The sequence below is a fragment of the Struthio camelus genome, chromosome 10, assembly GCF_040807025.1.
Source record: "Struthio camelus isolate bStrCam1 chromosome 10, bStrCam1.hap1, whole genome shotgun sequence".
In the NCBI taxonomy this organism is placed as follows: domain Eukaryota; kingdom Metazoa; phylum Chordata; class Aves; order Struthioniformes; family Struthionidae; genus Struthio; species Struthio camelus.
This window is the reverse complement of record NC_090951.1, coordinates 23,593,748-23,719,490: the sequence shown is the minus strand read 5'-3', so window position 1 is coordinate 23,719,490 and position 125,743 is coordinate 23,593,748. Positions and strand designations below refer to the sequence as shown.

The following is a 125,743-nucleotide window of genomic DNA, read 5'->3' as shown; positions in this document are numbered from 1 at the left end:
GCACCTGTTTTGTTCAGGCCAAGAACAGGCCTGGTGGGCTCAGGTTCAGGCCCCGCCTGAGATTAGGGCTAGGCTTGGGGTTAGGAGAGAGAGAAAACATCGAGCCCCCTGTGGAGTGGGGCTGCTAGGGGCATGCCAGAGGGCTAGGGCTAGGGAGGAACAAAGAAAGAATGAAAGGGAGAAAGAGGGAGAGAGGGAGGCAAGAGAAAGAGCTAGAGAGAGAGGGAAAGAGAGAAGGAGATAAGAGAGAAGAGAGAAAGAAGAGAGAGGAAGAGAGAGACAGGAAGACTCCAGGCAAATTCCAAGCTGCCATCTAATCGCTACCTGCACGGCTGCCTCTCTGGAATAATTTCAGGGAGGAAAAACCTCTGCAGCTCAGCAGCCGAGGAACCTGTTTCCTTTCCAAAGAGTCACTGCTAGAGATCTGCTCCACGAAAGAGCCATTCATTTCCCATCATCAGGAGTCCCATTACCAGCTGCCTTTTTCACCTCGGAGGAATGGGAGCGGAAGCTGAGGGCCCACTGCCATCTGTAGGGCAGGGGAGTTTCCACAGGCTCACGAGAGTAGCTCTTGCTGAAATCTTGACTAAGCTAACTGGCAAGTATGAGCTATTCAGAGAGGGGAAAAGAGCGGCGGGGGTGGGGGGGGAGGGAGGGAGGAAGGAAGGAGCGCTGGGAGGGGGGGGGAAAGGTTTAGGCTGCAAGGGCAGCAATATGCAGCTGAGAAGTTACCAGCTACTATCCCGACTGTCGTCTTCTCAAATCCCTAACTGAGGGGTAACCGTGCAGACTCTCAAAGGAGTTTTTCTAAGAATATTTTCTAATAGAAGATATGAAAAAAGAAATGAATCCATCTATGAGCAGTATGCATCTGGCCAAAAAGCCAAGGGCTTCCGTGTTGTAGAGCACAGGGGAGAATCCTAGAATATCAGAGGAGTAAGATCAAGCTTCAGTGTCAGGTGAATAGGATCAGTGCTACACTGAGTCCTGCTTATTAGTAACTGAGGTGAGAGCTAACCAGAGCCTTGTGGTTTGCCGAGGGAAATGCAGTCAGCTAGGGTATGTGCTCCAACCATAAAATTAAAGCATTCAGGCATATACACAGAACTAGAGGGACGTCATGAAGTATTTTCCTTGCAGCACGCAACTTGTGAGTTAATTTATTGGGGTGGGGGAGAAGATTTGCAGACGGCTAATAACATCCTGTACTGTTTTGAAATTGGCAGGAGAACACTTTCCAGCTTTCCTTTTCCACTCCTGCAAAGCGCTGTGTCCCACTTCTCAAAGGACTCCAAAGAAGATGAGAGGAGAGAGGAAAAACACCCTCGCACTTCCAGTTCTCCCTGTGTAATCCCTATCCAAGTGCCCAACCTGTTGGCAGAGGCAGTTTCGACATCTCTGCGGTCTCAGTTGTAGAACATGAAGAAAGGCCCTGTAAGAAAGCCTTAATCAAAGCGAAGATTTAAAGTGGAAATATGTAACGTTCCCATCTTACCTATGGAGAAGTTCCACCCCATTGGCTGGGTGTGCACCTCTGTCTTGGCTGAAACAGAACATGGGCTCTCTGGATGAACGTTTCCACAGATGATTTCTTTAGAGCAGTTTTCAGTTATTGCTCAGGACTTTCTCTTTTAACATCTAGAAAAACAAATAAAGCTATTACTGTTGCAGCCAATTATAGACTAACCTCATTCACTTTCCTAGTCTGGGTAGGCCCATGTAAACGTTCAAAGTAATTTGCAGCTAGTTCACTTTGCATCTCAACCTCATTTCAAGAAAAGCAGCCAGCAATGCTTACAAAGGAAACCGTCACTGATTCAATCACAGAGAAAGAGTAGCTGGTTTATGACATTCTGGCAAGGCAAAGCAAAGCAAAACAAAATCCATTAGTGCAAATTATTTCCACTCACTTCGGATTTCTGCATAGCCTCTTGCCATCAGCTGATGGTATACATCAGACTGCTGGTATATCCACCTATATTGATTGAAAGGGCCACACCCGTGTTTCTCAGTGAACTTAATGCAGTAATACGTAATTGAAGCATCTACATTTTAGGTTGAAAAACATTTTTTTTTCTCCTCGTTTTCATATAATACAGGAAGATTTTTTTTTAAATCATGGGGGCCAGGTGCTCTCATACTGAGCCTCGTGTCAATTCAAGGGCTTACGCGGCCGTGGGAAACGCTTGGGTCATCTTTTAAATCTAACAAAAAATTGTGGCATAAACGGGCAGTGAAACTGCTTCGTGACCAGACTAGAAGATACACCATCAATGTATCAAGGCACCGTCACCGAGCATTTCAATTGCCTGCTGGAGAGAAGGCTCTTCTCTGTGCTCCTGTAAATCCTTCTACCATTAACAGGAGAAAAAAAAAAAAAAATATATATATATATATATAATCACTGGGAGAAGAGCTGGCAAGAATTCCTGCTCCTAAATCACTGCATGGGCAACGGGTCACGTTTCATCCACTGATGGGCTCACAGGATTTCCCCCTCCTCCCCCCGCATCTCACATTCTAGTCCCGGTCCTCACCAATGCTGTTGTCGGCTGAGGGAAAGGTTCTCCAAGCAAGTGTAAGACATTCAAACATACTTTATATATATTCTACTTCCATGAAACAAATGAGAGGGTGTGAAAGGAAACGGCGATCAAGTGGAACAGCAGTTCTTGAAGTGGTTTTCTGTGGGGCACCCCTCTTGAAACTGCTGTGCACATCTGTCTGCTGACAATTTGATAAGAGCATGAAAATAAAGCAGCCAGAGAAAGTCAGAGATGAACAGAAAAGAACACAGCAAAAGCTGCCTCAAGGTACAACCTGATGAACTTGGAGCATTTCCATGTCATGAAGTAGCTTTTCCCATAAAAAGCAGATCAGACAATATTGTACAGAGACGGTTGGGGCTGCATTGCTCTGAATCAAGAGCTTCTCCTTCGAGCTGCTCTTCAGTTCAGCTACCAGAGACCGCAGAAACACCATTCGGAGTTCTTTTCCTTTGTCAAGGAGATGGTCCACAAAAGCCTCGTTGAGTTTCCTTCCAACTCAGTAGGTACTTTTCCACTCCCGTTGACAGGAAACTAGTCAAGCCCTACCCATCACACGCCCGGACTGAGCACAGAGGAGGAACAACCCCCCCTCCCCTCCAAACACTAGGGTTTATTCTCACTTCCACACAGTTCCCTTCATACCACCCCACCCCCAATGGGGCTGAACCCTAGGGTTCCCCCTAGGGTTCACGCTTGGCAAGGGAGCATCCCATCTCCACAGTGGTGCAAAGGGAGCTGAATGCAATTGAGAATCAGACTCTTGAGATTCCGTCTTCATTTGCTTACGTAGCTCCCTTGGTAAATTGTGTCCACGGCCAGAGCGCGCCCATTGTTTTTCCTCAAATACCACTTCTTCTTCTCCCCCCTCCCCCCACCATCCTTCTTTTGGCAAGATAAGAGATGGTGGTTTCAAGGGCCGCTAGGCAGTTGCACCTCAACATTCAAGTGCAAAAACACTACAGGGTCACATCCTGATGTGAGTGAGGCACCTCAGCAAGGAACCCTTAACACCAGCTCACTAGAAAGGACAAACAGAAGTTGAAATGTTTTAATCCTGAAAAGGCCTCGCTGCCCTGGCTTTGCTTCTCCCTGTAAAACCTATAGCATTTTAAAAGCACTGAAACAGTGATCCGACACCCTGAGAGGTGAATTACTGTGTCTAAGCCCTCACAGAGGAGCTGAAGACCTTCAAAAGCCAGGTGGAAAGTAGAAAAGAAGAATGGGTTAACATTGCCTCCCTTTGCTTGAAGAGGCTGTAGTTAAAGCCAGGCCCCTTTGTGCCAGGCGCTGTAACACCTTGGGAGAGAGAAGTCCTGCGCCAGAGAGCGCCTCACCTCCGTGGCCATGGCGCAGAGCAAGGACCCGGGCAGCTGGGCAAGAGCAGCTGCCGCAGACCGCCCAGGCAGCAGCAGCAGCAGCAGCGATGAGACAGGCCTCCAAATGTCTTCCTCGACTCCACAACCTGCTCCCAGCGTTGTGCTCTGCAGGGACAGGCTCAGCCCATCCCCTGCAGAGCTACAGAGCAAACACAGACAGTCTAGTTCTTCCTCTCTTCTTTAAAGCAAAGGCCTGTTTCACTCCCTCACGAATTCAAGCGAGCAATATTAGACTGCAACTGTCCCATCTAGGACTCAGAAAAAGATCTCCTCTAAGACCGTCCCATCTTTTTCCACTGTCCTTCCTACTGCTGAAAGGTCCCCCACAAAGGCTTTGCCCCCCCCCGAGTCCCCAAGGTCAGATAGTGCCTGTCATGCAGCATTGCTTTTCCTGCTGCTTCCCAGGCTTTGCATGCAGTTCCCAGTCACCAGACAGCCGTAGGAATGAGTGCTTGCAAAGCCCAAATGAAAGGAAAGGGGTTTCTTAAAGGAGCATCTTCCCTTTCTGCTATTGAACAAGCTTGGGAAGAGCTCAGACTTACTGCCTCATGCGGTTTACGTCAGGCCTCTTGGACTCAGGTGGTGTGAACCAGCAAGCAGTTAGTTTTGTTGTTGATTTTTTGTTTGTTTGTTTTTCTTTAAGGGAAGACCAGTCTCTCACAAATGCTTGCTCCATCTGCCTGGGTTGGCACCCCCCCAGGGCAGAGAGCTTTGCAAAAGGGCAGCTGGGGGCAGTCATTGCCCTCTGTGCCCAGCGTGCCCTCCAGAAAGGCCCCTTTGAGCAATGGGGCAGTTGCTCTGCTGTTGCCAGATGACCCTCTGCAGCCTGGGGGTGTCTTGGGGCGAGCAGGGAGGATCTTCAGTCTTCTGGTAGCTCCCAGCATAGGGCTAAGGATGGGGGAGGCATGGGGGAGTGGGACTGGACACAGCCCGGAGGCATTTTGAGTGGGGGATGTGGGCAGCAACACTAAGCCCGTGCTTCCAATATTATTTTGGTCAGGTACTGTGGGATTTCTCCTCGGGGACTGGGTCGCTCCAATGACATCAGCTCTCTGCCTGGCTTTCAGAAAGGCTTTGTTATTGTTGCAGAAATTGAGGCAAAGCAGAATTAGCAAACCTACCTCCAATCAATACAGCCAAAGGTAATCACTCCCCACACCGTGCTCTCTGTGCACAAGCCTTCCTGGGTAAACTGTGACGACACACTGCTTGGGATAATGCACTTTGGTTGGAAAACAGTTATGTTAGCAGCTGCACCAGCAGGGTTGGCACCAAAATATCCTTCTGGGGTTGTTTTTCTTGTTTGTTCGTTTTTTTGTGCTTACAAGCTTTTGCCTCCTGAAGTCAGTCACGGGGCACAAAAAGCCTTCGAGCAGGAGCAGCTCTGAGCCTCTGTCCCGGGGGCTTTGCAGGCCATGTGGGCAGCAGGTCTGTCCCTGGGCTGTCCAAGCTGTTTGGGGTCAGCTGCCCTGCAGGGAACAGCGTGCCCTGGGGAGTGTGAGCCTGTCCCAAGGTGCCGCATTTCAGCTGTGCTTCCCCGCTGCCCAGAGAGAGCCCGGAGAGCAGTGCTCCCCATGTATTGACGGCTGGGTGGCCGGTCCACACAGAGGGAGCAGGCAGCCCCGCAGCTTTGTCCTTAAACAAATAGAGCTGTGCTGTAATCGCCATGGAGGAGTGGTGGACAGCGACATGCTGGGCATGATGGGCCTGGTCTGCCAGCGTGCTACCCTGCACAAAGCTTTCTTCCTCAATCCCAGTTCAGCACTGTCCTGTGGTCAGCTGGACACTGTGGAGTCTGGCCTCCCTCCTTGCACCTTGGCCAGCCTGGCTGTCAAGGCAACAGGAGTGTTGCGAGGCAACAGTTCCTTGCCCGCTCCTGAGGGTCCTGAGGTCCCTTCTCACACTCCTTTTATGAGCCTTTTAGCGCTCGCAGGCATTTCTCTAGAACTGGAGACAGGAAGTTACCCTTTCATTTGAGAAACCATTTACTCTTAATACATTGCTTTGGCATTAGTAGAAAACACAAAGTTTGTTTTCCTCTCAGTTCAGGGAGTAAAAGAAAGGGCCTTTCTCTCTTGCCTGTCCCTCTAAAGGAAGGAAATGAGGTGCAGAGGAGCTGTGTCAGGTGACAGGGTGAGGCAGGAAGGGAGGCTGTTAGGGAGGAAATAGAGAGGTGGAGATGAGTTTTACTTTTCAAATGAAGTGTCAGTCCAAGGCCCCGTCATCTCCCCTCACTGTGCTGAGGAGACCTGTGGGACGGAGCTGTCACCCAGCATCCAGCTGGGTGAGCTGTGGGTAGAGCGGAGCAAGTCCCTGCGGGCAGTGCCAGAGGGCCTGATGCTCCAGAGTTGGTTTTTGGGAGCTCGGGGAGCATCAGCAGGGGCTGCTGTCAGGGCTGCTGCGGGTCCCAAGGGCACGCGGAGCTGGAGGTGCCTCTGCGTGAGCTGGGAAGGTCTGTGCAGAGCTACAGGTGCCACGAAGGCAGGCGCTGCTGTTTCGTGGCCTCCGTAGGCCAGCTGCTCTCCCTGCAGCGCCTTTTGGAAAGAGTAGCTGTCGGAATGCCAAAAAGCCACGCTTTTAATAAAACCTGTGGAAACCCAGAGGTGTCCCAGTGACAGCTGGGAAGTGTCTCAAGCTGCTTCATACCCAGTTGGAGGGGTTGGAGGTGCACAGAGGCAGTGCTGCTGTCTGGCAGGTGGCTTTCTATAGGAGTGCTTTTCTTCGGGCCTCGTTACGGACATAAATATCCAGCTCTCTTGTCGTGTGAGGTGCCCGCCGAGTGGCAGCCCATGCAGGACAGGGGTACTGAGGCCCCGCAGTGCAGCCGAGGCTCCCACCACCAGTCAGGGTGGCCGGGGATGCCTCCAGCTGCCCAAGGCCCCGAGCAATTCTCTGTTAGGCCACGTGGCTTCCCAAACCAAAGCTCCCCTCTGCTTAGCCTGGGTCTGGCGCTCGAGGCACAGCCTTCTCCCCAGGTTTCTGCTTGAAGGATTTAGTCCAGCTGCCCAGAAGCTTAACGCTACAATATTGTTTCATCCGCTTCCTGGGAGAAGGGGTATGACAGCAGGTCTGCTGCCATTTCTGTCTGTGGTGCTCAGGACGATGAAAGCATCTTAATTTTTGCCATGTTCAGAAGGACTTAACGCACTGCCTGGTGTCTCCAGCCAGGATCCTGACCAAGCGCCAGTCAGTCTTTCTCCTTGTCCTGAGATCCGTCCCTAGCATACTTTCCCTGCCCTCTTTTTTGTTTGCTCTTCGTGTTTAGGGCTTTCGTCTGCAGCAGTGTTTGCTGAGGGGATGATGTGGGAGCTGGCAGTTGCCGGGTGGCTGCTGGTGGTTTGCCTGAAGCTCTTTAGAAGAGTGGCGCAATTCAGAAGAGGTGCTCTTTTGGGATGGGCACTTAGGAGGTTATCTTAGGAGATAACCTAAAGTGGCCGATGCGTTTGGAGACGGTCACTGCTCAGAACCACCGGAGGCCGACGAGTGACTGCGAGCGCTGGCGCCTGGGGGATATGCCCACATTTGGGGCGAGGCGGGGGGGGGTCCCTGGTGCGGCCGTGCCTGCCCTCCCCCCCCGCAGCCCCGCGTTGCCAGCAGCCCTCTGTGAGGTGTCGGGGCCCCCCACGGGTCACAGTGGCCCCTCACTGGTCACAGTGGCCAGGTCCCCTCTCCCTCCCAGGGCCCACGCTGGCCCAGTGGCTCGTAGCTCCCGCGGGAGGAGGTGCTGGCGGAGCAGTGCATCCGTCCAGGGAGTCCTGCCGCGATGGGGGTGCTGCGAGTGCTCCGAGGTGGGGGCTGGTGCCGCACTCGGCACCCAGCCTGCCGGCCCGCTCGATGGGGGTGACGGGGACCAGCTGGTGCCCACATTGCTGGCTCGGGGAGAGTCGGGGTCATGCGCTTGGGGCCAGCTCCAAGCTGCCCCCGGGCTGCTCTTCTCCAGATTACACAGAGCCGGCTCTGCCAGCCTCTCCTGTTACCCCGTACTCCAGCTGGGGAGACGTTTGCCCCAATTCAGGGCCCGCCCCTGCGGCTGCTGAAGCAACGCAAACCCTCCGCTTCTTTCCTTCCAGGTTTCTTCACTTGTGTAGGTCCCCAGTCCGGACCTGCGCGGGGTGAGGACGGCGGCAGGGCGGCTGGCTCTGGCCCTGCGGCCGTTGCTACCTTTGCCGCCGTCGTGACCTCTCTGTTGGACCGGCTGCAAGGCGTCGAGGTGAGGTGGGGGCATCCCATGGGGCTGCGTGGGGCTTCGAGGGCTCCCCGTAGCGCCCAGCTTCCCCAGGTGCTGTGAGCTGATCTCGCTCAATGGCGCCTCTGTCCTCCTGCCGTGCCTCCTCCCAAAAACCGGATGCTGCTGGTGGCGCTGAGCGGACACTACCGCGCACCCTGCTTTCCTGCAGGAGGTGGCAGCGTCCCCGGGGTTAGGGTTAGGGTTTGGGTTGGGAAATCCCAGCGTGGGATTTCTCGCCCACTCCCGACGGCTGTGCTGAGCGGTGGCGGCGGCTCGTCCCTGGCGTCAGCATGGCGGAGCTGATGTGAGGGCGACACGTCCCATTGCTGCCGTGTGCGGTGTGTCCCCAGGATGGCAGAGCGGAGATTTACCGCGAGCTGGAGAGCGTCTTGTGGCACGACGAGAGCCATTTGCAGAACTCTGTCGTGGACAGAGTGATAGCGGTGGCATTCGAGGACCTGCAAGCTGCCCAGGTGAGCTTGTCCTCTCTGAGGGTAACCCCGGACCCCTGCGCTTGGCACGTCTGTCCTACAGGAGAGGCTTCGGGGACGGGTCCTGGCAGGGGGTTGGGGCAGTGACCCGGGAGCTGTGCAGAGAGGTGGCTGCAGGGCTGTTTGTGAGCGAGGGACAGTTGGAGTCGAGTTACCGGTTCTCTGTCCTGCCTCGAGGCCAAGCTGTGGGGGACGGCCAGTCACGCTGCTGTCACGCGCAAACTGCTGTCTTTCAGGGTGTGACAGCCGCTGTGAGGACGGACGCTAGTGGTGTCCTGGTGGCACTGGCCCGCTCCCACTTGCACGACGTGATGTCGGTGCTGCAGGGCCACCTGAAGGCTCTGGAGGGGATGTCGGAGGAGTTCGTCCTCATCACCCTGCGCAACCTCGCTGCCCGCTACGGTACAGTGCCCGGCCTGCTACTCCGCGTTACAGTGGGTGACAGGCAGGAGAAGGGATTCGTCACCCTGGCCAAAACAGTCTGGGCTGCGCTGGGCTGGAGGGAACCTGCTGGAGACCAAATGTGCCGGGCTCTGCCCCACGCTGTCCTCCCCATGCCCCAGGGCTTCCCCGCACCCCTCGGGGAAGGCAGCTGGTGGTACATGGGTGCCCTGGCAGGAACCCTCCCCATGCCAGGGCCTCCCCCAGGGCTTCGGCAGCTCTCCCGTCCCCCTGCCCTCTGGCATGGCCCCACAGCCCTGGTCTGGCAGCGTTGCCGGGGGACAGAGCCCACGGGCCGTGGCAGCTCCGGCTGACGGCAGCCGCCCTCCGCCCCACCGCCCCTGCCCTTTCTGCAGCCCTGCAGTGCGTGCCCTTCGTGGAAACGACGCTGTCAGCCCTGCACGGTGTGCTGAGCGAGGTGGGGAGCAGCCGGCTGCTGCGCACTGTCTGCGGCGGTGAGTGTCGGCGCTGCGGCCAGGGCCCGCGGGGAGCGGAAGGGGCCAGGGTGGCCCTGGGCGCCTCGCTGGGGTCTCGGGGCAGGCAGGGCAGGGCTGAGCCGCAGTGAGCTCCAGCCTCAGCAGCCCCCAACTGCCCTGAACGAGCAGGAGCAGCGGGTGCTGCCGGGGTGCCTGTGGGCAGGCCGGGCCGGCGCTCGGTGCGGCTGCCCCAAGGAGCTTGTGGGCTTTAAGGGAGAGCACAGGAAAGAATTGCCAAAGCCTCCAAGCTTGTGCTGAGGGGCCAATGTTTGGGAAGAAAGAGGCAGGGGCTGCAGCGGGCAGTGGTGGAGGGCAGCAAGGCTGTGTGGAGGAAAAGGTGTGCTGGGGCGGAAGAGGGGAGAAACAAGGCAGCATTTCAACCCAGGTGTCTCAGACCCTCATGCAACGTGTGCCTGAAGGCAGACCTGAGGCCTGGCGAGCCTGGCGTCGGCTTAAATCAGGCTCGGGGGCCTGGTTGAAACGAGGTCTCCTGCTGGTCAGAGACTTTGCCACGATCCTGTTTCCCTTCTCATGCTGCAGTTGTGGAGCAGTGGTGCCGAGGGATAAACACGTACTTCCGCGAGTGGGAGAAATGTGCCTTCCCTCGCCTGGGGGCGGCCCAACTCTGCGCCCCTGTTTACCCACTCTTCCGCTACGTGGGCAGAAACTGGCGGCGCTGTGAGGAGGAAGAGGTGAGCGTTGCTGCTTCTGCAGCCGTGGGCAGCAGCAGGGACGTCTGCAGGGGCCGGTGGGGCTCTGCAAGGAGTCAAAGGGAGCAGGCTGGCTGCGAAAGGGCCCCGAGCCGGGAGCCTGCGGGCAGCATGCCGGGGCCAGCAGTGCCAGCTGGCAGGCAGGACGGCAGCTCTCCTTCGCGGCTCTGTGCCAGAAAGCAACAGTGCCCGGCCTGCTACTCCGCGTAGGAATCCCAGGGCCTTTTTGACAGGGCAGGCTGAGGGTGTGCCGGGAGGAAATGCTCTCTGTGCTGGTGAGCGAGCCCTTCTGGCCAGGGAGAAGGGACAGTCCCCTGCGCGGGAAGGGCAGGCTGGTGTCTGGGGGAGGCGAGTGCTGGAGAGACCCTCAGCCCTCACCGCCGCATGTCGCCAACCCTCGGCAGGTCAAGCAGGCCGTCCTCAGGGCGATGGGTGCCATGATGGGTGTCCTCCTGCACGCGGAGCAGCACCGCGAGCGCGCCTGGGAGCAGCTCCTCTGGCTGCTGCACCAGTATCGAGAAGTGCGGGAGCCCTTTGGGGTGACCACGGTGAGGTGTTGCGCAGGGCACGGCGCAGCCGGGCGCTGTGCGGGTGCCGCAAGGTGTTGGGGAGCTGCGGGGTGCCGGGAGGAGCTGGGACCCCTTTGGGCAGGAATGGGGAACAAAGGCCAGAGGCTTCCTGGGCTCTTGCTGGAAGAAATCAGCAAGGCAGGAGGGCCAGGAGGGAGCGGTGAGTCGCTGGAGCGAGCAGCTCAGGACGGGAGGCTGCGCCACTTCCCGGGCTGGGGGGGGGTGCACAAGGAGCTCTGCCCTCGCACCCAGGGCTGCATCCTGCCCCTGGGACAGGGAGAGGTTGGGGGCGGGGAAACGTGCCAGGAAAGGCTGTCCCAGCAGGGCTGTGCAGAGGAGACCTCCTGGTCTCCTGCTGCTCTGTGGGAAGGACGAACCAGAAGCCCCATGCGGGGCTGGGCTTTCCCTGGACGTGGGTTCAGGCCATGGCCTCTCCCAGCGATGCCGGTTTCTCCCTTTCCGGGCGGCTGGCGGTGAGAGCCCCCCTCGCCCTCTCATGCTCCCTTGCAGAGTCTCAGCTATTTCCTGGGGGCTGTGGCGGACGTTCAGACCCTCGTGCCCCGGGCCAAGCTTCTGGCCATCAACGCTGCTGTGCACCAGCAGGTAAGGCCTGGTGCCACGTTGCTGGCCTGAGGCTCCTGGGCAGCCTCAGCTGCAAAGCTCTGCGTGCGCCCGGAGCTCTGGGCTTTGGTGGTGGGGCCGCGCCCAGAGCTGCCCGTGAGACGAGGGCTGACAGCACAGTTTCTTTCCTGTCCCTCTGCACACCGATCTGGCTTTCTCTGAAACACACCTTGTTCTCACAGCTCTGTGACGAGATCGAGCCACCCAGCCCAGAGCACAGAGCAGAGCTGTGCCGCTGCGCCGTGCTGCAGGGTGAGGAGAGGAGAGGCAGCGCCGTGCCGCCGTGTGCTGGCAGCTGTGTCGCAAACCTACCCGGGTGCGAAGATGCTGGTCACTAATGCTGAGCGTGATTTCCTCCTCGCAGCCCAAATTTGCCCCGCGGAGACAATCGTGTTCCTGTACTGCAAGCTGAGGAGCGGGAGCAAGGCTGATCGCGTGGCAGCCGTGGAAGTGCTGCAAGCTCTGGTCCGCTCTGATGGTCAGTGTGCCAGGAGAGAGAAATGGAGTCCCCCCGGGATGCTGCTGCTTCCTCTGCCATCGCAGTCTGGCCCTGCTTTTCTGTCCCACTTGTGTACAAAAAGCCAGGGAGCTGTGAGGAATCCCTCCGGAAATGGGGGCTCGGCCTCAGCGCACACCTCTCCTTGTCCCTTGCAGCTGCCGAGATGAGGGAGAAGCTGCCCCTGTTTGTGAAGCTTGTGCAGTCTGTGCGTGGCGACCCCGCGGCCCAGGTGAGCTGTTTTGGGCAGGGATGGTGCCACGGTGCTGCCGCGGGGGCAGAGCCACCCTTTCCCTGGCGCAGAGCCTGGCGGGGCTGTAGCAGCAGGCAAAGGCAGGGCACAGGGCTAAAGCCCAGTGGCGACAGTGGAGTGTGGGCTGCTGCTGCACCCTTGTCGTCTTGGCCCAGCCAGAAGGGCTGCAGCGCTGCGAAGGCAGCCTGCCCTGGGGCTGTGGGCCGGGGTCATAACAGCAGCCTCCCTGGCAGGTGAGGAAGGCAGTTCTGCATTTCATCGGGGAGCTGCTGTGCTCCAGTGCCCCGGGCTGCTCGGCGTGGGACGTGGTGGGGCACATCTTCAGCGAGTTCAGCCGGGCCTCGGGCAGACTGGTAAGGGCAGAGCAAGGCGCCAGGGCTGCGTCCCATGCTCCGACTGTGCTGTGCTGCCACGGGCGTCCCTGGCAGCAGAGAGCTGGGTGCAGCAGGGCCGCCACACCGGTGCCACGGTGGGAGGGGGCTCTGCATCGCTGTGCACCATAGGGTCTGGGAAGGGGCAGTGACGGGTGTTTCCCACCTCTGTCTCGCAGGCCATGGGAAGCCTTTGTGCGGTGGAAGCCCGGGAAGAAAGGGCTGTTCAGCGGCTGTGCGGGCATGTCCTGGGCACGCTGGACATGTCTGCCAGAGGGGTGGCCAAAGTGAGTTGTCCTCCGCCTGCCGCTGCTTCTTGCCTGGGGACGCTCTTCCTCACCCTCCCTGTGGCCTGAACCTCTCCCCGACACACCGCGGAGTGTGTGCGGCTCACGGAAACGCACCAGTCCTTTCCATGTGCAAGCTCTGTGAGCAGTGGGGTTGGGGGTGTCCGAGGCTTTCCTCTGTGCACTGGGACCCCTGTCTTAGCCACTAAAGCAGCGGAGAAGAGCTGGGGTTTAGCTTTGTGGGGCCGGACTTGCTTGTTCAGCACATGCTGCGGCTGACTCGAGCCCACTGGGCATGTGTCCTGGCCACATCCCGTACATGAGATGTAGGGGCTGGTGGGGCCATAGGAATCCTGTGTCCCCTTGGAGTGCAGAGGTGACCTGCCCCCTGGGGGTGAGCTGTGCCAGCAGCTCTCATCAACCAGGCAGCCAAAGGGAGGGGGAAAGGAGTGTGAAGCACGGTGGGCAAGAGGGAGAGAAGGTGGAGGAGAAAGGCAGGGCGAGACCGAAACCTCTGAGTTAGGGGAGGCCCGAGGCTGAAGGGCTGGGCCGGTGCCAGAGAAGTGGCAATGATGGGGGAACAGGGATGGAGAGGTGGAAATGCCGGCGTGCTGAACGGCCTGGTTCTTGCCTGCAGCTCCTGTGGCCGAGGCTGCTGCGGTACGTGGTGCCAGCCCAGTACACTGGCATGCTGGTCCCACTCTGCCGCTGTCTGCGTGCCCTGGCTGAGAGACAGGAGAGCGCAGGGCGCGAGGAAGAGGAGGCGGCACCCGAGGCTCTAGAATCTGAGGAGCTAGGTGGGGAGCAGAAAGTCCTGGCATGCTGCGCCAGGCTGGGTGTGAGCGGGGCAGCGCATATCCCTGTTGTCCCTTGGCGGCCCCACGCAGGAGGCCCGGGGCAGTGCAGGGCAGAGCAGTGCCCTTCGCTGGGTGCGAGGGCTCTGCCCCGCGTGCCCCTTCCCTGGCGGAGCCGCCTGGCACTGCTGCAGCCAGCTCTCGCCGGGGGCCTGGGGGCTTGTTCCTGCCATGCCGGGGCTGCCTTCAGCGGTGGCTGTTCAGCCACGGGAGCCCGGCAGAGCTGGTGTGGAGGCGGCGCAGCCGGGTCCCCTTTAGCCACATGCGGGGATGTGGGATGCGGCACGAGGAGGGCCGGAGGGGCTGGGTGTCTCACGCAGCCTTTCCTTCTGCCCGCAGCCCCTCTGCCGGCTCCCCAGGCCCTGCTGGCTCGCCTGCTGGTGAGTAGTGGGGCCCCAGGGAAAGAGCTTTTGAGGCCCGGGCAAGAGGAGAGGCGGGGAGAGATGGTGCCGAGGCCAGTGCCAGGCACCCCGGGAGGAGGCAGGAGCTGTCGGAGGCAGCCTGAGCCTCCCCTGCCCCTCAGGGGCTCCTGCTCCTCCTGGAGGACGGCAGCACCTGGGTCAGCTGCCTGCTGCCAGCTGGGGCAGTGCCAACCTCCCTGCCTGCCTGCCTGCCTGCCTGCCTATGGGGGCAGCTGCAGCTCTTGGGGCAGGCGTGAGCCCGTCTCCCTGCTGCCCTGGCCTAGGTGGTGGCGGCGGTGTCTCCGCACGCGGGCGGTGGCCGTGGAGCAGCGGCCCTGCAGCTGCTGCAGGCGCTCCCCAGCACGATCCATGGAGCCGTGGGAGCAAAGTGGGCCGCAGAGATCCCCCTGCTGCTGCAGCACCTGGCAGGTAAGGTGCGGGCAGGCGGGAGAGGCTGGGGGGGCGGAGGGGCAGGAAAATGCCTTCAGCTCCCCAGCCTGGTGGAGGGGAACGGTCCTGGGTTTGCTGGCTCTTGTCAGCCCACTGGCCTGAGGCTGTGGGGCTTTGGACGGCAAAGACCACCCCTGGGCTCTGCTGTGGAGCCCGCTGGAATAACGGCGAGGGCTTTTGCTTCCTCTGGCTTTGCAGGAACAACCGCAAGCTCCCTGCATGTGGCCGAGTGGGAGAGCCTTCTGCTTAAGGTATGGCATGCGTGTGGGGTCCCCAGCTGGATGGGGCAAGCAGGGGACAGGAAAAATGGTGGGAGGACGGAGCAGGGCAGGCACTTCCCGAGCAGCCTGCACTTGCCCCGGCCGTGGGTGCTGCGTGCTCAGAGGATGTGCACAAGACCCTGGTAAGGGGCAGGTGAGCATTTGCTTCATCGTCCTCTTCACCCTAGTTCCTGAGAACTTCGCTGGAGGTCGTTGGGAGTGAGGCCTGGACGGTGGGCCTGAGCCGGGAGCTGAGCCAGCAGCTGGGCAGCTCTCCCCGCCTGTCCTGGGAGAAGGTTTGTTCCCTGTGCGGTGCCGCTGCCGCTGCTCACGCGTCCGAGGGCTGCGCCAGAGAGCCCTCGGGTCGCTGGGCATGGGTGCCAGCATGGTGGGGTTGGCCGTGGCCTGGCCCTCTCCCGCCAGGTTGGGCTGTCCCCACAGCCAGGGCTCGGCCTCTTCTCTTGCAGCGCTTCCTGTACAAGGCTCTCGGCACGGCCCTGGCAGCTTGTGGGTGTCTCAGGCACGTGCAAGAGCAGACACTGAGATATCTCCAAGAAGCCAACTACCTGGAGCTGTGGCAGGCACAGGTGAGCTTTCCTCGTGTCGCCCTGCTTTGCCGAGTGTCCTCGGCGTGTCCCCAGGGCAGAGGGGCTCTGCGTGGCCTGCTCCAGCCTTTGCTGGTTTTCTCTTCACTGCTGTTTGCCGTGGGAAAGGTCCTGCCTGGCCAGTGGAGCTGGTGGGAGCAACTCCCTGTTTCTGCTGCGTTGCAGGGAATGATTTCAGTTGTGTCCCGCTGTGCCGAGAGCCACTTCCAGCTGGCCTTGTCCTCGGTGAAGGCGTTCATGGGCACTTTGAAACACCAGAAGGTAAAGAGCCCAGGGTGTTGTTGTTAGAGCTGCTAGAGGTGCGCAGGGAGCCGAGCTGCCGGTCGTGTGCAGAGCAGCTCCTGCCTCGGGAGCGTGCGGAGTCCCGGGCACAGTGGGGCCGTGGGCTGATGTCTCGGTGCTTCTCCGACAAACCCCCAGCAGAGCAACACGGTGAGGACCCGCGCTACTCGCGCTGCGCTCATGGTGGTGTACGGCAGGATGGCGCTGCGTGCCCCCAGGGAGCAGCTGCTGGCCCATATCGAGAGAGACATCGTGGGGAACGTCCTGCAGCTCTACCGAGAGGGCCGCCAGGTGGGTGCTCGGGGCGCAGGGCATAGCCGGCCGGGTGCTGCCAGCTCCGGCCTCTCCTCACCCTTCCCATGCGCACCTCTCCCATCGTAGCCGCGCCAGCGCTGCTTGCCCTGCTCCTCTGGGCCGGGATCTGTGGGTCTTTCTGGCCAGCAGCTGGGGCAGCTGCTTGCCTCCCCGTGAGAGGCTCCTTCCCAGGAGGGGCGAGGAGAGTCCCTTCCTAGGCCGCGGGTGCCGAGCTGGGGTCTGCTGGGCTCCCAGAGGGCACAGTCTCCTCCCCGCACTGTGCTTGGAGGCAGGTTCCTCAGCCCTTCAAGGAGCTCAAAGTGTGTTTTCCTCCCCTGCAATCAGGATGCCCAGCTGAGGCTCTCCCTGGTGCAGAGTGTCACCGAGATCAGCCTCGCCATCGGGGCTGTGGGCGCCTGCCCCAGGTTTGAGCTCTGCCGCAAGCGGGAGCTGCTGCAGACCCTGCTGGTGAGTGCCCAGAGCCGAGGCCGTCACGCAGGGGTGGCTGTGGGCTCTGCCGTGGGGCAGGTTTGCCCAGAGGAGCAATGGTCTCCCGGGGCGGTGCACGAGCTCCCAAGCTCCCCGAGCCTCGTTCCCAGGGGGCAGGGTGCTTGGGTGCTGGCACTTGGAACCGTGGCAGGGGAGCGTGGGACATTTGGGTGCTGGGGAGCTGCTGCCTCGTCCTGCGGGACCCTTGAGGGAGCCATGGGGGTTGAGGGGCCAGTGCCTGCAGGGTCCTGCAGAAGAACGCGTGGCCGGGGTGGGCGGGCAGGCTCTCCCTCACCCCTGCCCGCTGCCCACTTTGCGCGTGTCTCTCTGTGACTTGCAGGAGGTGATTCAGGAGGAGCCGCAGGAGTCGCCGGTGCACCCCCGGGCCATCGTGGCCATCGAGCAGTTGAGGTAGGGTCTGTCCCCGGGACTGTGGGAGTGGCTGCGTGCCCCAGCCCAGACAGCCGGTGTGGCTGGAGCTGAGGGTGTTGGATTTGGGGCTGTCGATGGGGACAAAGCCAGTGGTGGTGTGACTCACTCTGGAGAGTGCTAGTAAGCCCCCTCTCTGTCGTCCCTCCCTTTTTCTCCTGGCAGCAAGCTGAAGCCCCATCTGAGGAGGGAGGAAAAGCACAACCTCCTGGCTCAGTGCTGCCAGGGCGTCGTGCGCCTTCGTCGCCCGGAGCAGATGGCAAAGGAAGGGGAGACGGGGGCAGCTGCTCCACACACATCGGTACCTGCCGGCGCTTCTTGGCCACCCCTGGGCGGGGGCCCAGCTGCGGGCGCCCCGCACTCTGGCAGCCGCTGGCTGTGCTGGCGAGTGCATGGGGTGCCCGAACTCAGTCCCCCTTTCTGGTGCCAGGGTGTGCACGCGCTGTCTCTGCGAGTGCTGGGGCAGCTCGTGGCAGCCCTTCTCCGAGCGGAGCCGGCCCCTGTCTGCTTTAAGGACCTGGTGCAGGTGAGTGTCCCTGGGGCGGGGGCGGGGAAAGCGTCGCTGCTGTCAGAGCGGGACAGAGGCGTGGGGATCCTGCTGCAGGGCTGGTGTGAGGAGGGGAGCTTCCCTGCAACTAGGGGTAACACCCTGCTGTGGCGGACAGGGAAATGGTCCTAGGTTCAGGCCCCCTTGCCCTAATTTGGCACCCAAGCTTTTTCCCATCGGCAGCAGCCTGCTTGCAGGCAGCTCGCAGTGTCCTGCCGAGCCCCCTGGATGAGCCAGAGCTTCTCCCCAGCCGCAGCCGTGTGCGAGGGGTGCTGCACAGGTCAATGCTGCCCGCAGCGAGAGCCCAGAGCAGGGAGGTCCCCACGGGGAAGGGCTCCTCGCCTGGGGCTGGGGTGCCCAGAGAGACCGGGGCTGTGCAAGCAGCAAGGCCGAGGAAGGAGGGGGCTGGCGAAGGGCTTCGGGTGGAAAGACGCCCGTGGTGAGACAGGTGTGCCCGTGCCCAGGTCCTGCGGCGCTGGCTCACCTCGGCCCACGCATGCGAGCGGGAGAGGGCCCTGCAGGTCTGCGTCCAGCTGCTGGGCACTTATGAAGAGCGACGCGAGCACAGGGTGAGCAGGGACCATGCGCGTAGGGAGAGCTGCCCCAGCAGGCGCCGGGTTGTGGGTCTCCTGGGGCTGCAGGACGGCTCCTCGTTTGCCCCCTGCCCAGCCACAGCTCGGGGGCAGCGTGGCCGGGAGAGGGCGAGTGGCCGCGGGGGCTGCCAGTGACCTCTTTGCCTGCCTCTTGCTCCTGCAGCGAGGCCATGCGTGCGAGCAGTTCGGCTCCCTGGCAGGACTGCTGGGGCCTCTGACATGCGACGCGTCAGCCGTGTCCCGCCAGCGGGCAGCGACCTGCCTCGGCCGCCTGCTCCAAATAGGAGGTGAGGAGAGTGGGCAAGACTTCACGTCCCCAGCACGTGGGGTCGGAGTTTCGCTCCCCCTGAATGTGACTCCCCTTTCTCCTGGCTCCAGCCAAGACCACGGATGAGGCGGCCTGGAGCAACGAGATCAGGCGCCTGTGTCAGAGGCTCAACGCCGTCACCTCTGAGTCTCTGCTCACGACCTCCACCAACATCGCGAAGGTAACTGGCCCCCAAAAAGCAGGGAGGGGGCCACGGTATATGTGTGTGTGTGTGCGAGTTTGCATGCGAGTACTCCTGTCAGGACATGAGTTTTGCATCTGAGCAACCCATGACGTGGTCTCTTCTGTTCCTGATTTCTCCCCAGCTTGTTTGCAAATCCTGCCCCGCAGCCCAGGCCACAGACTTCACGAGCGCCATCGTGGAGAGCTTGCTGTGCGCCAGGCCCATGGGTGTGTGGGCCGCTGGGCGGTGGATGCTCACCTTTCTGGGGGAGCGCGGGGAGCAAATCTTCCAGGAGGAGGTGAGAGAGGGGTGTTTTTTCTATTCGCCTTTAGCTGCTCTCTGTTGTTGACCATTGGCCCCGAAGAAGGACGGGGAAAGGACGCACCAAGCCATTCTTTCTCGCCTTCCTGCTTTCAGGTGCCCCAAATGGTGACCATCCTTTCCAGCTGCCTGCGCAGCACCCGGCAGAGCACGCCCAGGGGGTTCGCGCTGCGGGCAATGTTCCTCCTGGCCCGCTCTCACCAACAGCCGGTGCTCGACAGCCTCCTCCAGAAGCGCCTGCCCATGGACAGGTCTGTGCCCTCGGCCTTCCCTCTGCAGTCAGAGCCAGCCCCAGGGCGCACCTGCCTGCGGGGTCCCGCGAGGGAGCAGGTGGTTCTTCCCCGGGGAAAGGCTGAGCGCTGCAGCATCGTGGGCTCGTGTCTCTGTCCCGAGCTGGGCATGGCCAGCCCCGTTGCAGACAAGGAGAGCCTTTGGCCTCTCGTGAGGCTGTTGCAGGTGCCCGAGGCTAGCTAGGGGCTCATGGGCGAGCGTCTGTTCTCTTGCAGTGACATGGTGGAGCTGTGGAGGAGCCTGGGAAGAAGCACCCTGGGATGCCACATCCTGGTGTGCTTAACCAAAAAATTAAGGGCAGCTGGAAAGAGCAGCCACCAGAGGGACTGCTGCACTCAAGAGCTGGGCAGCAGCCAGGCTGCCCTGGAGCCTCGCACGGTACGGTCAGCGGCAGAGGCATTTATGCCACTTCACGCCTGCTTTCCAACTCGTGCTTCAGCGTGAGGGAGTTTCGTGCCCTTTGCGGGCACCCGTGGAGCCTGGCGGGGTGCTGTGCCAGGGGGGTGGAAGTGTAAGTGGTGTGGGGAGTCGGGACAGTTTGCTGCTGCCGGGCCACAAGGCTGTCGCTGCAGTGAGAATTGGAGACAGTAAAAGCCCCCCCAGGGTGGCAGGGAGACGTGGACAGTGGGAAAAGCCCTTGTTTTACCAGGTGGTTCTTGGTTGACTTTCTCTGTAGATCACCCGCGCCCTCTCCGAGGTGCTGGTGGTCCTGCGGAGCAAGACGCTGGTCCAGCACCTGCTTCCCTCCCTGCTTCCCAGCCTCCTGGGGCAGGTCAGCGAGACGCTGGGGGAGGAGATGGCACTGTCCCTGGGGGAGCTGGGCAGCAACGACACACCGGGCAGGTGAGGAGCGGCTGGGGCAGGGGCAGGGGTTGGCCTCTTTGTGTGGTTCATGGCCTTGCAGGCACACCCAACTGTCCCACTGGTGCAGGGCTGCCTGTAAACTCTGTGTCGCCAGCTGGGGCCATCGTGAGGCTCCCCACAGTGCCATGCTCTGCCCACGCTCCTGCTGTGCAACGGCAGGAGCAAATCGGTGCTGTGTGCCACCTACAAGGCACTCTCCCCAAAGTGCTGCTGAGCAGAGCACTTGGGGAGTGCCTTGGGCGCCTGGCGTGGAGTCAGCCCAGGGACTCTGGGCTTTCTCCTGCTGTCTGTGGGTTTGGGGCAGGACAAAGGGCAAAAATGCCAGCTTTCAGTTAGCTTGAGACTTGAAGACCTTGGAGCGTCATTTCAGGGGTACTTTGCCTGTCCCTCGGTGGAGTTTAGGATGAGCGGAGGAACAGCTCCCCAAGTGGCTGAGCTGCTTTAGCTCTGCCAAAGAGAAATCTGCCCCCAAACTTCTGCCCCTGGAGCTTTCTTTGGGTTTTTTTTTTTTTTCCCCCACAGTCTTTTTGTGGAGGCGTTAGAGCTGGTGCTGGCGAGGTGCCTGGAGGAGCGCTGGCTGCGGCTGCTCCGGGAGCAGGGAGTGTGGGCATCCCTGGCAGACCCCCAGGCTCACACCGCCGGCGTGTGTCTCCTGGCGAGGTGAGAGCCCCCACAATGTGTCCTGCCTTGTCGCGGGGGCTATGCCCAGGGAAAGGGCTGCTGGGACCTTCCTTCATGCCCGGGAGCTCTGCTGAGGTGCAGAGCAGCATCTGCATTGGAGTCGGTGAATTTGGGAGTTGTGGCCCGTGGCCGTCCTGTGTGACTGTGTGTCACGAGCCTGCTCGTGCTTTGTGCGCAGCGTGCTGATCCGCGCAGAGCTTGTCCCGCAGCGCCTGGTGCAGAGCCTCTTCCCGTGGCTGGGTTCACCCTCGGCAAACCTGCGGCTCACGGCCACGGCTTTCTTTGCTGAGGTGAGGCAGCAGGAGGGCAGGGAGGGCTCGGAGGGGTCCTGTCTTGCCTGGCGTGAATGGCGTCCCGATGCTAGCAGCCCCGTGGCTTTATTGCAGCTGGTGAAGGACCATCTGGTGGAGAAGACGAAGCTCCTGAAGCCCCTGCTGAAGGCCCTACTAGAAAGATCACGTGACCCCATCAACACCGTGCGGCAAATGGCCATGAGAGGCGTGGGCAACGTGGCCAGCGGAGCGCCCACAAAGGTGAGATGGCCTTTCCTGTGCTCTGAACACAGCCCAAACTCAAGAGGTGCCAGTGGAGAGGTGCGCGGGGCTTGCAGAGCCTGGAGTGTCGAGCAGAGGTGGACGCGGGGCCGTGCTAAGGCCACGCTCCTTGCTCTGATGTCAGCAGGGTGGCAAAGGGAAAGTGGGTGCAAAGCGGGGCTCCTCAGGCAGGGGGTTGCTCTGGGCTTGCTCGAGCAAGCGCAGCCCTTGGCACTGTGATGAAGAGCCCCAGTGAGGGGCAGGACTAGCAAGCAGCTCGTGCACCCATCACTCTGCAGCTGCGGGGGCACAGGGCGGCCGTGGTGGAGGTGCTGTGCAGGGGCCTGGAGGATGTGGCCGGTGCGGAGGTGGCTGCCGAGAGCCTGCTGGCGCTGGTGAAGGTGCTGGGGCAGCTGAAGGCGAGTGCCGTGGGCTCTGCCCTGGCAGACATCGCCAGGTCCACCCGGGCGTTCCTGGGGGCGGTAAGTGAAGCCACTCGTTCTCATGTTGGGCAGGCAAGAGCCGTCCTGGGGCTGCCATCCCCCTGTGGGCAGTGCCGCGCTAGTGCCAAGGGGTTTGTAGGCGGCACCCTTGTTAGCACCTGCCACATAGGCTTTTTTGTTCGCAGGAGGAAGAGGTGCTGCGTCGCTTGGCCTTCACCCTCTATGGGACTCTGGCCTCGTCTGCCTCAGGGAGGAGGTCCAGTTTCAGCAGAGAGGTGGAGGAAGTGTTTCCCAGCCTTGTGCTGCACCTGCGGGACCCAGCCCCAGCTGTCTCCGATGTAAGCAGCTTTCTGCTATCTGCAGATCTGCAGAAAGCCCTGTGGTGCCAGCAGAGCTGTGGTGCTGCTGTTGCTGGTGTCTCTGCAGGCCCTCGCTGACAGCGCGGCAGCGAGGTTTCTCCCTCCCTTGGTGCTGCGGGCAGGCGCTCAGCGTCCCTGTGACGGGCCAATGCTCTTTTCCAGGCGTGCAAGGGTGCTCTCCACCTGTGCGCCCCGTTTCTGGGGTCAAAGAGGGTGCGGAGGCGCATTGCCACGAGCGCTGGGCTGAGCGCGGCCGAGCTGCAGGACGAGATCTGCAGTCACCTGGTGAGCGAGCTCTGCACTGGGGCCTGCGTCCCTGCAGGCGGGCGGGTGGCTGCCCTGTGGCTCCTGTGCCGGCTGCAGGGCACCCGGGAGCGGGTGGCGCTTGGAGCCAGAGATGAGCTCCCACGTGCCTGCTCTGCCCTAGGCCCAAGACTGCCCCGCGCTGCTGGAGAGGCTCTTCAGCACAGCCCGGAGCTGCTGCATGGGGAGCTGCCAGGCGTCGCAGGTGACAGCCGTCACCGTCCTGGGTGAGAGGCAGTGCAGGGCTGTCGCGCTGCTCCCGGTCACGTCCCTCGGGTCGGGGCCGGGGTTGGGCTTCAGGGCTGGAGCTGGGTTTGGGACTGGGGCCATGCCCTGATGGCTGCACTTCCCCATGTGCCAGGCATCATCCTGGACACAGCGCCAGCTGAGTGGCTCCAGCGATGGGACCTGGCGTTCTTGTGGGGAGGTAGGTGACAGAGACCGAGCTCCCACCCCACGTCCTGGGGAGGTGTCCAGAGGCCCCGCGAGCACCAGGCCAGGGTGGCTGGTGCCGAAAGTGGGGGGGGCGGGGGGGGGTGTGGAATGGGGAGAGAGGACTTGCACAGCCCCCAGGCTCCTGACCAGGACAGCTGCCCCCAGCTGAGCACTGTGGAGCTCCGGAGGCCATGGGGGGCCATGGGGAAACAGCAGCCGAGCACCCACGGTGCCTCCCTCTGGTGTCATTGCAGCTCAGCAGAGGCAGTGGCACGCCAAGGCCCCCCCGTGCGTGGCTGGCGGCAGCAGCGGTGCCCCGTGCCGGGGGCCCCAGTAGCCCGAGGCTGGAGGACAATAAAGCTCCATCCGCATGAGGAAGGCGCCAGCTTGTTTCCAGGCTCTGTGGGGGTCTTGCGCCGGCCCCGGCCCTGCTGCCCCCAGGATGTGGCCCCAGTGCCCCCGGCCCAGCCTGGGGCCCTGCCTGGGGCCATGGGAAGCAGAGAGATGGGGTGAGGGAGGGCACTGCAGACACTGGAGAGGCCACTGGGGACAGTGGGGTAAGGGGGGGCCTGAGGCTGAGAGGGGCCCCGGGGCGAGCGGAGGGCCCAAGGGGCGAGTGGGGGCTGCAGGGATTGAGGGGCACTGGGAGCCCCTGGGGGTGAGTGGGGCTGCAGAGGGGAAGGGGGCAGGGCCGCTCTCCCAGGGCTGGGAGTGGGGCCAGGCCAGGGAATAAAGGCTGAAGGGCCCAAGCCCAACGCCCCCAGGCTGCCCCACACCCGGGGCCGGGCCCTCCCAGCAGGGACGCCCCGGCCCTGGCCCTAAGCACAGCCCAGAGCCACCCAGGGCCATCCCAGGTGGAGGCTGCTGCCCCAAGCCCTGCACTTGCAGCCCGACGGCAGGGGCTTTGGGGGCCAGGTGCCAGGGCAGGCAGGAAGTGGTGAGGTTTGGGGGCCACCACCAGAGACTTGGGGAGGCATTGTGGAGCTCAGCAGCAGGGGCTGAGCTGGCTGTGTTTCTGGCTGAGAACGGAGAGCAAGTTCCCCACTTCTGAGCCCTAAAGGGGGCCTAAATCCTGGGTTCCTGGGGCCACAAACCCAGGCTAGTTAGGCCACTTTGAGGCCCAGAAAGGGAGCCTTAGTTGGCTGCCTTTGTGTCTGAAGACAGGCCAAGTCCTGCATTTTGGGGGCCAGAAACAGAGGCTTTTAAGTTTGCTGTGCTTGTGGTTGCAGACAGCGACTAAGGCCTCTGTTTTGGGGGCCTGGAATGGAGGCGTAGTTGGCCCTTTCGCATCCTCCAAGCAGAGTCCAAGGTTTTCCAGCTCCAGAAACAGAGACCAAGTCCTGTGTTTTTGGGACTCTGAGAACAGAGGCAAGGGTGCCTGTTGTGGGGACTAAAAGCAGAGGCCGAGTGCTGTGTTTTTAGGGCCACCAAGGGAAGCTTGGTGTTCAAGCTTCCCTGTTTTCAAGCACAAGAACAGGTGAAGGAGTCCTGCCTTTTGGGCTCCAAAAGAGAGGCTAAGTCCTGCCTTTTGGGGTCCGCAAACAGAGGCTGAGGTGGCTGATTCTGTGGCTGGAAACTGGGGCTAAGTCCTGCCTTGTGGGGACTTGGAAACAGAGGCAAGCTCCGGCATTTCCAGCCCCAAAGCAGAGGCTGAGGGGGCCCTTTTTGAGGTGGGGGACAGGGTGCATGGACCCTCCTCGAGGTGGGGTGGGGGTCCATCTGCAAGCACCCAGAGGGCAAGGAGACCAGCATGCACCAGGACAAACCTCCCATTGAGATGCTTTCATGCCAGAAACTGTTCTTTTGGGGGAGACGGGGGGGGGGGGGGTCACACCCTTGTCCAAGTCCAGCATTTATTCAACATTTCTCCAGTACTTTCAGCACTACTTAAGCAATTAGCTTCTAGGTACTGAAGCACTATTGACCAGGGAGTCAATATCAAGCCACCATTCCTAAGCTAATTGCTCAGTTAGTTCAATTAGTCAGCAGTGAGTCAACAGTTGCACAACACCTGGAAAGCTTATGGTGCTGTTGGATGAAGAAGCATGCCTGAGCCAAGCAAAAGGCCTCTTCAACAACTTCATTAACCACTCACAACTAACAGGTTCCTGGGGGCTGATGGGAGCTTTACTGAGTGCATAGGTCTACAGAGATTCTCCAAATAAGCAAGAAGGAGTGACAACACTAACAACTTATTCACAAATAACTCATTTAGATACCACATATCTAGGGCTTACATTGTTCTATTAGCTAGCTCAAAAGTAAGATCCCCATACCCCCAAAAAGGAAGACAGACAGAGCAAGAGAGTGCACAGTAAAGAGTAGGATGGTCTATCGGGTCACACCTGCACAACATGCCACCTGATAGGCAAGGGGTGAGCTGAACCTCACTAAGGCCCTACTGGTCTCAGGTTGTTATGAGAATGGAGCTTCAAACCCACACCCTCAAGAAGTGGTACACCCACACTTATGTGCCTGCCCCCCAGAGAGGGGTCTCCTGGGTGTCAGATTCAATGGTGGTCCCAGCCAGCAGCCTGACTTGAGGGGGAAGAGGCAGAGCAAGGCCCTGTTAGGGGACAGTGGTCAGCTACCACCATTCAGGCCCTCTTGTGGTCATCAATGATTCCCCTGCTCCTGATGTCTTCAGCTGGAGCCCGGCCTTTAAAAAGGCTGCCAAGCTCCTTCAAGCCTTCAGAAAGGCCACTGGGGCTCCTCCACCCCAAACCTCCCCCACTCTCCAGCTGCTCACCTCAAGGTCCCCCTCACCCCACCCCCCCCCCCCCACTCTCTTTCTATAGGCTGATGCAAATTAGGGCATGTGGCCTTTAGCCAATCAGGAAGGTATGTTCTAACCCTTTATGTGCATATTCCAGCCCCTTCACTATGATTGACAGATGGGAGGTGGTTACCACAGAATCTCCCTGTCCATTCACACCTCACAGGTTCACCAGGTGGTTTGACCAGGGATATGCTGAGTCCCTCAGAGGTCACTCTTGTAGTCAGGGAGGGGAGGGGGGCAGACTGCTGCAGGTTATTAACCAATTAGCTGCTAGCTCATGAATTCAGGCCCAAACAGCACAACATAGCCCAGTGTTTCTGAGACAGATTACCAGACTGTGGCCTGCCCTGCCAAGGCCTGTGTGCTCATGATTCACATCCCTTGCAAGAACCTTACAACCTCACGTGCCTTGTCACACACTGCACAAGTAAGGAGAGCCACTACCACCAAAGCTCAGGCCTCCTTTGCACACGAGGCTGAGTGTCTTGCACCCTTGGGTGCTCACCCTTCCCAGCAACAACGGGGGCCTCGGTGTGCGTTAGGGGGACCAAGAACGAAAAACCAAGAGATACAACCACTGAAGAGGACGTGTTTTTAGGTAAGTGCTAAGGCATCTTCCCAATTTATTGCCATCCTCCAGCTTTCCTCTTCCTTCCCCTGCTTGCCTGAAGATGACACACGTGCACACAGCAGGCATACCACTGGCAACAGCCCTGCAGCTGCTGCCCTGTTACCGTCCCCAGGACACAACGCTGCCAAGAGCAACCCAGCCCAGCGTGGAGGGGCTGGATAGTGTTCCTGCCACGAGGCTGGTGGCAAACGGACCCACGCATCTGCTGTCCCCCAAGCAAGCAGCTTCGGAGATGGTTCTCTTTGGCCCCTAGCTGCTTTGGCCTGCTCCTCTGGGTTCCTACACAGCATCCCTCCTCACACTGAGGCTCTCCAGCACACACCATCATGTATCCGAGAGCAACAACTTCCTGGCCTGGACAGGAATCCAAGATCTCCAGGAGAAACATACCATCCTCCACCAAACACCTTCGGGTCAGTCACACCCACAAAACCCCATTTCTTTTTAGGCACTGGCATTAAAAAACCCCGCTATACCTGCCTCTAATAAGGGCTCATTTGACACACAAGCAACTCGCAGAGCACGCGTACATCGTATCTTGTCCTTAACAGGCGAAAGAACAAGCTGAAGAACTGCCTATCCAGGGCTCCCTCCTGCCCCCCACGAACAACAGAGCCTTCAGCTTGCACAGGAGCAGAGTGCCTAAACCTTGCACGAGGAGCATGCCACAGAAGTGGGATTAACCCTAGGTACCTCACTGAGTTTGAACAGCACTGAACAGCCACCTCTGGCCGTTCACTTGCCACAGAATAAAAGAAAAAAAATTTTTTTTTTTGAAAAGCAATTTTAGTGGCACTGGTGATAACGGGGATGCTTTTGGACTGCAGCGCCAGGGACTGTGGCTGCGATGGACACGAGTGCTTGCGGAGTGGCCTGAAGAAGGCAGAGACAAAGGGGAGGCCCCTCTGGGTGAGCATGTGCCTCTGGAGTACCTCACCAGATTGCTGAGGGAGTGTGCCAGCATTCATTGCAAGAAGCTGCCCCAGCTCTCTTGCACCCAGAAGTCAAGGACACAGGCAGCAGTGGGGAGCAGCAGCAGAAGACACTAGCCCCACAAGGACCAGCCAGACTGCACCACTGCCAATAACTGCACACCTTCTGAGCAGGCCCAGTCCTGTAACCCACCATCAGCTGGCACCCTCTTCAAGCTGCCTCTCAGGTGGGTGAACAATTCAGGCATTTGGTGGCACCTGTGCCAAGGACACAGAGCCTCCCCCTCCACTGCCACAAAGGCTGCCTGAGGACACGACGGAAGTTCTCCCCAGACATGTTTACGAGGCAGCTCACCACTGAATTTCCTCTTGACTCCTGGGCTGAGCTCCCTCTGAAGGGGACAGAAACCTCAGCTGCTCAAGGGCAAAATAAGACCCTTAGGAAGGCAAGGTCACTGAGCATTTCAACTGCCTGCTGGTGAGTAGGCTCTTCTCTCTGCACCTGTAAATCCTTCTCCATTAACAGGAGAAAAAAAAAACCACAAGCTCTGTGAGAAGAGCTGGTATGAAGACCTGCTCCTAAATCACTGCATGGGCAATGGGTCACGTTTCACCCACCAGGTACCTGTTACAGCAGGTGCCCGCAGTGCGTGGCAGCCATTAAAGCGAGGTGGCTGAGGCACGTGGCGGCTGTTGAGGGTTGGTGTGGGGCGGTTGCAGGGCGCGTGGTGACTGTGGAGCGTTTTGGCACAGGGAGGGGAGGGCAAGTCCTGGCCCTGTGGAGGGCCCGGGCTCTCGGCCCCTCAGGGGAGGGCAGGTGCCAGGTGGTGGCCAAGCACAGAAGCGATACCAGCAGCAGATGGCCACCACTCAGCAGTGCCTGGGGAGCAAGGAAGAGGTGGTGGTGCCCAAGGTGGCGCTGGGGAAATGAAGGCGCTGGAGGTGAGTGGGGCTGTGTGGTGGGCAGCAGCAGGCGTGGCCACCTGGCTGCCTGTGCCATGCACTTGGGGGAGCCTGTTGAGGGGAGAGCGGAGAGGTTGCCCTGAGCACACTTGGCTTTTGAAGCAGCTTTGGGCCGAGTCAGTGTCATATTGGGAGTGCTTTCCTTAACCTCGTAGCTCTTGGTGCAGCTGAGAGGCTTTTCTGCTGCAGCATGATGCCTGCAGGCTGTTGCCCCCCAGGGCCGCTAATGTGGGAGCACCCGTGTTTGTGTTTGCAGGCTGCCAGCAGCAGTTCCTAGCACAGTGTCCCCAGGGCAGGCAAGGAGGCTGCTGCAGCCCAGCCTGGGGGTTTCCTGGCGAAGGAAAGCAGCTGTGTCCCGCTTCAGCCTTGCTCGGGACACCTCTGGCGTGCCCATTTGGACTCCTAGCGGTGTGCTTAAGTGTCTTCTTGAAGGCCACTAGCTTCTGAAAGGAGACTCTTCAGCTTGGGTGGGTGATATGAATTTGCCTTGCACTAAGCCTGGGACTCTTTCCAAGCCTGGTGGGCACAGGTCTGTTCTGCCTGTGCAGAGCAGGAGGCTTGGTAAGCTTGGGTGGAAGTTTCTTCCTGAGGTTGCCTCCTGAGTCCCTGAAGGAGTGGTGCTTGCCCAGTGAAGGTATAGGCTAGGTGCAGCTTTCAGGTGTTGGGTGAGCTGTGAAAGCCTTTTTGGCAGGAGAGCCCAGTCAGTTCTGACTACTTGTCACCAGCTTAAGAAGCCTAAATGAGAGAGGGGAAAACCAAAAGGAAGCCAAGGAGGCTTGCTCAGGGGCTCTTTGTGTTTCCCTGAGCAGCTGTGCCCTGGTGGAGTGGGTTCTTTTGGCCTTGGAGCTGCATGCCTGCAGAGCTGTTTTTTTTTTTTTTTAAATGGAAACTGTTTGACCCTCGGTAAGCGTGGAGCAGAGTCTCACGCAGTTATAGCAGCAAAGTGTATTTCCAAGGCCCTCCGCAACCCCTTCAGAAGATAGAGATGGCATTTCTCTGTCTTTGGTTACCTAATTACCAGTAATGCTGGCCAGGGAAGGCAGAGCCTGGGTAGCTCCAGCGCAGCATGTCAGAGCTGTGTTTCTCCAGAGTGTGCAGCCTCCTGCCCCTGGAGGCCCTGCCCCATGTTTAGCCCTCCCTTTTAGGGGGCCCCAGCTCAGCCTCCTGTGGAGCTGAAAGCTTTCCCAGAGACCCCAGGCCCTAAGGTATGATGAGGGAACAAGCAAGCAAATTCAAGGGCTGCCTTGAGAGCACTGAGCTAACAAAATCTGTGCTCCCTGCTGGGCCTTTCTGATATTGGTCATCTGTTGGAAAACCTTCATTTGTCAGGCCTGCCTCAAGGGAGAAGTCTGGGTCTCTGGTTCTGCTGCCAGCCAGGTCTGTGCTGCAGGGTGCCTGGGGCAACTCAGAGAATGGGAGGCCATTTCCCCTAGGCGTCCCTGTGCTCTGTGGGCTTTGTGCCTCTTCCTCGGTCGTGCTCTGAAATGCTCTGCTTCCCTCCCCGAGTTGTGGTGCTGCCTTTGGGCAGCCTCCAGTGCTCTTTCCCTGCCCAGCTGCAGGCTACTAACTAAAACCGCTTGTTGTCCTGGGGTTTGTGGTGTTCAAGTTGTCTGCTGTAAACCAGTGTTACAAACATGCAACAGGCTGGAGGGGAGTGGTTTTGGGCTCAGCGGAGGGAGGAGTTGCAGGGTGAGGAGAGAGGGGTTTTGGAGTTGGTGGTGGGGGTGACTTTGAGCTGGGCTGCGGTAGCCTGGGTCCAGGCCCGGTGGGCCGGTTTCAGGCATGGCAGGGCAGCTTCCAGGCCGTGCCAGAGCAGTTTCAGGCCGCAGCAGGCTGGTTTGGGGCTTGTAAAAACGTTTTACCAAAAGCAGTGCTTGAGCTCTCCTGAAAAAGCCAGGGTAACAAAGCCCCTTGTAGAAAGACCGCTTATCAGCATTTTCCTGTGGAAACATTTCTAAAGAGCTTTCTGTTGGTCCAAAGACATCAGCAGCGCTGTTTTCTCTGCCGTCGCTTAAACGTCACTGTTGTTCACAACTGCAGGCCTCCTTTGACATGGGGAATGTGCTGGTGGGGCCAAGTGAATTGCTGTTTAGCTGTTGAGTTGCTCCCGCTAGTTCGGCTAGTACAAGAGTCTCCAGGAGTAGATGTTTTCCCAAGCGGGAGAGGAGAGCGCTCATACGAGTAACGGGATAAAAATCTGTGCGTAAGCGAGAAGTGTGCTGGCCTGCTCAAGGGATTTAGGCGGCTAGGTCCCAAGTTGTCAGTACCTTGTCCATGAGACTATGGTGGAACCTGAAGGGCAGTTGGAGGCTACTGTCTGTTTTAACTGTCACAAGTGAGGCAGGTGTTAAGAACAGGAGTCAGGAAGCCACTTAGATGAAAGGCTTTTCCTGATTAGCATCTGCTGTTAAATTTTAGTAGAATAACCTTTGTGTCATTGTTACTGTGCCCTTTTTTTGTTTGTTTGTTTGTTTTGTTTTTTTGTTTTTTTTTTTAGTAAGGAGTGCGACATGCCCGATGACCGATCTAAAGAGTTTGTAGAGATATTTAAGGCTGAGCAGTAGTACCTATAGTACCTAGAGACAGGGAAGCTTTTGTACTCCATGATTGTACGGAAGTGAGTTACTTGTATGAACTGTTCTTATTAAAATATTGCAATCTTAAGAGGGACCCTGAAGTGACTTGATTATTGTACATGGGTCTTTCAAGTTACATTACCTAGAATGGAGCCTGTGGGAGAGAAGTGCCCAGTCAGAAAAGGAAAGAAATGTGGAGCCTACCAGGAGGGTTGCTTTTTGGTGAGCAAGTGGTGAATAAAGTACCACTCTGGTAGTACTAAAACACTTAAGGAGAGTCAGTCAAACTGGGTTGAACTCCCAGGAAGTAGTTCGATTAGAAACAAATGGAAGACGAGCGTGAAAGCCAGCGTACCAGCTGCTGGGGGTATGAGCAGACCCACAGGACGTGGTGTTCCCTTCCTCCAAGAGAAACAACGGGCAAAGTGCAAGCGGGCTGGCGATGCCTGCGGTGCAGTTACTGCCTGGGGGCTGCTCTGATTAGGATGATAGGAAGGAGCAGAAAAATACTCCTGCATGTCCCCGCAGGAGTGCAGCCACGTGACTGCACAGGAGCCACCCTCTGGGGCGGGGGGTCTGGGCCCCTCTGTCCAGCCCGGCATCTCCCATATGAGGAAAGGCTGAGAGAGCTGGGACTTCAGCCTGGAGAAGGGAAGACAGAGGGGGCATCTTAGCAAGGTGTTGAAATATCTGAAGGGAGGCTGTAAAGAGGCTGGGGCCAGGCTTGTCAGTTTGCCCAGTGACAGGATGAGGGGCAACGGGCACAAACTGAAACACAGGAAGCTCCATCTGAAGAGGAGGAACAACTGAACAGGCGACTGCTGTTCCTCCCTGCCAGAAATCCCCCTCCCCAGGGCGCAGGGCACTTGGTCCCCCAGAGATCCCTGGCCCCAGCCCTCACCAGCACAGGGAGCTCGCGTGCCGCAGGAGCCGCTCTGCAGGGAGACCGAGGGAGAAAGGAGGAGACAAAGTAGGGGAGAGAGGGAAAAGAAGAAAGAGAGAGAGAGGAGAGAGAGAAAGCGGGCAGCAAAGAAAGAGAAAGGGAAAGTGGGAAAAGAGGGAGAGAAAGAGGGAGGGAGAAATGGAGAAACAGAGAAAGAATGAGAAAGAAGAGAGAACAAGAGACGGGGGAAAAAGAAAGCAGGAGAGAAAGTGGGGGGAAAAGGAAAAGGCAGAGGGAAAAAGGGAGGAAGGGAGGAAAAGGGGGAGAGAAAGAAGAAGAAATGGGAAGAAGGGGGTGAGAGAGAGACAGAGAGGGAAAGAGAGCAAGAGGGAGACTAAGAGAAAGGCAGAAAGGGAGAGAAAGAGTTGAAGGAATGAAAGGGAGAAGGAGAGAGAGGCCAAAGGAGGGCAAGGCAGAAGGGGAAAGAAGGATGGCCAGCTAGGAGAGGAAGAAGAGAGACCAGGGAAAGAGAGAAAGTGAGGTAGAGAAAGACAGAGGGAGAGAGAGAAAGTGAGAGAACAAGAGTGAAGGAGAGAGGAAAAAAGAAGAAAGAAAGTGGGAGAGGAGAGGGAGAGAGCGAGAGAAGAAGAGCAATGCGGAAGGAGAGGAAGAGAAAGAGCAAGAGAAGACAGCGAGGGAGAAGGAGGCAAAAAGAGGGAGGGAGAGAAGAACAGAGAAGGAGAGGAGAGAACAAGAGAGAAAGTGAGAGGGAGGTAGAGGGAGAAAGAGGGTGGCAGAGAAAGAAAGAGAGGAAGAGTGAAGAAGAGAAGGAGAAAGAAAGAGGGACAGGGAAAGAGGGAAAGAGATGGGGAGAGAAGGCAAGAGAGAGCAAAGGAGGGGGAGAGAGGGAGAAGGAGCAAGAAAAAAAGGGAGAGGAAGAAGAGGGAGAGCGAGAGAAATAAGGAGAGAGGGGGAGTAGGAAAGAGCAAGAGAGATGCTGAGAAACAGAGGGAAACGGAAAGAGAATGAGGAGGGAGAGAGAAGAGAAGGAGGGAGAAAAGGGGAGGGAAAGGAATAAGGAATGAAAGGGAGAAAAGAGGAAAAAGTGAGGAAGAAGTGAGTGAGAATTATAGAGAAAGAGATGGGGCAGAGAAAAGGAGAGAGAACAAGAGAGAAGAGAAAGAAAAAAGAAAAGGGAGAGAGAAGGAACAAGAAAGAAGGAGAAAGGAAAAGAGTGAGGGCAGACTAGAGAGAACAAGAGGGGAAGAACATGGGAGAGAGAAACAGGAGAGAGAGGGACAGAGGGAAAGAAAAAAATGGAATGAGAAAGGGAGATGGAGAAAGGGAAAAGGGAGAAAGAGTGACAGAGAAAGAAAAAGAAAGAAGGAGAAGTAGAAGAAGAAAGAGAAGAAGAAATCTAGAAGAAATATTGAGGAATAAATACACAAGAAGAAAAGGGAAAGGGGGAAAAGAGAAGAAAAGGGAAAGACTGACCTCGGGGGTCAGCTCCCCAAGGCTGACTTTGGAGAAACCAAAGCAGCTGCAGGAGCTCGTGGGCGAGCAGCAGCAGCCCAGGAAGGGGCAGCAGGCAGGGCCGTGGCCACAGGACCCTCTGTCAGGCTGCAGGGGCAGCCCAGCACATGGGCAGCATGGCCCGCATTTTCCTTGGGGGTCTCCAGACCAGCGGCACCTCTGCAGCAGGGAAGAGGAGTCCAGGTGAGGGCTAGGCCTCGGGTTAGGGGGGAGAGAGAGTGTGGAGCCCCACATGGAGAGGGGCTGCAAAGGGCCTGCCAAAGGCAATGCAGGGCTGCACCAGCCTTGCTCCCAGCACACCTGGTTTTGTTCAGGCCAGAAAAGGGCCTGGTGGGCTCAGGTTCAGGCCCCACCTGAGATTAGGGCCAGGCTTAGGTAGAGAAAGACAGAGGGAGGAAGGGGGAGAGAAGGGATGGGAGAAGGAGAGAGGGAGGGCAAGCAAGAAAGCGAGAGAAAGAGTGAGAGTCTGGGGAGTCCTGCCGCGATGGGGGTGCTGCGAGCGCTGCGAGGTGGGGGCCGGCACCACGCTGGGCGCCCCGCTGGCCCGTTGTTGGGGGGGGGGGACGGGGAGCTGCTGGCGCCCGCGCGGCCGGCTCGGGGAGAGCCGGGGTCACGCGCTTGGGGCCAGCCCCAAGCTGCCCCCGGGCTGCTCTTCTCCAGGCGGCGCCGAGCCGGCCCCACCAGCCCCTCCAGTCGCCCCGCCCTCCAGCTGGGCAGACGTTTGCCCTGACTCGGGGCCATCCCCGCCGCTGCCAAAGCGGTGCAAGCCCTCCGCTGCTCTCCTTGCAGGTTTCTTGCCTCGTGTAGGTCGCTGGTCGGGACCTGCGCGGGGCGAGGACGGCGGCAGGGCGGCTGGCTCTGTCCCTGGGGCCACGGCTACCTTTGCCGCCGTTGTGACTTCTCTCTTGGACCGGCTGCAAGGCGCTGAGGTGAGGCGGAGGGGGGCGTCCCGCGGGGCTGCAAGGGCTCCCTGCAGCGCCCGGCTTCCCCGGGTGCCGTGGGCTGGTGTCACCCCACGGCGCCTCTGCCCTCCTGCCGCACCTCGTCCCGAACCGCTGATGCCGCTGGTGATGCTGAGCGGACGGCGCTGGGCCGCCGCGAGGACGGCCGTGAGCCGCGTCCTGGTGGCGCTGGCCCGTTCCCGCTTGCCTGCCGTGGTGTCGGCGCTGCAGGGCCACGCGAGGGCCCTGGAGGAGCCGGCGGCGGAGCTTGTCCTCGTCACCCTGCGCGACCTGGCTGCCCGCTGCGGTACGGCCCCCGGCCGGCTGCTCCGGGTGACGGTGGGGGAGAGGCGGGAGAAGGGGCTCCTCGCCCTGCCCCAAACGCTCGGGGCCGGGCTGGAGGGGGGCACGCGCCGGAGACCAAAGGCGCCGCCCTGCCCTCTCTGCAGCCCTGCAGTGCGCACCCTTGGCGGCCACGACGCTGCCGGCCCTGGGTGGCGCGCTGAGTGAGGCGGGCGGCTGCTGCGCGCTGGCTGCGGCGGTGAGTGTCGGTGCCGGGGCCCTGCGGGGGCGCTGCGGGGCGACCGCTCGGGGAGGAAGGGGCCGGGGCCGCCGCGGGCGGCGAGGCCGGGCAGAGGCAGCGGTGCGTGGGGGCGGGAGAGGGCAGGAAGAAGGCCATGTTGCGGCCGCGGCGTCGCCGGCCGTGGCGCGACGCCTCCCCGGAGCCAGCTCTCCTCCCGAGCCGAGGCCTGGCCGGCCTGGCGCGGGGGCCTCCCGCCGGCCTGGGGCCTGGCGCGAGGCAGGTCTCCGGCCGCTCAGAGGCTTTGCTGCCATCCCGTCTCCCTCCGGGTGCTGCAGCTGTGGAGCAGTGGTGCTGGGGCGTCAGCGCGTACTTGGGCCAGCGGGAGAAATGTGCCTTCCCTCGCCTGGGGGCCGCCCAGCTCTGCGCCCCCATCTCCCCGCTCCTGCGCTGGGCGAGCCGAAAGTGGCGGGGCTGCGAGGAGGAAGAGGTGAGCGCCGCTGCTCTCACCACCGCGGGGCCACGGGCCGGGGCCAGCGGGGCGGCGCTGGGCGAGGAGTCGAAGGGAGCAGGCGGGCCGCGAAAGCGCCCCGAGCCCCCGCGCGGCAAGGGCAGGCGGGCACCCGGGGCAGGCCAGCGCTGGAGAGACCCTCAGCCCGCGGCGCGGCGCCGTCCCTCGGCAGGTCAAGCAGGCCGTCCTTGGAGTGACGGCTGCCATGATGGGCGTCCTGCTGCACGCCGAGGAGCACTGCCAGCGCGCCTGGGAGCAGCTCCTCTGGCTGCTGCACCAGTATCGAGAAGTGCGGCAGCCCTTGGCGGTGACCACGGTGAGGGGTGACGTGGGGTGCGGCGTGGCCGGGGGCCGTGGGGGTGCGGGCAGGCGTCGGGGAGCTGCGGGGTGCCCGGAGGAGCCGCGGCCCCTTTGGGCACGAGCGCGAGAGCCAGGGCCTGAGGCTTCCTGGGCTCTTGCTGCAAGAAACCAGCAAGGGGGGAGAGCCAGAAGCCCCGTGCGAGCTGGGCTTTCCCTGGACGTGGGCTCAGGCCGCGGCATCTCGCCGCGATGCCGGTTCCTCCCTTTCCGGGCAGCTGGTGGTGAGAGCCCCCCTCTCCCTCTTGCGCTGCCTTGCAGAGTCTCAGCTACTTCCTAGAGGCCGTGGTGGGCGCTCGGACCCTCGTGCCCCGGGCCTAGCTTCTGGCCATCAACGCTGCTGTGCACCAGCAGGTAAGGCCTGACGCCGCGTCGCTGGCCTGCGGCTCCCGGGCAGCCTCAGCTGCTGCAAAGCTCTGCGTGCGCCCGGGGCTCTGGGCTTTGGCCGTGGGTCCGCGCCCGGAGCTGCCCGTGAGACGAGAGCTGACAGCGCGGCTCCTTTCCATCCCTCTGCGCCGATCCGGCTTTCTCTGAACGGCACCTTGTTCCCGCAGCTCTGTGATGAGATCGAGCCGCCCAGCCCAGAGCACAAAGCAGAGCTGTGCCGCTGCACTGTGCTGCAGGGTAAGGGCAGGAGAGGCCGCGCCGTGCTGCCGTGTGCTGGCAGCTCTCTTGCAAACCTGCCCGTGTGGGAAGAGGCTGGTCGCTAATGGCGAGCGTGATTTCTTCCCCGCAGCCCAAATTTGCCCAGAGGAGACGATCGTGTTCCTGTACTGCAAGCTGAGGAGCAGGAGCAAGGCTGATCGCGTGGCAGCTGTGGAAGTGCTGCAGGCTCTGGTCCGCTCTGCAGGTCAGTGGCCCAGGCCAGAGAAATGCAGTTCCCCCGGGGTGCTGCTGCTTCCTCTGATGTCGCAGTCTGGCCCTGCTTTGCACGAGAAGCTGGGCAGCTGTGAGGAATCCCTCCGGAAATGGGGGCTCGGCCTCAGCGCACACCTCTCCTTGTCCCTTGCAGCCACCGAGACGAGGGAGAAGCTGCCCCTGTTTGCAAAGTTGGTGCAGTCTGTGTGCGGGGACCCCACGGTCCAGGTGAGCTGGTTTGGGCAGGGAGGGTGCTGCTGCAGGGGCAGAGCCACCCTTTCCCTGGGGCAGAGCCTGGCGGGGCTGTAGCAGCAGGCAAAGGCAGGGTCCGGGGTGAGAGCCTGGTGGCGATGGTGGAGCGTGGGCTGCTGCTGCACCCTCGTCGTCTCGGCCCGGCCAGAAGGGCTGCAGCGCTGCAAAGGCAGCTCCCCTGGGGCTTTGGGCCGGGGTGGTAACTGGAGCCTCGGTGGCAGGTGCAGATGGCAGTTCTGCATTTCATCGGGGAGCTGCTGCGCTCCAGTGCCCCGGGCTGCTCAGCGTGGGACGTGGTGGCGCACATCTTCAGCGAGTTCAGCCGGGCCTCGGGCAGACTGGTAAGGGCAGAGCGCGACGCCCAGGCTGCTTTCCGCGTCCCGGCTGTGCCGCGCTGCCGTGGGTGTCGCTGGCAGCGGGGAGCCGGGCGCAGCAGATCCTCCGCAGCACTGGCGTGGCCTTGCATTCACCGGGCACCGCGGGGCCTGGGAAGGGGCAGTGACGGGTGTTTCCCACCTCTGTCTCGCAGGCGTCGGGGAAGCCTCTGTGCAGTGGAAGCCCGGGAAGAAAGGGCTGTTCAGCGACTGTGCGGGCACGTGCTGGGCACGCTGGACGTCTCTGCCGGAGGGGTGGCCAAAGTGAGTTGTCCTCCGCCTGCCGCTGCTTCTTGCCTGGGGATGCTTTTGCTCGCCTTCCCCGTGGCCCGAACCTCTCCCCTGCCACGCTGCGGAGCGCGCATGACTCACGCCAACGCGCCCGTCCTTTCCGTGCGTGCGCTGCATGAGTGGTGGGGTTGGGCGTGCCCGAGGCTTCCCTGTGTGCGCTGGGACCCCCCATCTTAGCCATTAAAGCAGCAGCGAAGAGCTGGGGTTTCGCTCTGGGGCCAGACTTGCTCGTTCAGCACGTGCTGCGGCTGACGCAAGCCCCGCTGGGCACGCGTCTTGGCTGCGTCCCATACATGAGATGTAGGGGCTGGTGGGGCCATAGGGATCCTGTGCGCCTTTGCCGTGGGGGGTGACCTGCCCCTGGGGGAGCTGTGCCGGCAGCTCTCCCCAACCGGGCAGCCAAAGGGAAGGCGAAAGGGGTGTGAAGCAGGGTGGGCGAGAGGGAGAGAAGGTGGAGGAGGAAGCCAGGGCGAGAGCGGAGCTCCTGAGCTAGGAAAGACCCGAGGCCGAGGGGCTGGGCCGGTGCCGGAGGAGCAGCCATGCCAGGGGAAGTGGGAGGGAGCGGCAGAAATGCCGGCATGCCCAACGGCCTGCTTCTTGCCTGCAGCTCCTGTGGCCGAGGCTGCTGCGGCATGTGGTGCCAGCCCAGCACGCTGGCATGCTGGTCCCGCTCTGCCGCTGCCTGTGTGCCCTGGCCGAGAGACAGGAGAGCGCAGAGCGTGAGGAAGAGGAGGTGGCGTCCGAGGCCCTGGAGCCTGTGGAGCAAGGTAGGGAGCAGAAAGTCCTGGTGCGCTGTGCCAGGCTGGGTGGTATTAGGGCGGTGCGTGTCCCTGGCACCCCCTGCGTGGGCTCAGCCTGCTCTCACTGGGGGTCCAGGGGCTGGTTCCTGCCATGCCGGAGCTGCCTTTGTCGGCAGCCGTTCAGCCACGGGAGCCCAGCAGGGCCGGTGTGGAGGTGGCGCGGCCGGTGGTCCCCTGCAGCCCCGCGTGGGGGTGTGGGACGTGGGACATGGCGTGGGCAAGGTCCGGCAGGGCTGGGCGTCTCACACAGCCTTTCTTTCTGCCCGCAGCCCCTCTGCCGGCTCCCCAGGCCCTGCTGGCTCGCCTGCTGGTGAGTAGCTGGTCCCCGGGGAAAGAGCTTTTGTGGCCGGGCTGAGGGGAGAGGCCAGGAGAGATGGTGCCAAGGCCAGTGCCGGCACCCCGGGAGGAGGCAGGAGCTGTCGGAGGGTGCCTGAGCCTCCCCTGCCTGTTGGGGGCTCCTGCTTCTCCTGGGGGACAGCAGTGCCCAGGCGAAGACATCGGCTGCCTGCTGCCAGCTGCGGCTCTTGGGGCAGGCGTGAGCCCGTCTCTCTCCTGCCCTGGCCTAGGTGGTGGCGGCGGTGTCTCCGCACGCGAGCGGTGGCCGTGGAGCGGCGGCCCCGCAGCTGCTGCAGGCGCTCCCCAGCACGATCCATGGAGCCGTGGGAGCAAAGTGGGCCGCAGAGATCCCCCTGCTGCTGCAGCACCTGGCAGGTAAAGTGTTGGCAGGCGGGAGAGGCTGGGGGGGCGGAGGGGCAGGAAAATGCCTTCAGCTCCCCAGCCTGGTGGAGGGGAACGGTCCCGGGTTTGCCAGCACTTGTCAGCCCGCTGGCCTGAGGCTGTGGGGCTTTGGACGGCAAAGACCACCCCTGGGCTCTGCTGTGGAGCCCGCTGGAATAACGGCGAGGGCTTTTGCTTCCTCTGGCTTTGCAGGAACAACCGCAAGCTCCCTGCACGTGGCCGAGTGGGAGAGCCTTCTGCTTAAGGTACAGTGTCCCTGTGGGGCCCCAGCTGGATGGGGCAAATGAGGGGACAGGAAAAGTGGGTGGGAGGAACCTGGGGGCTCCCTGTTTGGGCACTGAATGGCACGGGCGCTTCCCGAGCAGCCTGCGCCTGCCCCAGCCATGGGTGCTGCGCGCTCAGAGGAGCCGCTCTCGGCGCGTTGGGCATAGCTGAGCACAAATGCAGCCAGAGACCGGGGCAGAGGCCTCCGGAGCAGCCCTGCACCGTGGCACCACCTGCTTCTGGCATGTGCCGAGCCCAGGGGGCTCGAGTGGCACTTTTGGGGAAGAGCGAGAGGCAGGTTGCAGGAGGGGTGGTTGGGGGAGGGGGGAGGGGAGACAGATTGCCATGAGGGGGAGCTCCGCCCCGACAGTCTCCAGGGCCATTTGGATGTGCAAAGGCCTCGGCAAAGGGCAGGGGAGCGTTTGCTTCATCTCCTGCTTCGCCCTAGTTCCTGCAACCATCGCTGGAGCTCATTGAGAATGAGGCCTGGACTGTGGGCCTGAGCCAGGAGCTGAGCCGGCAGCTGAGCAGCTCTCCCCGCCTGTCCTGGGAGAAGGTTTGTTCCCTGTGCGGCGTCGCTGCTGCTCGCTCGTGCGCCCGAGGACTGCGACAGCAGAGCCCTGGGAGGCTCAGCCTGGGGTGAGGGCTGGCAGTGGCGCTCTGCCCTGCGGGCTGGTTTTCCTGCTGCCCACTCTCTTTCCCAAAAAGGCACTTCCCCCCCGTGCTGAGCTGGTGGCGGGGCCACCAGTGGCCAGCTGGTGGCCAGTTCGCTGGCTGCTGTTGGGGCTGGTACTGCAGGCGTCTTGGCAGGTCCCAGCACGGGAGGGTGTGCCGTGGCCTGGCCCTCTCCTGCCAGGTCAGGCTGTCCGCACAGCCAGGGCTCGGCCTCTTCTCTTGCAGTGCTTCCTGTACAAGGCTCTTGGCACAGCCCTGGCAGCTTGTGGGTGCCTCAGCCACGTGCAAGAGCAGACACAGAAATATCTAAAAGAAGCCAACTACCTGGAGCTGTGGGAGGCACAGGTGAGGTTTCCTTGTGTCGCCCTGCCTTCCCGCGTGTCCTCGGCTTGTCCCCAGGGCAGAGGGGCTCCGTGTGGCCTGCTCCAGCCCTTGCTGGTTTTCTGCTCACTGCTGTTTCCCGTGGGAAAGGTCCTGGTGGAGCTGGCCAGGGCTCAGCGTTGGGGCTGGAGCGACTCCCTGTTTCTGCTGCATTGCAGGGAATGATTTCAGTTGTGTCCCGCTGTGCCGAGAGCCACTTCCAGCTGGCCTTGTCCTCGGTGAAGGCGTTCATGGGCACTTTGAAACACCAGAAGGTAAAGGGCCTGGGGGCTCATTGCGGGGAGCTGCTGGAGGTGCATGGGGAGACGAACCGCCGGTCGGATGCGGGGCAACTCCCACCTTGGGAGTGCGTGGAGTCCCGGGCACAGCTGGGGCCGTGGGCTGATGACTCGGTGCTTCTCTGGCGAACCTCCAGCAGAGCAACTTGGTGAGGACCCGCGCTGCTCGTGCTGCGCTCATGGTGGTCTACAGCAGGATGGCACTGCGCGCCCCCAGGGAGCAGCTGCTGGCCCATGTCAGGAGAGACATCGTAGGGAACGTCCTGTGGCTCTACCAAGAGGGCTGCCAGGTGGGTGCTCGGGGCGCAGGGCAAAGCCACCCAGGTGACACCAGCTCCGGCCTTGCCTCGCCCTTCCTGTGCGCGCCTCTCCCGTCGCAGCTGTGCCGGCGCTGCTCGCCCTGCTCCCCTGGGCCAGGGTCCGCAGGGGTCTTTCTGTCCGGCAGCCAGGGCAGCTGATTCCCTCCCCGTGGGAGGCTCTTTCCCAGGAGGGGAGAGGAGGTTTCCCTCCTGGGGTGCAGGTGCCAAGCTGGGGTCCGCTAGGCTCCCGGAGGGTGCGGTCTCCCAGCGATGTGCTTGGAGGCAGATTCTCCCCAGCCCCGCTGCTTTCTGCCCTCGGCCCTTTGCAGAGCTCAAAGCATGTTTTCCTCCCCTGGGATCAAGGACGCACAGCTGAAGCTCTCCCTGGTGCAGAGCGTCACTGAGATCAGCCTCGCCATCGGGGCTGTGGGCGCCTGCCCCAGGTTTGAGCTCTGCCGCAAGCGGGAGCTGCTGCAGACCCTGCTGGTGAGTGCCCGGAGCCAGGGCCGTCGCGCAGAGGAGCTGTGGGCTCTGCCGTGGGGTGGGTTTGCCCAGAGGCGGGATGGTCTCCTGGGGCAGCGCGTGAGCTCCCGAGCTCCCTGAGCCCCATCCCCGGGTGGCGGGGCACTTGGGTGCTGGCGCATGAGGCCATGGCAGGGGGGATGGTGCGGTGTGTCTGGGTGCTGGTGAGCTGCCGTCTCGTCCTGCGGGACCTTTGTGGGAGCTGCAGAGGTGGTGGGGCTGGTGTCTGCAGGGTCTGGCAGAAGAGCCTGTGGCTGGGGCAGGTGGGAGGGCTCTCCTGTGCCCCTGCCCACTGCCCACTTTGCGCATGTCTCCTCTGTAACTTGCGGGAGGTGATTCAGGAGGAGCCGCAGGAGTCGCCGGTGTGCCCCCGGGCCATCGTGGCCATCGAGCAGTTGAGGTAGGGTCTGTCCCCGGGGCTGTGGGAGTCGCTGCGTGTCCCAGCCCAACTGGTTGGGCTGGGCTGGGGCTGTGGGCATTGGATTTGGGGCTGTCAATCAGGACAAAGCCAGTTGTCCTTTGACTCGCTCTGGAGAGTGCTAGTAAGCCTGCTCTCTGTCTCCTCTCCCTTTTTTCTCCTGACAGCAAGGTGAAGCCCCATCTGAGGAGGGAGGAAAACTGCAGCCTCCTGGCTCAGTGCTTCCAGGGCGTCATTTGCCTTCATCACCCGGAGCAGATGGATGAGGAAGGGGAGACAGCGGCAGCTGCTCCGTGCGCACCGGTACCCGCTGGCCCTTCTCGGCCGCCCCTCGGTGGGGGTGCAGCTCCAGGCTCCCCGCATTCTGGCAGCCACTGGCTGTGTTGGTGTCTGTGTGGGGTGCCCAGCCTCAGTCCCCCTTTCTGGTGTCAGGGTGTGCATGCGCCGTCCCTGCGAGCACTGGGCCAACTCATGGCAACCCTTCTCCAGGCAGAGCCAGCCCCTGTCTGCTTCAAGGACATGGTGCAGGTGAGTATCCCCGGGGTGGCGGGGAAAGTGTTGCCACTGCCAGAGTGGAGCAGAGCTGTGGGGATCCTTGCCCGTGGGGCTGGTCCGAGGAGGAGAGCTTCCCTGTGACTAGGTGCAATGCCCCCCTTTGGCGAATAGGCAAATGGTCCTAGGTTCAGGCCCCCTTGGCCTAATTTGGCATCCAAGCTTTTCCCAACGGCAGCAGCTTGCTTGCAGGCAGCTCAAAGTGTCCTGCAGAGCCTCCTAGGTGAGCCAGAATTTCTCCCCAGGAGCAGCTGTGAGCAAAGGGTGCTACACAAGTCAATGGTGCCCACAGCGAGAGCCTGGAGCGGGTAAGGCCCCGCGGGGAAGGGCTCCTCGCCTGGGGCCGGGGCCCCCGGAGAGATTGGGGCTGTGGAGGCGGCAAGGCTGGGAAGGGAGGGGCTAGAGGGGGGCCCTGGCGGGAAAGACGCCTGTGGTGAGACGGGTCCACCCGTGCCCAGGTCCTGCGGCGCTGGCTCACCTCGGCCCACGCATGCGAGCGGGAGAGGGCCCTGCAGGTCTGCGTCCAGCTGCTGGGTGCTTATGAAGAGCGATGCGAGCACAGGGTGAGCAGGGACCCCACGTGCAGGGAGCTCTGCCCGGGCAGGTGCCGGGTTGTGGGTCTCCCGGGGCTGCAGGGCAGCCCCTCATTTGCCCCCCTCCCGGCCACAGCTCAGGGGCAGCATGGCCGGGAGAGGGCGAGCAGCTGTGGGGGCTGCCGGTGACCTTTTTGCCTGCCTCTTGCTCCTGCAGCGAGGCCATGCGTGCGAGCAGTTCGGCTCCCTGGTGGGACTGCTGGGGCCTTTGACGTGCGATGCGTCAGCCACGTCCCGCTGGTGGGCAGCGACCTGCCTCGGCCGCCTGCTCCAAATAGGAGGTGAGGAGAGCAGGCAGGGCCGTCCCCTGCTGCTGTCTGAGGGCAGGACATCGTGTCCCCAGCGCCAGGGACCGTCCTCCTCTGCAGCCGGCCACTCGCCTGGCTAGCAAACCTGCTGCGCCGCGTTCGGGGGGGGCCCTGCCTTCGCCGTGGCCTTTGCCACGCTCCCAGGTCCTCCTTTATCCGCATGCGGGGCCGGAGGTTCGCTCCCCATGAATGTGACTCTCCTTTCTCCCAGCTCCAGCCAAGACCACAGACGTGGCGCCCTGGCCCAACGAGATCAGGTGCCTGCGTGAGAGGCTCAACACCATCAGCTCGGAGTCTCTGCTCGTGACCTCCGCCAACACTGCGAAGGTAACTGGCCCCCGAAAAGTGGGGAGGGGGCCATGGTGTGTGTGTGTGTGCATGTGCATGTACATGAGAGCGCTGCTGTCAGGACGCGAATTTTGCATCCGAGCAACCTGTGACGTGGTCTCCTCTGTTTCTGATTTCTCCCCAGCTTGTTTGCAAATATTTCCCCCCAGCCCAGGCCACAGACTTCACGAGTACCATTTTGGAGAGCTTGCTGTGTGGCAGGCCTGTGTGTGCGTGGGCCGCTGGGCAGTGGATGCTCACCTTTCTGGGGGAGTGCAGAGAGCAAATCTCCCAGAGAGCGGCGTTTTTTTCCATTTGCCTGTGGCTGCTCTCTGTTGCTGGCTGTTGGCCCTGAAGAAGGATGGGGAAAGGCCACACCGAGCCATTCTTTCTTGCCTTCCTGCTTTCAGGTGCCCAAAATCGTGACCATCCTTTCCCCCTGCCTGTGGAGCACGCGGCAGAGCACGCCCAGGGGGTTCGCGCTGCGGGCAATGTTCCTCCTGGCCCGCTCTCACCAACAGCCGGTGCTCGACAGCCTCCTCCAGAAGCGCCTGCCCACAGACAGGTCTGTACCCTCGCCCTTCCCTCTGCAGTCAGAGCCAGCCCCAGGGCGTGCCTGCCTGGGGGGTCCTGGGAGGGAGCAGGTGGTTCTTCCCCGGGGAAAGGCTGAGCGCTGCAGCATCGTGGGCTCGTGTCTCTGTCCCGAGCTGGGCATGGCCAGCCCCGTTGCAGACAAGGAGAGCCTTTGGCCTCTCGTGAGGCTGTTGCAGGTGCCCGAGGCTAGCTAGGGGCTCATGGGCGAGCGTCTGTTCCCTTGCAGTGACACGGTGGAGCTGTGGAGGAGCCTGGGGAGAAGTGCCCTGGGATGCCACATCTTGGTGCACTTAACTGAAAAATTAAGGGCAGCTGGAAAGAGCAGCCATGGGAGCAACTGCTGCACTCAGGAGCTGGGCAGCAGCCAGGCTGCCCTGGAGCCTCACACGGTATGGTCAGCAGCAGTTGCATTTGTGCTGCTTCGCGTCTGCTTTCCAACTCGTGCTTCAGCGCAAGGGAGTTTCATGCCCTTTGCGAGCACCCATGGAGCCTGGCGGGGTGCTGGGGCAGTGGCAGCAATAGCAGTGTGGGGAGCCAGGACAGTTTGCTGCTGCCGGGCCGCAAGGCTGTCGCCGCAGTGACAATTGGAGACAAAAAGCCTCCCAGGCCAGCGGGGGGACGTGGAGGGTGGGAAAAGCCCTTGTTTTTTACCAGGTGGTTCTTGGTTGACTTTCTCTGTAGATCACCTGCAGCCTCTTCGAGGTGGTGTCAGTCCTACGGAACGAGACGCTGGTCCAGCGCCTGCTTCCCTCCCTGCTTCCCAGCCTCCTGGGGCAGGTCAGCGAGACGCTGGGGGAAGAAATGACACTGTCTCTTGGGGAGCTGGGGAGCGACGACACGCCGGGCAGGTGAGGAGCAGCAGGGGCAGGGGTTGGCCTGTGCCCCAGGTCTCTGCTCATGTGGTTTGTGGCCTGCAGGCGCACCCGACTGTCCCAGTGGCCCTGGGCTGCCTCCGCGGGGAGGCAGGACCGGTCGTTGCAGGGCAGTGCACCTGGGCATTTCGCCGCACATGGCGTGGGCATGGGCCGTTCCTGCCCATAAACTCTGTGTTGCCAACTGGGGGGGGCCGTCGCGGGGTTCCCCATAGCACCATGCTCTGCCCACGCTCCTGCTGTGCAACGGCAGGAGCAAATCGGTGCTGTGTGCCACCTACAAGGCACTCTCCCCAAAGTGCTGCTTAGCAGAGCACTTGGGGAGTGCCTTGGGCACCTGGCGTGGAGTCAGCCCAGGGACCCTGGGTTTTCTCCTGCCGTCTGTGGGTTAGGGGCAGGACAAAGGGCAAAAATGCCAGTTTTTAAGTTAGCTTGAGACTTGAAGACTGCGAAGAGTCATTTCAGGAGTACTTTGCCTGTCCCTCGGTGGAGTTTAGGATGAGCGAACGAACAGCTCCCCAAGTGGCTGAGCTGCTTTAGCTCTGCCAAAGAGAAATCTGCCCCCAAACTTCTGTGCCTGGAGATTTCTTTGGGGTTTTTTTCCAGCAGGCTTTTTGTGGAGGCGTTAGAGCTGGTGCTGGCGAGGTGCCTGGAGGAGCGCTGGCTGCGACTGCTCCGGGAGCAGGGAGTGTGGGTGTCCCTGGCAGACTCCCAGGCTCACACCGCCGGCGTGTGTCTCCTGGCGAGGTGAGAGCCCCCACAATGTGTCCTGCCTTGTCGTGGGGGCTATGCCCAGGGAAAGGGCTGCTGGGACCTTCCTTCATGCCCGGGAGCTCTGCTGAGGTGCAGAGCAGCATCTGCATCGGAGCAGGTAAATTTGGGAGTCGCGGCCCGTGGCCGTCCTGTGGGACTGTGTGTCACGAGCCTGCTCGTGCTTTGTGCGCAGTGTGCTGCTCCGCGCGGAGCTCGTCCCGCAGCGCCTGGTGCAGAGCCTCTTCCCGTGGCTGGGTTCACCCTCAGCAAACCTGCGGCTCACGGCCACGGCTTTCTTTGCTGAGGTGAGGCAGCAGGCTGGGCGGGGCGGGCTCAGAGCGGTTCCTGCGTCTTGCCCAGCGTGAATCGCGTCCTGATGCTAGTGGACCCGTGGCTTTATTGCAGCTGGTGAAGGACCATCTGGTGGAGAAGACGAAGCTCCTGAAGCCCCTGCTGAAGGCCCTACTAGAAAGATCACGTGACCCCATCAACACCGTGCGGCAAATGGCCATGAGAGGCGTGGGCAACATGGCCAGTGGAGCACCCACAAAGGTGAGACGGCCTTTTCTGCGCTCTGAGCACAGTCCGAACTCAAGAGGTGCCAGTGGAGAGGTGTGCGGGGCTTGCGGAGCCTGGAGAGACGAGCAGAGGCAGACGTGGGGCTGTACTAAGGCCGCGCTCCTCGCTCTGATGTCAGCAGGGTAGCAAAGGGGAAAGTGGATGCAAAGCGGGGCTCCTCAGGCAGGGGGTTGCTCTGGGCTTGCTCGAGCAAGTGCAGCCCTTGGCGCCATGGTGAAGGGCAGCGGTGGGAGGCAGGGATAGTGAGCAGCTTGTGCACCTGTCGCTCTGCAGCTGCGGAGGCACAGGGCGGCCGTGATGGAGGTGCTGTGCAGGGGCCTGGAGGACGCGGCCAGCACGGAGGTGGCTGCCGAGTGCCTGCTGGCACTGACGAAGGTACTGGGGCGGCTGAAGACGAGGGCCATGGGCTCGGCCTTGGAAGACATCTCCAGGTCCACCCGGGCGTTCCTGGGGGCGGTAAGTGAAGCCGCTCGTTCTCCTGTTGGGCAGGCGAGAGCCGTCCTGGGGCCTCCGCCCCCCACAGGCAGCGCCCCACTGGTGCAGAGCAGTTTGTACGCGGTGCCCGCGTTAGCGGCCTGCCAGATGGGTTTTACTGGTCACAGGAGGAAGAGGTCCTGCGCTTCTCAGCCTTTGCCCTCTACGGCACCCTGGCCTCGTCTGCCTTGGGGAGGAGGTCCTTTTTCAGCAGAGAAGTGGAGGAGGCATTTCCCAGCCTCGTGCTGCACCTCCGGGGCCCAGCCCCAGCCGTCTCCAGTGTAAGAGCTCCCGGGGCTCCTTGTGGAGCTGCAGAAAGCCCTGCGGCGCTGGCAGAGCTGCGGTGCCACTACCACCCGTGCAGGGCTGCCAGCATCTCCACAGGCCCTCACTGTCACCGTGGCAGCAAAGTTTCTCCATCGGCGCCCTGGGCAGGTGTGCAGCATCCTTGTGATGACAGGGCCCGATGCTCTTTTTCAGGCGTGCAAGGTCGCTCTGCACCAGTGTGCCCCGTTTCTGGGGTCAAAGAGGGTGCAGCAACGCATCGCTGCAGGTGCCGGGCTGAGCGTGGCTGAGCTGCAGGACAAGGTCTGCGGTCACCTGGTGAGCGAGCGCTGCAACGCGGCCCGCGGCCCTGTGGGCGGCCATACCCTGGCTCCTGCACCGCAGGGCCACCTAGGTGCCTGGCCACAGGTTGGCGGAGGGGCATTTGCAGCCGGAGACGAGTACCTGTGTCCTTGCTTTGCCCTAGGCCCAAGACTGCCCCGCGCTGCTGGAGACGCTCTGCAGCACAGCCCGGAGCTGCTGCATGGGGAGCTACCAGGCACCGCAGGCGGAAGCCATCACCGTCCTGGGTGAGAGACAGCGCCGGGCTCTCATGCTGCTCCTGGCTGTGTCCCCCGGGTCAGGGTTGGGCCTCGGGGCTGAGGTTGGTTTTGGGGCCAGGGCTGTGCGCTGATGGCTGCGTTTTCTCATGTGCCAGGCATCCTCCTGGACATGGCGCCAGCTGAGCGGCTCCAGCGGTGGGACCTGGCGTTCTTGTGGGGAGGTAGGGTGACGGTGACTGAGCTCCTGCCCTGTGGGCTGGGGAGCTGTCCAGAGGCCCCGCGGGTGCCAGGCCGAGGACGCTGGCACCGAAAGCCAGGGGGCACGGGGAGAGGGGACTTGTGTGGTCCCCAGGCTCCTGGCCGGGAAAGCTGCCCCCAGTCCGGCGCCACAGAGCACCGAGGGCCGCAGGGGAAACGGTGGCCGAGCACCCACGGTGCCTCCCTGCGGTGTTGTTGCAGCTCAGCGGAGGTGAGCTGAGGCCCATGTGCGCAGCTGGCGGCAGTTGCAGTGGATGCTCGTGACACAGGTGGTGGTGGGGGCGGGGCCGGGGGTGGGATGGGCGCCAGGGCGCATGCATGGGCTGCCACAGGCGTGCAGAGAGTGCAGTTTGGTCCTTCGTGGCCGCTGTCCGCCCCCTCTCTCCCTCCCTGCCTCGCTCGGCGCCCCCATGGCGGCCCAGGCGCTGGGGGAGAAAAAGAGAGGGACAGAGGAAGGGGAAGGGAAAGGAGAGAGGGAGAGAGAGAAAAAGAAGAAAAAGAACGAGAGAGAGAGAGAGGAGAGAGAAAGAGAAAGAACAGAGAAGAAGAGAGAGGAGAAAAGTGAAGAAAGGAAAGAATGAAAGGGAGAAAAGAGAGGCCAGAGAAAGAGCTAGAGAGAGAGGGAAAGACAGAAGGAGAGAGAGAGAGAAAAGAGAGGAAGAAGAGAGAGAGAGAGGAACAGAGAGACCCAGAGCAAAGGAACCATGGAGAGTATTGCCAAGCAGCCTATTGCTTCTTGCAGCCTTTGCCAACCTGGTGAAATCGCTGTGATGCGAAGCAGCTCCCCGAGTCTCACCTTGGAGAAACAAAAGCAGCCGCAGGACCTTGCGGGTGAGCGGCAGCTGCCCTGCCCAGGAAGGGGCAGCAGATGGGGGCCGTGGCCACAGGACTGTCTATCCGGCTGCAGCGGCAGCCCAGCGCGTGGTGAGCATCACCTGCATTTTCCTTGGGGGGACTCCAGACGAGCGGCACCTCTGCTCGGGGACCTCTGCAGCGGGGGAAAGGAGTCCAGGTTAGGGCTAGGCTTAGGGTCAGGGGAGAGAGAAAGCGTCGAGCCCCGCGTGGAGTGGGGCTGCTAGGGGCATGCCAAAGGAAATGCCCAGCTGCACCAACACTGCTCCCAGCGCACCTGTTTTGTTCAGGCCAAGAACAGGCCTGGTGGGCTCAGGTTCAGGCCCCGCCTGAGATTAGGGCTAGGCTTGGGGTTAGGAGAGAGAGAAAACATCGAGCCCCCTGTGGAGTGGGGCTGCTAGGGGCATGCCAGAGGGCTAGGGCTAGGGAGGAACAAAGAAAGAATGAAAGGGAGAAAGAGGGAGAGAGGGAGGCAAGAGAAAGAGCTAGAGAGAGAGGGAAAGAGAGAAGGAGATAAGAGAGAAGAGAGAAAGAAGAGAGAGGAAGAGAGAGACAGGAAGACTCCAGGCAAATTCCAAGCTGCCATCTAATCGCTACCTGCACGGCTGCCTCTCTGGAATAATTTCAGGGAGGAAAAACCTCTGCAGCTCAGCAGCCGAGGAACCTGTTTCCTTTCCAAAGAGTCACTGCTAGAGATCTGCTCCACGAAAGAGCCATTCATTTCCCATCATCAGGAGTCCCATTACCAGCTGCCTTTTTCACCTCGGAGGAATGGGAGCGGAAGCTGAGGGCCCACTGCCATCTGTAGGGCAGGGGAGTTTCCACAGGCTCACGAGAGTAGCTCTTGCTGAAATCTTGACTAAGCTAACTGGCAAGTATGAGCTATTCAGAGAGGGGAAAAGAGCGGCGGGGGTGGGGGGGGAGGGAGGGAGGAAGGAAGGAGCGCTGGGAGGGGGGGGGAAAGGTTTAGGCTGCAAGGGCAGCAATATGCAGCTGAGAAGTTACCAGCTACTATCCCGACTGTCGTCTTCTCAAATCCCTAACTGAGGGGTAACCGTGCAGACTCTCAAAGGAGTTTTTCTAAGAATATTTTCTAATAGAAGATATGAAAAAAGAAATGAATCCATCTATGAGCAGTATGCATCTGGCCAAAAAGCCAAGGGCTTCCGTGTTGTAGAGCACAGGGGAGAATCCTAGAATATCAGAGGAGTAAGATCAAGCTTCAGTGTCAGGTGAATAGGATCAGTGCTACACTGAGTCCTGCTTATTAGTAACTGAGGTGAGAGCTAACCAGAGCCTTGTGGTTTGCCGAGGGAAATGCAGTCAGCTAGGGTATGTGCTCCAACCATAAAATTAAAGCATTCAGGCATATACACAGAACTAGAGGGACGTCATGAAGTATTTTCCTTGCAGCACGCAACTTGTGAGTTAATTTATTGGGGTGGGGGAGAAGATTTGCAGACGGCTAATAACATCCTGTACTGTTTTGAAATTGGCAGGAGAACACTTTCCAGCTTTCCTTTTCCACTCCTGCAAAGCGCTGTGTCCCACTTCTCAAAGGACTCCAAAGAAGATGAGAGGAGAGAGGAAAAACACCCTCGCACTTCCAGTTCTCCCTGTGTAATCCCTATCCAAGTGCCCAACCTGTTGGCAGAGGCAGTTTCGACATCTCTGCGGTCTCAGTTGTAGAACATGAAGAAAGGCCCTGTAAGAAAGCCTTAATCAAAGCGAAGATTTAAAGTGGAAATATGTAACGTTCCCATCTTACCTATGGAGAAGTTCCACCCCATTGGCTGGGTGTGCACCTCTGTCTTGGCTGAAACAGAACATGGGCTCTCTGGATGAACGTTTCCACAGATGATTTCTTTAGAGCAGTTTTCAGTTATTGCTCAGGACTTTCTCTTTTAACATCTAGAAAAACAAATAAAGCTATTACTGTTGCAGCCAATTATAGACTAACCTCATTCACTTTCCTAGTCTGGGTAGGCCCATGTAAACGTTCAAAGTAATTTGCAGCTAGTTCACTTTGCATCTCAACCTCATTTCAAGAAAAGCAGCCAGCAATGCTTACAAAGGAAACCGTCACTGATTCAATCACAGAGAAAGAGTAGCTGGTTTATGACATTCTGGCAAGGCAAAGCAAAGCAAAACAAAATCCATTAGTGCAAATTATTTCCACTCACTTCGGATTTCTGCATAGCCTCTTGCCATCAGCTGATGGTATACATCAGACTGCTGGTATATCCACCTATATTGATTGAAAGGGCCACACCCGTGTTTCTCAGTGAACTTAATGCAGTAATACGTAATTGAAGCATCTACATTTTAGGTTGAAAAACATTTTTTTTTCTCCTCGTTTTCATATAATACAGGAAGATTTTTTTTTTAAATCATGGGGGCCAGGTGCTCTCATACTGAGCCTCGTGTCAATTCAAGGGCTTACGCGGCCGTGGGAAACGCTTGGGTCATCTTTTAAATCTAACAAAAAATTGTGGCATAAACGGGCAGTGAAACTGCTTCGTGACCAGACTAGAAGATACACCATCAATGTATCAAGGCACCGTCACCGAGCATTTCAATTGCCTGCTGGAGAGAAGGCTCTTCTCTGTGCTCCTGTAAATCCTTCTACCATTAACAGGAGAAAAAAAAAAATATATATATATATATATATATAATCACTGGGAGAAGAGCTGGCAAGAATTCCTGCTCCTAAATCACTGCATGGGCAACGGGTCACGTTTCATCCACTGATGGGCTCACAGGATTTCCCCCTCCTCCCCCCGCATCTCACATTCTAGTCCCGGTCCTCACCAATGCTGTTGTCGGCTGAGGGAAAGGTTCTCCAAGCAAGTGTAAGACATTCAAACATACTTTATATATATTCTACTTCCATGAAACAAATGAGAGGGTGTGAAAGGAAACGGCGATCAAGTGGAACAGCAGTTCTTGAAGTGGTTTTCTGTGGGGCACCCCTCTTGAAACTGCTGTGCACATCTGTCTGCTGACAATTTGATAAGAGCATGAAAATAAAGCAGCCAGAGAAAGTCAGAGATGAACAGAAAAGAACACAGCAAAAGCTGCCTCAAGGTACAACCTGATGAACTTGGAGCATTTCCATGTCATGAAGTAGCTTTTCCCATAAAAAGCAGATCAGACAATATTGTACAGAGACGGTTGGGGCTGCATTGCTCTGAATCAAGAGCTTCTCCTTCGAGCTGCTCTTCAGTTCAGCTACCAGAGACCGCAGAAACACCATTCGGAGTTCTTTTCCTTTGTCAAGGAGATGGTCCACAAAAGCCTCGTTGAGTTTCCTTCCAACTCAGTAGGTACTTTTCCACTCCCGTTGACAGGAAACTAGTCAAGCCCTACCCATCACACGCCCGGACTGAGCACAGAGGAGGAACAACCCCCCCTCCCCTCCAAACACTAGGGTTTATTCTCACTTCCACACAGTTCCCTTCATACCACCCCACCCCCAATGGGGCTGAACCCTAGGGTTCCCCCTAGGGTTCACGCTTGGCAAGGGAGCATCCCATCTCCACAGTGGTGCAAAGGGAGCTGAATGCAATTGAGAATCAGACTCTTGAGATTCCGTCTTCATTTGCTTACGTAGCTCTCTTGGTAAATTGTGTCCACGGCCAGAGCGCGCCCATTGTTTTTCCTCAAATACCACTTCTTCTTCTCCCCCCTCCCCCCACCATCCTTCTTTTGGCAAGATAAGAGATGGTGGTTTCAAGGGCCGCTAGGCAGTTGCACCTCAACATTCAAGTGCAAAAACACTACAGGGTCACATCCTGATGTGAGTGAGGCACCTCAGCAAGGAACCCTTAACACCAGCTCACTAGAAAGGACAAACAGAAGTTGAAATGTTTTAATCCTGAAAAGGCCTCGCTGCCCTGGCTTTGCTTCTCCCTGTAAAACCTATAGCATTTTAAAAGCACTGAAACAGTGATCCGACACCCTGAGAGGTGAATTACTGTGTCTAAGCCCTCACAGAGGAGCTGAAGACCTTCAAAAGCCAGGTGGAAAGTAGAAAAGAAGAATGGGTTAACATTGCCTCCCTTTGCTTGAAGAGGCTGTAGTTAAAGCCAGGCCCCTTTGTGCCAGGCGCTGTAACACCTTGGGAGAGAGAAGTCCTGCGCCAGAGAGCGCCTCACCTCCGTGGCCATGGCGCAGAGCAAGGACCCGGGCAGCTGGGCAAGAGCAGCTGCCGCAGACCGCCCAGGCAGCAGCAGCAGCAGCAGCAGCAGCGATGAGACAGGCCTCCAAATGTCTTCCTCGACTCCACAACCTGCTCCCAGCGTTGTGCTCTGCAGGGACAGGCTCAGCCCATCCCCTGCAGAGCTACAGAGCAAACACAGACAGTCTAGTTCTTCCTCTCTTCTTTAAAGCAAAGCTGTTTCACTCCCTCACGAATTCAAGCGAGCAATATTAGACTGCAACTGTCCCATCTAGGACTCAGAAAAAGATCTCCTCTAAGACCGTCCCATCTTTTTCCACTGTCCTTCCTACTGCTGAAAGGTCCCCCACAAAGGCTTTGCCCCCCCCCGAGTCCCCAAGGTCAGATAGTGCCTGTCATGCAGCATTGCTTTTCCTGCTGCTTCCCAGGCTTTGCATGCAGTTCCCAGTCACCAGACAGCCGTAGGAATGAGTGCTTGCAAAGCCCAAATGAAAGGAAAGGGGTTTCTTAAAGGAGCATCTTCCCTTTCTGCTATTGAACAAGCTTGGGAAGAGCTCAGACTTACTGCCTCATGCGGTTTACGTCAGGCCTCTTGGACTCAGGTGGTGTGAACCAGCAAGCAGTTAGTTTTGTTGTTGATTTTTTGTTTGTTTGTTTTTCTTTAAGGGAAGACCAGTCTCTCACAAATGCTTGCTCCATCTGCCTGGGTTGGCACCCCCCCAGGGCAGAGAGCTTTGCAAAAGGGCAGCTGGGGGCAGTCATTGCCCTCTGTGCCCAGCGTGCCCTCCAGAAAGGCCCCTTTGAGCAATGGGGCAGTTGCTCTGCTGTTGCCAGATGACCCTCTGCAGCCTGGGGGTGTCTTGGGGCGAGCAGGGAGGATCTTCAGTCTTCTGGTAGCTCCCAGCATAGGGCTAAGGATGGGGGAGGCATGGGGGAGTGGGACTGGACACAGCCCGGAGGCATTTTGAGTGGGGGATGTGGGCAGCAACACTAAGCCCGTGCTTCCAATATTATTTTGGTCAGGTACTGTGGGATTTCTCCTCGGGGACTGGGTCGCTCCAATGACATCAGCTCTCTGCCTGGCTTTCAGAAAGGCTTTGTTATTGTTGCAGAAATTGAGGCAAAGCAGAATTAGCAAACCTACCTCCAATCAATACAGCCAAAGGTAATCACTCCCCACACCGTGCTCTCTGTGCACAAGCCTTCCTGGGTAAACTGTGACGACACACTGCTTGGGATAATGCACTTTGGTTGGAAAACAGTTATGTTAGCAGCTGCACCAGCAGGGTTGGCACCAAAATATCCTTCTGGGGTTGTTTTTCTTGTTTGTTCGTTTTTTTGTGCTTACAAGCTTTTGCCTCCTGAAGTCAGTCACGGGGCACAAAAAGCCTTCGAGCAGGAGCAGCTCTGAGCCTCTGTCCCGGGGGCTTTGCAGGCCATGTGGGCAGCAGGTCTGTCCCTGGGCTGTCCAAGCTGTTTGGGGTCAGCTGCCCTGCAGGGAACAGCGTGCCCTGGGGAGTGTGAGCCTGTCCCAAGGTGCCGCATTTCAGCTGTGCTTCCCCGCTGCCCAGAGAGAGCCCGGAGAGCAGTGCTCCCCATGTATTGACGGCTGGGTGGCCGGTCCACACAGAGGGAGCAGGCAGCCCCGCAGCTTTGTCCTTAAACAAATAGAGCTGTGCTGTAATCGCCATGGAGGAGTGGTGGACAGCGACATGCTGGGCATGATGGGCCTGGTCTGCCAGCGTGCTACCCTGCACAAAGCTTTCTTCCTCAATCCCAGTTCAGCACTGTCCTGTGGTCAGCTGGACACTGTGGAGTCTGGCCTCCCTCCTTGCACCTTGGCCAGCCTGGCTGTCAAGGCAACAGGAGTGTTGCGAGGCAACAGTTCCTTGCCCGCTCCTGAGGGTCCTGAGGTCCCTTCTCACACTCCTTTTATGAGCCTTTTAGCGCTCGCAGGCATTTCTCTAGAACTGGAGACAGGAAGTTACCCTTTCATTTGAGAAACCATTTACTCTTAATACATTGCTTTGGCATTAGTAGAAAACACAAAGTTTGTTTTCCTCTCAGTTCAGGGAGTAAAAGAAAGGGCCTTTCTCTCTTGCCTGTCCCTCTAAAGGAAGGAAATGAGGTGCAGAGGAGCTGTGTCAGGTGACAGGGTGAGGCAGGAAGGGAGGCTGTTAGGGAGGAAATAGAGAGGTGGAGATGAGTTTTACTTTTCAAATGAAGTGTCAGTCCAAGGCCCCGTCATCTCCCCTCACTGTGCTGAGGAGACCTGTGGGACGGAGCTGTCACCCAGCATCCAGCTGGGTGAGCTGTGGGTAGAGCGGAGCAAGTCCCTGCGGGCAGTGCCAGAGGGCCTGATGCTCCAGAGTTGGTTTTTGGGAGCTCGGGGAGCATCAGCAGGGGCTGCTGTCAGGGCTGCTGCGGGTCCCAAGGGCACGCGGAGCTGGAGGTGCCTCTGCGTGAGCTGGGAAGGTCTGTGCAGAGCTACAGGTGCCACGAAGGCAGGCGCTGCTGTTTCGTGGCCTCCGTAGGCCAGCTGCTCTCCCTGCAGCGCCTTTTGGAAAGAGTAGCTGTCGGAATGCCAAAAAGCCACGCTTTTAATAAAACCTGTGGAAACCCAGAGGTGTCCCAGTGACAGCTGGGAAGTGTCTCAAGCTGCTTCATACCCAGTTGGAGGGGTTGGAGGTGCACAGAGGCAGTGCTGCTGTCTGGCAGGTGGCTTTCTATAGGAGTGCTTTTCTTCGGGCCTCGTTACGGACATAAATATCCAGCTCTCTTGTCGTGTGAGGTGCCCGCCGAGTGGCAGCCCATGCAGGACAGGGGTACTGAGGCCCCGCAGTGCAGCCGAGGCTCCCACCACCAGTCAGGGTGGCCGGGGATGCCTCCAGCTGCCCAAGGCCCCGAGCAATTCTCTGTTAGGCCACGTGGCTTCCCAAACCAAAGCTCCCCTCTGCTTAGCCTGGGTCTGGCGCTCGAGGCACAGCCTTCTCCCCAGGTTTCTGCTTGAAGGATTTAGTCCAGCTGCCCAGAAGCTTAACGCTACAATATTGTTTCATCCGCTTCCTGGGAGAAGGGGTATGACAGCAGGTCTGCTGCCATTTCTGTCTGTGGTGCTCAGGACGATGAAAGCATCTTAATTTTTGCCATGTTCAGAAGGACTTAACGCACTGCCTGGTGTCTCCAGCCAGGATCCTGACCAAGCGCCAGTCAGTCTTTCTCCTTGTCCTGAGATCCGTCCCTAGCATACTTTCCCTGCCCTCTTTTTTGTTTGCTCTTCGTGTTTAGGGCTTTCGTCTGCAGCAGTGTTTGCTGAGGGGATGATGTGGGAGCTGGCAGTTGCCGGGTGGCTGCTGGTGGTTTGCCTGAAGCTCTTTAGAAGAGTGGCGCAATTCAGAAGAGGTGCTCTTTTGGGATGGGCACTTAGGAGGTTATCTTAGGAGATAACCTAAAGTGGCCGATGCGTTTGGAGACGGTCACTGCTCAGAACCACCGGAGGCCGACGAGTGACTGCGAGCGCTGGCGCCTGGGGGATATGCCCACATTTGGGGCGAGGCGGGGGGGGGTCCCTGGTGCGGCCGTGCCTGCCCTCCCCCCCCGCAGCCCCGCGTTGCCAGCAGCCCTCTGTGAGGTGTCGGGGCCCCCCACGGGTCACAGTGGCCCCTCACTGGTCACAGTGGCCAGGTCCCCTCTCCCTCCCAGGGCCCACGCTGGCCCAGTGGCTCGTAGCTCCCGCGGGAGGAGGTGCTGGCGGAGCAGTGCATCCGTCCAGGGAGTCCTGCCGCGATGGGGGTGCTGCGAGTGCTCCGAGGTGGGGGCTGGTGCCGCACTCGGCACCCAGCCTGCCGGCCCGCTCGATGGGGGTGACGGGGACCAGCTGGTGCCCACATTGCTGGCTCGGGGAGAGTCGGGGTCATGCGCTTGGGGCCAGCTCCAAGCTGCCCCCGGGCTGCTCTTCTCCAGATTACACAGAGCCGGCTCTGCCAGCCTCTCCTGTTACCCCGTACTCCAGCTGGGGAGACGTTTGCCCCAATTCAGGGCCCGCCCCTGCGGCTGCTGAAGCAACGCAAACCCTCCGCTTCTTTCCTTCCAGGTTTCTTCACTTGTGTAGGTCCCCAGTCCGGACCTGCGCGGGGTGAGGACGGCGGCAGGGCGGCTGGCTCTGGCCCTGCGGCCGTTGCTACCTTTGCCGCCGTCGTGACCTCTCTGTTGGACCGGCTGCAAGGCGTCGAGGTGAGGTGGGGGCATCCCATGGGGCTGCGTGGGGCTTCGAGGGCTCCCCGTAGCGCCCAGCTTCCCCAGGTGCTGTGAGCTGATCTCGCTCAATGGCGCCTCTGTCCTCCTGCCGTGCCTCCTCCCAAAAACCGGATGCTGCTGGTGGCGCTGAGCGGACACTACCGCGCACCCTGCTTTCCTGCAGGAGGTGGCAGCGTCCCCGGGGTTAGGGTTAGGGTTTGGGTTGGGAAATCCCAGCGTGGGATTTCTCGCCCACTCCCGACGGCTGTGCTGAGCGGTGGCGGCGGCTCGTCCCTGGCGTCAGCATGGCGGAGCTGATGTGAGGGCGACACGTCCCATTGCTGCCGTGTGCGGTGTGTCCCCAGGATGGCAGAGCGGAGATTTACCGCGAGCTGGAGAGCGTCTTGTGGCACGACGAGAGCCATTTGCAGAACTCTGTCGTGGACAGAGTGATAGCGGTGGCATTCGAGGACCTGCAAGCTGCCCAGGTGAGCTTGTCCTCTCTGAGGGTAACCCCGGACCCCTGCGCTTGGCACGTCTGTCCTACAGGAGAGGCTTCGGGGACGGGTCCTGGCAGGGGGTTGGGGCAGTGACCCGGGAGCTGTGCAGAGAGGTGGCTGCAGGGCTGTTTGTGAGCGAGGGACAGTTGGAGTCGAGTTACCGGTTCTCTGTCCTGCCTCGAGGCCAAGCTGTGGGGGACGGCCAGTCACGCTGCTGTCACGCGCAAACTGCTGTCTTTCAGGGTGTGACAGCCGCTGTGAGGACGGACGCTAGTGGTGTCCTGGTGGCACTGGCCCGCTCCCACTTGCACGACGTGATGTCGGTGCTGCAGGGCCACCTGAAGGCTCTGGAGGGGATGTCGGAGGAGTTCGTCCTCATCACCCTGCGCAACCTCGCTGCCCGCTACGGTACAGTGCCCGGCCTGCTACTCCGCGTTACAGTGGGTGACAGGCAGGAGAAGGGATTCGTCACCCTGGCCAAAACAGTCTGGGCTGCGCTGGGCTGGAGGGAACCTGCTGGAGACCAAATGTGCCGGGCTCTGCCCCACGCTGTCCTCCCCATGCCCCAGGGCTTCCCCGCACCCCTCGGGGAAGGCAGCTGGTGGTACATGGGTGCCCTGGCAGGAACCCTCCCCATGCCAGGGCCTCCCCCAGGGCTTCGGCAGCTCTCCCGTCCCCCTGCCCTCTGGCATGGCCCCACAGCCCTGGTCTGGCAGCGTTGCCGGGGGACAGAGCCCACGGGCCGTGGCAGCTCCGGCTGACGGCAGCCGCCCTCCGCCCCACCGCCCCTGCCCTTTCTGCAGCCCTGCAGTGCGTGCCCTTCGTGGAAACGACGCTGTCAGCCCTGCACGGTGTGCTGAGCGAGGTGGGGAGCAGCCGGCTGCTGCGCACTGTCTGCGGCGGTGAGTGTCGGCGCTGCGGCCAGGGCCCGCGGGGAGCGGAAGGGGCCAGGGTGGCCCTGGGCGCCTCGCTGGGGTCTCGGGGCAGGCAGGGCAGGGCTGAGCCGCAGTGAGCTCCAGCCTCAGCAGCCCCCAACTGCCCTGAACGAGCAGGAGCAGCGGGTGCTGCCGGGGTGCCTGTGGGCAGGCCGGGCCGGCGCTCGGTGCGGCTGCCCCAAGGAGCTTGTGGGCTTTAAGGGAGAGCACAGGAAAGAATTGCCAAAGCCTCCAAGCTTGTGCTGAGGGGCCAATGTTTGGGAAGAAAGAGGCAGGGGCTGCAGCGGGCAGTGGTGGAGGGCAGCAAGGCTGTGTGGAGGAAAAGGTGTGCTGGGGCGGAAGAGGGGAGAAACAAGGCAGCATTTCAACCCAGGTGTCTCAGACCCTCATGCAACGTGTGCCTGAAGGCAGACCTGAGGCCTGGCGAGCCTGGCGTCGGCTTAAATCAGGCTCGGGGGCCTGGTTGAAACGAGGTCTCCTGCTGGTCAGAGACTTTGCCACGATCCTGTTTCCCTTCTCATGCTGCAGTTGTGGAGCAGTGGTGCCGAGGGATAAACACGTACTTCCGCGAGTGGGAGAAATGTGCCTTCCCTCGCCTGGGGGCGGCCCAACTCTGCGCCCCTGTTTACCCACTCTTCCGCTACGTGGGCAGAAACTGGCGGCGCTGTGAGGAGGAAGAGGTGAGCGTTGCTGCTTCTGCAGCCGTGGGCAGCAGCAGGGACGTCTGCAGGGGCCGGTGGGGCTCTGCAAGGAGTCAAAGGGAGCAGGCTGGCTGCGAAAGGGCCCCGAGCCGGGAGCCTGCGGGCAGCATGCCGGGGCCAGCAGTGCCAGCTGGCAGGCAGGACGGCAGCTCTCCTTCGCGGCTCTGTGCCAGAAAGCAACAGTGCCCGGCCTGCTACTCCGCGTAGGAATCCCAGGGCCTTTTTGACAGGGCAGGCTGAGGGTGTGCCGGGAGGAAATGCTCTCTGTGCTGGTGAGCGAGCCCTTCTGGCCAGGGAGAAGGGACAGTCCCCTGCGCGGGAAGGGCAGGCTGGTGTCTGGGGGAGGCGAGTGCTGGAGAGACCCTCAGCCCTCACCGCCGCATGTCGCCAACCCTCGGCAGGTCAAGCAGGCCGTCCTCAGGGCGATGGGTGCCATGATGGGTGTCCTCCTGCACGCGGAGCAGCACCGCGAGCGCGCCTGGGAGCAGCTCCTCTGGCTGCTGCACCAGTATCGAGAAGTGCGGGAGCCCTTTGGGGTGACCACGGTGAGGTGTTGCGCAGGGCACGGCGCAGCCGGGCGCTGTGCGGGTGCCGCAAGGTGTTGGGGAGCTGCGGGGTGCCGGGAGGAGCTGGGACCCCTTTGGGCAGGAATGGGGAACAAAGGCCAGAGGCTTCCTGGGCTCTTGCTGGAAGAAATCAGCAAGGCAGGAGGGCCAGGAGGGAGCGGTGAGTCGCTGGAGCGAGCAGCTCAGGACGGGAGGCTGCGCCACTTCCCGGGCTGGGGGGGGGTGCACAAGGAGCTCTGCCCTCGCACCCAGGGCTGCATCCTGCCCCTGGGACAGGGAGAGGTTGGGGGCGGGGAAACGTGCCAGGAAAGGCTGTCCCAGCAGGGCTGTGCAGAGGAGACCTCCTGGTCTCCTGCTGCTCTGTGGGAAGGACGAACCAGAAGCCCCATGCGGGGCTGGGCTTTCCCTGGACGTGGGTTCAGGCCATGGCCTCTCCCAGCGATGCCGGTTTCTCCCTTTCCGGGCGGCTGGCGGTGAGAGCCCCCCTCGCCCTCTCATGCTCCCTTGCAGAGTCTCAGCTATTTCCTGGGGGCTGTGGCGGACGTTCAGACCCTCGTGCCCCGGGCCAAGCTTCTGGCCATCAACGCTGCTGTGCACCAGCAGGTAAGGCCTGGTGCCACGTTGCTGGCCTGAGGCTCCTGGGCAGCCTCAGCTGCAAAGCTCTGCGTGCGCCCGGAGCTCTGGGCTTTGGTGGTGGGGCCGCGCCCAGAGCTGCCCGTGAGACGAGGGCTGACAGCACAGTTTCTTTCCTGTCCCTCTGCACACCGATCTGGCTTTCTCTGAAACACACCTTGTTCTCACAGCTCTGTGACGAGATCGAGCCACCCAGCCCAGAGCACAGAGCAGAGCTGTGCCGCTGCGCCGTGCTGCAGGGTGAGGAGAGGAGAGGCAGCGCCGTGCCGCCGTGTGCTGGCAGCTGTGTCGCAAACCTACCCGGGTGCGAAGATGCTGGTCACTAATGCTGAGCGTGATTTCCTCCTCGCAGCCCAAATTTGCCCCGCGGAGACAATCGTGTTCCTGTACTGCAAGCTGAGGAGCGGGAGCAAGGCTGATCGCGTGGCAGCCGTGGAAGTGCTGCAAGCTCTGGTCCGCTCTGATGGTCAGTGTGCCAGGAGAGAGAAATGGAGTCCCCCCGGGATGCTGCTGCTTCCTCTGCCATCGCAGTCTGGCCCTGCTTTTCTGTCCCACTTGTGTACAAAAAGCCAGGGAGCTGTGAGGAATCCCTCCGGAAATGGGGGCTCGGCCTCAGCGCACACCTCTCCTTGTCCCTTGCAGCTGCCGAGATGAGGGAGAAGCTGCCCCTGTTTGTGAAGCTTGTGCAGTCTGTGCGTGGCGACCCCGCGGCCCAGGTGAGCTGTTTTGGGCAGGGATGGTGCCACGGTGCTGCCGCGGGGGCAGAGCCACCCTTTCCCTGGCGCAGAGCCTGGCGGGGCTGTAGCAGCAGGCAAAGGCAGGGCACAGGGCTAAAGCCCAGTGGCGACAGTGGAGTGTGGGCTGCTGCTGCACCCTTGTCGTCTTGGCCCAGCCAGAAGGGCTGCAGCGCTGCGAAGGCAGCCTGCCCTGGGGCTGTGGGCCGGGGTCATAACAGCAGCCTCCCTGGCAGGTGAGGAAGGCAGTTCTGCATTTCATCGGGGAGCTGCTGCGCTCCAGTGCCCCGGGCTGCTCGGCGTGGGACGTGGTGGGGCACATCTTCAGCGAGTTCAGCCGGGCCTCGGGCAGACTGGTAAGGGCAGAGCAAGGCGCCAGGGCTGCGTCCCATGCTCCGACTGTGCTGTGCTGCCACGGGCGTCCCTGGCAGCAGAGAGCTGGGTGCAGCAGGGCCGCCACACCGGTGCCACGGTGGGAGGGGGCTCTGCATCGCTGTGCACCATAGGGTCTGGGAAGGGGCAGTGACGGGTGTTTCCCACCTCTGTCTCGCAGGCCATGGGAAGCCTTTGTGCGGTGGAAGCCCGGGAAGAAAGGGCTGTTCAGCGGCTGTGCGGGCATGTCCTGGGCACGCTGGACATGTCTGCCAGAGGGGTGGCCAAAGTGAGTTGTCCTCCGCCTGCCGCTGCTTCTTGCCTGGGGACGCTCTTCCTCACCCTCCCTGTGGCCTGAACCTCTCCCCGACACACCGCGGAGTGTGTGCGGCTCACGGAAACGCACCAGTCCTTTCCATGTGCAAGCTCTGTGAGCAGTGGGGTTGGGGGTGTCCGAGGCTTTCCTCTGTGCACTGGGACCCCTGTCTTAGCCACTAAAGCAGCGGAGAAGAGCTGGGGTTTAGCTTTGTGGGGCCGGACTTGCTTGTTCAGCGCATGCTGCGGCTGACTCGAGCCCACTGGGCATGTGTCTTGGCCACATCCCGTACATGAGATGTAGGGGCTGGTGGGGCCATAGGAATCCTGTGTCCCCTTGGAGTGCAGAGGTGACCTGCCCCCTGGGGGTGAGCTGTGCCAGCAGCTCTCATCAACCAGGCAGCCAAAGGGAGGGGGAAAGGAGTGTGAAGCACGGTGGGCAAGAGGGAGAGAAGGTGGAGGAGAAAGGCAGGGCGAGACCGAAACCTCTGAGTTAGGGGAGGCCCGAGGCTGAAGGGCTGGGCCGGTGCCAGAGAAGTGGCAATGATGGGGGAACAGGGATGGAGAGGTGGAAATGCCGGCGTGCTGAACGGCCTGGTTCTTGCCTGCAGCTCCTGTGGCCGAGGCTGCTGCGGTACGTGGTGCCAGCCCAGTACACTGGCATGCTGGTCCCACTCTGCCGCTGTCTGCGTGCCCTGGCTGAGAGACAGGAGAGCGCAGGGCGCGAGGAAGAGGAGGCGGCACCCGAGGCTCTAGAATCTGAGGAGCTAGGTGGGGAGCAGAAAGTCCTGGCATGCTGCGCCAGGCTGGGTGTGAGCGGGGCAGCGCATATCCCTGTTGTCCCTTGGCGGCCCCACGCAGGAGGCCCGGGGCAGTGCAGGGCAGAGCAGTGCCCTTCGCTGGGTGCGAGGGCTCTGCCCCGCGTGCCCCTTCCCTGGCGGAGCCGCCTGGCACTGCTGCAGCCAGCTCTCGCCGGGGGCCTGGGGGCTTGTTCCTGCCATGCCGGGGCTGCCTTCAGCGGTGGCTGTTCAGCCACGGGAGCCCAGCAGAGCTGGTGTGGAGGCGGCGCAGCCGGGTCCCCTTTAGCCACATGCGGGGATGTGGGATGCGGCACGAGGAGGGCCGGAGGGGCTGGGTGTCTCACGCAGCCTTTCCTTCTGCCCGCAGCCCCTCTGCCGGCTCCCCAGGCCCTGCTGGCTCGCCTGCTGGTGAGTAGTGGGGCCCCAGGGAAAGAGCTTTTGAGGCCCGGGCAAGAGGAGAGGCGGGGAGAGATGGTGCCGAGGCCAGTGCCAGGCACCCCGGGAGGAGGCAGGAGCTGTCGGAGGCAGCCTGAGCCTCCCCTGCCCCTCAGGGGCTCCTGCTCCTCCTGGAGGACGGCAGCACCTGGGTCAGCTGCCTGCTGCCAGCTGGGGCAGTGCCAACCTCCCTGCCTGCCTGCCTGCCTGCCTATGGGGGCAGCTGCAGCTCTTGGGGCAGGCGTGAGCCCGTCTCCCTGCTGCCCTGGCCTAGGTGGTGGCGGCGGTGTCTCCGCACGCGGGCGGTGGCCGTGGAGCAGCGGCCCTGCAGCTGCTGCAGGCGCTCCCCAGCACGATCCATGGAGCCGTGGGAGCAAAGTGGGCCGCAGAGATCCCCCTGCTGCTGCAGCACCTGGCAGGTAAGGTGCGGGCAGGCGGGAGAGGCTGGGCCGGCGGAGGGGCAGGAAAATGCCTTCAGCTCCCCAGCCTGGTGGAGGGGAACGGTCCTGGGTTTGCTGGCTCTTGTCAGCCCACTGGCCTGAGGCTGTGGGGCTTTGGACGGCAAAGACCACCCCTGGGCTCTGCTGTGGAGCCCGCTGGAATAACGGCGAGGGCTTTTGCTTCCTCTGGCTTTGCAGGAACAACCGCAAGCTCCCTGCATGTGGCCGAGTGGGAGAGCCTTCTGCTTAAGGTATGGCATGCGTGTGGGGTCCCCAGCTGGATGGGGCAAGCAGGGGACAGGAAAAATGGTGGGAGGACGGAGCAGGGCAGGCACTTCCCGAGCAGCCTGCACTTGCCCCGGCCGTGGGTGCTGCGTGCTCAGAGGATGTGCACAAGACCCTGGTAAGGGGCAGGTGAGCATTTGCTTCATCGTCCTCTTCACCCTAGTTCCTGAGAACTTCGCTGGAGGTCGTTGGGAGTGAGGCCTGGACGGTGGGCCTGAGCCGGGAGCTGAGCCAGCAGCTGGGCAGCTCTCCCCGCCTGTCCTGGGAGAAGGTTTGTTCCCTGTGCGGTGCCGCTGCCGCTGCTCACGCGTCCGAGGGCTGCGCCGGAGAGCCCTCGGGTCGCTGGGCATGGGTGCCAGCATGGTGGGGTTGGCCGTGGCCTGGCCCTCTCCCGCCAGGTTGGGCTGTCCCCACAGCCAGGGCTCGGCCTCTTCTCTTGCAGCGCTTCCTGTACAAGGCTCTCGGCACGGCCCTGGCAGCTTGTGGGTGTCTCAGGCACGTGCAAGAGCAGACACTGAGATATCTCCAAGAAGCCAACTACCTGGAGCTGTGGCAGGCACAGGTGAGCTTTCCTCGTGTCGCCCTGCTTTGCCGAGTGTCCTCGGCGTGTCCCCAGGGCAGAGGGGCTCTGCGTGGCCTGCTCCAGCCTTTGCTGGTTTTCCCTTCACTGCTGTTTGCCGTGGGAAAGGTCCTGCCTGGCCAGTGGAGCTGGTGGGAGCAACTCCCTGTTTCTGCTGCGTTGCAGGGAATGATTTCAGTTGTGTCCCGCTGTGCCGAGAGCCACTTCCAGCTGGCCTTGTCCTCGGTGAAGGCGTTCATGGGCACTTTGAAACACCAGAAGGTAAAGAGCCCAGGGTGTTGTTGTTAGAGCTGCTAGAGGTGCGCAGGGAGCCGAGCTGCCGGTCGTGTGCAGAGCAGCTCCTGCCTCGGGAGCGTGCGGAGTCCCGGGCACAGTGGGGCCGTGGGCTGATGTCTCGGTGCTTCTCCGACAAACCCCCAGCAGAGCAACACGGTGAGGACCCGCGCTACTCGCGCTGCGCTCATGGTGGTGTACGGCAGGATGGCGCTGCGTGCCCCCAGGGAGCAGCTGCTGGCCCATATCGAGAGAGACATCGTGGGGAACGTCCTGCAGCTCTACCGAGAGGGCCGCCAGGTGGGTGCTCGGGGCGCAGGGCATAGCCGGCCGGGTGCTGCCAGCTCCGGCCTCTCCTCACCCTTCCCATGCGCACCTCTCCCATCGTAGCCGCGCCAGCGCTGCTTGCCCTGCTCCTCTGGGCCGGGATCTGTGGGTCTTTCTGGCCAGCAGCTGGGGCAGCTGCTTGCCTCCCCGTGAGAGGCTCCTTCCCAGGAGGGGCGAGGAGAGTCCCTTCCTAGGCCGCGGGTGCCGAGCTGGGGTCTGCTGGGCTCCCAGAGGGCACAGTCTCCTCCCCGCACTGTGCTTGGAGGCAGGTTCCTCAGCCCTTCAAGGAGCTCAAAGTGTGTTTTCCTCCCCTGCAATCAGGATGCCCAGCTGAGGCTCTCCCTGGTGCAGAGTGTCACCGAGATCAGCCTCGCCATCGGGGCTGTGGGCGCCTGCCCCAGGTTTGAGCTCTGCCGCAAGCGGGAGCTGCTGCAGACCCTGCTGGTGAGTGCCCAGAGCCGAGGCCGTCACGCAGGGGTGGCTGTGGGCTCTGCCGTGGGGCAGGTTTGCCCAGAGGAGCAATGGTCTCCCGGGGCGGTGCACGAGCTCCCAAGCTCCCCGAGCCTCGTTCCCAGGGGGCAGGGTGCTTGGGTGCTGGCACTTGGAACCGTGGCAGGGGAGCGTGGGACATTTGGGTGCTGGGGAGCTGCTGCCTCGTCCTGCGGGACCCTTGAGGGAGCCATGGGGGTTGAGGGGCCAGTGCCTGCAGGGTCCTGCAGAAGAACGCGTGGCCGGGGTGGGCGGGCAGGCTCTCCCTCACCCCTGCCCGCTGCCCACTTTGCGCGTGTCTCTCTGTGACTTGCAGGAGGTGATTCAGGAGGAGCCGCAGGAGTCGCCGGTGCACCCCCGGGCCATCGTGGCCATCGAGCAGTTGAGGTAGGGTCTGTCCCCGGGACTGTGGGAGTGGCTGCGTGCCCCAGCCCAGACAGCCGGTGTGGCTGGAGCTGAGGGTGTTGGATTTGGGGCTGTCGATGGGGACAAAGCCAGTGGTGGTGTGACTCACTCTGGAGAGTGCTAGTAAGCCCCCTCTCTGTCGTCCCTCCCTTTTTCTCCTGGCAGCAAGCTGAAGCCCCATCTGAGGAGGGAGGAAAAGCACAACCTCCTGGCTCAGTGCTGCCAGGGCGTCGTGCGCCTTCGTCGCCCGGAGCAGATGGCAAAGGAAGGGGAGACGGGGGCAGCTGCTCCACACACATCGGTACCTGCCGGCGCTTCTTGGCCACCCCTGGGCGGGGGCCCAGCTGCGGGCGCCCCGCACTCTGGCAGCCGCTGGCTGTGCTGGCGAGTGCATGGGGTGCCCGAACTCAGTCCCCCTTTCTGGTGCCAGGGTGTGCACGCGCTGTCTCTGCGAGTGCTGGGGCAGCTCGTGGCAGCCCTTCTCCGAGCGGAGCCGGCCCCTGTCTGCTTTAAGGACCTGGTGCAGGTGAGTGTCCCTGGGGCGGGGGCGGGGAAAGCGTCGCTGCTGTCAGAGCGGGACAGAGGCGTGGGGATCCTGCTGCAGGGCTGGTGTGAGGAGGGGAGCTTCCCTGCAACTAGGGGTAACACCCTGCTGTGGCGGACAGGGAAATGGTCCTAGGTTCAGGCCCCCTTGCCCTAATTTGGCACCCAAGCTTTTTCCCATCGGCAGCAGCCTGCTTGCAGGCAGCTCGCAGTGTCCTGCCGAGCCCCCTGGATGAGCCAGAGCTTCTCCCCAGCCGCAGCCGTGTGCGAGGGGTGCTGCACAGGTCAATGCTGCCCGCAGCGAGAGCCCAGAGCAGGGAGGTCCCCACGGGGAAGGGCTCCTCGCCTGGGGCTGGGGTGCCCAGAGAGACCGGGGCTGTGCAAGCAGCAAGGCCGAGGAAGGAGGGGGCTGGCGAAGGGCTTCGGGTGGAAAGACGCCCGTGGTGAGACAGGTGTGCCCGTGCCCAGGTCCTGCGGCGCTGGCTCACCTCGGCCCACGCATGCGAGCGGGAGAGGGCCCTGCAGGTCTGCGTCCAGCTGCTGGGCACTTATGAAGAGCAACGCGAGCACAGGGTGAGCAGGGACCATGCGCGTAGGGAGAGCTGCCCCAGCAGGCGCCGGGTTGTGGGTCTCCTGGGGCTGCAGGACGGCTCCTCGTTTGCCCCCTGCCCAGCCACAGCTCGGGGGCAGCGTGGCCGGGAGAGGGCGAGTGGCCGCGGGGGCTGCCAGTGACCTCTTTGCCTGCCTCTTGCTCCTGCAGCGAGGCCATGCGTGCGAGCAGTTCGGCTCCCTGGCAGGACTGCTGGGGCCTCTGACATGCGACGTGTCAGCCGTGTCCCGCCAGCGGGCAGCGACCTGCCTCGGCCGCCTGCTCCAAATAGGAGGTGAGGAGAGTGGGCAAGACTTCACGTCCCCAGCACGTGGGGTCGGAGTTTCGCTCCCCCTGAATGTGACTCCCCTTTCTCCTGGCTCCAGCCAAGACCACGGATGAGGCGGCCTGGAGCAACGAGATCAGGCGCCTGTGTCAGAGGCTCAACGCCGTCACCTCTGAGTCTCTGCTCACGACCTCCACCAACATCGCGAAGGTAACTGGCCCCCAAAAAGCAGGGAGGGGGCCACGGTATATGTGTGTGTGTGTGCGAGTTTGCATGCGAGTACTCCTGTCAGGACATGAGTTTTGCATCTGAGCAACCCATGACGTGGTCTCTTCTGTTCCTGATTTCTCCCCAGCTTGTTTGCAAATCCTGCCCCGCAGCCCAGGCCACAGACTTCACGAGCGCCATCGTGGAGAGCTTGCTGTGCGCCAGGCCCATGGGTGTGTGGGCCGCTGGGCGGTGGATGCTCACCTTTCTGGGGGAGCGCGGGGAGCAAATCTTCCAGGAGGAGGTGAGAGGGGGGTGTTTTTTCTATTCGCCTTTAGCTGCTCTCTGTTGTTGACCATTGGCCCCGAAGAAGGACGGGGAAAGGACGCACCGAGCCATTCTTTCTCGCCTTCCTGCTTTCAGGTGCCCCAAATGGTGACCATCCTTTCCAGCTGCCTGCGCAGCACCCGGCAGAGCACGCCCAGGGGGTTCGCGCTGCGGGCAATGTTCCTCCTGGCCCGCTCTCACCAACAGCCGGTGCTCGACAGCCTCCTCCAGAAGCGCCTGCCCATGGACAGGTCTGTGCCCTCGGCCTTCCCTCTGCAGTCAGAGCCAGCCCCAGGGCGCACCTGCCTGCGGGGTCCCGCGAGGGAGCAGGTGGTTCTTCCCCGGGGAAAGGCTGAGCGCTGCAGCATCGTGGGCTCGTGTCTCTGTCCCGAGCTGGGCATGGCCAGCCCCGTTGCAGACAAGGAGAGCCTTTGGCCTCTCGTGAGGCTGTTGCAGGTGCCCGAGGCTAGCTAGGGGCTCATGGGCGAGCGTCTGTTCTCTTGCAGTGACATGGTGGAGCTGTGGAGGAGCCTGGGAAGAAGCACCCTGGGATGCCACATCCTGGTGTGCTTAACCAAAAAATTAAGGGCAGCTGGAAAGAGCAGCCACCAGAGGGACTGCTGCACTCAAGAGCTGGGCAGCAGCCAGGCTGCCCTGGAGCCTCGCACGGTACGGTCAGCGGCAGAGGCATTTATGCCACTTCACGCCTGCTTTCCAACTCGTGCTTCAGCGTGAGGGAGTTTCGTGCCCTTTGCGGGCACCCGTGGAGCCTGGCGGGGTGCTGTGCCAGGGGGGTGGAAGTGTAAGTGGTGTGGGGAGTCGGGACAGTTTGCTGCTGCCGGGCCACAAGGCTGTCGCTGCAGTGAGAATTGGAGACAGTAAAAGCCCCCCCAGGGTGGCAGGGAGACGTGGACAGTGGGAAAAGCCCTTGTTTTACCAGGTGGTTCTTGGTTGACTTTCTCTGTAGATCACCCGCGCCCTCTCCGAGGTGCTGGTGGTCCTGCGGAGCAAGACGCTGGTCCAGCACCTGCTTCCCTCCCTGCTTCCCAGCCTCCTGGGGCAGGTCAGCGAGACGCTGGGGGAGGAGATGGCACTGTCCCTGGGGGAGCTGGGCAGCAACGACACACCGGGCAGGTGAGGAGCGGCTGGGGCAGGGGCAGGGGTTGGCCTCTTTGTGTGGTTCATGGCCTTGCAGGCACACCCAACTGTCCCACTGGTGCAGGGCTGCCTGTAAACTCTGTGTCGCCAGCTGGGGCCATCGTGAGGCTCCCCACAGTGCCATGCTCTGCCCACGCTCCTGCTGTGCAACGGCAGGAGCAAATCGGTGCTGTGTGCCACCTACAAGGCACTCTCCCCAAAGTGCTGCTGAGCAGAGCACTTGGGGAGTGCCTTGGGCGCCTGGCGTGGAGTCAGCCCAGGGACTCTGGGCTTTCTCCTGCTGTCTGTGGGTTTGGGGCAGGACAAAGGGCAAAAATGCCAGTTTTCAGTTAGCTTGAGACTTGAAGACCTTGGAGCGTCATTTCAGGGGTACTTTGCCTGTCCCTTGGTGGAGTTTAGGATGAGCGGAGGAACAGCTCCCCAAGTGGCTGAGCTGCTTTAGCTCTGCCAAAGAGAAATCTGCCCCCAAACTTCTGCCCCTGGAGCTTTCTTTGGGGTTTTTTTTTTTCCCCCACAGTCTTTTTGTGGAGACCTTAGAGCTGGTGCTGGCGAGGTGCCTGGAGGAGCGCTGGCTGCGGCTGCTCCGGGAGCAGGGAGTGTGGGCATCCCTGGCAGACCCCCAGGCTCACACCGCCGGCGTGTGTCTCCTGGCGAGGTGAGAGCCCCCACAATGTGTCCTGCCTTGTCGCGGGGGCTATGCCCAGGGAAAGGGCTGCTGGGACCTTCCTTCATGCCCGGGAGCTCTGCTGAGGTGCAGAGCAGCATCTGCATTGGAGTCGGTGAATTTGGGAGTTGTGGCCCGTGGCCGTCCTGTGTGACTGTGTGTCACGAGCCTGCTCGTGCTTTGTGCGCAGCGTGCTGATCCGCGCGGAGCTTGTCCCGCAGCGCCTGGTGCAGAGCCTCTTCCCGTGGCTGGGTTCACCCTCGGCAAACCTGCGGCTCACGGCCACGGCTTTCTTTGCTGAGGTGAGGCAGCAGGAGGGCAGGGAGGGCTCGGAGGGGTCCTGTCTTGCCTGGCGTGAATGGCGTCCCGATGCTAGCAGCCCCGTGGCTTTATTGCAGCTGGTGAAGGACCATCTGGTGGAGAAGACGAAGCTCCTGAAGCCCCTGCTGAAGGCCCTACTAGAAAGATCACGTGACCCCATCAACACCGTGCGGCAAATGGCCATGAGAGGCGTGGGCAACATGGCCAGTGGAGCACCCACAAAGGTGAGACGGCCTTTTCTGCGCTCTGAGCACAGTCCGAACTCAAGAGGTGCCAGTGGAGAGGTGTGCGGGGCTTGCGGAGCCTGGAGAGACGAGCAGAGGCAGACGTGGGGCTGTACTAAGGCCGCGCTCCTCGCTCTGATGTCAGCAGGGTAGCAAAGGGGAAAGTGGATGCAAAGCGGGGCTCCTCAGGCAGGGGGTTGCTCTGGGCTTGCTCGAGCAAGTGCAGCCCTTGGCGCCATGGTGAAGGGCAGCGGTGGGAGGCAGGGATAGTGAGCAGCTTGTGCACCTGTCGCTCTGCAGCTGCGGAGGCACAGGGCGGCCGTGGTGGAGGTGCTGTGCAGGGGCCTGGAGGATGTGGCCGGTGCGGAGGTGGCTGCCGAGAGCCTGCTGGCGCTGGTGAAGGTGCTGGGGCAGCTGAAGGCGAGTGCCGTGGGCTCTGCCCTGGCAGACATCGCCAGGTCCACCCGGGCGTTCCTGGGGGCGGTAAGTGAAGCCACTCGTTCTCATGTTGGGCAGGCAAGAGCCGTCCTGGGGCTGCCATCCCCCTGTGGGCAGTGCCGCGCTAGTGCCAAGGGGTTTGTAGGCGGCACCCTTGTTAGCACCTGCCACATAGGCTTTTTTGTTCGCAGGAGGAAGAGGTGCTGCGTCGCTTGGCCTTCACCCTCTATGGGACTCTGGCCTCGTCTGCCTCAGGGAGGAGGTCCAGTTTCAGCAGAGAGGTGGAGGAAGTGTTTCCCAGCCTTGTGCTGCACCTGCGGGACCCAGCCCCAGCTGTCTCCGATGTAAGCAGCTTTCTGCTATCTGCAGATCTGCAGAAAGCCCTGTGGTGCCAGCAGAGCTGTGGTGCTGCTGTTGCTGGTGTCTCTGCAGGCCCTCGCTGACAGCGCGGCAGCGAGGTTTCTCCCTCCCTTGGTGCTGCGGGCAGGCGCTCAGCGTCCCTGTGACGGGCCAATGCTCTTTTCCAGGCGTGCAAGGGTGCTCTCCACCTGTGCGCCCCGTTTCTGGGGTCAAAGAGGGTGCGGAGGCGCATTGCCACGAGCGCTGGGCTGAGCGCGGCCGAGCTGCAGGACGAGATCTGCAGTCACCTGGTGAGCGAGCTCTGCACTGGGGCCTGTGTCCCTGCAGGCGGGCGGGTGGCTGCCCTGTGGCTCCTGTGCCGGCTGCAGGGCACCCGGGAGCGGGTGGCGCTTGGAGCCAGAGATGAGCTCCCACGTGCCTGCTCTGCCCTAGGCCCAAGACTGCCCCGCGCTGCTGGAGAGGCTCTTCAGCACAGCCCGGAGCTGCTGCATGGGGAGCTGCCAGGCGTCGCAGGTGACAGCCGTCACCGTCCTGGGTGAGAGGCAGTGCAGGGCTGTCGCGCTGCTCCCGGTCACGTCCCTCGGGTCGGGGCCGGGGTTGGGCTTCAGGGCTGGAGCTGGGTTTGGGACTGGGGCCATGCCCTGATGGCTGCACTTCCCCATGTGCCAGGCATCATCCTGGACACAGCGCCAGCTGAGTGGCTCCAGCGATGGGACCTGGCGTTCTTGTGGGGAGGTAGGTGACAGAGACCGAGCTCCCACCCCACGTCCTGGGGAGGTGTCCAGAGGCCCCGCGAGCACCAGGCCAGGGTGGCTGGTGCCGAAAGTGGGGGGGGCGGGGGGGGGTGTGGAATGGGGAGAGAGGACTTGCACAGCCCCCAGGCTCCTGACCAGGACAGCTGCCCCCAGCTGAGCACTGTGGAGCTCCGGAGGCCATGGGGGGCCATGGGGAAACAGCAGCCGAGCACCCACGGTGCCTCCCTCTGGTGTCATTGCAGCTCAGCAGAGGCAGTGGCACGCCAAGGCCCCCCCGTGCGTGGCTGGCGGCAGCAGCGGTGCCCCGTGCCGGGGGCCCCAGTAGCCCGAGGCTGGAGGACAATAAAGCTCCATCCGCATGAGGAAGGCGCCAGCTTGTTTCCAGGCTCTGTGGGGGTCTTGCGCCGGCCCCGGCCCTGCTGCCCCCAGGATGTGGCCCCAGTGCCCCCGGCCCAGCCTGGGGCCCTGCCTGGGGCCATGGGAAGCAGAGAGATGGGGTGAGGGAGGGCACTGCAGACACTGGAGAGGCCACTGGGGACAGTGGGGTAAGGGGGGGCCTGAGGCTGAGAGGGGCCCCGGGGCGAGCGGAGGGCCCAAGGGGCGAGTGGGGGCTGCAGGGATTGAGGGGCACTGGGAGCCCCTGGGGGTGAGTGGGGCTGCAGAGGGGAAGGGGGCAGGGCCGCTCTCCCAGGGCTGGGAGTGGGGCCAGGCCAGGGAATAAAGGCTGAAGGGCCCAAGCCCAACGCCCCCAGGCTGCCCCACACCCGGGGCCGGGCCCTCCCAGCAGGGACGCCCCGGCCCTGGCCCTAAGCACAGCCCAGAGCCACCCAGGGCCATCCCAGGTGGAGGCTGCTGCCCCAAGCCCTGCACTTGCAGCCCGACGGCAGGGGCTTTGGGGGCCAGGTGCCAGGGCAGGCAGGAAGTGGTGAGGTTTGGGGGCCACCACCAGAGACTTGGGGAGGCATTGTGGAGCTCAGCAGCAGGGGCTGAGCTGGCTGTGTTTCTGGCTGAGAACGGAGAGCAAGTTCCCCACTTCTGAGCCCTAAAGGGGGCCTAAATCCTGGGTTCCTGGGGCCACAAACCCAGGCTAGTTAGGCCACTTTGAGGCCCAGAAAGGGAGCCTTAGTTGGCTGCCTTTGTGTCTGAAGACAGGCCAAGTCCTGCATTTTGGGGGCCAGAAACAGAGGCTTTTAAGTTTGCTGTGCTTGTGGTTGCAGACAGCGACTAAGGCCTCTGTTTTGGGGGCCTGGAATGGAGGCGTAGTTGGCCCTTTCGCATCCTCCAAGCAGAGTCCAAGGTTTTCCAGCTCCAGAAACAGAGACCAAGTCCTGTGTTTTTGGGACTCTGAGAACAGAGGCAAGGGTGCCTGTTGTGGGGACTAAAAGCAGAGGCCGAGTGCTGTGTTTTTAGGGCCACCAAGGGAAGCTTGGTGTTCAAGCTTCCCTGTTTTCAAGCACAAGAACAGGTGAAGGAGTCCTGCCTTTTGGGCTCCAAAAGAGAGGCTAAGTCCTGCCTTTTGGGGTCCGCAAACAGAGGCTGAGGTGGCTGATTCTGTGGCTGGAAACTGGGGCTAAGTCCTGCCTTGTGGGGACTTGGAAACAGAGGCAAGCTCCGGCATTTCCAGCCCCAAAGCAGAGGCTGAGGGGGCCCTTTTTGAGGTGGGGGACAGGGTGCATGGACCCTCCTCGAGGTGGGGTGGGGGTCCATCTGCAAGCACCCAGAGGGCAAGGAGACCAGCATGCACCAGGACAAACCTCCCATTGAGATGCTTTCATGCCAGAAACTGTTCTTTTGGGGGAGACGGGGGGGGGGGGGTCACACCCTTGTCCAAGTCCAGCATTTATTCAACATTTCTCCAGTACTTTCAGCACTACTTAAGCAATTAGCTTCTAGGTACTGAAGCACTATTGACCAGGGAGTCAATATCAAGCCACCATTCCTAAGCTAATTGCTCAGTTAGTTCAATTAGTCAGCAGTGAGTCAACAGTTGCACAACACCTGGAAAGCTTATGGTGCTGTTGGATGAAGAAGCATGCCTGAGCCAAGCAAAAGGCCTCTTCAACAACTTCATTAACCACTCACAACTAACAGGTTCCTGGGGGCTGATGGGAGCTTTACTGAGTGCATAGGTCTACAGAGATTCTCCAAATAAGCAAGAAGGAGTGACAACACTAACAACTTATTCACAAATAACTCATTTAGATACCACATATCTAGGGCTTACATTGTTCTATTAGCTAGCTCAAAAGTAAGATCCCCATACCCCCAAAAAGGAAGACAGACAGAGCAAGAGAGTGCACAGTAAAGAGTAGGATGGTCTATCGGGTCACACCTGCACAACATGCCACCTGATAGGCAAGGGGTGAGCTGAACCTCACTAAGGCCCTACTGGTCTCAGGTTGTTATGAGAATGGAGCTTCAAACCCACACCCTCAAGAAGTGGTACACCCACACTTATGTGCCTGCCCCCCAGAGAGGGGTCTCCTGGGTGTCAGATTCAATGGTGGTCCCAGCCAGCAGCCTGACTTGAGGGGGAAGAGGCAGAGCAAGGCCCTGTTAGGGGACAGTGGTCAGCTACCACCATTCAGGCCCTCTTGTGGTCATCAATGATTCCCCTGCTCCTGATGTCTTCAGCTGGAGCCCGGCCTTTAAAAAGGCTGCCAAGCTCCTTCAAGCCTTCAGAAAGGCCACTGGGGCTCCTCCACCCCAAACCTCCCCCACTCTCCAGCTGCTCACCTCAAGGTCCCCCTCACCCCCCCCCCCCCCCCACTCTCTTTCTATAGGCTGATGCAAATTAGGGCATGTGGCCTTTAGCCAATCAGGAAGGTATGTTCTAACCCTTTATGTGCATATTCCAGCCCCTTCACTATGATTGACAGATGGGAGGTGGTTACCACAGAATCTCCCTGTCCATTCACACCTCACAGGTTCACCAGGTGGTTTGACCAGGGATATGCTGAGTCCCTCAGAGGTCACTCTTGTAGTCAGGGAGGGGAGGGGGGCAGACTGCTGCAGGTTATTAACCAATTAGCTGCTAGCTCATGAATTCAGGCCCAAACAGCACAACATAGCCCAGTGTTTCTGAGACAGATTACCAGACTGTGGCCTGCCCTGCCAAGGCCTGTGTGCTCATGATTCACATCCCTTGCAAGAACCTTACAACCTCACGTGCCTTGTCACACACTGCACAAGTAAGGAGAGCCACTACCACCAAAGCTCAGGCCTCCTTTGCACACGAGGCTGAGTGTCTTGCACCCTTGGGTGCTCACCCTTCCCAGCAACAACGGGGGCCTCGGTGTGCGTTAGGGGGACCAAGAACGAAAAACCAAGAGATACAACCACTGAAGAGGACGTGTTTTTAGGTAAGTGCTAAGGCATCTTCCCAATTTATTGCCATCCTCCAGCTTTCCTCTTCCTTCCCCTGCTTGCCTGAAGATGACACACGTGCACACAGCAGGCATACCACTGGCAACAGCCCTGCAGCTGCTGCCCTGTTACCGTCCCCAGGACACAACGCTGCCAAGAGCAACCCAGCCCAGCGTGGAGGGGCTGGATAGTGTTCCTGCCACGAGGCTGGTGGCAAACGGACCCACGCATCTGCTGTCCCCCAAGCAAGCAGCTTCGGAGATGGTTCTCTTTGGCCCCTAGCTGCTTTGGCCTGCTCCTCTGGGTTCCTACACAGCATCCCTCCTCACACTGAGGCTCTCCAGCACACACCATCATGTATCCGAGAGCAACAACTTCCTGGCCTGGACAGGAATCCAAGATCTCCAGGAGAAACATACCATCCTCCACCAAACACCTTCGGGTCAGTCACACCCACAAAACCCCATTTCTTTTTAGGCACTGGCATTAAAAAACCCCGCTATACCTGCCTCTAATAAGGGCTCATTTGACACACAAGCAACTCGCAGAGCACGCGTACATCGTATCTTGTCCTTAACAGGCGAAAGAACAAGCTGAAGAACTGCCTATCCAGGGCTCCCTCCTGCCCCCCACGAACAACAGAGCCTTCAGCTTGCACAGGAGCAGAGTGCCTAAACCTTGCACGAGGAGCATGCCACAGAAGTGGGATTAACCCTAGGTACCTCACTGAGTTTGAACAGCACTGAACAGCCACCTCTGGCCGTTCACTTGCCACAGAATAAAAGAAAAAAATTTTTTTTTTTTGAAAAGCAATTTTAGTGGCACTGGTGATAACGGGGATGCTTTTGGACTGCAGCGCCAGGGACTGTGGCTGCGATGGACACGAGTGCTTGCGGAGTGGCCTGAAGAAGGCAGAGACAAAGGGGAGGCCCCTCTGGGTGAGCATGTGCCTCTGGAGTACCTCACCAGATTGCTGAGGGAGTGTGCCAGCATTCATTGCAAGAAGCTGCCCCAGCTCTCTTGCACCCAGAAGTCAAGGACACAGGCAGCAGTGGGGAGCAGCAGCAGAAGACACTAGCCCCACAAGGACCAGCCAGACTGCACCACTGCCAATAACTGCACACCTTCTGAGCAGGCCCAGTCCTGTAACCCACCATCAGCTGGCACCCTCTTCAAGCTGCCTCTCAGGTGGGTGAACAATTCAGGCATTTGGTGGCACCTGTGCCAAGGACACAGAGCCTCCCCCTCCACTGCCACAAAGGCTGCCTGAGGACACGACGGAAGTTCTCCCCAGACATGTTTACGAGGCAGCTCACCACTGAATTTCCTCTTGACTCCTGGGCTGAGCTCCCTCTGAAGGGGACAGAAACCTCAGCTGCTCAAGGGCAAAATAAGACCCTTAGGAAGGCAAGGTCACTGAGCATTTCAACTGCCTGCTGGTGAGTAGGCTCTTCTCTCTGCACCTGTAAATCCTTCTCCATTAACAGGAGAAAAAAAAAACCACAAGCTCTGTGAGAAGAGCTGGTATGAAGACCTGCTCCTAAATCACTGCATGGGCAATGGGTCACGTTTCACCCACCAGGTACCTGTTACAGCAGGTGCCCGCAGTGCGTGGCAGCCATTAAAGCGAGGTGGCTGAGGCACGTGGCGGCTGTTGAGGGTTGGTGTGGGGCGGTTGCAGGGCGCGTGGTGACTGTGGAGCGTTTTGGCACAGGGAGGGGAGGGCAAGTCCTGGCCCTGTGGAGGGCCCGGGCTCTCGGCCCCTCAGGGGAGGGCAGGTGCCAGGTGGTGGCCAAGCACAGAAGCGATACCAGCAGCAGATGGCCACCACTCAGCAGTGCCTGGGGAGCAAGGAAGAGGTGGTGGTGCCCAAGGTGGCGCTGGGGAAATGAAGGCGCTGGAGGTGAGTGGGGCTGTGTGGTGGGCAGCAGCAGGCGTGGCCACCTGGCTGCCTGTGCCATGCACTTGGGGGAGCCTGTTGAGGGGAGAGCGGAGAGGTTGCCCTGAGCACACTTGGCTTTTGAAGCAGCTTTGGGCCGAGTCAGTGTCATATTGGGAGTGCTTTCCTTAACCTCGTAGCTCTTGGTGCAGCTGAGAGGCTTTTCTGCTGCAGCATGATGCCTGCAGGCTGTTGCCCCCCAGGGCCGCTAATGTGGGAGCACCCGTGTTTGTGTTTGCAGGCTGCCAGCAGCAGTTCCTAGCACAGTGTCCCCAGGGCAGGCAAGGAGGCTGCTGCAGCCCAGCCTGGGGGTTTCCTGGCGAAGGAAAGCAGCTGTGTCCCGCTTCAGCCTTGCTCGGGACACCTCTGGCGTGCCCATTTGGACTCCTAGCGGTGTGCTTAAGTGTCTTCTTGAAGGCCACTAGCTTCTGAAAGGAGACTCTTCAGCTTGGGTGGGTGATATGAATTTGCCTTGCACTAAGCCTGGGACTCTTTCCAAGCCTGGTGGGCACAGGTCTGTTCTGCCTGTGCAGAGCAGGAGGCTTGGTAAGCTTGGGTGGAAGTTTCTTCCTGAGGTTGCCTCCTGAGTCCCTGAAGGAGTGGTGCTTGCCCAGTGAAGGTATAGGCTAGGTGCAGCTTTCAGGTGTTGGGTGAGCTGTGAAAGCCTTTTTGGCAGGAGAGCCCAGTCAGTTCTGACTACTTGTCACCAGCTTAAGAAGCCTAAATGAGAGAGGGGAAAACCAAAAGGAAGCCAAGGAGGCTTGCTCAGGGGCTCTTTGTGTTTCCCTGAGCAGCTGTGCCCTGGTGGAGTGGGTTCTTTTGGCCTTGGAGCTGCATGCCTGCAGAGCTGTTTTTTTTTTTTTTTAAATGGAAACTGTTTGACCCTCGGTAAGCGTGGAGCAGAGTCTCACGCAGTTATAGCAGCAAAGTGTATTTCCAAGGCCCTCCGCAACCCCTTCAGAAGATAGAGATGGCATTTCTCTGTCTTTGGTTACCTAATTACCAGTAATGCTGGCCAGGGAAGGCAGAGCCTGGGTAGCTCCAGCGCAGCATGTCAGAGCTGTGTTTCTCCAGAGTGTGCAGCCTCCTGCCCCTGGAGGCCCTGCCCCATGTTTAGCCCTCCCTTTTAGGGGGCCCCAGCTCAGCCTCCTGTGGAGCTGAAAGCTTTCCCAGAGACCCCAGGCCCTAAGGTATGATGAGGGAACAAGCAAGCAAATTCAAGGGCTGCCTTGAGAGCACTGAGCTAACAAAATCTGTGCTCCCTGCTGGGCCTTTCTGATATTGGTCATCTGTTGGAAAACCTTCATTTGTCAGGCCTGCCTCAAGGGAGAAGTCTGGGTCTCTGGTTCTGCTGCCAGCCAGGTCTGTGCTGCAGGGTGCCTGGGGCAACTCAGAGAATGGGAGGCCATTTCCCCTAGGCGTCCCTGTGCTCTGTGGGCTTTGTGCCTCTTCCTCGGTCGTGCTCTGAAATGCTCTGCTTCCCTCCCCGAGTTGTGGTGCTGCCTTTGGGCAGCCTCCAGTGCTCTTTCCCTGCCCAGCTGCAGGCTACTAACTAAAACCGCTTGTTGTCCTGGGGTTTGTGGTGTTCAAGTTGTCTGCTGTAAACCAGTGTTACAAACATGCAACAGGCTGGAGGGGAGTGGTTTTGGGCTCAGCGGAGGGAGGAGTTGCAGGGTGAGGAGAGAGGGGTTTTGGAGTTGGTGGTGGGGGTGACTTTGAGCTGGGCTGCGGTAGCCTGGGTCCAGGCCCGGTGGGCCGGTTTCAGGCATGGCAGGGCAGCTTCCAGGCCGTGCCAGAGCAGTTTCAGGCCGCAGCAGGCTGGTTTGGGGCTTGTAAAAACGTTTTACCAAAAGCAGTGCTTGAGCTCTCCTGAAAAAGCCAGGGTAACAAAGCCCCTTGTAGAAAGACCGCTTATCAGCATTTTCCTGTGGAAACATTTCTAAAGAGCTTTCTGTTGGTCCAAAGACATCAGCAGCGCTGTTTTCTCTGCCGTCGCTTAAACGTCACTGTTGTTCACAACTGCAGGCCTCCTTTGACATGGGGAATGTGCTGGTGGGGCCAAGTGAATTGCTGTTTAGCTGTTGAGTTGCTCCCGCTAGTTCGGCTAGTACAAGAGTCTCCAGGAGTAGATGTTTTCCCAAGCGGGAGAGGAGAGCGCTCATACGAGTAACGGGATAAAAATCTGTGCGTAAGCGAGAAGTGTGCTGGCCTGCTCAAGGGATTTAGGCGGCTAGGTCCCAAGTTGTCAGTACCTTGTCCATGAGACTATGGTGGAACCTGAAGGGCAGTTGGAGGCTACTGTCTGTTTTAACTGTCACAAGTGAGGCAGGTGTTAAGAACAGGAGTCAGGAAGCCACTTAGATGAAAGGCTTTTCCTGATTAGCATCTGCTGTTAAATTTTAGTAGAATAACCTTTGTGTCATTGTTACTGTGCCCTTTTTTTGTTTGTTTGTTTGTTTTGTTTTTTTGTTTTTTTTTTTTAGTAAGGAGTGCGACATGCCCGATGACCGATCTAAAGAGTTTGTAGAGATATTTAAGGCTGAGCAGTAGTACCTATAGTACCTAGAGACAGGGAAGCTTTTGTACTCCATGATTGTACGGAAGTGAGTTACTTGTATGAACTGTTCTTATTAAAATATTGCAATCTTAAGAGGGACCCTGAAGTGACTTGATTATTGTACATGGGTCTTTCAAGTTACATTACCTAGAATGGAGCCTGTGGGAGAGAAGTGCCCAGTCAGAAAAGGAAAGAAATGTGGAGCCTACCAGGAGGGTTGCTTTTTGGTGAGCAAGTGGTGAATAAAGTACCACTCTGGTAGTACTAAAACACTTAAGGAGAGTCAGTCAAACTGGGTTGAACTCCCAGGAAGTAGTTCGATTAGAAACAAATGGAAGACGAGCGTGAAAGCCAGCGTACCAGCTGCTGGGGGTATGAGCAGACCCACAGGATGTGGTGTTCCCTTCCTCCAAGAGAAACAACGGGCAAAGTGCAAGCGGGCTGGCGATGCCTGCGGTGCAGTTACTGCCTGGGGGCTGCTCTGATTAGGATGATAGGAAGGAGCAGAAAAATACTCCTGCATGTCCCCGCAGGAGTGCAGCCACGTGACTGCACAGGAGCCACCCTCTGGGGCGGGGGGTCTGGGCCCCTCTGTCCAGCCCGGCATCTCCCATATGAGGAAAGGCTGAGAGAGCTGGGACTTCAGCCTGGAGAAGGGAAGACAGAGGGGGCATCTTAGCAAGGTGTTGAAATATCTGAAGGGAGGCTGTAAAGAGGCTGGGGCCAGGCTTGTCAGTTTGCCCAGTGACAGGATGAGGGGCAACGGGCACAAACTGAAACACAGGAAGCTCCATCTGAAGAGGAGGAACAACTGAACAGGCGACTGCTGTTCCTCCCTGCCAGAAATCCCCCTCCCCAGGGCGCAGGGCACTTGGTCCCCCAGAGATCCCTGGCCCCAGCCCTCACCAGCACAGGGAGCTCGCGTGCCGCAGGAGCCGCTCTGCAGGGAGACCGAGGGAGAAAGGAGGAGACAAAGTAGGGGAGAGAGGGAAAAGAAGAAAGAGAGAGAGAGGAGAGAGAGAAAGCGGGCAGCAAAGAAAGAGAAAGGGAAAGTGGGAAAAGAGGGAGAGAAAGAGGGAGGGAGAAATGGAGAAACAGAGAAAGAATGAGAAAGAAGAGAGAACAAGAGACGGGGGAAAAAGAAAGCAGGAGAGAAAGTGGGGGGAAAAGGAAAAGGCAGAGGGAAAAAGGGAGGAAGGGAGGAAAAGGGGGAGAGAAAGAAGAAGAAATGGGAAGAAGGGGGTGAGAGAGAGACAGAGAGGGAAAGAGAGCAAGAGGGAGACTAAGAGAAAGGCAGAAAGGGAGAGAAAGAGTTGAAGGAATGAAAGGGAGAAGGAGAGAGAGGCCAAAGGAGGGCAAGGCAGAAGGGGAAAGAAGGATGGCCAGCTAGGAGAGGAAGAAGAGAGACCAGGGAAAGAGAGAAAGTGAGGTAGAGAAAGACAGAGGGAGAGAGAGAAAGTGAGAGAACAAGAGTGAAGGAGAGAGGAAAAAAGAAGAAAGAAAGTGGGAGAGGAGAGGGAGAGAGCGAGAGAAGAAGAGCAATGCGGAAGGAGAGGAAGAGAAAGAGCAAGAGAAGACAGCGAGGGAGAAGGAGGCAAAAAGAGGGAGGGAGAGAAGAACAGAGAAGGAGAGGAGAGAACAAGAGAGAAAGTGAGAGGGAGGTAGAGGGAGAAAGAGGGTGGCAGAGAAAGAAAGAGAGGAAGAGTGAAGAAGAGAAGGAGAAAGAAAGAGGGACAGGGAAAGAGGGAAAGAGATGGGGAGAGAAGGCAAGAGAGAGCAAAGGAGGGGGAGAGAGGGAGAAGGAGCAAGAAAAAAAGGGAGAGGAAGAAGAGGGAGAGCGAGAGAAATAAGGAGAGAGGGGGAGTAGGAAAGAGCAAGAGAGATGCTGAGAAACAGAGGGAAACGGAAAGAGAATGAGGAGGGAGAGAGAAGAGAAGGAGGGAGAAAAGGGGAGGGAAAGGAATAAGGAATGAAAGGGAGAAAAGAGGAAAAAGTGAGGAAGAAGTGAGTGAGAATTATAGAGAAAGAGATGGGGCAGAGAAAAGGAGAGAGAACAAGAGAGAAGAGAAAGAAAAAAGAAAAGGGAGAGAGAAGGAACAAGAAAGAAGGAGAAAGGAAAAGAGTGAGGGCAGACTAGAGAGAACAAGAGGGGAAGAACATGGGAGAGAGAAACAGGAGAGAGAGGGACAGAGGGAAAGAAAAAAATGGAATGAGAAAGGGAGATGGAGAAAGGGAAAAGGGAGAAAGAGTGACAGAGAAAGAAAAAGAAAGAAGGAGAAGTAGAAGAAGAAAGAGAAGAAGAAATCTAGAAGAAATATTGAGGAATAAATACACAAGAAGAAAAGGGAAAGGGGGAAAAGAGAAGAAAAGGGAAAGACTGACCTCGGGGGTCAGCTCCCCAAGGCTGACTTTGGAGAAACCAAAGCAGCTGCAGGAGCTCGTGGGCGAGCAGCAGCAGCCCAGGAAGGGGCAGCAGGCAGGGCCGTGGCCACAGGACCCTCTGTCAGGCTGCAGGGGCAGCCCAGCACATGGGCAGCATGGCCCGCATTTTCCTTGGGGGTCTCCAGACCAGCGGCACCTCTGCAGCAGGGAAGAGGAGTCCAGGTGAGGGCTAGGCCTCGGGTTAGGGGGGAGAGAGAGTGTGGAGCCCCACATGGAGAGGGGCTGCAAAGGGCCTGCCAAAGGCAATGCAGGGCTGCACCAGCCTTGCTCCCAGCACACCTGGTTTTGTTCAGGCCAGAAAAGGGCCTGGTGGGCTCAGGTTCAGGCCCCACCTGAGATTAGGGCCAGGCTTAGGCAGAGAAAGACAGAGGGAGGAAGGGGGAGAGAAGGGATGGGAGAAGGAGAGAGGGAGGGCAAGCAAGAAAGCAAGAGAGAAAGAGTGAGAGTCTGGGGAGTCCTGCCGCGATGGGGGTGCTGCGAGCGCTGCGAGGTGGGGGCCGGCACCACGCTGGGCGCCCCGCTGGCCCGTTGTTGGGGGGGGGGGACGGGGAGCTGCTGGCGCCCGCGCGGCCGGCTCGGGGAGAGCCGGGGTCACGCGCTTGGGGCCAGCCCCAAGCTGCCCCCGGGCTGCTCTTCTCCAGGCGGCGCCGAGCCGGCCCCACCAGCCCCTCCAGTCGCCCCGCCCTCCAGCTGGGCAGACGTTTGCCCTGACTCGGGGCCATCCCTGCCGCTGCCAAAGCGGTGCAAGCCCTCCGCTGCTCTCCTTGCAGGTTTCTTGCCTCGTGTAGGTCGCTGGTCGGGACCTGCGCGGGGCGAGGACGGCGGCAGGGCGGCTGGCTCTGTCCCTGGGGCCACGGCTACCTTTGCCGCCGTTGTGACTTCTCTCTTGGACTGGCTGCAAGGCGCTGAGGTGAGGCGGAGGGGGGCGTCCCGCGGGGCTGCAAGGGCTCCCTGCAGCGCCCGGCTTCCCCGGGTGCCGTGGGCTGGTGTCACCCCACGGCGCCTCTGCCCTCCTGCCGCACCTCGTCCCGAACCGCTGATGCCGCTGGTGATGCTGAGCGGACGGCGCTGGGCCGCCGCGAGGACGGCCGTGAGCCGCGTCCTGGTGGCGCTGGCCCGTTCCCGCTTGCCTGCCGTGGTGTCGGCGCTGCAGGGCCACGCGAGGGCCCTGGAGGAGCCGGCGGCGGAGCTTGTCCTCGTCACCCTGCGCGACCTGGCTGCCCGCTGCGGTACGGCCCCCGGCCGGCTGCTCCGGGTGACGGTGGGGGAGAGGCGGGAGAAGGGGCTCCTCGCCCTGCCCCAAACGCTCGGGGCCGGGCTGGAGGGGGGCACGCGCCGGAGACCAAAGGCGCCGCCCTGCCCTCTCTGCAGCCCTGCAGTGCGCACCCTTGGCGGCCACGACGCTGCCGGCCCTGGGTGGCGCGCTGAGTGAGGCGGGCGGCTGCTGCGCGCTGGCTGCGGCGGTGAGTGTCGGTGCCGGGGCCCTGCGGGGGCGCTGCGGGGCGACCGCTCGGGGAGGAAGGGGCCGGGGCCGCCGCGGGCGGCGAGGCCGGGCAGAGGCAGCGGTGCGTGGGGGCGGGAGAGGGCAGGAAGAAGGCCATGTTGCGGCCGCGGCGTCGCCGGCCGTGGCGCGACGCCTCCCCGGAGCCAGCTCTCCTCCCGAGCCGAGGCCTGGCCGGCCTGGCGCGAGGCAGGTCTCCGGCCGCTCAGAGGCTTTGCTGCCATCCCGTCTCCCTCCGGGTGCTGCAGCTGTGGAGCAGTGGTGCTGGGGCGTCAGCGCGTACTTGGGCCAGCGGGAGAAATGTGCCTTCCCTCGCCTGGGGGCCGCCCAGCTCTGCGCCCCCATCTCCCCGCTCCTGCGCTGGGCGAGCCGAAAGTGGCGGGGCTGCGAGGAGGAAGAGGTGAGCGCCGCTGCTCTCACCACCGCGGGGCCACGGGCCGGGGCCAGCGGGGCGGCGCTGGGCGAGGAGTCGAAGGGAGCAGGTGGGCCGCGAAAGCGCCCCGAGCCCCCGCGCGGCAAGGGCAGGCGGGCACCCGGGGCAGGCCAGCGCTGGAGAGACCCTCAGCCCGCGGCGCGGCGCCGTCCCTCGGCAGGTCAAGCAGGCCGTCCTTGGAGTGACGGCTGCCATGATGGGCGTCCTGCTGCACGCCGAGGAGCACTGCCAGCGCGCCTGGGAGCAGCTCCTCTGGCTGCTGCACCAGTATCGAGAAGTGCGGCAGCCCTTGGCGGTGACCACGGTGAGGGGTGACGTGGGGTGCGGCGTGGCCGGGGGCCGTGGGGGTGCGGGCAGGCGTCGGGGAGCTGCGGGGTGCCCGGAGGAGCCGCGGCCCCTTTGGGCACGAGCGCGAGAGCCAGGGCCTGAGGCTTCGCGGGCTCTTGCTGCAAGAAACCAGCAAGGGGGGAGAGCCAGAAGCCCCGTGCGAGCTGGGCTTTCCCTGGACGTGGGCTCAGGCCGCGGCATCTCGCCGCGATGCCGGTTCCTCCCTTTCCGGGCAGCTGGTGGTGAGAGTCCCCCTCTCCCTCTTGCGCTGCCTTGCAGAGTCTCAGCTACTTCCTAGAGGCCGTGGTGGGCGCTCGGACCCTCGTGCCCCGGGCCTAGCTTCTGGCCATCAACGCTGCTGTGCACCAGCAGGTAAGGCCTGACGCCGCGTCGCTGGCCTGCGGCTCCCGGGCAGCCTCAGCTGCTGCAAAGCTCTGCGTGCGCCCGGGGCTCTGGGCTTTGGCCGTGGGTCCGCGCCCGGAGCTGCCCGTGAGACGAGAGCTGACAGCGCGGCTCCTTTCCATCCCTCTGCGCCGATCCGGCTTTCTCTGAACGGCACCTTGTTCCCGCAGCTCTGTGATGAGATCGAGCCGCCCAGCCCAGAGCACAAAGCAGAGCTGTGCCGCTGCACTGTGCTGCAGGGTAAGGGCAGGAGAGGCCGCGCCGTGCTGCCGTGTGCTGGCAGCTCTCTTGCAAACCTGCCCGTGTGGGAAGAGGCTGGTCGCTAATGGCGAGCGTGATTTCTTCCCCGCAGCCCAAATTTGCCCAGAGGAGACGATCGTGTTCCTGTACTGCAAGCTGAGGAGCAGGAGCAAGGCTGATCGCGTGGCAGCTGTGGAAGTGCTGCAGGCTCTGGTCCGCTCTGCAGGTCAGTGGCCCAGGCCAGAGAAATGCAGTTCCCCCGGGGTGCTGCTGCTTCCTCTGATGTCGCAGTCTGGCCCTGCTTTGCACGAGAAGCTGGGCAGCTGTGAGGAATCCCTCCGGAAATGGGGGCTCGGCCTCAGCGCACACCTCTCCTTGTCCCTTGCAGCCACCGAGACGAGGGAGAAGCTGCCCCTGTTTGCAAAGTTGGTGCAGTCTGTGTGCGGGGACCCCACGGTCCAGGTGAGCTGGTTTGGGCAGGGAGGGTGCTGCTGCAGGGGCAGAGCCACCCTTTCCCTGGGGCAGAGCCTGGCGGGGCTGTAGCAGCAGGCAAAGGCAGGGTCCGGGGTGAGAGCCTGGTGGCGATGGTGGAGCGTGGGCTGCTGCTGCACCCTCGTCGTCTCGGCCCGGCCAGAAGGGCTGCAGCGCTGCAAAGGCAGCTCCCCTGGGGCTTTGGGCCGGGGTGGTAACTGGAGCCTCGGTGGCAGGTGCAGATGGCAGTTCTGCATTTCATCGGGGAGCTGCTGCGCTCCAGTGCCCCGGGCTGCTCAGCGTGGGACGTGGTGGCGCACATCTTCAGCGAGTTCAGCCGGGCCTCGGGCAGACTGGTAAGGGCAGAGCGCGACACCCAGGCTGCTTTCCGCGTCCCGGCTGTGCCGCGCTGCCGTGGGTGTCGCTGGCAGCGGGGAGCCGGGCGCAGCAGATCCTCCGCAGCACTGGCGTGGCCTTGCATTCACCGGGCACCGCGGGGCCTGGGAAGGGGCAGTGACGGGTGTTTCCCACCTCTGTCTCGCAGGCGTCGGGGAAGCCTCTGTGCAGTGGAAGCCCGGGAAGAAAGGGCTGTTCAGCGACTGTGCGGGCACGTGCTGGGCACGCTGGACGTCTCTGCCGGAGGGGTGGCCAAAGTGAGTTGTCCTCCGCCTGCCGCTGCTTCTTGCCTGGGGATGCTTTTGCTCGCCTTCCCCGTGGCCCGAACCTCTCCCCTGCCACGCTGCAGAGCGCGCATGACTCACGCCAACGCGCCCGTCCTTTCCGTGCGTGCGCTGCATGAGTGGTGGGGTTGGGCGTGCCCGAGGCTTCCCTGTGTGCGCTGGGACCCCCCATCTTAGCCATTAAAGCAGCAGCGAAGAGCTGGGGTTTCGCTCTGGGGCCAGACTTGCTCGTTCAGCACGTGCTGCGGCTGACGCAAGCCCCGCTGGGCACGCGTCTTGGCTGCGTCCCATACATGAGATGTAGGGGCTGGTGGGGCCATAGGGATCCTGTGCGCCTTTGCCGTGGGGGGTGACCTGCCCCTGGGGGAGCTGTGCCGGCAGCTCTCCCCAACCGGGCAGCCAAAGGGAAGGCGAAAGGGGTGTGAAGCAGGGTGGGCGAGAGGGAGAGAAGGTGGAGGAGGAAGCCAGGGCGAGAGCGGAGCTCCTGAGCTAGGAAAGACCCGAGGCCGAGGGGCTGGGCCGGTGCCGGAGGAGCAGCCATGCCAGGGGAAGTGGGAGGGAGCGGCAGAAATGCCGGCATGCCCAACGGCCTGCTTCTTGCCTGCAGCTCCTGTGGCCGAGGCTGCTGCGGCATGTGGTGCCAGCCCAGCACGCTGGCATGCTGGTCCCGCTCTGCCGCTGCCTGTGTGCCCTGGCCGAGAGACAGGAGAGCGCAGAGCGTGAGGAAGAGGAGGTGGCGTCCGAGGCCCTGGAGCCTGTGGAGCAAGGTAGGGAGCAGAAAGTCCTGGTGCGCTGTGCCAGGCTGGGTGGTATTAGGGCGGTGCGTGTCCCTGGCACCCCCTGCGTGGGCTCAGCCTGCTCTCACTGGGGGTCCAGGGGCTGGTTCCTGCCATGCCGGAGCTGCCTTCGTCGGCAGCCGTTCAGCCACGGGAGCCCAGCAGGGCCGGTGTGGAGGTGGCGCGGCCGGGGTCCCCTGCAGCCCCGCGTGGGGGTGTGGGACGTGGGACATGGCGTGGGCAAGGTCCGGCAGGGCTGGGCGTCTCACACAGCCTTTCTTTCTGCCCGCAGCCCCTCTGCCGGCTCCCCAGGCCCTGCTGGCTCGCCTGCTGGTGAGTAGCTGGTCCCCGGGGAAAGAGCTTTTGTGGCCGGGCTGAGGGGAGAGGCCAGGAGAGATGGTGCCAAGGCCAGTGCCGGCACCCCGGGAGGAGGCAGGAGCTGTCGGAGGGTGCCTGAGCCTCCCCTGCCTGTTGGGGGCTCCTGCTTCTCCTGGGGGACAGCAGTGCCCAGGCGAAGACATCGGCTGCCTGCTGCCAGCTGCGGCTCTTGGGGCAGGCGCGAGCCCGTCTCTCTCCTGCCCTGGCCTAGGTGGTGGCGGCGGTGTCTCCGCACGCGAGCGGTGGCCGTGGAGCGGCGGCCCCGCAGCTGCTGCAGGCGCTCCCCAGCACGATCCATGGAGCCGTGGGAGCAAAGTGGGCCGCAGAGATCCCCCTGCTGCTGCAGCACCTGGCAGGTAAAGTGTTGGCAGGCGGGAGAGGCTGGGGGGGCGGAGGGGCAGGAAAATGCCTTCAGCTCCCCAGCCTGGTGGAGGGGAACGGTCCCAGGTTTGCCAGCACTTGTCAGCCCGCTGGCCTGAGGCTGTGGGGCTTTGGACGGCAAAGACCACCCCTGGGCTCTGCTGTGGAGCCCGCTGGAATAACGGCGAGGGCTTTTGCTTCCTCTGGCTTTGCAGGAACAACCGCAAGCTCCCTGCACGTGGCCGAGTGGGAGAGCCTTCTGCTTAAGGTACAGTGTCCCTGTGGGGCCCCAGCTGGATGGGGCAAATGAGGGGACAGGAAAAGTGGGTGGGAGGAACCTGGGGGCTCCCTGTTTGGGCACTGAATGGCACGGGCGCTTCCCGAGCAGCCTGCGCCTGCCCCAGCCATGGGTGCTGCGCGCTCAGAGGAGCCGCTCTCGGCGCGTTGGGCATAGCTGAGCACAAATGCAGCCAGAGACCGGGGCAGAGGCCTCCGGAGCAGCCCTGCGCCGTGGCACCACCTGCTTCTGGCATGTGCCGAGCCCAGGGGGCTCGAGTGGCACTTTTGGGGAAGAGCGAGAGGCAGGTTGCAGGAGGGGTGGTTGGGGGAGGGGGGAGGGGAGACAGATTGCCATGAGGGGGAGCTCCGCCCCGACAGTCTCCAGGGCCATTTGGATGTGCAAAGGCCTCGGCAAAGGGCAGGGGAGCGTTTGCTTCATCTCCTGCTTCGCCCTAGTTCCTGCAACCATCGCTGGAGCTCATTGAGAATGAGGCCTGGACTGTGGGCCTGAGCCAGGAGCTGAGCCGGCAGCTGAGCAGCTCTCCCCGCCTGTCCTGGGAGAAGGTTTGTTCCCTGTGCGGCGTCGCTGCTGCTCGCTCGTGCGCCCGAGGACTGCGACAGCAGAGCCCTGGGAGGCTCAGCCTGGGGTGAGGGCTGGCAGTGGCGCTCTGCCCTGCGGGCTGGTTTTCCTGCTGCCCACTCTCTTTCCCAAAAAGGCACTTCCCCCCCGTGCTGAGCTGGTGGCGGGGCCGCCAGTGGCCAGCTGGTGGCCAGTTCGCTGGCTGCTGTTGGGGCTGGTACTGCAGGCGTCTTGGCAGGTCCCAGCACGGGAGGGTGTGCCGTGGCCTGGCCCTCTCCTGCCAGGTCAGGCTGTCCGCACAGCCAGGGCTCGGCCTCTTCTCTTGCAGTGCTTCCTGTACAAGGCTCTTGGCACAGCCCTGGCAGCTTGTGGGTGCCTCAGCCACGTGCAAGAGCAGACACAGAAATATCTAAAAGAAGCCAACTACCTGGAGCTGTGGGAGGCACAGGTGAGGTTTCCTTGTGTCGCCCTGCCTTCCCGCGTGTCCTCGGCTTGTCCCCAGGGCAGAGGGGCTCCGTGTGGCCTGCTCCAGCCCTTGCTGGTTTTCTGCTCACTGCTGTTTCCCGTGGGAAAGGTCCTGGTGGAGCTGGCCAGGGCTCAGCGTTGGGGCTGGAGCGACTCCCTGTTTCTGCTGCATTGCAGGGAATGATTTCAGTTGTGTCCTGCTGTGCCGAGAGCCACTTCCAGCTGGCCTTGTCCTCGGTGAAGGCGTTCATGGGCACTTTGAAACACCAGAAGGTAAAGGGCCTGGGGGCTCATTGCGGGGAGCTGCTGGAGGTGCATGGGGAGACGAACCGCCGGTCGGATGCGGGGCAACTCCCACCTTGGGAGTGCGTGGAGTCCCGGGCACAGCTGGGGCCGTGGGCTGATGACTCGGTGCTTCTCTGGCGAACCTCCAGCAGAGCAACTTGGTGAGGACCCGCGCTGCTCGTGCTGCGCTCATGGTGGTCTACAGCAGGATGGCACTGCGCGCCCCCAGGGAGCAGCTGCTGGCCCATGTCAGGAGAGACATCGTGGGGAACGTCCTGTGGCTCTACCAAGAGGGCTGCCAGGTGGGTGCTCGGGGCGCAGGGCAAAGCCACCCAGGTGACACCAGCTCCGGCCTTGCCTCGCCCTTCCTGTGCGCGCCTCTCCCGTCGCAGCTGTGCCGGCGCTGCTCGCCCTGCTCCCCTGGGCCAGGGTCCGCAGGGGTCTTTCTGTCCGGCAGCCAGGGCAGCTGATTCCCTCCCCGTGGGAGGCTCTTTCCCAGGAGGGGAGAGGAGGTTTCCCTCCTGGGGTGCAGGTGCCAAGCTGGGGTCCGCTAGGCTCCCGGAGGGTGCGGTCTCCCAGCGATGTGCTTGGAGGCAGATTCTCCCCAGCCCCGCTGCTTTCTGCCCTCGGCCCTTTGCAGAGCTCAAAGCATGTTTTCCTCCCCTGGGATCAAGGACGCACAGCTGAAGCTCTCCCTGGTGCAGAGCGTCACTGAGATCAGCCTCGCCATCGGGGCTGTGGGCGCCTGCCCCAGGTTTGAGCTCTGCCGCAAGCGGGAGCTGCTGCAGACCCTGCTGGTGAGTGCCCGGAGCCAGGGCCGTCGCGCAGAGGAGCTGTGGGCTCTGCCGTGGGGTGGGTTTGCTCAGAGGCGGGATGGTCTCCTGGGGCAGCGCGTGAGCTCCCGAGCTCCCTGAGCCCCATCCCCGGGTGGCGGGGCACTTGGGTGCTGGCGCATGAGGCCATGGCAGGGGGCGTGGTGCGGTGTGTCTGGGTGCTGGCGAGCTGCCGTCTCGTCCTGCGGGACCTTTGTGGGAGCTGCAGAGGTGGTGGGGCTGGTGTCTGCAGGGTCTGGCAGAAGAGCCTGTGGCTGGGGCAGGTGGGAGGGCTCTCCTGTGCCCCTGCCCACTGCCCACTTTGCGCATGTCTCCTCTGTAACTTGCGGGAGGTGATTCAGGAGGAGCCGCAGGAGTCGCCGGTGTGCCCCCGGGCCATCGTGGCCATCGAGCAGTTGAGGTAGGGTCTGTCCCCGGGGCTGTGGGAGTCGCTGCGTGTCCCAGCCCAACTGGCTGGGCTGGGCTGGGCTGGGGCTGTGGGCATTGGATTTGGGGCTGTCAATCAGGACAAAGCCAGTTGTCCTTTGACTCGCTCTGGAGAGTGCTAGTAAGCCTGCTCTCTGTCTCCTCTCCCTTTTTTCTCCTGACAGCAAGGTGAAGCCCCATCTGAGGAGGGAGGAAAACTGCAGCCTCCTGGCTCAGTGCTTCCAGGGCGTCGTTTGCCTTCATCACCCGGAGCAGATGGATGAGGAAGGGGAGACAGCGGCAGCTGCTCCGTGCGCACCGGTACCCGCTGGCCCTTCTCGGCCGCCCCTCGGTGGGGGTGCAGCTCCAGGCTCCCCGCGTTCTGGCAGCCACTGGCTGTGCTGGTGTCTGTGTGGGGTGCCCAGCCTCAGTCCCCCTTTCTGGTGTCAGGGTGTGCATGCGCCGTCCCTGCGAGCACTGGGCCAACTCATGGCAACCCTTCTCCAGGCAGAGCCAGCCCCTGTCTGCTTCAAGGACATGGTGCAGGTGAGTATCCCCGGGGTGGCGGGGAAAGTGTTGCCACTGCCAGAGTGGAGCAGAGCCGTGGGGATCCTTGCCCGTGGGGCTGGTCCGAGGAGGAGAGCTTCCCTGTGACTAGGTGCAATGCCCCCCTTTGGCGAATAGGCAAATGGTCCTAGGTTCAGGCCCCCTTGGCCTAATTTGGCATCCAAGCTTTTCCCAACGGCAGCAGCTTGCTTGCAGGCAGCTCAAAGTGTCCTGCAGAGCCTCCTAGGTGAGCCAGAATTTCTCCCCAGGAGCAGCTGTGAGCAAGGGGTGCTACACAAGTCAATGGTGCCCACAGCGAGAGCCTGGAGCGGGTAAGGCCCCGCAGGGAAGGGCTCCTCGCCTGGGGCCGGGGCCCCCGGAGAGATTGGGGCTGTGGAGGCGGCAAGGCTGGGAAGGGAGGGGCTAGAGGGGGGCCCTGGCGGGAAAGACGCCTGTGGTGAGACGGGTCCACCCGTGCCCAGGTCCTGCGGCGCTGGCTCACCTCGGCCCACGCATGCGAGCGGGAGAGGGCCCTGCAGGTCTGCGTCCAGCTGCTGGGTGCTTATGAAGAGCGATGCGAGCACAGGGTGAGCAGGGACCCCACGTGCAGGGAGCTCTGCCCGGGCAGGTGCCGGGTTGTGGGTCTCCCGGGGCTGCAGGGCAGCCCCTCATTTGCCCCCCTCCCGGCCACAGCTCAGGGGCAGCATGGCCGGGAGAGGGCGAGCAGCTGTGGGGGCTGCCGGTGACCTTTTTGCCTGCCTCTTGCTCCTGCAGCGAGGCCATGCGTGCGAGCAGTTCGGCTCCCTGGTGGGACTGCTGGGGCCTTTGACGTGCGATGCGTCAGCCACGTCCCGCTGGTGGGCAGCGACCTGCCTCGGCCGCCTGCTCCAAATAGGAGGTGAGGAGAGCAGGCAGGGCCGTCCCCTGCTGCTGTCTGAGGGCAGGACATCGTGTCCCCAGCGCCAGGGACCGTCCTCCTCTGCAGCCGGCCACTCGCCTGGCTAGCAAACCTGCTGCGCCGCGTTCGGGGGGGCCCTGCCTTCGCCGTGGCCTTTGCCACGCTCCCAGGTCCTCCTTTATCCGCATGCGGGGCCGGAGGTTCGCTCCCCATGAATGTGACTCTCCTTTCTCCCAGCTCCAGCCAAGACCACAGACGTGGCGCCCTGGCCCAACGAGATCAGGTGCCTGCGTGAGAGGCTCAACACCATCAGCTCGGAGTCTCTGCTCGTGACCTCCGCCAACACTGCGAAGGTAACTGGCCCCCGAAAAGTGGGGAGGGGGCCATGGTGTGTGTGTGTGTGTGCATGTGCATGTACATGAGAGCGCTGCTGTCAGGACGCGAATTTTGCATCCGAGCAAACTGTGACGTGGTCTCCTCTGTTTCTGATTTCTCCCCAGCTTGTTTGCAAATATTTCCCCCCAGCCCAGGCCACAGACTTCACGAGTACCATTTTGGAGAGCTTGCTGTGTGGCAGGCCTGTGTGTGCGTGGGCCGCTGGGCAGTGGATGCTCACCTTTCTGGGGGAGTGCAGAGAGCAAATCTTCCAGAGAGCGGCGTTTTTTTCCATTTGCCTGTGGCTGCTCTCTGTTGCTGGCTGTTGGCCCTGAAGAAGGATGGGGAAAGGCCACACCGAGCCATTCTTTCTTGCCTTCCTGCTTTCAGGTGCCCAAAATCGTGACCATCCTTTCCCCCTGCCTGTGGAGCACGCGGCAGAGCACGCCCAGGGGGTTCGCGCTGCGGGCAATGTTCCTCCTGGCCCGCTCTCACCAACAGCCGGTGCTCGACAGCCTCCTCCAGAGGCGCCTGCCCACGGACAGGTCTGTACCCTCGCCCTTCCCTCTGCAGTCAGAGCCAGCCCCAGGGCGTGCCTGCCTGCGGGGTCCCGCGAGGGAGCAGGTGGTTTTTCCTTGGGAAAGGCTGAGCGCTGCAGCACCGTGGGCTCATGTCTCTGTCCCGAGCTGGGCATCGCCCGCCCCATTGCAGACAGGGAAGGCGTTTGGCCTCTCGTGAGGGCGTTGCAGGTGCCCGAGGCTAGGGGCTCACAGGCGAGCGTCTGTTCCCTTGCAGTGACACGGTGGAGCTGTGGAGGAGCCTGGGGAGAAGTGCCCTGGGATGCCACATCTTGGTGCACTTAACTGAAAAATTAAGGGCAGCTGGAAAGAGCAGCCATGGGAGCAACTGCTGCACTCAGGAGCTGGGCAGCAGCCAGGCTGCCCTGGAGCCTCACACGGTATGGTCAGCAGCAGTTGCATTTGTGCTGCTTCGCGTCTGCTTTCCAACTCGTGCTTCAGCGCAAGGGAGTTTCATGCCCTTTGCGAGCACCCATGGAGCCTGGCGGGGTGCTGGGGCAGTGGCAGCAATAGCAGTGTGGGGAGCCAGGACAGTTTGCTGCTGCCGGGCCGCAAGGCTGTCGCCGCAGTGACAATTGGAGACAAAAAGCCTCCCAGGCCAGCGGGGGGACGTGGAGGGTGGGAAAAGCCCTTGTTTTTTACCAGGTGGTTCTTGGTTGACTTTCTCTGTAGATCACCTGCAGCCTCTTCGAGGTGGTGTCAGTCCTACGGAACGAGACGCTGGTCCAGCGCCTGCTTCCCTCCCTGCTTCCCAGCCTCCTGGGGCAGGTCAGCGAGACGCTGGGGGAAGAAATGACACTGTCTCTTGGGGAGCTGGGGAGCGACGACACGCCGGGCAGGTGAGGAGCAGCAGGGGCAGGGGTTGGCCTGTGCCCCAGGTCTCTGCTCATGTGGTTTGTGGCCTGCAGGCGCACCCGACTGTCCCAGTGGCCCTGGGCTGCCTCCGCGGGGAGGCAGGACCGGTCGTTGCAGGGCAGTGCACCTGGGCATTTCGCCGCACATGGCGTGGGCATGGGCCGTTCCTGCCCATAAACTCTGTGTTGCCAACTGGGGGGGGCCGTCGCGGGGTTCCCCATAGCACCATGCTCTGCCCACGCTCCTGCTGTGCAACGGCAGGAGCAAATCGGTGCTGTGTGCCACCTACAAGGCACTCTCCCCAAAGTGCTGCTTAGCAGAGCACTTGGGGAGTGCCTTGGGCACCTGGCGTGGAGTCAGCCCAGGGACCCTGGGTTTTCTCCTGCCGTCTGTGGGTTAGGGGCAGGACAAAGGGCAAAAATGCCAGTTTTTAAGTTAGCTTGAGACTTGAAGACTGCGAAGAGTCATTTCAGGAGTACTTTGCCTGTCCCTCGGTGGAGTTTAGGATGAGCGAACGAACAGCTCCCCAAGTGGCTGAGCTGCTTTAGCTCTGCCAAAGAGAAATCTGCCCCCAAACTTCTGTGCCTGGAGATTTCTTTGGGGTTTTTTTCCAGCAGGCTTTTTGTGGAGGCGTTAGAGCTGGTGCTGGCGAGGTGCCTGGAGGAGCGCTGGCTGCGGCTGCTCCGGGAGCAGGGAGTGTGGGTGTCCCTGGCAGACTCCCAGGCTCACACCGCCGGCGTGTGTCTCCTGGCGAGGTGAGAGCCCCCACGATGTGTCCTGCCTTGTCGCGGGGGCTATGCCCAGGGAAAGGGCTGCTGGGACCTTCCTTCATGCCCGGGAGCTCTGCTGAGGTGCAGAGCAGCATCTGCATCGGAGCAGGTAAATTTGGGAGTCGCGGCCCGTGGCCGTCCTGTGTGACTGTGTGTCACGAGCCTGCTCGTGCTTTGTGCGCAGTGTGCTGCTCCGCGCGGAGCTTGTCCCGCAGCGCCTGGTGCAGAGCCTCTTCCCGTGGCTGGGTTCACCCTCGGCAAATCTGCGGCTCACGGCCACGGCTTTCTTTGCTGAGGTGAGGCAGCAGGCTGGGCGGGGCGGGCTCAGAGCGGTTCCTGCGTCTTGCCCAGCGTGAATCGCGTCCTGATGCTAGTGGACCCGTGGCTTTATTGCAGCTGATGAAGGACCATCTGGTGGAGAAGAAGAAGCTCCTGAAGCCCCTCTTCAAGGCCTTACTAGAAAGATCACGTGACCCCATCAACACCGTGCGGCAAATGGCCATGAGAGGCGTGGGCAACATGGCCAGTGGAGCACCCACAAAGGTGAGACGGCCTTTTCTGCGCTCTGAGCACAGTCCGAACTCAAGAGGTGCCGGTGGAGAGGTGTGCGGGGCTTGCGGAGCCTGGAGAGATGAGCAGAGGCAGACGTGGGGCTGTACTAAGGCCGCGCTCCTCGCTCTGATGTCAGCAGGGTAGCAAAGGGGAAAGTGGATGCAAAGCGGGGCTCCTCAGGCAGGGGGTTGCTCTGGGCTTGCTCGAGCAAGTGCAGCCCTTGGCGCCATGGTGAAGGGCAGCGGTGGGAGGCAGGGATAGTGAGCAGCTTGTGCACCTGTCGCTCTGCAGCTGCGGAGGCACAGGGCGGCCGTGATGGAGGTGCTGTGCAGGGGCCTGGAGGACGCGGCCAGCACGGAGGTGGCTGCCGAGTGCCTGCTGGCACTGACGAAGGTACTGGGGCGGCTGAAGACGAGGGCCATGGGCTCGGCCTTGGAAGACATCTCCAGGTCCACCCGGGCGTTCCTGGGGGCGGTAAGTGAAGCCGCTCGTTCTCCTGTTGGGCAGGCGAGAGCCGTCCTGGGGCCTCCGCCCCCCACAGGCAGCGCCCCACTGGTGCAGAGCAGTTTGTACGTGGTGCCCGCGTTAGCGGCCTGCCAGATGGGTTTTACTGGTCACAGGAGGAAGAGGTCCTGCGCTTCTCAGCCTTTGGCCTCTACCCTGTCCTCGTCTGCCTTGGGGAGGAGGGGAGGAGGTCCTTTTTCAGCAGAGAAGTGGAGGAGGCATTTCCCAGCCTCGTGCTGCACCTCCGGGGCCCAGCCCCAGCCGTCTCCAGTGTAAGAGCTCCCGGGGCTCCTTGTGGAGCTGCAGAAAGCCCTGCGGCGCTGGCAGAGCTGCGGTGCCACTACCACCCGTGCAGGGCTGCCAGCATCTCCACAGGCCCTCACTGTCACCGTGGCAGCAAAGTTTCTCCATCGGCGCCCTGGGCAGGTGTGCAGCATCCTTGTGATGACAGGGCCCGATGCTCTTTTTCAGGCGTGCAAGGTCGCTCTGCACCAGTGTGCCCCGTTTCTGGGGTCAAAGAGGGTGCAGCAACGCATCGCTGCAGGTGCCGGGCTGAGCGTGGCTGAGCTGCAGGACAAGGTCTGCGGTCACCTGGTGAGCGAGCGCTGCAACGCGGCCCGCGGCCCTGTGGGCGGCCATACCCTGGCTCCTGCACCGCAGGGCCACCTAGGTGCCTGGCCACAGGTTGGCGGAGGGGCATTTGCAGCCGGAGACGAGTACCTGTGTCCTTGCTTTGCCCTAGGCCCAAGACTGCCCCGCGCTGCTGGAGACGCTCTGCAGCACAGCCCGGAGCTGCTGCATGGGGAGCTACCAGGCACCGCAGGCGGAAGCCATCACCGTCCTGGGTGAGAGACAGCGCCGGGCTCTCATGCTGCTCCTGGCTGTGTCCCCCGGGTCAGGGTTGGGCCTCGGGGCTGAGGTTGGTTTTGGGGCCAGGGCTGTGCGCTGATGGCTGCGTTTTCTCATGTGCCAGGCATCCTCCTGGACATGGCGCCAGCTGAGCGGCTCCAGCGGTGGGACCTGGCGTTCTTGTGGGGAGGTAGGGTGACGGTGACTGAGCTCCTGCCCTGTGGGCTGGGGAGCTGTCCAGAGGCCCCGCGGGTGCCAGGCCGAGGACGCTGGCACCGAAAGCCAGGGGGCACGGGGAGAGGGGACTTGTGTGGTCCCCAGGCTCCTGGCCGGGAAAGCTGCCCCCAGTCCGGCGCCACAGAGCACCGGGGGCCGCAGGGGAAACGGTGGCCGAGCACCCACGGTGCCTCCCTGCGGTGTTGTTGCAGCTCAGCGGAGGTGAGCTGAGGCCCATGTGCGCAGCTGGCGGCAGTTGCAGTGGATGCTCGTGACACAGGTGGTGGTGGGGGCGGGGCCGGGGGTGGGATGGGCGCCAGGGCGCATGCATGGGCTGCCACAGGCGTGCAGAGAGTGCAGTTTGGTCCTTCGTGGCCGCTGTCCGCCCCCTCTCTCCCTCCCTGCCTCGCTCGGCGCCCCCATGGCGGCCCAGGCGCTGGGGGAGAAAAAGAGAGGGACAGAGGAAGGGGAAGGGAAAGGAGAGAGGGAGAGAGAGAAAAAGAAGAAAAAGAACGAGAGAGAGAGAGAGGAGAGAGAAAGAGAAAGAACAGAGAAGAAGAGAGAGGAGAAAAGTGAAGAAAGGAAAGAATGAAAGGGAGAAAAGAGAGGCCAGAGAAAGAGCTAGAGAGAGAGGGAAAGACAGAAGGAGAGAGAGAGAGAAAAGAGAGGAAGAAGAGAGAGAGAGAGGAACAGAGAGACCCAGAGCAAAGGAACCATGGAGAGTATTGCCAAGCAGCCTATTGCTTCTTGCAGCCTTTGCCAACCTGGTGAAATCGCTGTGATGCGAAGCAGCTCCCCGAGTCTCACCTTGGAGAAACAAAAGCAGCCGCAGGACCTTGCGGGTGAGCGGCAGCTGCCCTGCCCAGGAAGGGGCAGCAGATGGGGGCCGTGGCCACAGGACTGTCTATCCGGCTGCAGCGGCAGCCCAGCGCGTGGTGAGCATCACCTGCATTTTCCTTGGGGGGACTCCAGACGAGCGGCACCTCTGCTCGGGGACCTCTGCAGCGGGGGAAAGGAGTCCAGGTTAGGGCTAGGCTTAGGGTCAGGGGAGAGAGAAAGCGTCGAGCCCCGCGTGGAGTGGGGCTGCTAGGGGCATGCCAAAGGAAATGCCCAGCTGCACCAACACTGCTCCCAGCGCACCTGTTTTGTTCAGGCCAAGAACAGGCCTGGTGGGCTCAGGTTCAGGCCCCGCCTGAGATTAGGGCTAGGCTTGGGGTTAGGAGAGAGAGAAAACATCGAGCCCCCTGTGGAGTGGGGCTGCTAGGGGCATGCCAGAGGGCTAGGGCTAGGGAGGAACAAAGAAAGAATGAAAGGGAGAAAGAGGGAGAGAGGGAGGCAAGAGAAAGAGCTAGAGAGAGAGGGAAAGAGAGAAGGAGATAAGAGAGAAGAGAGAAAGAAGAGAGAGGAAGAGAGAGACAGGAAGACTCCAGGCAAATTCCAAGCTGCCATCTAATCGCTACCTGCACGGCTGCCTCTCTGGAATAATTTCAGGGAGGAAAAACCTCTGCAGCTCAGCAGCCGAGGAACCTGTTTCCTTTCCAAAGAGTCACTGCTAGAGATCTGCTCCACGAAAGAGCCATTCATTTCCCATCATCAGGAGTCCCATTACCAGCTGCCTTTTTCACCTCGGAGGAATGGGAGCGGAAGCTGAGGGCCCACTGCCATCTGTAGGGCAGGGGAGTTTCCACAGGCTCACGAGAGTAGCTCTTGCTGAAATCTTGACTAAGCTAACTGGCAAGTATGAGCTATTCAGAGAGGGGAAAAGAGCGGCGGGGGTGGGGGGGGAGGGAGGGAGGAAGGAAGGAGCGCTGGGAGGGGGGGGGAAAGGTTTAGGCTGCAAGGGCAGCAATATGCAGCTGAGAAGTTACCAGCTACTATCCCGACTGTCGTCTTCTCAAATCCCTAACTGAGGGGTAACCGTGCAGACTCTCAAAGGAGTTTTTCTAAGAATATTTTCTAATAGAAGATATGAAAAAAGAAATGAATCCATCTATGAGCAGTATGCATCTGGCCAAAAAGCCAAGGGCTTCCGTGTTGTAGAGCACAGGGGAGAATCCTAGAATATCAGAGGAGTAAGATCAAGCTTCAGTGTCAGGTGAATAGGATCAGTGCTACACTGAGTCCTGCTTATTAGTAACTGAGGTGAGAGCTAACCAGAGCCTTGTGGTTTGCCGAGGGAAATGCAGTCAGCTAGGGTATGTGCTCCAACCATAAAATTAAAGCATTCAGGCATATACACAGAACTAGAGGGACGTCATGAAGTATTTTCCTTGCAGCACGCAACTTGTGAGTTAATTTATTGGGGTGGGGGAGAAGATTTGCAGACGGCTAATAACATCCTGTACTGTTTTGAAATTGGCAGGAGAACACTTTCCAGCTTTCCTTTTCCACTCCTGCAAAGCGCTGTGTCCCACTTCTCAAAGGACTCCAAAGAAGATGAGAGGAGAGAGGAAAAACACCCTCGCACTTCCAGTTCTCCCTGTGTAATCCCTATCCAAGTGCCCAACCTGTTGGCAGAGGCAGTTTCGACATCTCTGCGGTCTCAGTTGTAGAACATGAAGAAAGGCCCTGTAAGAAAGCCTTAATCAAAGCGAAGATTTAAAGTGGAAATATGTAACGTTCCCATCTTACCTATGGAGAAGTTCCACCCCATTGGCTGGGTGTGCACCTCTGTCTTGGCTGAAACAGAACATGGGCTCTCTGGATGAACGTTTCCACAGATGATTTCTTTAGAGCAGTTTTCAGTTATTGCTCAGGACTTTCTCTTTTAACATCTAGAAAAACAAATAAAGCTATTACTGTTGCAGCCAATTATAGACTAACCTCATTCACTTTCCTAGTCTGGGTAGGCCCATGTAAACGTTCAAAGTAATTTGCAGCTAGTTCACTTTGCATCTCAACCTCATTTCAAGAAAAGCAGCCAGCAATGCTTACAAAGGAAACCGTCACTGATTCAATCACAGAGAAAGAGTAGCTGGTTTATGACATTCTGGCAAGGCAAAGCAAAGCAAAACAAAATCCATTAGTGCAAATTATTTCCACTCACTTCGGATTTCTGCATAGCCTCTTGCCATCAGCTGATGGTATACATCAGACTGCTGGTATATCCACCTATATTGATTGAAAGGGCCACACCCGTGTTTCTCAGTGAACTTAATGCAGTAATACGTAATTGAAGCATCTACATTTTAGGTTGAAAAACATTTTTTTTTCTCCTCGTTTTCATATAATACAGGAAGATTTTTTTTTTAAATCATGGGGGCCAGGTGCTCTCATACTGAGCCTCGTGTCAATTCAAGGGCTTACGCGGCCGTGGGAAACGCTTGGGTCATCTTTTAAATCTAACAAAAAATTGTGGCATAAACGGGCAGTGAAACTGCTTCGTGACCAGACTAGAAGATACACCATCAATGTATCAAGGCACCGTCACCGAGCATTTCAATTGCCTGCTGGAGAGAAGGCTCTTCTCTGTGCTCCTGTAAATCCTTCTACCATTAACAGGAGAAAAAAAAAAATATATATATATATATATATAATCACTGGGAGAAGAGCTGGCAAGAATTCCTGCTCCTAAATCACTGCATGGGCAACGGGTCACGTTTCATCCACTGATGGGCTCACAGGATTTCCCCCTCCTCCCCCCGCATCTCACATTCTAGTCCCGGTCCTCACCAATGCTGTTGTCGGCTGAGGGAAAGGTTCTCCAAGCAAGTGTAAGACATTCAAACATACTTTATATATATTCTACTTCCATGAAACAAATGAGAGGGTGTGAAAGGAAACGGCGATCAAGTGGAACAGCAGTTCTTGAAGTGGTTTTCTGTGGGGCACCCCTCTTGAAACTGCTGTGCACATCTGTCTGCTGACAATTTGATAAGAGCATGAAAATAAAGCAGCCAGAGAAAGTCAGAGATGAACAGAAAAGAACACAGCAAAAGCTGCCTCAAGGTACAACCTGATGAACTTGGAGCATTTCCATGTCATGAAGTAGCTTTTCCCATAAAAAGCAGATCAGACAATATTGTACAGAGACGGTTGGGGCTGCATTGCTCTGAATCAAGAGCTTCTCCTTCGAGCTGCTCTTCAGTTCAGCTACCAGAGACCGCAGAAACACCATTCGGAGTTCTTTTCCTTTGTCAAGGAGATGGTCCACAAAAGCCTCGTTGAGTTTCCTTCCAACTCAGTAGGTACTTTTCCACTCCCGTTGACAGGAAACTAGTCAAGCCCTACCCATCACACGCCCGGACTGAGCACAGAGGAGGAACAACCCCCCCTCCCCTCCAAACACTAGGGTTTATTCTCACTTCCACACAGTTCCCTTCATACCACCCCACCCCCAATGGGGCTGAACCCTAGGGTTCCCCCTAGGGTTCACGCTTGGCAAGGGAGCATCCCATCTCCACAGTGGTGCAAAGGGAGCTGAATGCAATTGAGAATCAGACTCTTGAGATTCCGTCTTCATTTGCTTACGTAGCTCTCTTGGTAAATTGTGTCCACGGCCAGAGCGCGCCCATTGTTTTTCCTCAAATACCACTTCTTCTTCTCCCCCCTCCCCCCACCATCCTTCTTTTGGCAAGATAAGAGATGGTGGTTTCAAGGGCCGCTAGGCAGTTGCACCTCAACATTCAAGTGCAAAAACACTACAGGGTCACATCCTGATGTGAGTGAGGCACCTCAGCAAGGAACCCTTAACACCAGCTCACTAGAAAGGACAAACAGAAGTTGAAATGTTTTAATCCTGAAAAGGCCTCGCTGCCCTGGCTTTGCTTCTCCCTGTAAAACCTATAGCATTTTAAAAGCACTGAAACAGTGATCCGACACCCTGAGAGGTGAATTACTGTGTCTAAGCCCTCACAGAGGAGCTGAAGACCTTCAAAAGCCAGGTGGAAAGTAGAAAAGAAGAATGGGTTAACATTGCCTCCCTTTGCTTGAAGAGGCTGTAGTTAAAGCCAGGCCCCTTTGTGCCAGGCGCTGTAACACCTTGGGAGAGAGAAGTCCTGCGCCAGAGAGCGCCTCACCTCCGTGGCCATGGCGCAGAGCAAGGACCCGGGCAGCTGGGCAAGAGCAGCTGCCGCAGACCGCCCAGGCAGCAGCAGCAGCAGCAGCGATGAGACAGGCCTCCAAATGTCTTCCTCGACTCCACAACCTGCTCCCAGCGTTGTGCTCTGCAGGGACAGGCTCAGCCCATCCCCTGCAGAGCTACAGAGCAAACACAGACAGTCTAGTTCTTCCTCTCTTCTTTAAAGCAAAGGCCTGTTTCACTCCCTCACGAATTCAAGCGAGCAATATTAGACTGCAACTGTCCCATCTAGGACTCAGAAAAAGATCTCCTCTAAGACCGTCCCATCTTTTTCCACTGTCCTTCCTACTGCTGAAAGGTCCCCCACAAAGGCTTTGCCCCCCCCCGAGTCCCCAAGGTCAGATAGTGCCTGTCATGCAGCATTGCTTTTCCTGCTGCTTCCCAGGCTTTGCATGCAGTTCCCAGTCACCAGACAGCCGTAGGAATGAGTGCTTGCAAAGCCCAAATGAAAGGAAAGGGGTTTCTTAAAGGAGCATCTTCCCTTTCTGCTATTGAACAAGCTTGGGAAGAGCTCAGACTTACTGCCTCATGCGGTTTACGTCAGGCCTCTTGGACTCAGGTGGTGTGAACCAGCAAGCAGTTAGTTTTGTTGTTGATTTTTTGTTTGTTTGTTTTTCTTTAAGGGAAGACCAGTCTCTCACAAATGCTTGCTCCATCTGCCTGGGTTGGCACCCCCCCAGGGCAGAGAGCTTTGCAAAAGGGCAGCTGGGGGCAGTCATTGCCCTCTGTGCCCAGCGTGCCCTCCAGAAAGGCCCCTTTGAGCAATGGGGCAGTTGCTCTGCTGTTGCCAGATGACCCTCTGCAGCCTGGGGGTGTCTTGGGGCGAGCAGGGAGGATCTTCAGTCTTCTGGTAGCTCCCAGCATAGGGCTAAGGATGGGGGAGGCATGGGGGAGTGGGACTGGACACAGCCCGGAGGCATTTTGAGTGGGGGATGTGGGCAGCAACACTAAGCCCGTGCTTCCAATATTATTTTGGTCAGGTACTGTGGGATTTCTCCTCGGGGACTGGGTCGCTCCAATGACATCAGCTCTCTGCCTGGCTTTCAGAAAGGCTTTGTTATTGTTGCAGAAATTGAGGCAAAGCAGAATTAGCAAACCTACCTCCAATCAATACAGCCAAAGGTAATCACTCCCCACACCGTGCTCTCTGTGCACAAGCCTTCCTGGGTAAACTGTGACGACACACTGCTTGGGATAATGCACTTTGGTTGGAAAACAGTTATGTTAGCAGCTGCACCAGCAGGGTTGGCACCAAAATATCCTTCTGGGGTTGTTTTTCTTGTTTGTTCGTTTTTTTGTGCTTACAAGCTTTTGCCTCCTGAAGTCAGTCACGGGGCACAAAAAGCCTTCGAGCAGGAGCAGCTCTGAGCCTCTGTCCCGGGGGCTTTGCAGGCCATGTGGGCAGCAGGTCTGTCCCTGGGCTGTCCAAGCTGTTTGGGGTCAGCTGCCCTGCAGGGAACAGCGTGCCCTGGGGAGTGTGAGCCTGTCCCAAGGTGCCGCATTTCAGCTGTGCTTCCCCGCTGCCCAGAGAGAGCCCGGAGAGCAGTGCTCCCCATGTATTGACGGCTGGGTGGCCGGTCCACACAGAGGGAGCAGGCAGCCCCGCAGCTTTGTCCTTAAACAAATAGAGCTGTGCTGTAATCGCCATGGAGGAGTGGTGGACAGCGACATGCTGGGCATGATGGGCCTGGTCTGCCAGCGTGCTACCCTGCACAAAGCTTTCTTCCTCAATCCCAGTTCAGCACTGTCCTGTGGTCAGCTGGACACTGTGGAGTCTGGCCTCCCTCCTTGCACCTTGGCCAGCCTGGCTGTCAAGGCAACAGGAGTGTTGCGAGGCAACAGTTCCTTGCCCGCTCCTGAGGGTCCTGAGGTCCCTTCTCACACTCCTTTTATGAGCCTTTTAGCGCTCGCAGGCATTTCTCTAGAACTGGAGACAGGAAGTTACCCTTTCATTTGAGAAACCATTTACTCTTAATACATTGCTTTGGCATTAGTAGAAAACACAAAGTTTGTTTTCCTCTCAGTTCAGGGAGTAAAAGAAAGGGCCTTTCTCTCTTGCCTGTCCCTCTAAAGGAAGGAAATGAGGTGCAGAGGAGCTGTGTCAGGTGACAGGGTGAGGCAGGAAGGGAGGCTGTTAGGGAGGAAATAGAGAGGTGGAGATGAGTTTTACTTTTCAAATGAAGTGTCAGTCCAAGGCCCCGTCATCTCCCCTCACTGTGCTGAGGAGACCTGTGGGACGGAGCTGTCACCCAGCATCCAGCTGGGTGAGCTGTGGGTAGAGCGGAGCAAGTCCCTGCGGGCAGTGCCAGAGGGCCTGATGCTCCAGAGTTGGTTTTTGGGAGCTCGGGGAGCATCAGCAGGGGCTGCTGTCAGGGCTGCTGCGGGTCCCAAGGGCACGCGGAGCTGGAGGTGCCTCTGCGTGAGCTGGGAAGGTCTGTGCAGAGCTACAGGTGCCACGAAGGCAGGCGCTGCTGTTTCGTGGCCTCCGTAGGCCAGCTGCTCTCCCTGCAGCGCCTTTTGGAAAGAGTAGCTGTCGGAATGCCAAAAAGCCACGCTTTTAATAAAACCTGTGGAAACCCAGAGGTGTCCCAGTGACAGCTGGGAAGTGTCTCAAGCTGCTTCATACCCAGTTGGAGGGGTTGGAGGTGCACAGAGGCAGTGCTGCTGTCTGGCAGGTGGCTTTCTATAGGAGTGCTTTTCTTCGGGCCTCGTTACGGACATAAATATCCAGCTCTCTTGTCGTGTGAGGTGCCCGCCGAGTGGCAGCCCATGCAGGACAGGGGTACTGAGGCCCCGCAGTGCAGCCGAGGCTCCCACCACCAGTCAGGGTGGCCGGGGATGCCTCCAGCTGCCCAAGGCCCCGAGCAATTCTCTGTTAGGCCACGTGGCTTCCCAAACCAAAGCTCCCCTCTGCTTAGCCTGGGTCTGGCGCTCGAGGCACAGCCTTCTCCCCAGGTTTCTGCTTGAAGGATTTAGTCCAGCTGCCCAGAAGCTTAACGCTACAATATTGTTTCATCCGCTTCCTGGGAGAAGGGGTATGACAGCAGGTCTGCTGCCATTTCTGTCTGTGGTGCTCAGGACGATGAAAGCATCTTAATTTTTGCCATGTTCAGAAGGACTTAACGCACTGCCTGGTGTCTCCAGCCAGGATCCTGACCAAGCGCCAGTCAGTCTTTCTCCTTGTCCTGAGATCCGTCCCTAGCATACTTTCCCTGCCCTCTTTTTTGTTTGCTCTTCGTGTTTAGGGCTTTCGTCTGCAGCAGTGTTTGCTGAGGGGATGATGTGGGAGCTGGCAGTTGCCGGGTGGCTGCTGGTGGTTTGCCTGAAGCTCTTTAGAAGAGTGGCGCAATTCAGAAGAGGTGCTCTTTTGGGATGGGCACTTAGGAGGTTATCTTAGGAGATAACCTAAAGTGGCCGATGCGTTTGGAGACGGTCACTGCTCAGAACCACCGGAGGCCGACGAGTGACTGCGAGCGCTGGCGCCTGGGGGATATGCCCACATTTGGGGCGAGGCGGGGGGGGGTCCCTGGTGCGGCCGTGCCTGCCCTCCCCCCCCGCAGCCCCGCGTTGCCAGCAGCCCTCTGTGAGGTGTCGGGGCCCCCCACGGGTCACAGTGGCCCCTCACTGGTCACAGTGGCCAGGTCCCCTCTCCCTCCCAGGGCCCACGCTGGCCCAGTGGCTCGTAGCTCCCGCGGGAGGAGGTGCTGGCGGAGCAGTGCATCCGTCCAGGGAGTCCTGCCGCGATGGGGGTGCTGCGAGTGCTCCGAGGTGGGGGCTGGTGCCGCACTCGGCACCCAGCCTGCCGGCCCGCTCGATGGGGGTGACGGGGACCAGCTGGTGCCCACATTGCTGGCTCGGGGAGAGTCGGGGTCATGCGCTTGGGGCCAGCTCCAAGCTGCCCCCGGGCTGCTCTTCTCCAGATTACACAGAGCCGGCTCTGCCAGCCTCTCCTGTTACCCCGTACTCCAGCTGGGGAGACGTTTGCCCCAATTCAGGGCCCGCCCCTGCGGCTGCTGAAGCAACGCAAACCCTCCGCTTCTTTCCTTCCAGGTTTCTTCACTTGTGTAGGTCCCCAGTCCGGACCTGCGCGGGGTGAGGACGGCGGCAGGGCGGCTGGCTCTGGCCCTGCGGCCGTTGCTACCTTTGCCGCCGTCGTGACCTCTCTGTTGGACCGGCTGCAAGGCGTCAAGGTGAGGTGGGGGCATCCCATGGGGCTGCGTGGGGCTTCGAGGGCTCCCCGTAGCGCCCAGCTTCCCCAGGTGCTGTGAGCTGATCTCGCTCAATGGCGCCTCTGTCCTCCTGCCGTGCCTCCTCCCAAAAACCGGATGCTGCTGGTGGCGCTGAGCGGACACTACCGCGCACCCTGCTTTCCTGCAGGAGGTGGCAGCGTCCCCGGGGTTAGGGTTAGGGTTTGGGTTGGGAAATCCCAGCGTGGGATTTCTCGCCCACTCCCGACGGCTGTGCTGAGCGGTGGCGGCGGCTCGTCCCTGGCGTCAGCATGGCGGAGCTGATGTGAGGGCGACACGTCCCATTGCTGCCGTGTGCGGTGTGTCCCCAGGATGGCAGAGCGGAGATTTACCGCGAGCTGGAGAGCGTCTTGTGGCACGACGAGAGCCATTTGCAGAACTCTGTCGTGGACAGAGTGATAGCGGTGGCATTCGAGGACCTGCAAGCTGCCCAGGTGAGCTTGTCCTCTCTGAGGGTAACCCCGGACCCCTGCGCTTGGCACGTCTGTCCTACAGGAGAGGCTTCGGGGACGGGTCCTGGCAGGGGGTTGGGGCAGTGACCCGGGAGCTGTGCAGAGAGGTGGCTGCAGGGCTGTTTGTGAGCGAGGGACAGTTGGAGTCGAGTTACCGGTTCTCTGTCCTGCCTCGAGGCCAAGCTGTGGGGGACGGCCAGTCACGCTGCTGTCACGCGCAAACTGCTGTCTTTCAGGGTGTGACAGCCGCTGTGAGGACGGACGCTAGTGGTGTCCTGGTGGCACTGGCCCGCTCCCACTTGCACGACGTGATGTCGGTGCTGCAGGGCCACCTGAAGGCTCTGGAGGGGATGTCGGAGGAGTTCGTCCTCATCACCCTGCGCAACCTCGCTGCCCGCTACGGTACAGTGCCCGGCCTGCTACTCCGCGTTACAGTGGGTGACAGGCAGGAGAAGGGATTCGTCACCCTGGCCAAAACAGTCTGGGCTGCGCTGGGCTGGAGGGAACCTGCTGGAGACCAAATGTGCCGGGCTCTGCCCCACGCTGTCCTCCCCATGCCCCAGGGCTTCCCCGCACCCCTCGGGGAAGGCAGCTGGTGGTACATGGGTGCCCTGGCAGGAACCCTCCCCATGCCAGGGCCTCCCCCAGGGCTTCGGCAGCTCTCCCGTCCCCCTGCCCTCTGGCATGGCCCCACAGCCCTGGTCTGGCAGCGTTGCCGGGGGACAGAGCCCACGGGCCGTGGCAGCTCCGGCTGACGGCAGCCGCCCTCCGCCCCACCGCCCCTGCCCTTTCTGCAGCCCTGCAGTGCGTGCCCTTCGTGGAAACGACGCTGTCAGCCCTGCACGGTGTGCTGAGCGAGGTGGGGAGCAGCCGGCTGCTGCGCACTGTCTGCGGCGGTGAGTGTCGGCGCTGCGGCCAGGGCCCGCGGGGAGCGGAAGGGGCCAGGGTGGCCCTGGGCGCCTCGCTGGGGTCTCGGGGCAGGCAGGGCAGGGCTGAGCCGCAGTGAGCTCCAGCCTCAGCAGCCCCCAACTGCCCTGAACGAGCAGGAGCAGCGGGTGCTGCCGGGGTGCCTGTGGGCAGGCCGGGCCGGCGCTCGGTGCGGCTGCCCCAAGGAGCTTGTGGGCTTTAAGGGAGAGCACAGGAAAGAATTGCCAAAGCCTCCAAGCTTGTGCTGAGGGGCCAATGTTTGGGAAGAAAGAGGCAGGGGCTGCAGCGGGCAGTGGTGGAGGGCAGCAAGGCTGTGTGGAGGAAAAGGTGTGCTGGGGCGGAAGAGGGGAGAAACAAGGCAGCATTTCAACCCAGGTGTCTCAGACCCTCATGCAACGTGTGCCTGAAGGCAGACCTGAGGCCTGGCGAGCCTGGCGTCGGCTTAAATCAGGCTCGGGGGCCTGGTTGAAACGAGGTCTCCTGCTGGTCAGAGACTTTGCCACGATCCTGTTTCCCTTCTCATGCTGCAGTTGTGGAGCAGTGGTGCCGAGGGATAAACACGTACTTCCGCGAGTGGGAGAAATGTGCCTTCCCTCGCCTGGGGGCGGCCCAACTCTGCGCCCCTGTTTACCCACTCTTCCGCTACGTGGGCAGAAACTGGCGGCGCTGTGAGGAGGAAGAGGTGAGCGTTGCTGCTTCTGCAGCCGTGGGCAGCAGCAGGGACGTCTGCAGGGGCCGGTGGGGCTCTGCAAGGAGTCAAAGGGAGCAGGCTGGCTGCGAAAGGGCCCCGAGCCGGGAGCCTGCGGGCAGCATGCCGGGGCCAGCAGTGCCAGCTGGCAGGCAGGACGGCAGCTCTCCTTCGCGGCTCTGTGCCAGAAAGCAACAGTGCCCGGCCTGCTACTCCGCGTAGGAATCCCAGGGCCTTTTTGACAGGGCAGGCTGAGGGTGTGCCGGGAGGAAATGCTCTCTGTGCTGGTGAGCGAGCCCTTCTGGCCAGGGAGAAGGGACAGTCCCCTGCGCGGGAAGGGCAGGCTGGTGTCTGGGGGAGGCGAGTGCTGGAGAGACCCTCAGCCCTCACCGCCGCATGTCGCCAACCCTCGGCAGGTCAAGCAGGCCGTCCTCAGGGCGATGGGTGCCATGATGGGTGTCCTCCTGCACGCGGAGCAGCACCGCGAGCGCGCCTGGGAGCAGCTCCTCTGGCTGCTGCACCAGTATCGAGAAGTGCGGGAGCCCTTTGGGGTGACCACGGTGAGGTGTTGCGCAGGGCACGGCGCAGCCGGGCGCTGTGCGGGTGCCGCAAGGTGTTGGGGAGCTGCGGGGTGCCGGGAGGAGCTGGGACCCCTTTGGGCAGGAATGGGGAACAAAGGCCAGAGGCTTCCTGGGCTCTTGCTGGAAGAAATCAGCAAGGCAGGAGGGCCAGGAGGGAGCGGTGAGTCGCTGGAGCGAGCAGCTCAGGACGGGAGGCTGCGCCACTTCCCGGGCTGGGGGGGGGTGCACAAGGAGCTCTGCCCTCGCACCCAGGGCTGCATCCTGCCCCTGGGACAGGGAGAGGTTGGGGGCGGGGAAACGTGCCAGGAAAGGCTGTCCCAGCAGGGCTGTGCAGAGGAGACCTCCTGGTCTCCTGCTGCTCTGTGGGAAGGACGAACCAGAAGCCCCATGCGGGGCTGGGCTTTCCCTGGACGTGGGTTCAGGCCATGGCCTCTCCCAGCGATGCCGGTTTCTCCCTTTCCGGGCGGCTGGCGGTGAGAGCCCCCCTCGCCCTCTCATGCTCCCTTGCAGAGTCTCAGCTATTTCCTGGGGGCTGTGGCGGACGTTCAGACCCTCGTGCCCCGGGCCAAGCTTCTGGCCATCAACGCTGCTGTGCACCAGCAGGTAAGGCCTGGTGCCACGTTGCTGGCCTGAGGCTCCTGGGCAGCCTCAGCTGCAAAGCTCTGCGTGCGCCCGGAGCTCTGGGCTTTGGTGGTGGGGCCGCGCCCAGAGCTGCCCGTGAGACGAGGGCTGACAGCACAGTTTCTTTCCTGTCCCTCTGCACACCGATCTGGCTTTCTCTGAAACACACCTTGTTCTCACAGCTCTGTGACGAGATCGAGCCACCCAGCCCAGAGCACAGAGCAGAGCTGTGCCGCTGCGCCGTGCTGCAGGGTGAGGAGAGGAGAGGCAGCGCCGTGCCGCCGTGTGCTGGCAGCTGTGTCGCAAACCTACCCGGGTGCGAAGATGCTGGTCACTAATGCTGAGCGTGATTTCCTCCTCGCAGCCCAAATTTGCCCCGCGGAGACAATCGTGTTCCTGTACTGCAAGCTGAGGAGCGGGAGCAAGGCTGATCGCGTGGCAGCCGTGGAAGTGCTGCAAGCTCTGGTCCGCTCTGATGGTCAGTGTGCCAGGAGAGAGAAATGGAGTCCCCCCGGGATGCTGCTGCTTCCTCTGCCATCGCAGTCTGGCCCTGCTTTTCTGTCCCACTTGTGTACAAAAAGCCAGGGAGCTGTGAGGAATCCCTCCGGAAATGGGGGCTCGGCCTCAGCACACACCTCTCCTTGTCCCTTGCAGCTGCCGAGATGAGGGAGAAGCTGCCCCTGTTTGTGAAGCTTGTGCAGTCTGTGCGTGGCGACCCCGCGGCCCAGGTGAGCTGTTTTGGGCAGGGATGGTGCCACGGTGCTGCCGCGGGGGCAGAGCCACCCTTTCCCTGGCGCAGAGCCTGGCGGGGCTGTAGCAGCAGGCAAAGGCAGGGCACAGGGCTAAAGCCCAGTGGCGACAGTGGAGTGTGGGCTGCTGCTGCACCCTTGTCGTCTTGGCCCAGCCAGAAGGGCTGCAGCGCTGCGAAGGCAGCCTGCCCTGGGGCTGTGGGCCGGGGTCATAACAGCAGCCTCCCTGGCAGGTGAGGAAGGCAGTTCTGCATTTCATCGGGGAGCTGCTGCGCTCCAGTGCCCCGGGCTGCTCGGCGTGGGACGTGGTGGGGCACATCTTCAGCGAGTTCAGCCGGGCCTCGGGCAGACTGGTAAGGGCAGAGCAAGGCGCCAGGGCTGCGTCCCATGCTCCGACTGTGCTGTGCTGCCACGGGCGTCCCTGGCAGCAGAGAGCTGGGTGCAGCAGGGCCGCCACACCGGTGCCACGGTGGGAGGGGGCTCTGCATCGCTGTGCACCATAGGGTCTGGGAAGGGGCAGTGACGGGTGTTTCCCACCTCTGTCTCGCAGGCCATGGGAAGCCTTTGTGCGGTGGAAGCCCGGGAAGAAAGGGCTGTTCAGCGGCTGTGCGGGCATGTCCTGGGCACGCTGGACATGTCTGCCAGAGGGGTGGCCAAAGTGAGTTGTCCTCCGCCTGCCGCTGCTTCTTGCCTGGGGACGCTCTTCCTCACCCTCCCTGTGGCCTGAACCTCTCCCCGACACACCGCGGAGTGTGTGCGGCTCACGGAAACGCACCAGTCCTTTCCATGTGCAAGCTCTGTGAGCAGTGGGGTTGGGGGTGTCCGAGGCTTTCCTCTGTGCACTGGGACCCCTGTCTTAGCCACTAAAGCAGCGGAGAAGAGCTGGGGTTTAGCTTTGTGGGGCCGGACTTGCTTGTTCAGCGCATGCTGCGGCTGACTCGAGCCCACTGGGCATGTGTCTTGGCCACATCCCGTACATGAGATGTAGGGGCTGGTGGGGCCATAGGAATCCTGTGTCCCCTTGGAGTGCAGAGGTGACCTGCCCCCTGGGGGTGAGCTGTGCCAGCAGCTCTCATCAACCAGGCAGCCAAAGGGAGGGGGAAAGGAGTGTGAAGCACGGTGGGCAAGAGGGAGAGAAGGTGGAGGAGAAAGGCAGGGCGAGACCGAAACCTCTGAGTTAGGGGAGGCCCGAGGCTGAAGGGCTGGGCCGGTGCCAGAGAAGTGGCAATGATGGGGGAACAGGGATGGAGAGGTGGAAATGCCGGCGTGCTGAACGGCCTGGTTCTTGCCTGCAGCTCCTGTGGCCGAGGCTGCTGCGGTACGTGGTGCCAGCCCAGTACACTGGCATGCTGGTCCCACTCTGCCGCTGTCTGCGTGCCCTGGCTGAGAGACAGGAGAGCGCAGGGCGCGAGGAAGAGGAGGCGGCACCCGAGGCTCTAGAATCTGAGGAGCTAGGTGGGGAGCAGAAAGTCCTGGCATGCTGCGCCAGGCTGGGTGTGAGCGGGGCAGCGCATATCCCTGTTGTCCCTTGGCGGCCCCACGCAGGAGGCCCGGGGCAGTGCAGGGCAGAGCAGTGCCCTTCGCTGGGTGCGAGGGCTCTGCCCCGCGTGCCCCTTCCCTGGCGGAGCCGCCTGGCACTGCTGCAGCCAGCTCTCGCCGGGGGCCTGGGGGCTTGTTCCTGCCATGCCGGGGCTGCCTTCAGCGGTGGCTGTTCAGCCACGGGAGCCCAGCAGAGCTGGTGTGGAGGCGGCGCAGCCGGGTCCCCTTTAGCCACATGCGGGGATGTGGGATGCGGCACGAGGAGGGCCGGAGGGGCTGGGTGTCTCACGCAGCCTTTCCTTCTGCCCGCAGCCCCTCTGCCGGCTCCCCAGGCCCTGCTGGCTCGCCTGCTGGTGAGTAGTGGGGCCCCAGGGAAAGAGCTTTTGAGGCCCGGGCAAGAGGAGAGGCGGGGAGAGATGGTGCCGAGGCCAGTGCCAGGCACCCCGGGAGGAGGCAGGAGCTGTCGGAGGCAGCCTGAGCCTCCCCTGCCCCTCAGGGGCTCCTGCTCCTCCTGGAGGACGGCAGCACCTGGGTCAGCTGCCTGCTGCCAGCTGGGGCAGTGCCAACCTCCCTGCCTGCCTGCCTGCCTGCCTATGGGGGCAGCTGCAGCTCTTGGGGCAGGCGTGAGCCCGTCTCCCTGCTGCCCTGGCCTAGGTGGTGGCGGCGGTGTCTCCGCACGCGGGCGGTGGCCGTGGAGCAGCGGCCCTGCAGCTGCTGCAGGCGCTCCCCAGCACGATCCATGGAGCCGTGGGAGCAAAGTGGGCCGCAGAGATCCCCCTGCTGCTGCAGCACCTGGCAGGTAAGGTGCGGGCAGGCGGGAGAGGCTGGGCCGGCGGAGGGGCAGGAAAATGCCTTCAGCTCCCCAGCCTGGTGGAGGGGAACGGTCCTGGGTTTGCTGGCTCTTGTCAGCCCACTGGCCTGAGGCTGTGGGGCTTTGGACGGCAAAGACCACCCCTGGGCTCTGCTGTGGAGCCCGCTGGAATAACGGCGAGGGCTTTTGCTTCCTCTGGCTTTGCAGGAACAACCGCAAGCTCCCTGCATGTGGCCGAGTGGGAGAGCCTTCTGCTTAAGGTATGGCATGCGTGTGGGGTCCCCAGCTGGATGGGGCAAGCAGGGGACAGGAAAAATGGTGGGAGGACGGAGCAGGGCAGGCACTTCCCGAGCAGCCTGCACTTGCCCCGGCCGTGGGTGCTGCGTGCTCAGAGGATGTGCACAAGACCCTGGTAAGGGGCAGGTGAGCATTTGCTTCATCGTCCTCTTCACCCTAGTTCCTGAGAACTTCGCTGGAGGTCGTTGGGAGTGAGGCCTGGACGGTGGGCCTGAGCCGGGAGCTGAGCCAGCAGCTGGGCAGCTCTCCCCGCCTGTCCTGGGAGAAGGTTTGTTCCCTGTGCGGTGCCGCTGCCGCTGCTCACGCGTCCGAGGGCTGCGCCGGAGAGCCCTCGGGTCGCTGGGCATGGGTGCCAGCATGGTGGGGTTGGCCGTGGCCTGGCCCTCTCCCGCCAGGTTGGGCTGTCCCCACAGCCAGGGCTCGGCCTCTTCTCTTGCAGCGCTTCCTGTACAAGGCTCTCGGCACGGCCCTGGCAGCTTGTGGGTGTCTCAGGCACGTGCAAGAGCAGACACTGAGATATCTCCAAGAAGCCAACTACCTGGAGCTGTGGCAGGCACAGGTGAGCTTTCCTCGTGTCGCCCTGCTTTGCCGAGTGTCCTCGGCGTGTCCCCAGGGCAGAGGGGCTCTGCGTGGCCTGCTCCAGCCTTTGCTGGTTTTCCCTTCACTGCTGTTTGCCGTGGGAAAGGTCCTGCCTGGCCAGTGGAGCTGGTGGGAGCAACTCCCTGTTTCTGCTGCGTTGCAGGGAATGATTTCAGTTGTGTCCCGCTGTGCCGAGAGCCACTTCCAGCTGGCCTTGTCCTCGGTGAAGGCGTTCATGGGCACTTTGAAACACCAGAAGGTAAAGAGCCCAGGGTGTTGTTGTTAGAGCTGCTAGAGGTGCGCAGGGAGCCGAGCTGCCGGTCGTGTGCAGAGCAGCTCCTGCCTCGGGAGCGTGCGGAGTCCCGGGCACAGTGGGGCCGTGGGCTGATGTCTCGGTGCTTCTCCGACAAACCCCCAGCAGAGCAACACGGTGAGGACCCGCGCTACTCGCGCTGCGCTCATGGTGGTGTACGGCAGGATGGCGCTGCGTGCCCCCAGGGAGCAGCTGCTGGCCCATATCGAGAGAGACATCGTGGGGAACGTCCTGCAGCTCTACCGAGAGGGCCGCCAGGTGGGTGCTCGGGGCGCAGGGCATAGCCGGCCGGGTGCTGCCAGCTCCGGCCTCTCCTCACCCTTCCCATGCGCACCTCTCCCATCGTAGCCGCGCCAGCGCTGCTTGCCCTGCTCCTCTGGGCCGGGATCTGTGGGTCTTTCTGGCCAGCAGCTGGGGCAGCTGCTTGCCTCCCCGTGAGAGGCTCCTTCCCAGGAGGGGCGAGGAGAGTCCCTTCCTAGGCCGCGGGTGCCGAGCTGGGGTCTGCTGGGCTCCCAGAGGGCACAGTCTCCTCCCCGCACTGTGCTTGGAGGCAGGTTCCTCAGCCCTTCAAGGAGCTCAAAGTGTGTTTTCCTCCCCTGCAATCAGGATGCCCAGCTGAGGCTCTCCCTGGTGCAGAGTGTCACCGAGATCAGCCTCGCCATCGGGGCTGTGGGCGCCTGCCCCAGGTTTGAGCTCTGCCGCAAGCGGGAGCTGCTGCAGACCCTGCTGGTGAGTGCCCAGAGCCGAGGCCGTCACGCAGGGGTGGCTGTGGGCTCTGCCGTGGGGCAGGTTTGCCCAGAGGAGCAATGGTCTCCCGGGGCGGTGCACGAGCTCCCAAGCTCCCCGAGCCTCGTTCCCAGGGGGCAGGGTGCTTGGGTGCTGGCACTTGGAACCGTGGCAGGGGAGCGTGGGACATTTGGGTGCTGGGGAGCTGCTGCCTCGTCCTGCGGGACCCTTGAGGGAGCCATGGGGGTTGAGGGGCCAGTGCCTGCAGGGTCCTGCAGAAGAACGCGTGGCCGGGGTGGGCGGGCAGGCTCTCCCTCACCCCTGCCCGCTGCCCACTTTGCGCGTGTCTCTCTGTGACTTGCAGGAGGTGATTCAGGAGGAGCCGCAGGAGTCGCCGGTGCACCCCCGGGCCATCGTGGCCATCGAGCAGTTGAGGTAGGGTCTGTCCCCGGGACTGTGGGAGTGGCTGCGTGCCCCAGCCCAGACAGCCGGTGTGGCTGGAGCTGAGGGTGTTGGATTTGGGGCTGTCGATGGGGACAAAGCCAGTGGTGGTGTGACTCACTCTGGAGAGTGCTAGTAAGCCCCCTCTCTGTCGTCCCTCCCTTTTTCTCCTGGCAGCAAGCTGAAGCCCCATCTGAGGAGGGAGGAAAAGCACAACCTCCTGGCTCAGTGCTGCCAGGGCGTCGTGCGCCTTCGTCGCCCGGAGCAGATGGCAAAGGAAGGGGAGACGGGGGCAGCTGCTCCACACACATCGGTACCTGCCGGCGCTTCTTGGCCACCCCTGGGCGGGGGCCCAGCTGCGGGCGCCCCGCACTCTGGCAGCCGCTGGCTGTGCTGGCGAGTGCATGGGGTGCCCGAACTCAGTCCCCCTTTCTGGTGCCAGGGTGTGCACGCGCTGTCTCTGCGAGTGCTGGGGCAGCTCGTGGCAGCCCTTCTCCGAGCGGAGCCGGCCCCTGTCTGCTTTAAGGACCTGGTGCAGGTGAGTGTCCCTGGGGCGGGGGCGGGGAAAGCGTCGCTGCTGTCAGAGCGGGACAGAGGCGTGGGGATCCTGCTGCAGGGCTGGTGTGAGGAGGGGAGCTTCCCTGCAACTAGGGGTAACACCCTGCTGTGGCGGACAGGGAAATGGTCCTAGGTTCAGGCCCCCTTGCCCTAATTTGGCACCCAAGCTTTTTCCCATCGGCAGCAGCCTGCTTGCAGGCAGCTCGCAGTGTCCTGCCGAGCCCCCTGGATGAGCCAGAGCTTCTCCCCAGCCGCAGCCGTGTGCGAGGGGTGCTGCACAGGTCAATGCTGCCCGCAGCGAGAGCCCAGAGCAGGGAGGTCCCCACGGGGAAGGGCTCCTCGCCTGGGGCTGGGGTGCCCAGAGAGACCGGGGCTGTGCAAGCAGCAAGGCCGAGGAAGGAGGGGGCTGGCGAAGGGCTTCGGGTGGAAAGACGCCCGTGGTGAGACAGGTGTGCCCGTGCCCAGGTCCTGCGGCGCTGGCTCACCTCGGCCCACGCATGCGAGCGGGAGAGGGCCCTGCAGGTCTGCGTCCAGCTGCTGGGCACTTATGAAGAGCGACGCGAGCACAGGGTGAGCAGGGACCATGCGCGTAGGGAGAGCTGCCCCAGCAGGCGCCGGGTTGTGGGTCTCCTGGGGCTGCAGGACGGCTCCTCGTTTGCCCCCTGCCCAGCCACAGCTCGGGGGCAGCGTGGCCGGGAGAGGGCGAGTGGCCGCAGGGGCTGCCAGTGACCTCTTTGCCTGCCTCTTGCTCCTGCAGCGAGGCCATGCGTGCGAGCAGTTCGGCTCCCTGGCAGGACTGCTGGGGCCTCTGACATGCGACGTGTCAGCCGTGTCCCGCCAGCGGGCAGCGACCTGCCTCGGCCGCCTGCTCCAAATAGGAGGTGAGGAGAGTGGGCAAGACTTCACGTCCCCAGCACGTGGGGTCGGAGTTTCGCTCCCCCTGAATGTGACTCCCCTTTCTCCTGGCTCCAGCCAAGACCACGGATGAGGCGGCCTGGAGCAACGAGATCAGGCGCCTGTGTCAGAGGCTCAACGCCGTCACCTCTGAGTCTCTGCTCACGACCTCCACCAACATCGCGAAGGTAACTGGCCCCCAAAAAGCAGGGAGGGGGCCACGGTATATGTGTGTGTGTGTGCGAGTTTGCATGCGAGTACTCCTGTCAGGACATGAGTTTTGCATCTGAGCAACCCATGACGTGGTCTCTTCTGTTCCTGATTTCTCCCCAGCTTGTTTGCAAATCCTGCCCCGCAGCCCAGGCCACAGACTTCACGAGCGCCATCGTGGAGAGCTTGCTGTGCGCCAGGCCCATGGGTGTGTGGGCCGCTGGGCGGTGGATGCTCACCTTTCTGGGGGAGCGCGGGGAGCAAATCTTCCAGGAGGAGGTGAGAGGGGGGTGTTTTTTCTATTCGCCTTTAGCTGCTCTCTGTTGTTGACCATTGGCCCCGAAGAAGGACGGGGAAAGGACGCACCGAGCCATTCTTTCTCGCCTTCCTGCTTTCAGGTGCCCCAAATGGTGACCATCCTTTCCAGCTGCCTGCGCAGCACCCGGCAGAGCACGCCCAGGGGGTTCGCGCTGCGGGCAATGTTCCTCCTGGCCCGCTCTCACCAACAGCCGGTGCTCGACAGCCTCCTCCAGAAGCGCCTGCCCATGGACAGGTCTGTGCCCTCGGCCTTCCCTCTGCAGTCAGAGCCAGCCCCAGGGCGCACCTGCCTGCGGGGTCCCGCGAGGGAGCAGGTGGTTCTTCCCCGGGGAAAGGCTGAGCGCTGCAGCATCGTGGGCTCGTGTCTCTGTCCCGAGCTGGGCATGGCCAGCCCCGTTGCAGACAAGGAGAGCCTTTGGCCTCTCGTGAGGCTGTTGCAGGTGCCCGAGGCTAGCTAGGGGCTCATGGGCGAGCGTCTGTTCTCTTGCAGTGACATGGTGGAGCTGTGGAGGAGCCTGGGAAGAAGCACCCTGGGATGCCACATCCTGGTGTGCTTAACCAAAAAATTAAGGGCAGCTGGAAAGAGCAGCCACCAGAGGGACTGCTGCACTCAAGAGCTGGGCAGCAGCCAGGCTGCCCTGGAGCCTCGCACGGTACGGTCAGCGGCAGAGGCATTTATGCCACTTCACGCCTGCTTTCCAACTCGTGCTTCAGCGTGAGGGAGTTTCGTGCCCTTTGCGGGCACCCGTGGAGCCTGGCGGGGTGCTGTGCCAGGGGGGTGGAAGTGTAAGTGGTGTGGGGAGTCGGGACAGTTTGCTGCTGCCGGGCCACAAGGCTGTCGCTGCAGTGAGAATTGGAGACAGTAAAAGCCCCCCCAGGGTGGCAGGGAGACGTGGACAGTGGGAAAAGCCCTTGTTTTACCAGGTGGTTCTTGGTTGACTTTCTCTGTAGATCACCCGCGCCCTCTCCGAGGTGCTGGTGGTCCTGCGGAGCAAGACGCTGGTCCAGCACCTGCTTCCCTCCCTGCTTCCCAGCCTCCTGGGGCAGGTCAGCGAGACTCTGGGGGAGGAGATGGCACTGTCCCTGGGGGAGCTGGGCAGCAACGACACACCGGGCAGGTGAGGAGCGGCTGGGGCAGGGGCAGGGGTTGGCCTCTTTGTGTGGTTCATGGCCTTGCAGGCACACCCAACTGTCCCACTGGTGCAGGGCTGCCTGTAAACTCTGTGTCGCCAGCTGGGGCCATCGTGAGGCTCCCCACAGTGCCATGCTCTGCCCACGCTCCTGCTGTGCAACGGCAGGAGCAAATCGGTGCTGTGTGCCACCTACAAGGCACTCTCCCCAAAGTGCTGCTGAGCAGAGCACTTGGGGAGTGCCTTGGGCGCCTGGCGTGGAGTCAGCCCAGGGACTCTGGGCTTTCTCCTGCTGTCTGTGGGTTTGGGGCAGGACAAAGGGCAAAAATGCCAGTTTTCAGTTAGCTTGAGACTTGAAGACCTTGGAGCGTCATTTCAGGGGTACTTTGCCTGTCCCTTGGTGGAGTTTAGGATGAGCGGAGGAACAGCTCCCCAAGTGGCTGAGCTGCTTTAGCTCTGCCAAAGAGAAATCTGCCCCCAAACTTCTGCCCCTGGAGCTTTCTTTGGGGTTTTTTTTTTTCCCCCACAGTCTTTTTGTGGAGACCTTAGAGCTGGTGCTGGCGAGGTGCCTGGAGGAGCGCTGGCTGCGGCTGCTCCGGGAGCAGGGAGTGTGGGCATCCCTGGCAGACCCCCAGGCTCACACCGCCGGCGTGTGTCTCCTGGCGAGGTGAGAGCCCCCACAATGTGTCCTGCCTTGTCGCGGGGGCTATGCCCAGGGAAAGGGCTGCTGGGACCTTCCTTCATGCCCGGGAGCTCTGCTGAGGTGCAGAGCAGCATCTGCATTGGAGTCGGTGAATTTGGGAGTTGTGGCCCGTGGCCGTCCTGTGTGACTGTGTGTCACGAGCCTGCTCGTGCTTTGTGCGCAGCGTGCTGATCCGCGCAGAGCTTGTCCCGCAGCGCCTGGTGCAGAGCCTCTTCCCGTGGCTGGGTTCACCCTCGGCAAACCTGCGGCTCACGGCCACGGCTTTCTTTGCTGAGGTGAGGCAGCAGGAGGGCAGGGAGGGCTCGGAGGGGTCCTGTCTTGCCTGGCGTGAATGGCGTCCCGATGCTAGCAGCCCCGTGGCTTTATTGCAGCTGGTGAAGGACCATCTGGTGGAGAAGACGAAGCTCCTGAAGCCCCTGCTGAAGGCCCTACTAGAAAGATCACGTGACCCCATCAACACCGTGCGGCAAATGGCCATGAGAGGCGTGGGCAACATGGCCAGTGGAGCACCCACAAAGGTGAGACGGCCTTTTCTGCGCTCTGAGCACAGTCCGAACTCAAGAGGTGCCAGTGGAGAGGTGTGCGGGGCTTGCGGAGCCTGGAGAGACGAGCAGAGGCAGACGTGGGGCTGTGCTAAGGCCGCGCTCCTCGCTCTGATGTCAGCAGGGTAGCAAAGGGGAAAGTGGATGCAAAGCGGGGCTCCTCAGGCAGGGGGTTGCTCTGGGCTTGCTCGAGCAAGTGCAGCCCTTGGCGCCATGGTGAAGGGCAGCGGTGGGAGGCAGGGATAGTGAGCAGCTTGTGCACCTGTCGCTCTGCAGCTGCGGAGGCACAGGGCGGCCGTGGTGGAGGTGCTGTGCAGGGGCCTGGAGGATGTGGCCGGTGCGGAGGTGGCTGCCGAGAGCCTGCTGGCGCTGGTGAAGGTGCTGGGGCAGCTGAAGGCGAGTGCCGTGGGCTCTGCCCTGGCAGACATCGCCAGGTCCACCCGGGCGTTCCTGGGGGCGGTAAGTGAAGCCACTCGTTCTCATGTTGGGCAGGCAAGAGCCGTCCTGGGGCTGCCATCCCCCTGTGGGCAGTGCCGCGCTAGTGCCAAGGGGTTTGTAGGCGGCACCCTTGTTAGCACCTGCCACATAGGCTTTTTTGTTCGCAGGAGGAAGAGGTGCTGCGTCGCTTGGCCTTCACCCTCTATGGGACTCTGGCCTCGTCTGCCTCAGGGAGGAGGTCCAGTTTCAGCAGAGAGGTGGAGGAAGTGTTTCCCAGCCTTGTGCTGCACCTGCGGGACCCAGCCCCAGCTGTCTCCGATGTAAGCAGCTTTCTGCTATCTGCAGATCTGCAGAAAGCCCTGTGGTGCCAGCAGAGCTGTGGTGCTGCTGTTGCTGGTGTCTCTGCAGGCCCTCGCTGACAGCGCGGCAGCGAGGTTTCTCCCTCCCTTGGTGCTGCGGGCAGGCGCTCAGCGTCCCTGTGACGGGCCAATGCTCTTTTCCAGGCGTGCAAGGGTGCTCTCCACCTGTGCGCCCCGTTTCTGGGGTCAAAGAGGGTGCGGAGGCGCATTGCCACGAGCGCTGGGCTGAGCGCGGCCGAGCTGCAGGACGAGATCTGCAGTCACCTGGTGAGCGAGCTCTGCACTGGGGCCTGCGTCCCTGCAGGCGGGCGGGTGGCTGCCCTGTGGCTCCTGTGCCGGCTGCAGGGCACCCGGGAGCGGGTGGCGCTTGGAGCCAGAGATGAGCTCCCACGTGCCTGCTCTGCCCTAGGCCCAAGACTGCCCCGCGCTGCTGGAGAGGCTCTTCAGCACAGCCCGGAGCTGCTGCATGGGGAGCTGCCAGGCGTCGCAGGTGACAGCCGTCACCGTCCTGGGTGAGAGGCAGTGCAGGGCTGTCGCGCTGCTCCCGGTCACGTCCCTCGGGTCGGGGCCGGGGTTGGGCTTCAGGGCTGGAGCTGGGTTTGGGACTGGGGCCATGCCCTGATGGCTGCACTTCCCCATGTGCCAGGCATCATCCTGGACACAGCGCCAGCTGAGTGGCTCCAGCGATGGGACCTGGCGTTCTTGTGGGGAGGTAGGTGACAGAGACCGAGCTCCCACCCCACGTCCTGGGGAGGTGTCCAGAGGCCCCGCGAGCACCAGGCCAGGGTGGCTGGTGCCGAAAGTGGGGGGGGCCGGGGGGGGGTGTGGAATGGGGAGAGAGGACTTGCACAGCCCCCAGGCTCCTGACCAGGACAGCTGCCCCCAGCTGAGCACTGTGGAGCTCCGGAGGCCATGGGGGGCCATGGGGAAACAGCAGCCGAGCACCCACGGTGCCTCCCTCTGGTGTCATTGCAGCTCAGCAGAGGCAGTGGCACGCCAAGGCCCCCCCGTGCGTGGCTGGCGGCAGCAGCGGTGCCCCGTGCCGGGGGCCCCAGTAGCCCGAGGCTGGAGGACAATAAAGCTCCATCCGCATGAGGAAGGCGCCAGCTTGTTTCCAGGCTCTGTGGGGGTCTTGCGCCGGCCCCGGCCCTGCTGCCCCCAGGATGTGGCCCCAGTGCCCCCGGCCCAGCCTGGGGCCCTGCCTGGGGCCATGGGAAGCAGAGAGATGGGGTGAGGGAGGGCACTGCAGACACTGGAGAGGCCACTGGGGACAGTGGGGTAAGGGGGGGCCTGAGGCTGAGAGGGGCCCCGGGGCGAGCGGAGGGCCCAAGGGGCGAGTGGGGGCTGCAGGGATTGAGGGGCACTGGGAGCCCCTGGGGGTGAGTGGGGCTGCAGAGGGGAAGGGGGCAGGGCCGCTCTCCCAGGGCTGGGAGTGGGGCCAGGCCAGGGAATAAAGGCTGAAGGGCCCAAGCCCAACGCCCCCAGGCTGCCCCACACCCGGGGCCGGGCCCTCCCAGCAGGGACGCCCCGGCCCTGGCCCTAAGCACAGCCCAGAGCCACCCAGGGCCATCCCAGGTGGAGGCTGCTGCCCCAAGCCCTGCACTTGCAGCCCGACGGCAGGGGCTTTGGGGGCCAGGTGCCAGGGCAGGCAGGAAGTGGTGAGGTTTGGGGGCCACCACCAGAGACTTGGGGAGGCATTGTGGAGCTCAGCAGCAGGGGCTGAGCTGGCTGTGTTTCTGGCTGAGAACGGAGAGCAAGTTCCCCACTTCTGAGCCCTAAAGGGGGCCTAAATCCTGGGTTCCTGGGGCCACAAACCCAGGCTAGTTAGGCCACTTTGAGGCCCAGAAAGGGAGCCTTAGTTGGCTGCCTTTGTGTCTGAAGACAGGCCAAGTCCTGCATTTTGGGGGCCAGAAACAGAGGCTTTTAAGTTTGCTGTGCTTGTGGTTGCAGACAGCGACTAAGGCCTCTGTTTTGGGGGCCTGGAATGGAGGCGTAGTTGGCCCTTTCGCATCCTCCAAGCAGAGTCCAAGGTTTTCCAGCTCCAGAAACAGAGACCAAGTCCTGTGTTTTTGGGACTCTGAGAACAGAGGCAAGGGTGCCTGTTGTGGGGACTAAAAGCAGAGGCCGAGTGCTGTGTTTTTAGGGCCACCAAGGGAAGCTTGGTGTTCAAGCTTCCCTGTTTTCAAGCACAAGAACAGGTGAAGGAGTCCTGCCTTTTGGGCTCCAAAAGAGAGGCTAAGTCCTTCCTTTTGGGGTCCGCAAACAGAGGCTGAGGTGGCTGATTCTGTGGCTGGAAACTGGGGCTAAGTCCTGCCTTGTGGGGACTTGGAAACAGAGGCAAGCTCCGGCATTTCCAGCCCCAAAGCAGAGGCTGAGGGGGCCCTTTTTGAGGTGGGGGACAGGGTGCATGGACCCTCCTCGAGGTGGGGTGGGGGTCCATCTGCAAGCACCCAGAGGGCAAGGAGACCAGCATGCACCAGGACAAACCTCCCATTGAGATGCTTTCATGCCAGAAACTGTTCTTTTGGGGGAGACGGGGGGGGGGGGTCACACCCTTGTCCAAGTCCAGCATTTATTCAACATTTCTCCAGTACTTTCAGCACTACTTAAGCAATTAGCTTCTAGGTACTGAAGCACTATTGACCAGGGAGTCAATATCAAGCCACCATTCCTAAGCTAATTGCTCAGTTAGTTCAATTAGTCAGCAGTGAGTCAACAGTTGCACAACACCTGGAAAGCTTATGGTGCTGTTGGATGAAGAAGCATGCCTGAGCCAAGCAAAAGGCCTCTTCAACAACTTCATTAACCACTCACAACTAACAGGTTCCTGGGGGCTGATGGGAGCTTTACTGAGTGCATAGGTCTACAGAGATTCTCCAAATAAGCAAGAAGGAGTGACAACACTAACAACTTATTCACAAATAACTCATTTAGATACCACATATCTAGGGCTTACATTGTTCTATTAGCTAGCTCAAAAGTAAGATCCCCATACCCCCAAAAAGGAAGACAGACAGAGCAAGAGAGTGCACAGTAAAGAGTAGGATGGTCTATCGGGTCACACCTGCACAACATGCCACCTGATAGGCAAGGGGTGAGCTGAACCTCACTAAGGCCCTACTGGTCTCAGGTTGTTATGAGAATGGAGCTTCAAACCCACACCCTCAAGAAGTGGTACACCCACACTTATGTGCCTGCCCCCCAGAGAGGGGTCTCCTGGGTGTCAGATTCAATGGTGGTCCCAGCCAGCAGCCTGACTTGAGGGGGAAGAGGCAGAGCAAGGCCCTGTTAGGGGACAGTGGTCAGCTACCACCATTCAGGCCCTCTTGTGGTCATCAATGATTCCCCTGCTCCTGATGTCTTCAGCTGGAGCCCGGCCTTTAAAAAGGCTGCCAAGCTCCTTCAAGCCTTCAGAAAGGCCACTGGGGCTCCTCCACCCCAAACCTCCCCCACTCTCCAGCTGCTCACCTCAAGGTCCCCCTCACCCCCCCCCCCCCCCCCACTCTCTTTCTATAGGCTGATGCAAATTAGGGCATGTGGCCTTTAGCCAATCAGGAAGGTATGTTCTAACCCTTTATGTGCATATTCCAGCCCCTTCACTATGATTGACAGATGGGAGGTGGTTACCACAGAATCTCCCTGTCCATTCACACCTCACAGGTTCACCAGGTGGTTTGACCAGGGATATGCTGAGTCCCTCAGAGGTCACTCTTGTAGTCAGGGAGGGGAGGGGGGCAGACTGCTGCAGGTTATTAACCAATTAGCTGCTAGCTCATGAATTCAGGCCCAAACAGCACAACATAGCCCAGTGTTTCTGAGACAGATTACCAGACTGTGGCCTGCCCTGCCAAGGCCTGTGTGCTCATGATTCACATCCCTTGCAAGAACCTTACAACCTCACGTGCCTTGTCACACACTGCACAAGTAAGGAGAGCCACTACCACCAAAGCTCAGGCCTCCTTTGCACGCGAGGCTGAGTGTCTTGCACCCTTGGGTGCTCACCCTTCCCAGCAACAACGGGGGCCTCGGTGTGCGTTAGGGGGACCAAGAACGAAAAACCAAGAGATACAACCACTGAAGAGGACGTGTTTTTAGGTAAGTGCTAAGGCATCTTCCCAATTTATTGCCATCCTCCAGCTTTCCTCTTCCTTCCCCTGCTTGCCTGAAGATGACACACGTGCACACAGCAGGCATACCACTGGCAACAGCCCTGCAGCTGCTGCCCTGTTACCGTCCCCAGGACACAACGCTGCCAAGAGCAACCCAGCCCAGCGTGGAGGGGCTGGATAGTGTTCCTGCCACGAGGCTGGTGGCAAACGGACCCACGCATCTGCTGTCCCCCAAGCAAGCAGCTTCGGAGATGGTTCTCTTTGGCCCCTAGCTGCTTTGGCCTGCTCCTCTGGGTTCCTACACAGCATCCCTCCTCACACTGAGGCTCTCCAGCACACACCATCATGTATCCGAGAGCAACAACTTCCTGGCCTGGACAGGAATCCAAGATCTCCAGGAGAAACATACCATCCTCCACCAAACACCTTCGGGTCAGTCACACCCACAAAACCCCATTTCTTTTTAGGCACTGGCATTAAAAAACCCCGCTATACCTGCCTCTAATAAGGGCTCATTTGACACACAAGCAACTCGCAGAGCACGCGTACATCGTATCTTGTCCTTAACAGGCGAAAGAACAAGCTGAAGAACTGCCTATCCAGGGCTCCCTCCTGCCCCCCACGAACAACAGAGCCTTCAGCTTGCACAGGAGCAGAGTGCCTAAACCTTGCACGAGGAGCATGCCACAGAAGTGGGATTAACCCTAGGTACCTCACTGAGTTTGAACAGCACTGAACAGCCACCTCTGGCCGTTCACTTGCCACAGAATAAAAGAAAAAAATTTTTTTTTTTTGAAAAGCAATTTTAGTGGCACTGGTGATAACGGGGATGCTTTTGGACTGCAGCGCCAGGGACTGTGGCTGCGATGGACACGAGTGCTTGCGGAGTGGCCTGAAGAAGGCAGAGACAAAGGGGAGGCCCCTCTGGGTGAGCATGTGCCTCTGGAGTACCTCACCAGATTGCTGAGGGAGTGTGCCAGCATTCATTGCAAGAAGCTGCCCCAGCTCTCTTGCACCCAGAAGTCAAGGACACAGGCAGCAGTGGGGAGCAGCAGCAGAAGACACTAGCCCCACAAGGACCAGCCAGACTGCACCACTGCCAATAACTGCACACCTTCTGAGCAGGCCCAGTCCTGTAACCCACCATCAGCTGGCACCCTCTTCAAGCTGCCTCTCAGGTGGGTGAACAATTCAGGCATTTGGTGGCACCTGTGCCAAGGACACAGAGCCTCCCCCTCCACTGCCACAAAGGCTGCCTGAGGACACGACGGAAGTTCTCCCCAGACATGTTTACGAGGCAGCTCACCACTGAATTTCCTCTTGACTCCTGGGCTGAGCTCCCTCTGAAGGGGACAGAAACCTCAGCTGCTCAAGGGCAAAATAAGACCCTTAGGAAGGCAAGGTCACTGAGCATTTCAACTGCCTGCTGGTGAGTAGGCTCTTCTCTCTGCACCTGTAAATCCTTCTCCATTAACAGGAGAAAAAAAAAACCACAAGCTCTGTGAGAAGAGCTGGTATGAAGACCTGCTCCTAAATCACTGCATGGGCAATGGGTCACGTTTCACCCACCAGGTACCTGTTACAGCAGGTGCCCGCAGTGCGTGGCAGCCATTAAAGCGAGGTGGCTGAGGCACGTGGCGGCTGTTGAGGGTTGGTGTGGGGCGGTTGCAGGGCGCGTGGTGACTGTGGAGCGTTTTGGCACAGGGAGGGGAGGGCAAGTCCTGGCCCTGTGGAGGGCCCGGGCTCTCGGCCCCTCAGGGGAGGGCAGGTGCCAGGTGGTGGCCAAGCACAGAAGCGATACCAGCAGCAGATGGCCACCACTCAGCAGTGCCTGGGGAGCAAGGAAGAGGTGGTGGTGCCCAAGGTGGTGCTGGGGAAATGAAGGCGCTGGAGGTGAGTGGGGCTGTGTGGTGGGCAGCAGCAGGCGTGGCCA

The 125,743-nt window shown here is 61.0% G+C and overlaps 11 protein-coding genes and 1 long non-coding RNA gene across 18 annotated transcripts; all 12 read left to right on the top strand.

The window, feature by feature from the left end:
* Window positions 1–5,614: 5,614 nt before the first annotated feature.
* On the top strand, window positions 5,615–26,724 carry LOC138068536 (maestro heat-like repeat-containing protein family member 2B). Its single transcript, XM_068956368.1, has 41 exons — window positions 5,615–5,699; window positions 6,129–6,209; window positions 7,996–8,135; window positions 8,504–8,626; window positions 8,881–9,046; window positions 9,442–9,540; window positions 10,102–10,253; window positions 10,676–10,819; window positions 11,351–11,443; window positions 11,644–11,713; window positions 11,826–11,939; window positions 12,116–12,189; window positions 12,444–12,563; window positions 12,761–12,868; window positions 13,506–13,665; window positions 14,062–14,102; window positions 15,022–15,129; window positions 15,301–15,420; window positions 15,604–15,699; window positions 15,859–16,011; window positions 16,360–16,482; window positions 16,844–16,914; window positions 17,098–17,233; window positions 17,363–17,458; window positions 17,944–18,048; window positions 18,236–18,359; window positions 18,451–18,560; window positions 18,706–18,861; window positions 18,981–19,135; window positions 19,391–19,553; window positions 19,852–20,018; window positions 20,562–20,699; window positions 20,899–21,010; window positions 21,107–21,253; window positions 21,553–21,735; window positions 21,882–22,034; window positions 22,218–22,340; window positions 22,483–22,585; window positions 22,720–22,785; window positions 26,087–26,170; window positions 26,316–26,724. The coding sequence occupies exons 1-41, from the start codon at window positions 5,615–5,617 to the stop codon at window positions 26,363–26,365; spliced, it is 4,812 nt and encodes a 1,603-aa protein (XP_068812469.1). The 3' UTR covers window positions 26,366–26,724.
* Window positions 26,725–35,792: 9,068 nt separating this feature from the next.
* On the top strand, window positions 35,793–38,349 carry LOC138068535 (uncharacterized). Its single transcript, XM_068956365.1, has 6 exons — window positions 35,793–36,043; window positions 36,156–36,269; window positions 36,432–36,505; window positions 36,751–37,167; window positions 37,802–37,961; window positions 38,264–38,349. The coding sequence occupies exons 4-6, from the start codon at window positions 36,757–36,759 to the stop codon at window positions 38,347–38,349; spliced, it is 657 nt and encodes a 218-aa protein (XP_068812466.1). The 5' UTR covers window positions 35,793–36,043; window positions 36,156–36,269; window positions 36,432–36,505; window positions 36,751–36,756.
* An 18-nt stretch (window positions 38,350–38,367) lies between these two features.
* LOC138068534 (maestro heat-like repeat-containing protein family member 1) lies at window positions 38,368–40,788 on the top strand. The gene is made up of 7 exons (XM_068956364.1): window positions 38,368–38,412; window positions 38,561–38,705; window positions 38,925–38,977; window positions 39,445–39,552; window positions 39,897–40,016; window positions 40,211–40,306; window positions 40,468–40,788. Exons 1-7 carry the CDS (start codon window positions 38,368–38,370, stop codon window positions 40,786–40,788), a joined length of 888 nt encoding a protein of 295 aa, XP_068812465.1.
* Window positions 40,789–41,006: 218 nt separating this feature from the next.
* Window positions 41,007–43,869, top strand: LOC138068424 (maestro heat-like repeat-containing protein family member 2B). 2 transcript variants are annotated; one of them, XM_068955836.1, is made up of 6 exons: window positions 41,007–41,115; window positions 41,737–42,097; window positions 42,580–42,684; window positions 42,872–42,995; window positions 43,234–43,349; window positions 43,495–43,869. In XM_068955836.1, the coding sequence occupies exons 2-6, from the start codon at window positions 41,828–41,830 to the stop codon at window positions 43,702–43,704; spliced, it is 825 nt and encodes a 274-aa protein (XP_068811937.1). In that variant the 5' UTR covers window positions 41,007–41,115; window positions 41,737–41,827; the 3' UTR covers window positions 43,705–43,869. The 2 variants fall into 2 exon arrangements, with proteins under 2 accessions (XP_068811937.1, XP_068811938.1); XM_068955837.1 differs by lacking the exon at window positions 41,007–41,115 and having other exon boundaries at window positions 41,341–41,872; window positions 42,002–42,097.
* A 1,667-nt stretch (window positions 43,870–45,536) lies between these two features.
* On the top strand, window positions 45,537–48,618 carry LOC138068426 (protein maestro-like). Of its 3 annotated transcripts, XR_011143249.1 has the most exons (9): window positions 45,537–45,562; window positions 45,762–46,120; window positions 46,421–46,603; window positions 46,750–46,902; window positions 47,102–47,224; window positions 47,373–47,475; window positions 47,604–47,669; window positions 47,908–47,975; window positions 48,449–48,618. XR_011143249.1 is itself a non-coding variant. In XM_068955838.1 (8 exons), the coding sequence occupies exons 2-8, from the start codon at window positions 46,073–46,075 to the stop codon at window positions 48,475–48,477; spliced, it is 705 nt and encodes a 234-aa protein (XP_068811939.1). In that variant the 5' UTR covers window positions 45,537–45,562; window positions 45,762–46,072; the 3' UTR covers window positions 48,478–48,618. The 3 variants fall into 3 exon arrangements, 2 of the variants coding, with proteins under 2 accessions (XP_068811939.1, XP_068811940.1); XM_068955838.1 differs by lacking the exon at window positions 47,908–47,975; XM_068955839.1 differs by lacking the exons at window positions 45,537–45,562; window positions 47,908–47,975 and having other exon boundaries at window positions 45,696–46,120.
* Window positions 48,619–54,450: 5,832 nt separating this feature from the next.
* On the top strand, window positions 54,451–75,278 carry LOC138068533 (maestro heat-like repeat-containing protein family member 2B). The gene is made up of 43 exons (XM_068956363.1): window positions 54,451–54,535; window positions 54,965–55,045; window positions 56,832–56,971; window positions 57,340–57,462; window positions 57,717–57,882; window positions 58,278–58,376; window positions 58,938–59,089; window positions 59,512–59,655; window positions 60,187–60,279; window positions 60,480–60,549; window positions 60,662–60,775; window positions 60,952–61,025; window positions 61,280–61,399; window positions 61,597–61,704; window positions 62,342–62,501; window positions 62,898–62,938; window positions 63,240–63,384; window positions 63,604–63,656; window positions 63,854–63,961; window positions 64,133–64,252; window positions 64,436–64,531; window positions 64,691–64,843; window positions 65,192–65,314; window positions 65,676–65,746; window positions 65,930–66,065; window positions 66,195–66,290; window positions 66,776–66,880; window positions 67,068–67,191; window positions 67,283–67,392; window positions 67,538–67,693; window positions 67,813–67,967; window positions 68,223–68,385; window positions 68,684–68,850; window positions 69,392–69,529; window positions 69,729–69,840; window positions 69,937–70,083; window positions 70,384–70,566; window positions 70,713–70,865; window positions 71,049–71,171; window positions 71,314–71,416; window positions 71,551–71,616; window positions 74,915–74,998; window positions 75,144–75,278. Exons 1-43 carry the CDS (start codon window positions 54,451–54,453, stop codon window positions 75,191–75,193), a joined length of 5,010 nt encoding a protein of 1,669 aa, XP_068812464.1. The 3' UTR covers window positions 75,194–75,278.
* A 32-nt stretch (window positions 75,279–75,310) lies between these two features.
* On the top strand, window positions 75,311–87,322 carry LOC138068421 (uncharacterized). 2 transcript variants are annotated; one of them, XM_068955833.1, is made up of 8 exons: window positions 75,311–75,444; window positions 75,583–75,720; window positions 75,813–76,441; window positions 84,481–84,573; window positions 84,774–85,305; window positions 85,551–85,670; window positions 85,859–85,967; window positions 86,602–87,322. In XM_068955833.1, the coding sequence occupies exons 5-8, from the start codon at window positions 84,781–84,783 to the stop codon at window positions 86,715–86,717; spliced, it is 870 nt and encodes a 289-aa protein (XP_068811934.1). In that variant the 5' UTR covers window positions 75,311–75,444; window positions 75,583–75,720; window positions 75,813–76,441; window positions 84,481–84,573; window positions 84,774–84,780; the 3' UTR covers window positions 86,718–87,322. The 2 variants fall into 2 exon arrangements, with proteins under 2 accessions (XP_068811934.1, XP_068811935.1); XM_068955834.1 differs by having other exon boundaries at window positions 84,481–85,069; window positions 85,232–85,305.
* Window positions 87,323–87,329: 7 nt separating this feature from the next.
* On the top strand, window positions 87,330–88,831 carry LOC138068423 (uncharacterized). Of its 2 annotated transcripts, XR_011143248.1 has the most exons (4): window positions 87,330–87,504; window positions 87,724–87,776; window positions 88,244–88,434; window positions 88,696–88,831. It is a non-coding gene; the product is annotated as an uncharacterized lncRNA (long non-coding RNA). The 2 variants fall into 2 exon arrangements; XR_011143247.1 differs by having other exon boundaries at window positions 88,244–88,831.
* A 181-nt stretch (window positions 88,832–89,012) lies between these two features.
* LOC138068532 (maestro heat-like repeat-containing protein family member 2B) lies at window positions 89,013–90,031 on the top strand. The gene is made up of 3 exons (XM_068956362.1): window positions 89,013–89,105; window positions 89,267–89,419; window positions 89,792–90,031. Exons 1-3 carry the CDS (start codon window positions 89,013–89,015, stop codon window positions 90,029–90,031), a joined length of 486 nt encoding a protein of 161 aa, XP_068812463.1.
* Window positions 89,995–94,616, top strand: LOC138068420 (maestro heat-like repeat-containing protein family member 2A). The gene is made up of 10 exons (XM_068955832.1): window positions 89,995–90,350; window positions 90,541–90,676; window positions 90,806–90,901; window positions 91,384–91,488; window positions 91,676–91,799; window positions 92,037–92,152; window positions 92,565–92,719; window positions 92,970–93,132; window positions 93,425–93,591; window positions 94,222–94,616. The coding sequence occupies exons 1-10, from the start codon at window positions 90,079–90,081 to the stop codon at window positions 94,364–94,366; spliced, it is 1,479 nt and encodes a 492-aa protein (XP_068811933.1). The 5' UTR covers window positions 89,995–90,078; the 3' UTR covers window positions 94,367–94,616.
* LOC138068422 (protein maestro-like) lies at window positions 94,616–105,555 on the top strand. Of its 2 annotated transcripts, XM_068955835.1 has the most exons (6): window positions 94,616–94,920; window positions 95,221–95,403; window positions 95,905–96,027; window positions 96,176–96,278; window positions 96,407–96,472; window positions 97,252–97,421. In XM_068955835.1, exons 1-6 carry the CDS (start codon window positions 94,777–94,779, stop codon window positions 97,278–97,280), a joined length of 648 nt encoding a protein of 215 aa, XP_068811936.1. In that variant the 5' UTR covers window positions 94,616–94,776; the 3' UTR covers window positions 97,281–97,421. The 2 variants fall into 2 exon arrangements, 1 of the variants encoding a protein (XP_068811936.1); XR_011143246.1 differs by lacking the exons at window positions 94,616–94,920; window positions 95,221–95,403; window positions 95,905–96,027; window positions 96,176–96,278; window positions 96,407–96,472 and adding exons at window positions 96,480–96,778; window positions 97,990–98,232; window positions 98,861–100,681; window positions 102,559–105,555 and having other exon boundaries at window positions 97,252–97,433.
* A 257-nt stretch (window positions 105,556–105,812) lies between these two features.
* LOC138068531 (maestro heat-like repeat-containing protein family member 2B) lies at window positions 105,813–124,350 on the top strand. The gene is made up of 38 exons (XM_068956361.1): window positions 105,813–106,259; window positions 106,514–106,679; window positions 107,075–107,173; window positions 107,735–107,886; window positions 108,309–108,452; window positions 108,984–109,076; window positions 109,277–109,346; window positions 109,459–109,572; window positions 109,749–109,822; window positions 110,077–110,196; window positions 110,394–110,501; window positions 111,139–111,298; window positions 111,695–111,735; window positions 112,651–112,758; window positions 112,930–113,049; window positions 113,233–113,328; window positions 113,488–113,640; window positions 113,989–114,111; window positions 114,473–114,543; window positions 114,727–114,862; window positions 114,992–115,087; window positions 115,573–115,677; window positions 115,865–115,988; window positions 116,080–116,189; window positions 116,335–116,490; window positions 116,610–116,764; window positions 117,020–117,182; window positions 117,481–117,647; window positions 118,189–118,326; window positions 118,526–118,637; window positions 118,734–118,880; window positions 119,181–119,363; window positions 119,510–119,662; window positions 119,846–119,968; window positions 120,111–120,213; window positions 120,348–120,413; window positions 123,713–123,796; window positions 123,942–124,350. The coding sequence occupies exons 2-38, from the start codon at window positions 106,589–106,591 to the stop codon at window positions 123,989–123,991; spliced, it is 4,308 nt and encodes a 1,435-aa protein (XP_068812462.1). The 5' UTR covers window positions 105,813–106,259; window positions 106,514–106,588; the 3' UTR covers window positions 123,992–124,350.
* Window positions 124,351–125,743: the final 1,393 nt, after the last annotated feature.

Excerpts from the sequence above, each read along its gene's own strand:
- LOC138068536 (XM_068956368.1), top strand. The coding sequence starts at position 5,615 with ATGCTGGGCATGATGGGCCTGGTCTGCCAGCGTGCTACCCTGCACAAA. Across the intron at positions 12,190-12,443 it reads GTGGCGACCCCGCGGCCCAG|GTGAGGAAGGCAGTTCTGCA; the intron begins GTGAGCTGTTTT and ends CCTCCCTGGCAG. Across the intron at positions 26,171-26,315 it reads TGAAGAGGACGTGTTTTTAG|GACACAACGCTGCCAAGAGC; the intron begins GTAAGTGCTAAG and ends TACCGTCCCCAG.
- LOC138068535 (XM_068956365.1), top strand. The coding sequence starts at position 36,757 with ATGGCAGTTCTGCATTTCATCGGGGAGCTGCTGCGCTCCAGTGCCCCG. Across the intron at positions 37,168-37,801 it reads CTGCCGGAGGGGTGGCCAAA|CTCCTGTGGCCGAGGCTGCT; the intron begins GTGAGTTGTCCT and ends TCTTGCCTGCAG. Across the intron at positions 37,962-38,263 it reads CCTGGAGCCTGTGGAGCAAG|CCCCTCTGCCGGCTCCCCAG; the intron begins GTAGGGAGCAGA and ends TTCTGCCCGCAG.
- LOC138068534 (XM_068956364.1), top strand. The coding sequence starts at position 38,368 with ATGGTGCCAAGGCCAGTGCCGGCACCCCGGGAGGAGGCAGGAGCT. Across the intron at positions 38,978-39,444 it reads GGGAGAGCCTTCTGCTTAAG|TTCCTGCAACCATCGCTGGA; the intron begins GTACAGTGTCCC and ends GCTTCGCCCTAG. Across the intron at positions 39,553-39,896 it reads CCCGCCTGTCCTGGGAGAAG|TGCTTCCTGTACAAGGCTCT; the intron begins GTTTGTTCCCTG and ends CTTCTCTTGCAG.
- LOC138068424 (XM_068955836.1), top strand. The coding sequence starts at position 41,828 with ATGGATGAGGAAGGGGAGACAGCGGCAGCTGCTCCGTGCGCACCGGTA. Across the intron at positions 42,685-42,871 it reads AAGAGCGATGCGAGCACAGG|CGAGGCCATGCGTGCGAGCA; the intron begins GTGAGCAGGGAC and ends TTGCTCCTGCAG. Across the intron at positions 42,996-43,233 it reads CCGCCTGCTCCAAATAGGAG|CTCCAGCCAAGACCACAGAC; the intron begins GTGAGGAGAGCA and ends CCTTTCTCCCAG.
- LOC138068426 (XM_068955838.1), top strand. The coding sequence starts at position 46,073 with ATGGCCATGAGAGGCGTGGGCAACATGGCCAGTGGAGCACCCACAAAG. Across the intron at positions 47,225-47,372 it reads ACAAGGTCTGCGGTCACCTG|GCCCAAGACTGCCCCGCGCT; the intron begins GTGAGCGAGCGC and ends GCTTTGCCCTAG. Across the intron at positions 47,670-48,448 it reads CCTGGCGTTCTTGTGGGGAG|CCTTTGCCAACCTGGTGAAA; the intron begins GTAGGGTGACGG and ends TGCTTCTTGCAG.
- LOC138068533 (XM_068956363.1), top strand. The coding sequence starts at position 54,451 with ATGCTGGGCATGATGGGCCTGGTCTGCCAGCGTGCTACCCTGCACAAA. Across the intron at positions 71,172-71,313 it reads ACGAGATCTGCAGTCACCTG|GCCCAAGACTGCCCCGCGCT; the intron begins GTGAGCGAGCTC and ends GCTCTGCCCTAG. Across the intron at positions 71,417-71,550 it reads GACAGCCGTCACCGTCCTGG|GCATCATCCTGGACACAGCG; the intron begins GTGAGAGGCAGT and ends CCCATGTGCCAG.
- LOC138068421 (XM_068955833.1), top strand. The coding sequence starts at position 84,781 with ATGAGATCGAGCCGCCCAGCCCAGAGCACAAAGCAGAGCTGTGCCGCT. Across the intron at positions 85,306-85,550 it reads GCGGGGACCCCACGGTCCAG|GTGCAGATGGCAGTTCTGCA; the intron begins GTGAGCTGGTTT and ends CCTCGGTGGCAG. Across the intron at positions 85,968-86,601 it reads CTGCCGGAGGGGTGGCCAAA|CTCCTGTGGCCGAGGCTGCT; the intron begins GTGAGTTGTCCT and ends TCTTGCCTGCAG.
- LOC138068532 (XM_068956362.1), top strand. The coding sequence starts at position 89,013 with ATGATTTCAGTTGTGTCCTGCTGTGCCGAGAGCCACTTCCAGCTGGCC. Across the intron at positions 89,106-89,266 it reads GCACTTTGAAACACCAGAAG|CAGAGCAACTTGGTGAGGAC; the intron begins GTAAAGGGCCTG and ends GCGAACCTCCAG. Across the intron at positions 89,420-89,791 it reads TCTACCAAGAGGGCTGCCAG|GACGCACAGCTGAAGCTCTC; the intron begins GTGGGTGCTCGG and ends CCTGGGATCAAG.
- LOC138068420 (XM_068955832.1), top strand. The coding sequence starts at position 90,079 with ATGGCAGGGGGCGTGGTGCGGTGTGTCTGGGTGCTGGCGAGCTGCCGT. Across the intron at positions 90,351-90,540 it reads GTGGCCATCGAGCAGTTGAG|CAAGGTGAAGCCCCATCTGA; the intron begins GTAGGGTCTGTC and ends TTCTCCTGACAG. Across the intron at positions 92,720-92,969 it reads AGGCGCCTGCCCACGGACAG|TGACACGGTGGAGCTGTGGA; the intron begins GTCTGTACCCTC and ends GTTCCCTTGCAG.
- LOC138068422 (XM_068955835.1), top strand. The coding sequence starts at position 94,777 with ATGAAGGACCATCTGGTGGAGAAGAAGAAGCTCCTGAAGCCCCTCTTC. Across the intron at positions 95,404-95,904 it reads CCCGGGCGTTCCTGGGGGCG|GCGTGCAAGGTCGCTCTGCA; the intron begins GTAAGTGAAGCC and ends GCTCTTTTTCAG. Across the intron at positions 96,028-96,175 it reads ACAAGGTCTGCGGTCACCTG|GCCCAAGACTGCCCCGCGCT; the intron begins GTGAGCGAGCGC and ends GCTTTGCCCTAG.
- LOC138068531 (XM_068956361.1), top strand. The coding sequence starts at position 106,589 with ATGTCGGTGCTGCAGGGCCACCTGAAGGCTCTGGAGGGGATGTCGGAG. Across the intron at positions 110,502-111,138 it reads CTGCCAGAGGGGTGGCCAAA|CTCCTGTGGCCGAGGCTGCT; the intron begins GTGAGTTGTCCT and ends TCTTGCCTGCAG. Across the intron at positions 114,863-114,991 it reads CAGCTGCTCCACACACATCG|GGTGTGCACGCGCTGTCTCT; the intron begins GTACCTGCCGGC and ends TTCTGGTGCCAG.